Source organism: Rana temporaria, chromosome 12 (assembly GCF_905171775.1).
Source record: "Rana temporaria chromosome 12, aRanTem1.1, whole genome shotgun sequence".
Taxonomy (NCBI): domain Eukaryota; kingdom Metazoa; phylum Chordata; class Amphibia; order Anura; family Ranidae; genus Rana; species Rana temporaria.
Genome location: NC_053500.1, coordinates 113,718,024 through 113,862,202, shown reverse-complemented (window position 1 = coordinate 113,862,202; position 144,179 = coordinate 113,718,024). Strand labels below are relative to the sequence as shown.

Below are 144,179 nucleotides of genomic sequence, written 5' to 3'. Positions count from 1 at the left end.
AGGGTAAGGGGGGGGGGGGGAAAGAATAATAAGGGGAAGAGAAAGGGGAGGGGAAAGGAATACAATGAAATGGCGATGGGGACGGGGAGGGGGAATATATATTTTGTATATGTATAGTCAAAATCATTTCTGAGAAAGTGGGTTATCCAAGGTCTAGAACCTATTTTCCCAACTATAAAATATGAATGAAACCTGGAACCGGATTTGTTGCTATGGGAAAATCTTTGAAATTATCAAGACAATCCAAGTTCAGAAAACTGTAACTCCACAGGCCCAAATAAACTGGAAGAGCCCCCTCACCAATTCACTCCCACCTAACTTGCAACAGACGTGGTATAGTGATTCCCAAAGTGGAAATCAAACTATGCACTGGTCCTGTGGGTGGAAGTAGGCCGGGCTTCTCTCACATGTATGCTGCCATGGAGGCACCAGGAAAAAGTTTTGCCTTTAGTCATACTGTTAGCTGTACACATATATAGCTAGATTCACAAAGTAGATACGCCGTCGTAACTCGGAATCTAAGCCGTCGTATGTTTAAGTGTATTCTCAAACTGAGATACACTTAAACCTAGCTAAGATACGACGGCCTGCGCCGTCGTATCTTAGCTGTCTAGTTCCGCCGGCCGCTAGGGGCGTGAACGCTGATTTACGCCTAGAATGCATAAATCAGCTAGATACGCCGATTCACGAACGTACGCTTGCCCGTCGCAGTAAAGATACGCCGTTTACATAAGACGATTCCCGGCGTAAAGTTAGTCGAACAAATAGCTGGCCTAGTCAATGTTAAAGCGGAGTTCCAACCACAATTAGCATTTTTTAAATGTATGTCCTTTCATCCTGCGTTTTTATATTATAAATCCAGTCACTTACTATTTTACAATCCGCCGCTGATCCGCATAGATATTCAAAAAAGATAGTTTATAAAACTATATCTACACCGTTGTCATTTTGCTTGTGGGCATTGTGAAGCCTACAAGCACTTACTTCCTGGAAGTCTTGGATGGGGAGTGATAATTGGGTAGCGCACTGCATCCTGGGAAATGATGACACACATTTCCCAGGAGCATTAGAGGGAGATGATGTCAGAATCCTAGGTGCTTTCAAAGGCAGATTTTGTGGGACCGCATAGCAACAGGCATTTCCAGATGAGTAAAAAAAATATATATATATATATTTTTTTAAACTTTTTTAGGTCTAATGAGCACAATAATGAAAAAAAAATTGGGATGGAAACTCCACTTTAAGTATGGCCGTCGTTCCCGCGTCGAAATGTGAAAAATTTACGTCGTTTGCGTAAGTCGTCCGTGAATGGGGCTGGACGTAATCGTTCACGTCGAAACCAATACGTCCTTGCGGCGTACTTTGGAGCAATGCACACTGGGATATGTCAACGGACGACTATAGTATTTGACAGCCCACCCCACCCCACCAGTTGTCAAAATACTTGAACAGAGGCTGCAGCTGATTGTGTGCTGGTGATGTTCAACCTACAATTTTCCATCCAGCTGCTTCGGTTTCTCAATTGTGAGATGAACGGCAGGAGGTGGCTGAAAGGGTCACCAACTGAGCAAACTTCAGCGGGTTCATCAGGAAATAGCTGAAATTCAAACAGTATATGGCCAGCTTTACTACATCATGGACCATGAATTTTGCTACTATTCAAGTGTTTCTCTAGCCAAAACTTTTTAATTTCGTTTTGGACAGAGTGGGGAATAGATAGAATAGACTAGAGCAGTGATAGGCAACCAGCTGTGGTGAAACAAGTCCCATGAGACATTGCAAGACCCTGGTAATCACAGGCATGGCTCCTAGAGGCAGAGGCATTAAGGGAATTGTAGTTTCACCACAACTGGAGTGCCGAGGTTGCCTACCCTTGCCCTAGAGAATAAAATGATGGTTGTTGCAATAATGTCACACTGTATTTGCGCAGTGGTCTTTCAAAGAAATTTTTTTTGTAAATAAATGCACTTTAACCACTTCCTTACTGGGCACATATACCCCTTCCTGACCAGGTGAAATTTCAGCTTGTGGCACTGCGTCACTTTAACTGACAATTGCGCGGTCGTGCGACGTGGCTCCCAAACAAAATTGACATCCTTTTTTCCCCACAAATAGAGCTTACTTTTGGTGGTATTTGATCGCCTCTGCGGTTTTTATTTTTTGCGCTATAAACAAAAATAGAGTCAATTTTAAAAAAAAAACTATATTTTTTACTTGTTACTATAATAAATAGCCCAATTTTAAAAAAAAAACATTTTTTTCTCAGTCTAGGCGATACGTATTCTTCTACATATTTTTGGTAAAAAAAAATCGCAAGAAGCGCCTGGTTTGCGCAAAAGTTATTGCGCTTACAAAATAGGGGACAGAATTATTATTTTTTTTTATTATTTTTTTTTACTACTAATGGCGGCGATCAGCATTTTTTTCGTGACTGCGACATTATGGCTGACACATCGGACACTTTTGACACATTTTTGGCGCCATTCACATTTATACAGCGATCAGTGCTATAACTATGCACTAATTACTGTATAAATGTGACTGGCATCGAAGGGGTTAACACTAGGGGGTGAGGAAGGGGTTAAATGTGTACCCTGAATTGTGTTCTAACTGTGGGGGAAGGGGGGTGACTGGGGGAGGTGACCGATCTATGTCCCTATGTACAAGGGACACAGATCGGTCTCCTCTCTCCCCTGACAGGACGTGGAGCTCTGTGTTTACACACAGAGCTCCACGTCTTGTCCCTGTAGCCGCCGATCGCGAGTACCTGGCGGACATCGCGGCCGCCAGGCACTCGCATCGGCATCTCAGCGATGCGGCGGGCACACGCGAGCCGCCTACTGCGCGCGCAGGCCGTAAAAACACGGCCAGTTAGAGAAGTAGAACCACCCAGTGGTTAATGAATTAAAAAAAAACAGTAGAGTTAGCCCAATTGTTTTGTATAATGGTGAAAAATGATGTTACGCCTGAGAATCGCGAGAAAATTTTCTAAACCAAAAAAATCGTGATTCTCATTTTTCCCAGAATCGTGCAGCTCTAGAACATTGGGTAAAAATTTGTAATAATTTCCACAATACTCAAGTGGCATTGACTGATTTCTATCCCAATTCTTTATTCTTTGGTCTTTTGAAACCAGTTTACTTTTTTTGTTCTATTGTTTCTTCTTGTGAATGGACTTGTTACTCTTGTCTCATCATTGACTTTGTTTTCATTTTCCAGTAACTCCATCCAAACTACAATTCCAGGAAGACTTCACCGCTGATACTGTACGTTCCACACTCCACCAGCATCATCACAAATATACAGTAAACTTCCCTCCGCAGGGCATATCTATTCCACTGAGTGAGGTGGAAAGACACAGCAAGCAAATGCTCACACCATGGCGGTTTTGTAGAACAGATAACACTATTAATAGGCTCCATGTCTATAACACTCTGCTTACTGATAGCAATACATACAAGTAACCATCCACCCCTGGGCTTGTGAAGCCCACGCCCATGGGCGTCTGCTGAAATTTTTTCAGGGGGGGGGGGGGGCGCTTCAGCAGCGGCGATACACAGTCGCATTTAACCCTTTCTTCAAACGCTAGCGGGGGTTAAAAGCGCCCCGCTAGCGGCAAAATAGCGGAGCTAAAACGATGGCTTTTTAGCGGCGCTTTACCGATAACGCGGCAGTGTGAAATAGCTCTTGAGATAATTCAGCTTCACTCCATGCCCATATAAATATAGCCTAGAGAATGTACAGACCCCCCTTCAGAACAGATGGACCCCCCCTTCAGCACAGACCCCCCCTTCAGCACAGACCTGTCCATTCAGTACAGATGGACCCCCCCTTCAGCACAGACCACCCCCATTCTGCACAGACCCCTTCTTTCAGCACAGATGGCCCCCTTCTTCAGCACAGACCCCCCCATTCCACACAGACCCCTCTTTCAGCACAGACCCCTCTTTCAGCACAGACCCCCCTTCAGCACAGATGGACCCCCTTTAAGCACAGACCCCCCCTTCAGCACAGATGGACCCCCTAAGCACATACCCCCTTCAGTACAGACCCCCCCTTGAGCACAGATGGACCCCCCATTCTGCACAAACCCCCCCTTGAGCACAGACGGACCCCCCTCCCCCATCTCATTCAGTACCTCAGATCAGCCATCAGCGCGGCACAGGCACAGCAGGTGGGGGAGGCGGCTTCACTCTGCTCGCTGTGCCTGTGTGACATCCGACCTGGGATCCGGCCCCTTTAGATTTTTCCGGGGGGGGTCAATTGCCCCCCCTTGCCCTATGGAGCGGACGCCCATGCCCACGCCTAGTGCCATTTCCAGGGATGTACTTACTTTATAAAAATATTGGAAAGGTCATCTTGGCAGATCCACAATGCAGAGTGAACACAAGGAAAGAGGTCTCTGTTTCAGTGATATCATGTACTGATCAAGTAGTGTGCTGCTTTCAAAACTTGCGATGGCTCTGTGTGGCCATCACGACCATTGCCATATCTAAGGCCTATTTGTAAAAGCAATCTCACTCAAAAGCAGCGTGAAAAGCCTGCTGAATCTGGCCTATGTGGATTATATACAATTCACATCAAAGAACAGCTGTAGCTGTATGGTCTCCCTTTATACTGCATAGCTCCCAACTGTCCCTGATTTCAAGGGACTGCCCCTGATTTGGAATAATGTCCCTCTGTCCCTTATTGCTCCTCATTTGTCCCTCATTTTGGTCTGATCTATATAATTGTATATAAAATGCACTTTTTATCTATCAAAAAGTGTTTCCCAGAGCTAAACCTTTCATCCGATTTCTAAATTGCTGCATTTGTAAATTCCAAAAGCCAATATAAAGGAATAGTAGAGGTTAAAAAAGCACTTGTGGGTTTAACCAATCTTGTTTTTTTTTAACAATTCTCCTTTAAGGGGGCGTGGCAAGGGGTGTGTCCTATGCCTGCATATGTTTGCCGATAGGTGTCCCTTATTCCCATCTCAAAAAGTTGGGAGGTATGTATGTAGATATTGTAAAGTGCTGCACAAACTGTTGGTGCTATATCAATTCTGTATAATAATAATTTCAATAAGAGCCTCTTAATACAAACAATAAAGTAATAGTGGTACCATCATCCTAAAAAGTCAGTTAGAATAGAACTAGGGATAAAGGGACCCCAAAGGCCCAAAAGACCATAGAAAGGAGGGGGCAGGAGGACTATATCGGTACTGGATAGAGAAGAAATAGTAGTAGTAGTAGAAATAAAAGATATATATCAATTTATTTATTTTAATAAATTGATATATATCTTTTATTTCTACTACTCTGCAAATGTATTTCTTCTCTATCCAGTACCGATATAGTCCTCCTCCCCCTCCTTTCTATGGTCTTTCGGGCCTTTGGGGTCCCTTTAGCCCTAGTTCTATTCTGTATAATAATAGTAATAATGATGTATGAATTGTCTTGTATGACATTAGTATCGATAAGTTTAACCACTTCAGCTCTGGAACGTTTTACTAGGCCATCTTTTGCGATACGGCACTGCGTTACTTTAAATGACAATTGCGCAGTCGTGCGACGCTGTACCCAAATAAAATTGATGTCCTTTTTTTCAAACAAATAGAGCTTTCTTTTGGTGGTATTTGATCATCTCTGTGGTTTATATTTTTTGTGCTATAAACAAAAAAACACTCACAATTTTGAAAAAAATAACAATGGGGTAGATTCAGGTAGGAGCGCGCAATGATACGGCGGCGCAGCGTATCGTATTTATGATACGCGGCCGTAACTTACAGGAGCAAGCGCTGTATTCACAAAGCACTTGTTCCGTAAGTTGTGGCGGCGTAGCGTAAATGGGGCTGGCGTAAGCGCGCGTAATTCAAATGTGGAAGGGGGGGCGTGTTTTATGTAAATAATGGATGACCCGACGTGATTGACGTTTTGCGCCGTCCGTGTACATATCCCAGTGTGCATTGCATTGCATTGCATTTGCATAATCTACGCCGACAACAACGGAAGCGCCCCTAGCGGCCATCGTAAGAATGCACCCTAAGATACGACGGCGTAAGAGACTTATGCCAGTCGTATCTTAGGCTAATGTCGGCGTATCTAGCTTTCTGAATACAGAAAGTAGATACGCCGGCGCAGCTTTGGAATTACGCAGCGTATCTATGGATACGCCGGCGTAATTCTTTCCTGAATCTACCCCAATATTTTTACTTTCTGCTATAAAACGTATCCAATAAAAAAATGAAAAAAATCTTCATAAACTTAGGCAAATATGTATTCTGCTACATGTTTTTGTTAAAAAAAAATGCCAATAAGCGTATATTGATTGGTCTATGCATACGTTATAGCGCCTACAAAAAATGGGATAGATTTAGAGACTTTTTTTTTTTACTAGTAGTTAGAATATTGGATTCATTATCTGTACACCAGCGGAGGAGGCGCCCGTTATCTAACCCAGCTCTTCCACAAGCAGCGTTGCAGGAAAGAGATTTGTGGGAAAACCGCGCTTTACTGCGAATCTGACTCCATGTTTAGAAAACCATTAGGCTGTCTAATTAGCATCTTACATAAGAAATGCTGTAATGCATCCAGACTTCCAGTCAGCATAAATCACTGTGCTCTTTGTGAGCAGATTTCTCCCTTGTTCCCAGTTCTGAGGTAGAACGTCAAGGTAAATACATGTATTATTACAAAAACGTCACCAAATCAGAGGAATTGCAGAGTTTGTATTTGTCCAGGAGGCATCTACTGTTTGATGGTTATCCGTACAAACATTCAGTGTGGGAAACAACGACAGCGTCGTCTGAGACATTACATCTGGAGGGAAGAGACTTCCAAATTCAGCCTCTCGCTGGGGACACAATCACACATTGCTTTGTTTTCCCTTCCTGCAGTTTGATTTTTATTTAACCACTTGCCTACTGGGCACTTATACCCAGGCCCGGATTTACTCCCTTTGCCGCCCCAAGGCCGGGTCCTTCAATGCCGCATCCGCCTGCGCAGTATAGGGGGGACATTATCCGCCGGGGGACTTTTTTACATTGAGAACTGGGGGGGGGGGGATGTTGCTGCAAAAAATGAAGTTGATCATTGGGGGGGGGGGGGGTTGCTGCTGCCGAAAATTAAATTGAAAACCATCTCACCTCCTCTTCCCTCTGTTTTCTCTCCTCTCACCATCCGTGACATGACCTGGGGGGAAATGAAAGTGTCCTCTCCTCTCAGCTGCAGTGCCGCCCCTGCACCCACTTCCGCCCCGAGGCCTGGCCTTGTTTGCCCTGTCTGGAATCCGGCCCTGCTTATACCCCCTTCCTGCCCAGGCTTATTTTCAGCTTTCAGCGCTGTTGCACTTTAAAAAACAATTGCGCAGCCATGCACCCAAACAACATTTTTATAATTTTTTTTCCACACAAATAGAGCTTTCTTTTGGTGGTATTTAATTATCACTGTTTTTTTTTGCTAAAAAAGGCAGAAAATGTTGAAAAAAAAATAAAACTTTTTCATAGTTTGTTATAAAATTTATAGTAATTTTTCTCCTTCACTGATGTGCACTGATAGGCTGCACTGATGGGCACTAATAGGCTGCACTGATGGGTGAAAGGCTAGAGTTCCCCCATAATATCAATGCATTATAAGGCTTGCTAGAGTTCCCCCATAGTAATGAATGCTTGTATATTTATGTATCCTTTTACCCAGAGCTTCTAGGACTAGTTACATATAGCCGGATTCAGGTAGAGCGGCGCATCTTTGTTTCGGCGTAGCGCATCATATATGCGCTACGCCGACGTAAAATAGATAGGCAAGTACAGTATTCACAAACCACTTGCTTCCTAAGTTAAGTCGGCGTAGCGTAAATGGGCCGGCGTAAGCCCGCCTAATTCAAAGTAGGCATGTAGTGGGCGTGTTGTATTTAAATGAATCGTTACCCCCATGTAAATGAAGTGCTGATCGAACGGCGCTTGCGCTCGCATGCTCAGAATCACATCGAATTTACGCCGTAAGATACGACGGCTCAATGGCAACGACGTGAACGTAACCTACTCCCAGCCCCATTCACGTACGACTTACGTAAACGACGTAAAATCCGACGGCTGTTATGTCGTCCATACCTTTGCATTGGCTGCACCTCCTATTTAGTGGTTTATCTTTACGCCAGACGTACGCCTTACGTAAACGGCGTATACTCATGCGCCGGGCACAACTATGTTCGTGAATCGGCGTATCTAGCTCATTTACATATTCGACGCGTAAATCAATGGAAGCGCCCCTAGCGGCCAGCGTAAATATGCACCCAAGATACGACGGCGTAGGAGACTTACGTCGGTCGTAGGAAGCCAAAATTCAGGCGTATCTTAGTACAAGAATACGGCGCATAGATACAACGGCGCATCCATGGACTTACGCTGCGTATCATTAGATACGCCGGCGTAAGTCTTTCTTAATCCGGCTAATAGAAACTAACAACAACCTTGCCATTTGTTATTATGTACTGAGCAAAGAACAATAACACAAGATAAGGTGCAGTAGAAACCAGATTTAGTCGGGCATACAAGACAGATTGCTATATTTTACACATGGTGTATAATTGTGACGAATATTACTTGTATAACCTAATTACTTAAATATGATTGGCTGGGACAAGGGCGTTCCTTTATTGTATGATTTGATTATGTACAAGTACGCATGAGAAATAAAGCCTAGTCTTGACATACCATATCTCTCGTGTGGATGTTCTCACTGGCCGATGCATCGGAGAGTTCCATATATCCAGATAGCCCTTAAAGCCCGGGTCTAGTTGAACCAGCAACCTTACAATGGGCACTGGTGAGGAGGCACTGGTGGGCACTGATGACGCTGCACTGATAGGTGGCACTGATGGGCACTGATAGGCGGCACTAATAGGCAGCACTGATGGGAACATAGGGCCAGATTCACAGAAGAGATACGACGGCGTATCTCTGATACGCCGTCGTATCTCTCAGAGTATCTATGCGACTGATTCATAGAATCAGTTCCGCATAGATAGCCCTAAGATCCGACAGGTGTAATTGACTTACACCGTCGGATCTTAGGATGCAGTACCTCGGCCGCCGCTGGGGGGAGTTTGCGTCGTATTCCAGCGTCGGGTATGCAAATGAGGATTTACGACGATCCACAAAGGTTTTTCCCGTCGTTGCAAGTCTTTTTTTCCCGTCGCAAAGTTAGGTGTGCTATTAACATGGTGTAAAATTACTCCACCATGTTAAAGTATGGCCCTCGTTCCCGCGTCGCTTTAGAATTTTTTTTTTCCGGCGTAAGTACGTTACGCACGTCGCGATTCACAAACACGTCGAGCCGCCGTAAGTTCACGCAAAGCACGTCGGGAAAATTGCGAATAGAGCATGCGCAGAACGGCCGGACGACTTTACGTTACACCGCCGCACGTTTCCAGGTAAGTGCTTTGAGGATCAGGCACTAACGCTGAAAACTTGCGGCGGTGCACCGTAAACAGGTTACGTTACACGGCCGCAATTATTCGTGAATCTGGCCCATAGTTTGTTATAACATTATGGAAATAAACAAGTAATTTTTCTCCTTCACAAATGTGTGCTGATGAGGCTGCACTGATAGGCACTGATAGGCTTCACTGATGGGCACAAATAGGCTGCACTGATTGGCACTGATGAGGCGGCACTGATGAGGCAGCACTGGTGGTCACTGATGAGGCTGCACTGATAGGAGGCACTGATGGGCTCTGATAGGCAGCACTGATGGGCACTGATAGGTGGCATTGATGGGGACTGATAGGTGGCATTGATTGGGACTGATAGGTGGCACTGATGGGCACTGGTAGGTGGCACTGATGAGGAGGCACTGATGAGCACTTATTGACAGCACTAGTGGGCACTGATTGGCAGCACTGGTTGCCACACATTGGCAGCACTGGTGGGCACTGTTTAGACTGCACTGATAATCAGGACACTGATAATCAGTGCCCTGATTATCAGTGCACCTTTCCTTTTAGAGAAGCTGGTTATCGACTCTCTTCTCCTCTCCTCATGCTTTCAACATAATAAAAGGAGTGCCGATAACCGGCTTCTATTTGGACACAGCTAATCACGTGGTAAAGCGATCACGGAAGCTCGTCATATGACAGACTCCCAGAACTAGCCGTCCGCGCTGTAGCCATCATCCCTGCCTCTTTATGCTTTTTTTTGTGCCACTCCATATTATTCTGTTACCATTTCCGCATTTATGATGCATGTGATTGTCTGTGACAATAATGCTCATATGGTTCCAGCAAATGGCTGCTCAAGTAGCAGGGAATATCCCTAATGGAACACAAGCAAAAAAAATAAAAAAATCTTGCAGATGTTTAACCCTTCCCTACGTTATCCCAAATGAAAAAAAAGTTTTGCTATACATATAATTTTAATTGTAGAGAAAGCTTTTGTAGCAATTATTTTCAATATGCATTTTTCACAAAAGTGATCTATATCTGAGGTGTGTTAAAGAAAACGTTGTTTTGGTGCAAATATAAAAAAATATATTCATCCAGGGTGTCTGAATTTGAATGCAGACTGACACTGCAGCAAAAATTGGAAAGATCTCAAATATTCTAAAAATAGATTATCTTCCAGAATAAATAACAGGGAAGAATCCTTGCATAACCTAGTTTAGCTTTGGGTACATCTTCATAAAAAATAAATAAAGCAGCATCAACAAAATACATATAGGTGGATTCACAGAGAGTTAGGCCGGCGTATCAGTAGATACGCCGACCTAACTCGGAATCTGCGCCGTTCTAAGTTTAAGTGTATTCTCAAACTGTGATACACTTAAACCTATCTAAGATACGACGGCCTGCGCCGTCGTATCTTAGGGTGCAATATTTAGGCTGTAGAATATGTAAATCACTAGATACGCCTATTCACGAACGTAAGTCCGCCCGTCGCAGTAAAGATACGCAGTTTCTGTAAGAGATACGCCGCCTAAAGATAAACATGCCCCCTAGGTGGCGTAGCCAATGTTAAGTATGGCCGTCGTTCCCGCGTCGAAATTTGAAAATTTTACGTTGTTTGCGTAAGTCGTCCGTGAATAGGGCTGGACGTAATTTACGTCCACGTCGAAACCAATACGTCCTTGCGGCATACTTTGCCGTAATGCACACTGGGATATGTACACGGACGGCGCATGCGCCGTTCGTAAAAAATGTCACTCACGTCAGGTCACCCTCCATTAGCATAAAACACGCCCCCTCAGCCTAATTTGAATTAGGCGCGCTTACGCCGGCCGCATTTACGCTACGCCGCCGTAACTTAGCAGGCAAGTACTTTGTGAATACAGTACTTGCCTAGCTAACTTACGGCGGCGTAGTGTAAATACGATACGCTACGCCGCCGCAAAGATGTGGCGGGCTACTTGAATCCAGCTAATAGGCCCAAGTTCACAGAGAGCAAGGCGCACATTACGCCGCCGTAGAGCACACACCGTACGGCACGCTAACGTAGCGTGGAGAGACAAGCATTGCATTCAGCAAGCCAGTGCTCCCAATGCTGCGCCAGCGTGGGTTTCGAAGGCGCACGCCGGCGTAGGTGGAAGTGGGCGTGACCCCATGCAAATGAGGGGCCGAGCGCCAGACAGGTACGTATCACGAACTGCGCATGCGCCATGACGTGGACACATGCACAGCATCTCCCTGCACCTGCTCACAACCACGCCGACACAACTGCCTAAGCTACGCCGGATCACCGCGTACGCCGTGAACATAACGTACGCCCAGCCAGACACACGTCCAACGCACAATACGCCGGCTTGTGTTCCCTGGTGGAGACCTGTGCATGTCTGTTGCCGGGTTGCACCTCATTTATGGGGAATTACTTAACGCCGGACGTTAAGTAAATACCCAGAAATTGACTGGATTAATGGCACTTCTGGGACAGTTAAAGGACAAAAATGTCAAAACCCATTGCAGGACAATTTTATGGTGCAGTTTATTGAGGCCCCAACTATGAATGATGCCCTGTTGGACCTGATAATTTCAAACCATGCAGAGCTTATTACTAATGTTCAGATAAAGGAACACCTGGGTAGCAGTGATCATAACATGATTTCATTTAATGTTAACTATAAGCAAGAAATACATACAGGAAATATTAAAACACTAAATTTTAAGAGAGCAAATTTTCCAAGGATGAGGGCTGCTCTCCAGGACTTGGACTGGGAGGGGCTATTGACACAGATGAACACAGAACAGAAATGGGAATTCTTCAAAAAGACTGTGTGGAACCTCACTGCAAAGTATGTTCCCATGGGCAATAAGTTTAAAAGGCTAAAAATAAAACCTATGTGGCTCACGGTCAAAGTTAAAAAAGCTATAAACAATAAGAAAGTAGCTTTTAAAAAATATAAAAATGAAGGAACACTAGTGTTGTTTAAATGTTACAAAGAATATAACAGGATATGCAAAAAGGAAATCAAGGATGCAAAAATTCAAAACGAACGACAGATTGCAAAAGATAGTAGGACAAACCCCAAAAAATTCTTTAAATATATTAATAGTAAAAAGGTGAAGTCTGAGCATGTAGGCCCCTTACAAAATAATCTAGAGTGGGTGACTGGGGACAAAGAGAAGGCAAATTTACTAAATGTTTTCTTCAGCTCTGTGTATACAATGGAGCATGGGGGAGCTCATGTCCAAAATGGGGGTGGGAGTGACACAGCCCCAAATCCACAATGGCTCAAAAGTGATATGGTCCAGAAATATTTAGACAGAATAAAGGTGGATAAAGCACCTGGACCTGATGGCATCCATCCACGGATCCTAGGTGAGTTGAGCTCTGTCATTTCAAAGCCACTGTATCTAATATTTAGGGACTCATTAAAGACAGGAATAGTACCACTGGATTGGCGCAGGGCCAATGTGGTGGCCATATTTAAAAAGGGAGCAAAGTCTTTACCAAGTAACTATAGACCTGTTAGTTTAACTTCTATAGTTGGGAAGATACTGGAACGTTTAATAAAAGACCACATGGATGAGTTCTTGCTGGAAAAAAACTATTTAACCACTTGGGATCCGCCTGCCGTCAATTGACGGCTACAGTGCGGATCCCAATTTCCAAACCGCCGTCAATTGACGGCCGCCCCTTAGGGCGGTCCCCGCGCGCGCTCCAGAGCGCGCTGCGGGGAAAATCTGTGTTGGCCGTGTCCCTCGGACACAGCCAATTACAGATCGCCGCGAACGGCCAATCAGAGTGGCCGTTCGCGAGGCGATCTGTGCGGCCAATGAGAGAGGATCTCATATGTAAACATATGAGATCATCTCTCATTGCCGTTTTACACAGAGACAGCGGTGCTGTCTCTGGAGAGGAGACGGATCTGTGTCTCTTGTACATAGAGACACAGATCGGTCACCCCCCCAGTCACCCCCCCTCCACCTACAGTTAGAACACTAAGCAGGGATACATTTAACCCCTTCCTCACCCCCTAGTGTTAACCCCTTCAATGCCAGTCACATTTATACTGTAATTAGTGCATATTTATAGCACTGATCGCAGTATAAATGTGAATGGCGCCAAAAATGTGTCCGATGTGTCCGCCATAACGTCGCAGTCCATTAAAAATCGCAGATCGCCGCCATTTCTAGTAAAAAAAATAATTAAAAAATAATAATTCTGTCCCCTATTTTGTAAGCGCTATAACTTTTGCGCAAACCAGTCGCTTATTGCGATTTTTTTTTTTTTTTTACCAAAAATATGTAGAAGAATACGTATCGGCCTAAACTGAGAAAAAAAAATGTTATTTTTTTTTTAAATTGGGATATTTATTATAGCAAGAAGTAAAAAATATTGTATTTTTTTCAAAATTGTCTCACTTTTTTGTTTATAGCGCAAAAAATAAAAACCGCACAGGCGATCAAATACCACCAAAAGAAAGCTCTACTTGTGGGGAAAAAAGGACGTCAATTTTGTTTGGGAGCCACGTCGCACGACCGCGCAATTGTTAGTTAAAGCGATGCAGTGCCGAAAGCTGAAATTTCACCTGGGCAGGAGGGGGGTATATGTGCCCAGTAAGCAAGTGGTTAAGCAGCAGACAACATGGATTCATGAAAGACAGAAGTTGTCAGACAAACCTGATTTCCTTTTATGAAGAGGTAAGTAAAACCCTGGACAGAGGCGTGGCTGTGGACGTGATATATTTGGATTTTGCAAAAGCGTTCGATACAGTTCCGCACACACGGCTCATGTGTAAGGTAAGGTCTACAGGATTGGATATATCAGTTTGTAAATGGATAGAAAACTGGCTGAAAGACAGAATTCAGAGAGTCGTGGTTAATGATTCTTACTCTGAATGGTCCAATGTTATCAGTGGTGTACCCCAAGGTTCAGTGCTGGGACCCTTACTTTTCAATATATTTATAAATGATATTGCGTTTGAGATCAAAAGTAAAATTTCTGTCTTTGCAGATGACACCAAGCTATGCAGTGGAATAACGTCCTTACAGGATGTCGCCAATTTACAAGCCGACCTCAATGCTCTGTCTGATTGGGCGACTAAGTGGCAGATGAGGTTTAATGTTGATAAATGTAAAGTTATGCACTTGGGGGCTAAGAATATGCATGCATCATACATACTAGGGGGAGTACAACTGGGGGGGTCTGTAGTGGAGAAGGATCTGGGGGTTTTAGTTGATCATAAGCTTAATAATGGCATGCAATGCCAAGCTGCAGTTTCCAAAGCGAGCAAAGTCCTTTCTTGTATTAAGAGAGGTATGGACTCCAGAGACAGAGATATAATTTTGCCCCTGTACAAATCATTAGTAAGACCTCATCTGGAATATGCAGTTCAGTTTTGGGCACCAGTTCTCAAAAAGGATATCGGAGAACTGGAGAAAGTGCAGAGAAGAGCAACCAAACTGATAAGAGGCATGGAGGAGCTCAGCTATGAGGAAAGATTAGAGGAACTAAATTTATTCACTCTTGAGAAGAGGAGAATAAGGGGGGATATGATCAACATGTACAAATATATAAGAGGTCCATACAGTGAACTTGGTGTTGAGTTATTCACTTTACGGTCATCACTGAGGACAAGGGGGCACTCTTTACGTCTAGAGGAAAAGAGATTTCACCTCCAAATACGGAAAGGTTTTTTCACAGTAAGAGCTGTGAAAATGTGGAACAGACTCCCTCCAGAGGTGGTTCTGGCCAGCTCAGTAGATTGCTTTAAGAAAGGTCTGGATTCTTTCCTAAATGTACAGAATATAACTGAGTACTAAGATTTGTAGGTATAGTTGATCCAGGGTAAATCCGATTGCCTCTCGGGGGATCAGGAAGGAATTTTTTCCCCTGCTGTAGCAAATTGGATCATGCTCCGCTGGGGTTTTTTGCCTTCCTCTGGATCAACTGTGGGTATGGAGTTGGATGTATAGGATTTTACTGTGTTTTTTTATTTTGTTTTTTGTGGTTGAACTGGATGGACTTGTGTCTTTTTTCAACCTGACTAACTATGTAACTATGTAACAACTTACGCGCATCTCGCGTAGCATGCGCCGGGCACACGCACGTTCGTGAATCGGCGAATTTACCTCATTTGCATGTTTGAATGGCTAATCAATGGGAGCAGCACCATGCGCCCAGCCCATATGTGCGCCCACCCTACGCCAACGTGTGCAAGCTAGGTCGGCGGGGTGTAGCCTGTTTTTAGGCGCATGTTGGTTCGTAGGTCTGCCGCACACATACGCCGGCGCACATTGGCACTTACGTTGGCGTAACGTGTTATACGTCGGCGTAAGGTGCTTTGTGAATCTGGGCCATATTTTTTATCAGTATATTTTTCTCTTTGTGTATCTTCTTTTGAGTTCTTCTGACAGATTTTAAAACTCTGTCATATTGTCTTGTTTGTTGTCAGGTGGAATTACGTCTGTAGTTTTAGGGCCGATGGAGCGGAGATGGACCTGTCATCCGCCTGCTCAGCGGAGATCAACGAAGCGATCCCCCTGCTGAGCTAGCGGAGTCCGTCCACCCGATTCGCCCCACGTAAAAGGGGCCTAAGGGAAGCAACTTTTTTTTTTTGGTGATAAACGTAAATAAGACCAACTTCATGCCGAACTTTAAAAAAAAAAAGGCCCCCAAGGCTGTGTAAAAAAAAAAAAAAAGCTATGATATGAAATATGGAGCTGTCCACTGTAATACCTCTTCTTTGTCACAAGATGTGCTCAAACTTTTGGGTTGAATGACTTCCACCTGGAAGATTTAGGACATACTGTCAATTCACTAACGCTTACCGAATGCGAAAACACGTGACTCATTTGCATAAATGATCCCAAAATTATTTACCACAAAATAAAACATGTGCCGGTAAATATCGTCCAAAAACTAGCAAGCCCAATTTACAAACGGAACTGAGAGTAAAAAACATTCAATATTTATCACCAGGGTTTTGCTGGAGGTAGCACATGCAGTATTTGTCAGAAACAGCTTAGCCCCCCCCCCCCCCAATAGCTGGTTGCTAAGGAGCTAGCTGGAAAGCTGGCTGCCATGTCCCTAACAACAGATGACTTGTAAGCTGTCAGTGGGTTCCCCGCTGACAGCTGAATGAAAAAAAACATACCGATAATTAAAAATTATGAAAAAAAAATGTGCCCCCCCCCCCCAAAAAATAAAAATACCTGATGTGGAGTCCCCCCAAAAAATCAATACCAGACCCTTGAGCAAGCATGCAGCCCAGCAGGTCAAGAAAGGGGTGAAAAAGCGAACTCTGCCCCCCCAAAGCCCCTTGTTCCCATGTTTATAGGGACAAGGGCCTCTTCCCCACAACCGTGGGCTGTGGGGGTCTGCGGATAAGAGGTTTATTGGAATCTGGAAGCCCCCTTTAGCAGAATGAGTATGGGACACTTAGTACCCCTATCCATTCACCAAAAAGTGAATAAAAACAGTACAAAAGTTTTTGACAATTCCTTTAAAGTGGGTGTGTACCCCTTTTTTACATTTTAACCTACAGGTAAGCCTATAATAAGGTTTAGCAGTAGGTGAAATTAAAGTGGAGGTTCACCCAAAAACCTTTTTTTTTAACATTAGATTGATGCTCGTTTTGTCATGGGGAATCGGGTGTTTTTTTTACAATCGAAGCAGTACTTACCGTTTTAGAGATGCATCTTCTCCGCCGCTTCCGGGTATGGGCTGCAGGACTGGGCGTTCCTACTTGATTGACAGGCTTCCGACAGGCTTCCGACGGTCGCATACATCGCGTTCGGCTTCTTTCGGCTACTCGTGACGCGATGTATGCGACCGTCGGAAGCCTGTCAGAGGACTGTAAATCAAATAGGAACGCCCAGTCCTGAAGACCATACCCGGAAGCGGTGGAGAAGATCGCTCTCTAAAACGGTAAGTACTGCTTCGATTTTAAAAAAACTACCCGATTCCCCTTGACAAAATGAGCATCAATCTAATGTTAAAAAAATTATTTCAGGTGAACTCCCGCTTTAATAACTCCTAAACCTACATGGTTTAGGAGATATTCACCCTGCATGCAGCTTCTGACGTCAGCGACGCATGTGCAGTGAAGGTCCTCTGAAGAAGCCCTATTGACTGAAATGCATAAGGATGTCTGCTGATGCCACAAGCACGCAATGAACCGCTGTATTTTAGGATTTTTATCTGTGATTTTTATGAAGACAGCTGTATTTTGCATTGGATTTTAATAAATCGCTCATCCCTACATACTTCACCATGAGAGTTTTTTTTTTACGGTGGTGACATCTTTGATCCATAGAGTTTTTTACGACATACAATACATTCTTAGGTGTATAAAAACAGCAGAGCAATAGTATACATTTAATACTGGCCAAAGTATTACAGGCCTTCTGAGGTTACAGGTCAATAGTCCCTACATGTTTCCCCAAACATTGGCTTCTTCAGGGCAAAAAAGCTAATGTTTGGCGAAACATGTAGGGACTATTGACCTGTAACCTCAGAAGGCCTGTAATACCTTGGCCAGTATTAAATGTATACTATTGCTCTGCTGTTTTTATGCACCTAAGAATGTATTTTATGTCAAATATTTTTGTAATAAAATAATATAAGCTTTTTACCATAAGCACTAACTGTATTCTCTACTGCTTAGGCCCCGCTATAATCCCATTCCTAATTCCCTTTTTTGTTCTAGCAATTAACCCGGGATGAGGTGCCAGATCTATTGAGGACACTTAAGCCACATTCCATTCCATTATCTCTCATTATTTATCATATGTGCTTATTTCCCCATAAAGTAATACGCCTTATGCAATCAATAGACAAAGTGGCCAGTAATGTTATTTTTCTGCTGGAATATACTAGGTTTGAAAATAATACTTGCAGTAGTAAGAGGGTAATGCCGCGTACACACGATCGGTCAATCCGATGAGAACGGTCTGATGGACCGTTTTCATCAGACCAAACCGATCGTGTGTGGGCCCCATCGGTTATTTATCCATCGGTTAAAAAATGTGAAACTTGTTTTAAAATTAACCGATGGATACCTAACCGATAGAAAAAAACGATCGTTTGTAGGCACGTCCATCGGTTAAAAATCCACGCTTGCTCAGAACAGAGTCGACGCATGCTTGGAAGCATTGAACTTATTTTTTTTTTTCAGCGTGTTTTACGTCACCGCGTTCTGACACGATCGTTTTTTTAACTGATGGTGTGTAGGCACGACTGATCATCAGTCAGCTTCATCGGTTAACTGATGGAAAAATCCATCAGACCGTTCTCAACGGATTGACCGATCGTGTGTACAGGGCATAAGATCTGCAACATATCACCAGTAGACAGGGAGTATATTGCAGACACTCTTTTAAAGGGACTAAATTAGTTGGACACCTGTCATGATTATACTTCCCCACAGGGTCCCATCTGAGACGGGAGGTGTATTTAGCTTCCAGTTATATGTAATAGGAGAAACTGTCATTCAGTCTATTACAGCAGAGTCTAAATAAACAGTTGTGAGTATGCAAATCATAATGACATCTGACATCCACAATGTTAATCACAATGACATTTACATTGTGGAACCTTGTGCTCTCAATATGTGCATGACACAAAGGACACATATAACTGTCATTTGTCACTTATAGTTATAGCTATAACTGGCTGCAAAGAGGTCGCCAGAGTCTGCTGAATACAAAGTTAAATTCCTAGGAGTTGAGCATAACGGACAGGTGTTTCTGGCAGCGATATGTTAATAGCACAAAGCTCATCGATCATATTGCCAGTCTGAGTTAAAGATGCAGGCTTGCAATATAAGTCAGTGGGGGGCTTCCCTTACCGTGCTTACAATTAAAGCTGAACTCTGAGCTTATGTAAAAATATAAATACATTGGGCCCTTTGAGGAGGGACAGTGGAAGGAAGTGCTATTAGTGGTTACGTAGTGCTCTTTAAATGTTGCCCAATGCCTGTCTCAGTTGTATTTACTCCTATGTATTCATTACACCCCTGCGAAATTATGGATTTAGGACTGTTGTGGGCGGACTTTAAAGGTACCAAAAGGAATTCTGTGGAGGGCCGCAAGACTATAGGGCCAGATTCTCTAAGAAACGGTAAATGACTTACACTACGCCACCGCAACTTACTGGAGCAAGTGCCGTATTCGCGAAGCACTTGCTCCGTAATTTGCGGCGGCGTAGTGTAAATGGCCCAGCGTATGGCCGCGTAATTCAAAGGGCGCGGCTTGTATTCAAATTAAGCGCGCCCCCGCGACGATCGAACTGCGAATGCGCCGGGCTGAAAAATAGCCCAGTGCGCATGCTCCAGCTCACGACGGAAAACGTCAATGACGCCGACGTGAGCGTCATTGACGTAACTTAGTATTCAAGAACGACTTAGGAAAACTACGTAACTGACGGAAAAAGACGACGCGGACCCAACGCCATACTTAACATGGCATACGGCGGACTGGCGTAAGGTTACCCCTCATATAGCAGGGGTAACCTTACGCTTACGGAAACGACGTACGCGACGAGTACGCAACGCAAATTCGTTCGGGAATCGGCGTATCAGGCTCATTTGCATAGTCAAATGAGACCTGAACGTAAACGCCACCTAGCGGTCAGCGTTGTATTGCATTTAGGATCCGACGGTGTAAGTGACTTACACCAGTCGGATCCTAGCCTAATTCCGGCGTATCTTGTTTTGTGAATACAAAACAATGATACGCCGGCGGGAATTTCGAATTACGCCGGTGTATCAGTAGATACACCGGCGTAACTCTTTTGAGAATCTGGCCCATAGACTTTGCCGTGAGACCACACTGCAGTACCCGGTTTTGGCGAAACACCAGAGCGCAGGAGGATTTTGCGTGTTACCAAAAAGGAATTCAACATAATTTGAAAAAATATAAATGTATTATTACAAAATAAATTTTTTTTTATAATATGTAATAATAAATTTATATTTTTTCAAATTATGTTGAATTCCTTTTGGTACCTTTAAAGTCCGCCCACAACAGTCCTAAATCCATAATTTATAGTTTATCTGAATGTGGTACCCCCATTGGCCTCTCTCTTTTCTATACACCCCTGCCAAGTTAGCGAGAATGGGAGTACGCGATGATCCATCCTACACCCGTTGCATGAGGGATCACGGCGATCTGATACACCTTCTCTGGCATTGCCCTAAATTGTATGTTTACTGGAAAGGAGGTAATAGGTATCATTAGTCCAGAAAGAGCGAAACACCGCTCAGACTGTGGATAAAGATTTCCTCGTGGGTGCCGGCCCCGGCTCACCATCGTCAATAGTATTAGAAGAAAAGGAAAATTGGTCGCACACCATGGAAGGAAGAACTTCTGTAGAATAGTTACTTTATTGCCAAAGTGGCAAAGGACGTAGTCAGGATGTTACAGGAACATTGGTAGACCGGTTTCACATGGATAACTCATGCTTGTTCACAAGTAATGGTTAGCCATGTGAAACCGGTCTACCAATGTTCCTGTAATGTCCTGTCTAAGTCCTTAAATAAAGTAACTATTCTACAGAAGTTCTTTCTTCCATGGTGTTCGACCAATTTTCCTTTTCTTCAATAATAGGTATCATTAACCGGGTTTTCCAGGTTCAGATTAGAGAGGACCCCAAACAAAGACTGCTGGATATCATAATGGATGTTTCGGTGGAAGAGGACCCTAAGCAAACAATAGCTAGAGCTCTTTTTCAAGCACGGAAATTAATTCTGCGGCACGGCAAATCTACAGAACCCCCTACGGTGAAGGAATGGATAGGGAAAATGGGTAATACTTTGAGGCTAGAAAAAATACATTTACCAGCATAGAGGCAGCCTAAACAAATTTGACAAGCTGTGGGAAGCCTTGTTGGGTTTTCCTGGCCTGGCCTCGGTAGATCTTGTTCTGGTCTGGATGCTATAGCCAAGACGCCTTGGAATCGTCATCTGTTGGGTGACTCACTCACGTTGAGCAGGGGAAGTGTGCCTTTTTATGTGCGTAGTTGGGTATGGATTCATGTTAGGTCTCTGCAAATAAATCCACGTGTTGAGGCTTACTATTTCTATAGTGTAGATGTTCTTACTAAATATGATGGATACCCTCAGTTTTCTATGCTGAGCTAAAGATTGTGAATGTAACAAACAGTATTTCTCTGAAGCCTGTAACGAATATTATATATATGTTGAATAAAATTTGCTATGAGAAAAAAATATATATATAAATGATACATTCTTTAAAATATTTGGTAACTGTATGTTCCCGCAACACATCTGCTCTAGTGCCATTCATTGATAACGCTATCCAAACGCAATCGTGTATAGTAGGGTGCAAAGAGCATGACAATGCACATGCAATGCGCATTTTTTGTTCTTTTGTGGTGCTTTGGCAGCCCATTCATAATGAGGGCAACTGCACTTTACAAAGTGCAGTCTATTTGCCTTTAGTAAATCAACCCCTTTATGTGGTCCAGAACCAGTGCTGTGTATCTGAAGCTGGCCAAACATGGTTAGAAAATCGGTTAAAATATCGTTCGATACGCTCAATCCTTCATCACACTGTACACTGTACAGGAACCGCCCTGTCAGATCTCCGCTCTCCCCTATCCGGGGATCGGATGAACACGAACCCTCTGTCCGTGTTCATCCGATCCAATCAGCAGACGGATGGAAAAATAGGGTTTTCCTCCGTCTGCAGAATCTTCATCCGCTGACACCCGCAATCTCATAGGGACCAATGTGTGTCCCTTTTTCATCCGTACACGGATGGATGAAAAAGCGGACATACGGTCCGCCCCTGTGAAAGAGCCCTAAGGGATAGAGGTCTGATCCGTCCCCACTCTATTTAATTTCGCTACATTCAGCACCCTGTGTAATCCACTCACCCTTTCCTTTTTACTATAGAAATAGAGGCCATTCACTTAGTAAAGTGAGTGTTAGTGAATAAGGTGTATACTTTAAATACCCCATCATGTGTTAGAAAAATCCTGTTTTGAGTTGCATATTCAAAGTGAACTGGCCTTCATCTTATTCACTGGTATTTACATTTACCAGGCAAACAACCTTTATACCTATAGTATATCAGCCATAGTGAGACTGCAAGCACAAAGTGCTGAATGTCAGGAATGTGCATAGAATATGGATGGGTTAGACCTAGAGCTGGAACAAGAGGGGATGGGGGAATGTCAGCCACCCAAGAAGCTTGATGCCCATAATTAGGCTCCGGTGGGTAGAGCAAAACACATGGCCTGAGCCCAGGATGAGACTGCCACATACTACTCAATCAGTGGATTTGTGGCTTGAAGGACCCTTTTTTCACTACATGCTGATGTTTGGAGCTGAGACGAGCTCCGTTCCCGGCCGGCACTCCCAACAGTTGCCAATCAATTGGGGCCCATCCAGGAGCCTGAGCGGCACCCACATTTGTACACATGGCATGCATAGAGTGCTAAGTATAGGGAACATGGATAGAATGTGAATGGGTTAGACCCAGGGGTGGTACAAGAAGGTGGGGGAGTGTCAGGAGGGCAGCCACCCAAGATGCAGCTCTGTCCTGTGGGGGGGGGTATGGGACAGCCACGCTCCCCTTACTGCAGACACGCTCCAGTGCAGTGGCTGGAAAGCAACAGCCGAAGGTTTCATGACTGCTCTGACAGCTCACACTGTGCTCCAACACACCCACTCTCCACCCCAGCCAACACAGAAAGCACACTGAACATACACAACCACCTCCCAGTTGTTAGAAAGCAAGCGATTGGCCAAGCATGCCCAGTCCACACTTCATGCCAACCAGAGTAAGGAGATAGAAAATGGGACCAGGGCGATACACCTATTATATGTCATTATTTAGTATTGGGGACAGGAAGAGTAGTTCCACATCCTTGCCCTGGGCACTCAATTAATTCATCATGGTACTGGTTAGACCTATATTCCTGTATGACCCCGTAGGAGAAAAATCAACCCTACTGTGTGACTATATTAACACTGATATCTGTAGTAAATATGGAAGAAGAAAGTTATTAACACTATGCTGAACTTACATTGGAGATTGTATGTATAATCTGAGTAAATAAATACCATCAGTAAATCACCATAGAGGTGAACAATATCTGTAATGACAATATACTCTTCCCTATAACTGGACAGATTTGGTCTGCTTTACCTGATTTTACACCCAAAACTTTGAGCCTTCTGTGCAGGTATGCTTACATTAAAGTACCTGAACCCCCTAACTATGAATTTCTCTTATTTTCTCCCTTTTGGTATGTGAAATATTCCATTGCTGCCTTTGCTATCTCAAAAAAAGACTACTTAGCTCTCCCTGTTCTTATCGTTGACTACAAGTCATTCATTTTGTAAGCTGTGAATGAAAAGGCAGTGGTTGAGTAGTTACCAAAAGACAATGTGCTGGGATGACACCACTCAGTTCATTAAAACTCTGTATGTCATCACCCCATCATAGCTTAGTGCATTTCTAAAAAATCAAAAGGTATTTTTATGCACTTGCAGGCTTTAAATGAATAAAACATTGGGCAAATGTGCATGTGTTGTAGAGGTGTACTGCAACACAACCAGTGGAGAGGGGTTCATATTGGTTTAGTGTGTAGATAATTCTGCTTTGTTCACTTACAAAGTGTAAAATACAGTAAACTAGCATTTGTTTTTTCAGTCACTGAGAAGTGAAGGGTAGTTTGATTCTGTGGTTTACCGCACATTAGTCTTTCCCTGGCTAAATGAGGCTGAATATGTCTTAAGGTTGCATTTTTCTCTTTAGTGTCGCTAGGGATTGTCTTACTATAAGAAGGGTTATTATGTATCACTGATGTCATCAAGAAGAAATACCATATCTGTTACTCACGCCTCCTAATACTTTGAAATCTAAACTTGGAACAATGTTAAGCCCTGCTGGCCCCATTCTACTCCGGCCTCACCCCCGTCTGTCTAGCCATACTTGTATGTAGGTGCCACTTCCATTTCTCTGAAACCACCAACCATTTGAGGGTTTGTGAACCTAGGCAGTTGGAAAGTATGTTGCCGGTCTAATGATTGTAGTTTTATAACATATAATAAATCATAGGTTCTAATCTTTTAGAAGCCAGGATAGATGATATATATATATATATATATATATATATATATATATATATATATATCTATATATATCTATATATATATATATATATATATATCTATATATACATGATTTATATGGAGACCTCTCAGTAAAAAAGAGAACATAAGATAAAGGTACCATCATCCTAACGTAATTTTGAATAGAGATAGGGTTCAGTTGGGACCCCAAAAGCCCAATGAAGCCAGGGGGGGGGGGGTAGATGTAGGCTGGTGGACTATATCGGTACTAGGTAAATCAGTTATGCAGAAGAATATAGTAAAGGTAAAAAAGTTTAATTTATTAAAAGTAACATAAGGGGAATGAGAAATACACAATATTTTAAAATTACAACAGTAGTAGTGTAAAACAGATAGATTATACGACCAGCCAACACATCATAGAGATGGTATACAGCCCTAGTTTGAGGGCAGCGATGAAGCGGAGGGGGTCATATAGATCAGGATCTCTACTAGTTTCGCTACTTGTGGTAGCTTCGTCAGGAGATATTGGTCTGTGCACACAAATTCACTTGTTGGGGGAGCCTGAGCCCGACATGGAGAAAGAGATCTCACACGGGGTGTAAGATGGTAGGGATGCCCCAGCAAAGTGAGGATCTGTGATGACTGTGTAAAAGGTTCAGAAATTTAAAGCCCTAGGACCTAACTGGTAATAGGCAGGGACCGTAAAGGAACCGGTTCCTTCGAGAAAATCAGTTGAGAGATACCAGCAGTGAAAGTAAATTAATTATAGACCACTTGTAGTAGGTATACCGTCAAGCGTGTCCCAGGGCCGGGTGTGGACACGCTTGACGGTATACCTACTACAAGTGGTCTATATTTAATTTACATTCACTGCTGGTATCTCGCAACTGATTTTCTCCAGCGTTTCTTCTGGCGGTTCCTTTACGGTCCCTGCCTATTACCAGTTAGGTCCTAGGGCCTTACATTTCTGAACCTTTTACACAGTCATCACAGATCCTCACTTTGCTGGGGCATCCCTACCATCTTACACCCGGTGTGAGATCTCTTTCTCCATGTCGGGCTCAGGCTCCCCCAACGAGTGAATTTGTGTGCACAGACCAATATCTCCTGACGAAGCTACCACAAGTAGCGAAACTAGTAGAGATCCTGATCTATATGACCCCCTCCGCTTCATCGCTGCCCTCAAACTAGGGCTGTATACCATCTCTATGCTGTGTTGGCTGGTCGTATAATCTATCTGTTTTACACTACTACTGTTGTAATTTAAAAATATTGTGTATTTCTCATTCTCCTTATGTTACTTTTAATAAATTAAACTTTTTTACCTTTACTATATTCTTCTGCATAACTGATTTACCTAGTACCGATATAGTCCACCAGCCCCCATCTACCCCCCCCTGGCTTCATTGGGCTTTTGGGGTCCCAACTGAACCCTATCTCTATTCAAAATAGATATATATATGATCAAATGCATACTCTTCAAAACCCCCAAAAAAAACTCTGCACTCAAAACTGATTTTTTCTTCTTGGTAAAAGCAGCAGTGTGATCTCAATTACTCCAATCTATTTCTATTTAAGGCTGTCTGTGATATCCCTTTTATTCAGTATTAGTTTTTTTAGAATACTGTGTTTATGTAGTGCAAACTGTTTGCAAAGGGCTTTACAAAATAAAACGGTTGGTGATGTGGCCGGCGGCAGATTTATTGATGGCTTTGTATGTCGATGTAAGTGTTTTTGGTGGGGGGGGGGGAATGAATGGTTAGTGATATGTGACATGGATAAATCACGCAGCAGCAGCATTTTTAAAGGCCTGAAGGGGGATAGCCTCTGTAAAGGTAGGCCAACAAAGAGGGAGCAGCATTAGCCAAGGGGAGAGGTAAAGTCCCATGTTCAGCCATCAGTGGCGGCTTCAATGTAGAAAAGAGGCAGCTGACAACAGATGCCCCATTGTAAGCCTATGGGTGACGTCATCTCCCTAGCATTTGCAGCTGTTGCGGGAGATCTCTCCTCTACTGAGAAGCTGCTGCTGGAAAACACATGTGACCGGACAGGAGCAGCTTCAGAATAGGTAAGTATACACAGAGCTTTTTTTCTCAGAAAAAAGGTGCAGGAACTCAACCACGACCCCGTTCAGATTTCACAAACAGTAGAAGGGTCTTAAAGGGGCATTAAATACCAGGATTGCATTACATACATAGTGCAGAGTTCAGGTGGTTACACACAGAGTGCATAGCTGTCACTTGTAAACACAGAAACCAGACTTCTGTGTTTACAAGTGATTGTGGTGAGCAGACCCCCCCCAAGGGTCTGAGCCAGAGGTGGTGGAACTGAGTTCCCCCAAGTTCCCCCTGAAAAAAAGCCCTGAGTATACAGATCTTTTCTTTAAAGGGTTGGATAGAATAGTCTTAGAATGAGTGTGAGGCCTCGTATACAGGACCGAGTTTATCGGCAAAAACCAGCAAGAAACTTGCTGGGAGATATTTTTTTGCCGAGGAAACCGGTCGTGTGTACATTTTCGTCGAGGAAACTGTCGAGAAACTCGACGAGCCAAAAAGAGCATGTTCTCTATTTCCTTGACGGGAATGGAGAAAATTGGCTTGTCGAGTTCCTCGACGGCTTCACAAGGAACTCGAAGAGCAAAACGATGTGTTTCGCCCGTAGAGTTTCTCGTTCGTGTGTACGAGGCCTGAGAGTAGATTTAGTCTTAGTTAGCTTTTGACTGAGCTTCTACTTTAAAACTAAAAGTAAATTGGCAGCTTTGAAGTGCCATTGGTTAAGTAGGGGCGTATATTTTGTAAGTATGTAAGAGTTAGGCAGTGATTGGATGTGGGGTCGAAAGGAGAGGTAAGTGACCAGGATTACACCTGGTACCCTGGCAAGAGGGAAAGGGCTGGAAGTTGTGCAATAGATCTTGGTGGGTAGGGACATGGGGGGGGGGGAAGGAAATATATTGAGCTTTATTTTGGAAAGATTGAGTTTAAGGAAGTGGTGTGCCATCCATAATGATGTATTAGTTAGTAAATTAGCGATGCATGAAGAGATTTAAGGAGTGAGTTGAGAAGCAGAGATATAGACTTGGGTTTCTTCAGCATAGAAATTGTATTGGGAAGCTATCACCTGACCCAGATGGGAGGTGTAGTTAAAGAATAGAAAGGAACCTGAGGAAAAAGCTTTGGGGGTGCCCAATGGAAACAGGAGAGGAGGAGACAGAGTTCAAGGTGACGCAGAAGGTGCATGGATCTTAACTAGCTCAGACTGGTGAGGTCCAGCGAGGGTTTTTTAAGTATGGGGGTGACAAGTTCATCATGTTTTAGAGGGGAGTGGAAGATGCCAGTAGAAAGTAAGAAACTCAAGATATGAGAGAGTCTAGAACAGGGCAAGAGGGTGACTAGAGTAGTGTGAGGAACCGGGTCCAGGGGGCTGGCAGTTGGTTGTCTTCAGAAAAAGTTTAGCAAACTCCTCTGTGGTAACAGGGTCAAAAGAGGACATGTTATGTTAGGTGGAGGGGATATCTGGACAGCAGAGATCACATCACAAAGTCCATGCATCTTGTATTTTAAATGATTGACAACATCTTGGGCAATGAATGGGTTAGTGGGTGGAGGCAAAAGTAGAGAGTTAAAGGTAGAGAAGAACTGACAAGGACTGGATAGGAGGGTGTTAATGACAGTAAGGAAATAGATCTGTTTAGCAGCAAGGACGCAGGAAATGTATTTTACGAGGTCAGATTTATACAGGGCGAAGTCCTTCTATTTAGTCTTACTCCAGAGTTGCACAAAAGCATGACAATTTGAAGACTTTTGGTGTTATCTGTGTGCCAAGGTTGTAGCAGTCAGGGCTTGTGTGTAATGAGGTGAGCAAGTGTGTTCAGGTAGGATGGGTGCCAGCTGTTGTAGACAAAGGTGGCAGGTCAGGACAGGACAGGACAGACGTGAGATTTAGTCAGAGCAGTTTGTTACAGAATAGAGAAATTAAGGGTTAAAGTACCAACAGTTTCTATGGGTAACTGTTTGCCGGTTGGAGGGATAGGGGGTTGAAAATAGTGAGAGCATGAAAGTGATACCGCTCTGATCAGAGAGAGGAACAGGAGTGTTAAAGAAATTGCAAGGAGGGCAGAGGTAGGAGAATACAATGTCGAGGTGGTTGTCATCAGAGTGAGTAGAAGTATTTATTGTGTTAAATAATTGGCTAGGTTGAGAAGTGGTAGCTGGGGTGTTAATATTAACAGGGATGTTAAGGTCACCAAGATGATAGTGGGTAGTGGATAAAGAAATAGGGGTTCACATGCAATCTGTCTGTAGTGGATCACTGATGTTTGTAGATGCTTTCGTAGTTCTGCCTAAATTGCCAAGTTTATCTTCCCTAATAGTAGTGCAGGATTAATACTTAAGCAGAAATAATAATTGGCTGTGCCTATGCCCCTGGCCAGTATCCGGATGTGCCCAACTGCCATTTTGAGGGGTTATATTACACTATGAAGGTTGAAGAGGACTAAAGCTGAAGGATTCTTCCATCTACACAAACAGTGAAGCCGGGTAAATACTAACAGGTTTTTTTTTTTGTGCAACCCCGCAGGTTGCATTAAAAAAACTGACAGCTCCGGTCGGATCCACTGTTCTAACAATGCAAGGTTAGTTCAGCAATCTCCCCCGCTGAGCTGTTGTGTTCTGACAGGGGATGCCCCCCCCGACATTGGCTGAGAGCACTGATCGGAAGCGGTTGGCTGCTAGTTTTCCAGCATGCACGTCCAACAGAAGTTGGCCAAAACGGCCAGCTTCTGTCAGAAAGACCGATATACACATGGGTCGAATGTTGACCTTTTTTTTTAACCGGCCGTTGTCTCCTCGACATTTAGCCCATGTTTACAGGGCTTTAGATGGAAGAAACCCCCCCCCCCCCCTGGTACATTGTATTCTGACAGTGGCATCAGTATACAATGATTAGCAGATGGAGCTGCAGCAGAAGTCAATTAAATGTATCTACTCTGTTTCTCTCTATATACTCTAGATCAGGGTTATGCAATTAGCGGACCTACAGCAGTTGCAAAACTACAAGTCCCATCATGCCTCTACCTCTGGTTGTAATGCTTCTGGCTGTCAGAATTTTGCTATGCCTCATGGGACTTGTATTTCTGCAACAGCAGGAGGTCTGCTAATTGCATATCCCTGCTCTAGATCTATCTATCTATCTATCTATCTATCTATCTATCTATCTATCTATCTATCTATCTATCTATCTAGTTATATTTCTATCTATATTCTCCATATCTATCTACCTATCTTTCAATCTATCTATATATCTATCTCTATCTGTATCTGCCTACCTATCTGTTTATACATATGAGGGTTTCTACTTTTTAAACACAGTTTGTTAGATTTACACATTGTTAATGGTTAAACGAAGGGAAGCTGCATTGCATTTTACATATATAAAATGTTTTGCCTCACAGTAACTAAACTTCAACTTCTTTATGATCCTTTTTGAGTAATGTATTGTATTGAGACATTTTTAGTCATACTTTTTTTTTTTTAGATATTTTTAGTCATACTGTCTTGCTTGTTTGACAATAAAGCACCTCTATTTTGTAAAATAAATAATAAAATAATCTTCAACTTAATATGTACTGCCCTTATAAATTATTACAAATCCAATTTTACATGCATACAAAAACTTTAAGAATTTGGTAACTGTACAGATCATATAAATAATGTCAATATGAGTTGGATGAAGACTGAATGAATAAATGAGTGAGGAATCACACCATGTTATACAGATGGTTTGGGGTCCCTGGTGCCTAATGCACTTGTGTATCTGCAGGAGACAAACTGCTGATAGGACATGCTGGCCATACCGGTAGATCTGCAGTAGGGACTCGAACTGTTTAAACCTTGAGTAGATAATACCTAGAAGTGGAGCTTTATAGGTAAAATGGAAATCCTGCTGAGTAAATGAGTTATCAATGTTCGTCTTAAAACTGTCTGCCTGGTAATTCCAGATAACAGTCTTACCTTGAAGTTGAATTAATCTTTTTTAAACCATCTTTTTTTTAGCTTTTAAGATGAAAGAAACTAAGCTTCTTTCTCTTCTTCTTATCTCAAATCCTCAGCATAAAATTTTCAGACATATTTTCAAGAGGCTGTTCTATTAAGCAGTGACTGTGGATGAAACCCTTATGTTACATAGTGTGTTCGCCCTATCCATGAAATATTATACGTGCATCAACTCGAAGAATCTGCTTGAGATAAATTTACTGTATAGTGTCTGTAATATTGTGTTGTCTGTTTTTATATAGTTTAAGTCTATAAATTATTTGAAATCATCATTGATCTTATTATTAAAATCAATGTTTTCACCCAAGTTTCTTACAACTTTCATCCAAGATTCATATTTTTTTTTTTTTACATAATGTTCAAATAATATGCAAATCTTGGATGAAAGTGGTATGAAACGTGGGTGAAAACATTTGGTAATAAATCCTAAAACAGCTACAGCGATGAGTAAACCTTTGTTACACTGATTGTAGGCTATAGCTCTATTGCACTGACTGTGTCACAGTTGCATTGTCCATTGAAACATATACGGTACATATGTACATGTATGTACAGTATAGATATATATATATCTATATATATATATATATATATATATATATATATAAATTAGTCAAGGGAGTATGGCCAGCCCATTTACTGGCACAATGCATGCTCAATGACACAATTCCATCACAATACAGTCTTCTATTAGCCTCTGAATAAAAATTGTTACATTTCATTTCACTGTGTGGGTAACAATAAGTGCACACTATAGTTCAGTTTTTAGCCAATAACACACAAAGCATTTGCATTTTTTTTAGAAATATTCATTCAAAATTTTTGTTCTATATTACTGCAGAAAAAAAAAAGATATGAGCATGTAATGCCTGTTATTGCCAGAAGAGGCATTAATGCGTCATTCCACAACATTCTTTCAATCTCATGGATCTCAGAGCTTGGAAAGGTTCACTATGACTTTTAATGATCTTTTCAGTTTTATAAATAACATCTTAAAGTTGAAGAAATAAAGAATAGAGAGCAGAGCATCTGAGTGTGAACATGGAAAGAAGAAATCTCCGCAGGCAGGAAGGTGTAGGTAGTGCTTGTAGAGTGGAGAAGAGGCAGAGAGGATTCTGGGAGGCGCAAGACAGAGCAGGGGGGATTACTCCATCCAGCAGAAAGTGTAAGACGCAATGTAATGTACAGGCTGGCGTTACAACGCTCCGGAGGAATGTCCTACAGCTTATTGTACACCTTCCATCATCTTGAGGAACTCTGTGAAGAAAGAAGCAAAAAAGCTTTAGAATGTGTAATATCAATTAGGGAAACATAAGACTCTTGTCTGATAAGTTAAAAGCCTGTGCTGTAACAGCACTTGACTATTTTTATTTTTAGGGGGCCATTTGGCAATGTAACATGCAAAACTAGTCATTATGGGGGTTATTTACTAAAATTGGAGCGTGCAAAATCTGGTGCAGCTCTGCATAGAAACCAATCAGCTTCAAGGTTTCATTGTCAAAGCTTCATCGAACAAGCTAAGCGTAGAAGTTGATTGGCTATCATGTACAGCTGCACCAGATTCTGAGTGCTCCAGTTTTAGTAAATATCCCCCTATGTGTCATTATTTACACCACTATTATCTGAAATCTGTTGCAGTAGAGGATGTGCAAAATCAACCATTGGAACTGATTATGCAATATTTTCAATAGGCCGGATAATCATTCCAATCTCCAGTCAGTCATGTGACCTCTTAAAATTGTGCTTTTAAAATGCAATAAAAAGATGCAATGAGGTGTAAGGGCAACCAAGCACTTTACAATACAATTGTACAATCTCTGCACATCTTTTTTTTACATTTAAGAAAATGATGTGCTATGAGGCTAAATCTAAACAATCAGTTCAGTTTATATCCATTGTGCAGGCCCTTGCGTTACATAGTTGGTTGCATATCTAAAGAGATTGTACATTGTAAGATTATTTGTAGATAATGAAGACTAACACATATCTCAAATAAAATAAACTGACACAAGTATGAACTGTCTTTCTGAGCAAGATTGATCATTCCAAGATGTGTGTAGAAATTTGACTTTGCACCCGCTGTAACACAGCAGAACAGATTGCAGAGCCAAATGGAAAGGGGCATAGCTTCATATTAATACCACTGTACAATATTAATTCAATTCCATTTGTTCTTGAGATTCCTTTTTCATAATGGCAGCCTAGGAAACTTTTATACATGAGGCTGAAGTTCTTTCACCAAACTTGCTTATGGACTAGCAGTGCTACTATAAAAGGCAAAGAGACACAAATATGCCACGCCCCTGCATATGAGTGCCAAATTTCATTGTGGAACAAAGCCAATGTCTTATGATGTCATCAATCAGGAAGTTGTATCTGTGCATCTTGTGGGGTGACATATAGATACATGGGACTCACCATCAAAGTCAATCTTTCCATCATTGTTTTTGTCTCCATCCTTCAAGAGCTCCTCAATCTCTTCATCTGTAATGCTTTCCCCTGAAGAGCGCAAGATCTCTCCCAACTCTTCACTATCAATGAATCCATCAGCATTCCTGATTGAAGGGACAGACATTCTTAGTCATAGAGCAGGAATGCTACAACAGCCATGTAAATGGACACAAGTATCTGTGTCCAACCATGTGAAGGGTTACTGAATATAGAAGTGAAGCCAGCACTTACTTGTCAAAGATGCGGAAGCATTCAGCCAATTCCTCTTCACTTTTTCCTTGCGCATCCTCTTTCATCTGGCGCACCATCATGACCAAGAACTCTTCAAAGTCGATGGTACCGCTGCCTGCAAGATATCATGGGTGTTACCTCATATCTTGGCTCAGTACGCAGTACATCTTACCATGTGTATCATACGGCTCCAAGAAACAGGTGGCCATTTAGTTCTAAAATGCCACAGGTTTTGTCTGTGGCATACAGCATGTGTGTCATACTGTACTGTACACAATTACCATACAGTAATCATCAATTATGAGAAAGTGTCATCTTTTAAGGTGACCATACAAAGTATGGTTATTGTAGCATATCAGGACTTTAAGGGCTTGTATAAATGCAGATCAAATGCAGGTCAGCAAATTGCCATTGACTACAATAGAGTAGCGTAGATCAGTGGTTCTCAACGTCAGTCCTCAAGTACCAACAACGGGCCATGTTTTCAGGTTTTTCTTTACTTTGCACAGCTGCTTTAAATCAATATCAATGACATGGTATTGATAAGAGCTATTTTATCTAGGAGAAGTTTCCAAAACATGGCCTGTTGAGGACTGAGGTTGAGAACCACTGGTGTAGATGACAGTGCAGAGGCTGCATTTGACCTGCTTTGCAGAGTTTCTTTGGATGCAGCGGGTCATATTGATATGTGTTTTGTTTGCAGGAAAAGCGGGTCAAAGATGACCTTTTCTTCACAAATGTGTTTTGCCTTCAAACACATGTGTTTGATCAACACTGCACCTGAATGGAAAAGGCTGAGTTTGATGTAAACACCCGTCCACATGCGCCCTTCTCATTCTAATGGGATTGGACATTGGGGAATTTTTTGTCATTTATCCAGATCATATTTGTCATGACTATTTTTTTTTATTCAGATCATCATTGTATTACTAGGCTATGCATTGGGGGGGAAAGGGGAGGAGTGCAAGCAGTGACCCAAACAGTGGCATCATCTTGGCTGAAGCAATAAACATTTCTTATATATAAATTTAAACCAGTTGATTGACTATATCAAGACTATCAGGGTGTGTCTTCTGAAATCATTGAAAATAACGGTTGTAGATTGAGGTGACCAAAGAGCTCAAGTGAGCAATGTTAATCTTATCTACATGGCTACCTTTAGACCTTATTTACTTTTGTAAAATTTATGATTATGGCTATAATTTCATTGTCTTCTTGTCGATGTAGTCAATATTGTCATCCAAGTAACGCAAAAAACTGGCTTGTGTAATTTGCTGTAAGTATGTATGGTGTAAGTATGTATGTGATACACACCCGGCCCTGGGACACGCTGGTTGGTATACCTACCCAAGTGGTCTCAAACCCCTTACTTTCATTGCTGGTACCCCTCAATTGGGTTTTTCCAGCCTTGTCTTTGGTGGCTCCTGCCTATTACCAGTCAGGTCCTAGGGCCCTTAAGCTTTTTGAATATTTTACACAGTCAATACAGATCCTCACCTTGCTGGGGGCATTCCCATCACCACCTTACATCTTGTGTGAGATTTTTGTCTCCACGTTGGGCCTAGGCTCCCCCAAGGAGTGAATTTGTGTTCACAGACCAATATCTCCTGACAAAGCTACCACGAGTAGCGAAACTAGTAGAGATCCTGATCTATATGACCCCCTCCGCCTCATCGCTGCCCGCAAATTAGGGCCTATATACCACCTCTATGATGTGTTGGCTGGTCGTATAATCCATCTGTTTTACACTACTATTGTTGTAATTTTAAAATACTGTGTATTCCTCAATTCCCTTATGCTATGTTTATGTTTTAATAAATTGAACTTCTTTACCTTTACTATACTCTTTTGATAACTGACTTACCTAGTACCGACATAGTCCACTAGCCCTCACCCACCTCCCTTGGTCTCTTTGGGTCTCTGGGGTCCCAAATGAACCCTATTTCTATTCAAATTATGTTAGGATGATGGTACTTTTATGTTATGTTATTTCTTTTTTACTGAGAGGTCTCCATATAAATCATCGTAAGTATGTATGGCACAATTTGTAAAAATCCTGGCCATCACGTAGTCAAGGTTGTGTACAACGCCATCAATACTCCATCCTAAACTCACCATCTTCATCTACCTCCAGAATGATTTCATCCAACTCTTCTTTGGTTGGGGTCTGCCCAAGCATCCTCATGACAGTACCCAACTCCTTGGTGCTGATGTCACCACCACCATCAGTGTCAAACATGTCAAAGGCAGCCTTGAACTCTGTTAACAGAGAAAAGAAAAGTTTTTTTTATCACATCACATTGTAATAGGTAATCCAAACTTCATCTTCCCATGCTAACTTACTTATTCAAAGATCACGTCACATAAATCAATCTCTGCTTCCTGAGATTTTGTGCTATGTTTTTACTTCCACCATAATGAAACTTGCCATTGCATAATGCTTTTATATTATGTTTAAAATGTTGCTTCTCATTCTATCAATATTCCTCTAAAACCAGAACATGGCTGCGAAAATGTTTCCTTATAATCTACATTTTATTGCCCCTATTTATCTCTACAAACGTATTTTCTCCCTTTTTCTAGTGTTATTTGCCCTTTCGCATTTATATACCAATGGAAATTTAAAGGAAATTGGGTCTCAAGAAGACAGTAGGGGCACCTATTTCTGTATTTTTTTTAAATGCTATAAGACTGGCCCTCTCTGACCTCAAAACTTTGATTTGCTGACCTGCAAAACATGGGCAGCTAGAGAAGTCATAACACCTAATCTTGTATACTTGTTCTATGCTGATAAGTTATACAGTACAGAAGCCAGGGGACCAACTTGACGGCCATACAACTAGCAATTTTAGAAAAAGAGGTCAGCAATGGAAACCCCCATATTTTACTTATGACAGGTTACATAATTTTGGTCATGCTACCCAGAGCATAAATTCAATTTTCGGCCAGCAGGGCCCTTCTATTTTAGCCTTTAAGCTACACTTTCCCCTTTCATTTATGATAGATATATTAGTGTTTTATGGTGAAACTTGCAATAGTATCATATTGTACATACTACTGCCCATTACTGTTAAGGCTGCTGGTTGTAGCCTCACTGAATTAAAGGCAAAGTTAATTTAACTGAAGCTAAATAATATCCTGGTTAGTCCAATTTGAGATCTGAAAAATATTGGTAATCACTTACTATTCTATTAGATGCTAATTTTGTAGCAGAGATCTGAAATCGATACACTTATGGACTTGCTTCATAAACAGCCATGGTGGATAACAACTTATACAACTAATTAGAAAGCAGCTTTCTATTAGTCTGCCATTGTAAGTTGCCAAAGTAATAATTCTTGGTATGAAATGCTGCACACTACTATAAAGACCTTGGGCCAGATCCAGAGAGAATTACATCCGCGCAGCGTATCAGAGATACGTTACGCCGCCGTACCTTACCTGGCGGAATTTCGAATCCTCAACGATTTCGCGCCGTATGTTACAGCGGCGTAGTGTATTTCTGGTGGCGGAATTCAAATCGGCGATTAGGGGGCGTGATTAGTTTAAATGAAGCGCGTCCCCGCGCCGAATGAACTGCGCATGCGTTGTCCCGAAATTTCCCGCCGTGCATTGCGCTAAATGACGTCGCTAGGACGTAATTTTTTTTAACTTAGACGTGAGTTACGTCCATCCCTATTCATGGACGACTTACCCAAAAAAAAAAAAAATGTCAAATTTCGACGCGGGAACGACGGCCATACTTTAAGCGGGAGTTCACCCATTTGTTACATTTTTTTTTTCTCCCCTTAGATTCCTGCTCGTTCAGTCTAGGGGAATCGGCTATTTGTATTAAAATATGAGCAGTACTTACCCGTTTTCGAGCTGCATCTTCTTCCGTCGCTTCCGAGTATGGGTCTTCGGGAGCGGGCGTTCCTTCTTGATTGACATTCTTCCGAGAGGCTTCCGACGGTCGCATCCATCGCGTCACTCGTAGCCGAAAGAAGCCGAACGTCGGTGCGGCTCTATACTGCGCCTGCGCACCGACGTTCGGCTTCTTTCGGAAAATCGTGACGCGATGGATGCGACCGTCGGAAGCCTCTCGGAAGACTGTCAATCAAGAAGGAACGCCCATTCCCGAAGCCCATACCCGGAAGCGACGGAGAGGATGCATCTCGTAAACGGGTAAGTACTGCACATATTTTAAAACAAATAGCCGATTCCCCTAGAGAAAACGAGCAGGAATCTAAGGGGAAAAAGTGCCCTCTAAGGGTGAACCCCCGCTTTAACATGGCAAGTCTATCTTTATGCCGCAAAATACCAGCTTTAACTATACGCCGGAAAAAGCAGACTACAGACGACGTTAGAAAATGCGACGGCCGCGCGTACGTTCGTAGATCGTCGTAAATCGCTAATTTGCATACCCAACGCGGAAAACGACGCGAACTCCACCCAGCGGGCGCCGAAGTATTGCATCTAAGATCCGAAGGCGTACGAAGCTGTACGCCTGTCGGATCTTACCCAAATGCCGTCGTATCTTGGTTTGAGGATTCAAACTAAAGATACGACGCAGGGAAATTTGAAAGTACGCCGGCGTATCAGTAGATACGCCGGCGTACTTGCTCTGTGGATCTGCCCCCTTAAGTTTATTAAGCCTTTTTAACACTAGTATATTTATCCTGTGAGACTGATTTTTCTCTTACTCATAAAAAGAATATAAAGATTGAGTTATCTTAAGACTTTCTTTAATGTTCTTGTCCATTACATAACAATCCAAATCATGTGTGAGGATAAGGGGCCTTAAGAGACAACTAGGTGTTCATACATGCCTTTAATCACACATTTAAATCAGATGTACATTATGGTAAACACAGTCTAAGCCTAGCCATACATTATACAATGTTCTTGTACAATTTTTCCTTAGATTTACCAAAATCATATAATATGAGGTCAAACCTAAACGCTTTTAATTTGTATGCAGTCAGGCAGGCCCTTCTTCTACATAATTGAAGGTACATTTAAAGGAAATTGAATACAAAAATTGTATAATGTATGGTCAGCTTAACACACCGATGGTATGCAAAATATAAGTAGCAGTAACAAATGAAGATTAAGAATTTATGCTTAAAGTCTCATAAATGCCAGAAAAACAGGCCCTTGAAATTGTCTTTTTTAAATTAAGTAGTCAAATTGATTGTTTGATCCCAAGCTAAGAAAAGGTTGGACACCGCTGATCTAGGCTCCACCAAATATTACAAAGCATAAAGTACAGGGTACTTACCAGCGATCATTTCTTCGCTGAGGAAGGACCTCGCGTCCATTTGCTGGTCTGTAGGCTGTAAACCAAAGATATGCTCATTATTGATCCATCATCCATTAACTAAAAGACCTAACCCTTAATACACTACTCCACTTTTTAGTCATGCCTTCAAAATAAGTCAGGAGCCAGGCCTGTAAGTGGCGCTTTGCGCAGAGCAAATAGCCCTGGGTATTCCTTCAACCAGCAAAACAAAATCACCGGGGGCTTCAAGTAATAAAGAGTATCCACAAGAGCTGGGAGCACAAATAACATCTTCTGTGGGGTCTGATAGGAGGAATTCCAAAAAGCCCCATTACCCCACACAGGAGCAAACTTTCATAAAAAATAACCAGCAAAAAAAAGAAAAAAGTGAAATATTGTAGGGCACAACAAAATAGAAGATTGGCTGAGTGGAGGATAAGGAGGTATTGGTACAGATGCCTCTATAACGCAGACTGACCTGCGCCATGATGCCTTGGGACACAGAGCTTCGTCACAGCACTATGTCCACGGATGACTGAACCCCAAGAGGTTGCTGCAGGTGTCCAAAAGATAAGAGCTGGTATAATTAGCAGACACTTCAAGGCTCCTTATAGGGAGTGGAGCTCAGAGGGGGATTGGGTTACTCCTCACATATGAACCCCCTAAGGCTGGCAGAGATGGAGATGAACTGAAGCTGCCAAATTACTAAATATACTCTCTGCAGACAGAGCAAGTTTCCCTGAAATAGGCTGAATCCTGAGTGTCCATTATGCTTTACTTTAGCTTCTGTCTGTATAGATTTTCTATGGCCATTATGCTTTCCCGCTTTCTTCCTACACCCCTACATTAGACTTAAAAGTAACACATTCAAGAAATATGTCTGGTATCTGTCACCAAGAACAGTAACAGGCTATTAAAGGGTATTGCAGAACATATATTACTTTTAGACTAGTATGCGCAAAGTGAAAAGTTAAGCCGTATTAAGAAACTGTGCCATACACATATTGGGGTAGATCCACAAAAGAATTACGCCGGCGTATCTCTTGATACGCCGCGTAATTTCAAATTTTGCGCGTCGTATCTTTGTTTTGTATCTACAAAACAAGATACAACGGCATCTCGGATGGATCCGACAGGCGTACGTCTTAGTACGCCGTTGGATCTAAGATGCAATTTTTCGGCAGCCGCTAGGTGGCGTTTCCGTCGAATTCCGCATTGAGTATGCAAATTAGCTAGTTATGGCGATCCACGAACGTGCGTCCGTCCGGCGCATTTTTTTACGTCGTTTGCGTTCGGCTTTTTCCGGCGTATAGTTAAAGCTACTGTTATGAGGCGTACTCAATGTTAAGTATGGCCGTCTTTCTCGCGTAGAAATTTGAAATTTTTACGTCGTTTGTGTAAGTCGTTCGCGAATAGGGATTTGCGTAGAATGACGTCACCGTCGTGAGCATTGGCTTGTTCCGGGTTAATTTCGAGCATGCGCACTGGGATACCCCCACGGACAGCGCATGCGCAGTTAAAAAAAAACTTTGTTTACGTCGGGTCACAACGTATTTACATAAAACACGCCCCCATCACAGAGATTTGAATGGCGCGCCATTACGCCGCCAAAGATACACTACGCCGCCGTAACTTACGGCGCAAATTCTTTGAGGATTCGGAAAAAAAGTTACGGTGGCGTAGTGTATCTTAGATACGCTGCGCCCGGCGGATTCTTGCGCGAAGGTACGTGGATCTGCCCCATAAGATCCGAGGATTCTGCAGGTTAACCCAGTTTCATCTGTTGAATCATTAAAATGTATCTTCAGTCAGATGTTTTATTTCAGTTTTGGATATAGTGGGAAATGTAGGAACCCCTGATAGAATTTTTACTGCTGTCCAAGACTTTATTGGGGAGATTTCTCCTTTCTTCGGGCCCATTCAGACCTTGACGTTGTGGTGCATTGCGCTTTCCTTTTTTGCCTGATTTTGCATTGAGGCTGTCTATTCAAATTAATGGGCTGGCAATGCACCGTGCCCATAAAAAGGACATGCACCATTCATAGCAACACAGCACACTACAACGCCATGGTATTGCATTACCGGGCATTGGAGCTGAACTGCCTTAGTGCTTCTGGGTGCCATTCAAAATGAATGGCACCGCTATGCACTAATGCCCATATTATGGTTTACCTCAACACAGTAGAAAGAGTGTGATTCAAGCCTCGTACACACGACCGAGTTTCTCGGCAAAAACTTGCTGGGATTTTTTTTTTGCAGAGGAAACCGGTCGTGTGTACATTTTTCGACGAGGAAACTGTTGAGGATCCTGTCGAGCCAAAAAGAGAGCATGTCTTCTTTTTCCTCGACGGGAATGGAGAAACTTGCCTTGTCGAGTTCCTCGACAGCCTAACAAGGAACTCGACGAGGAAAACGATGTGTTTCGCCCGTCGAGTTCCTCGGTCGTGTGTACGAGGCTTTAACCCCTCTTGTCCTGGTACCCATGACAGAAACTTAGGAGAAATCTGAAACAGGGACACAGACAGCAATAAAGATTTTTTTTCGCAGACTGTGGGAAGATTAGCACCCCTGTAAAGTTTTTTTTTTTTACTGCTGTAGATTTACTCAAATTTTTGGTCTGGTGATAATGGGACAGATTCAGGTACAAATGCGGCGGCGTAACATATCGTCTTTACGTTACACCGCCGCAAGTTTTTCTCGTAAGTGCTTGATCCACAAAGCACTTGAGTATAAACTTGCGGCGGAGTAACGTACAGACGTCCGGCGCAAGCCCACCTAATTCAAATGGGGCGTGTACCATTTAAATTAGGCGCGCTCCCGAGCCGAACGTTCTGCGCATGCTCCGTTAGTAAATTTCCCGACGTGCTTTGCGCGAAATTACGGCGCCCCGACGTGTTTGTGAATGGCGACGTGCGTAACGTACTTACGTCGAAAAAAAAAATTAAATTTGACGCGGGAACGACGGCCATACTTTAACATGGCTTGTGTAAAGTTAAGCCATGAAAAAGATTGCTTAACTTTGCGACGGGAAAAAACGACATTACGCACGCGAGTAGCTTCGTGGATCGCCGTAAAAGCTAATTTGCATACCCGACGCTGGAAAACTACGCGAACTCCACCCAGCGGCAGCCGAAGTATTGCAGCCTAAGATCCGACGGTGTAAGTCAATTACACCTGTCGGATCTTAGGGCTATCTATGCGTAACTGATTCTATGAATCAGCCGCATAGATACTCTCAGAGATACGATGGTGTATCAGGAGATACTCCGTCGTATCTCTTCTGTGAATCTGGCCCAATGATGTCACCACAGTAGAAAATACAAAGAAAATCTGTCCAATGAGACATCAGACAAGAATAATAATCTGCTCTGGGAATTAGGTAAATGGGACTGCAACCTAAAGCTAGAAATAGGTGATAGCCTCTTGTTCAAATTGCTGTTATTGTTTTGTTAGTATGATCTGTGTGCAGCATCTGATTGGTAGATAGGCCACCGTGGGATCACCACCATAACCCTGGGTAGAGTAGGCAAACCTCTGATTCAGAGATTGAAGCGCCACACTATAAGATCATATTCAAAAAGTAGTTTATTCCTTGTTGGTAGAAGCCAACATGCTTTGGGGGCCCAAGAGCACCCCCTTCATTAGGGCTGTAAAAACTATAGGGTTGAAAGTCCCGTGGCTGAACAGCACTGTGTTATAGTGTGCACACACACACACCAGCTAAATCACCAGATACATATAGATTTAACCACTTAAGACCCCGACCAAAATGCAGCTAAAGGACCTTGCCCCTTTTTGCGATTCGGCACTGCTTCGCTTTAACTGACAATTGTGCGGTCGTGCGACGTGGCTCCCAAACAAAATTGGCGTCCTTTTTTTCCCACAAATAGAGCTTTCTTTTGGTGGTATTTGATCACCTCTGCGGTTTTTATTTTTTGCGCTATAAACAAAAATAGAACGACAATTTTGAAAAAAATGCTATATTTTTTACTTTTTGCTATAATAAATATCCCCCAAAAATATATATATATATAAAAAAAAAATGTTCCTCAGTTTAGGACGATACGTATTCTTCTACCTATTTTTGGTAAAAAAAAAATCGCAATAAGCGTTTATCAGTTGGTTTGCGCTAAATGTATAGCATTTACAAAATAGGGGATAGTTTTATTGCATTTTTATTAATTTTTTTTTTTTACTACTAATGGCGGCGATCAGCGTTTTTTTTCCGTGACTGCGACATTATGGCGGACACTTCGGACAATTTTAACACATTTTTGGGACCATTGTCATTTTCACAGCAAAAAATGCATTTAAAATGCATTGTTTATTGTGAAAATGACAATTGCAGTTTGGGAGTTAACCACAGGGGGGCGCTGATGGGGTTATGTGTTCCCTGAAGTGTGTTTACAACTGTAGGGGGGTGTGGCTGTAGGAGTGACGTCATCGATTTTGTCTCCCTATAAAAGGGATGACACGATCGATGCAGCCGCCACAGTGAAGAACGGGGAAGCCGTGTTTACACGCGGCTCTCCCCGTTCTTCAGCTCCGGGGACCGATCGCGGGACTCCAGCGGCGATCGGGTCCGCGGGTCCCGCGGTCCCGGAGCTTCGGACCGGGTTGCGAGGGCGCGCCCGCGACCCACGGCTGGGTACTAGTACAGGAGGTACCTGTACGTACATGTGCCCAGCCGTGCCATTCTGCCGACGTATATGTGCAGGAGGCGGTCCTTAAGTGGTTAAAGATTGTCTACCCTACATTTTTTAAGCCCTGATAAAAGGGGTTAATTTCAGGCCCCCCAAAACACACTGGATACACACAATTAATAAATTTCTTGCAGCCTTCCAGTCATTGGATCAGAGTTTTACCACAATAATAATCTAACAGAAGTTCTAATCCTTCCCTGCTCTATCTATAAAAAGAAGGTTTTCGTTGGAGTAAACCAAAGGATCAACTTTCACACAAGATTCAGTTAGTCATATGTGTGCATCATGGATGAAAGTTGTATGACTCTTGGGTGGAAAAATTGATAACCAGACCTCTAATGCCCTGTACACACGATCAGTTCGTCTGATGAAAATGAATCGATGGATTTTTTCATCAGATATCCGACGAAGCTGACTTTCATTAGTCTTGCCTACACACCATCAGTTAAAAATCTGATCGTGTCCAACGTGGTGACGTAAAACACAACGACGTGCTGAGAAAAATGAAGTTCAATGCTTCCGAGCATGCGTCGACTTGATTCTGAGCATGCGTGGATTTTTGACCGATGGATTTCCCCACAGACGATCGTTTTTTTCTATTGTTTTTTTAACCATACGGAAATTTTAAAACAGGTTCTATTTTTTTTCACCGATGGGAAAAAACTGATGGGGCCCACACACGATCGGTTCGTCCGATGAAAACGGTCTGTTTTCATCAGGCGAACCGATCGTGTGTACAGGGCATTAGTGTGATTCTTGGGAGACAGCATTTATAATCAGACCTCTGATCAGGGGCGGACTGACAACTCATGGGGCCCCCGGTCAATAGGAAGATTATGGGGCCCCCCCAGGCAATAGGAGATTATGGGGCCCCAAGGCAATAGATTATGGGGCCACACAGTATACACACACACACATGCAGTATACATACACGGCCCGGATTCAGAAAGGAGATACGACGGAGTCCGGCCGTCATATCTATGCGCCTGATTCATAGAATCAGTTACGCATAGATATCCCTAAGATCCGACAGGTGTAAGTGTTTTACACCGTCGGATCTTAGGCTGCAATTCCAGGCCGGCCGCTAGGTGGCGCTTCCGTATTATTACGCAAGGAATATGCAAATATGCAAATATATGAGTTACGCCGATTCAGAAACGAACGAGCGCCGCTTTTTTTTTACGTCGTTTGCGTTCGGCTTTTTCCGGCGTATAGTTACCCCTGCTATATGAGGGGTATGTGCGGCGTATCCTATGTTAAGTATTGCCATCGTTACCGCGCCGAGTTTTGAATTTTTTACGTCGTTTGCGTAAGTCGTTCGCGAATACGGCTTGACGTAATTTACGTTCCCGTCGAAAGCATGACGAGTTGCCGACGTCATTTGGAGAATGCGCACTGGGATTCAGTCGCAGCCGGCGCATGCGCAGTTCGTTCGGCGCGGGGACGCGCATCATTTAAATGATACACGCCCCCTACCTGCCGAATTTGAATTCCGCCGGGTGGATTTACGCTACGCTGTCGCAACTTTACAGGCAAGTGCTTTGTGAATACAGCACTTGCCTGAAAAACTTGCGGCGGCGTAACGTAAATGAGTTACGTTACGCCAGCAGAAAGATCCGCTGATCTTTGTGAATCTGGCCCACAGTATACACACACACACAATATACACACACACAGTATACACACACAGTATACATACACACAGTATACACACACAGAATACACATACACACACTGAAAAGGTACTGGAAAGGCGGGGTTGCTATAATCCTGGGATTTTTAAAAAGACTCAGATTTTTACATACTGTCCCTGGTTTTACTGAGGCTGGGGTCCTCGGGCAGTGCCCGAGTGCCTGAATGGTCAGTCCGCCCCTGCCTCTGATCCCTCCTGTATTGAATTGTATTGTAACTGTACTGTTTGCCCCCATGTTGTAAAGCACTGCGCAAACTGTTGGCGCTATATAAACCCTGTATAATAATAATAAAAATAACCAGACCTCAAAGAGTGATCCTTGGGAGACCGGATTTATAAACAGACCTCTAATGCCCCGTACACACGAACGGAAATTCCGACAGCAAAAGTCCGATGTGAGCATTTGAACAGAAAATTCTGACCGCGTGTTTCCCCAGATCGGACTTTTGCTGTCGGAATTTCCGCCAACAAAAGATTGAGTGCTAGTTCTCAAATTTTCAGACCGATCGTCTGTAGCAATTCCGACGTGCAAAATTCAGACGCAACAATTCGATGCATGCACGGAAGCATTGAACTTAATTTTTCTTGGCTCATCGTAGTGTTGTACGTCACCACGCTCTTGACAGTCGAAAGTTCAGAGAACTTTTGTGTGACCGTGTGTATGCAAGCCAAGCTTGAGCAGAATTCCGTCGGAAAAAACATCCAAGGTTTTTCCGACGGAAAATCCGATCGTGTGTACGCGGCATTAGAGCGATCCTTGGGTGACAGTATTGATAACCAGACCTCGAAGAGTGATCCTTGGGGGACAGAATTTATAATCAAGTCAGTGTACCTGCTACCTCAATCCCAGTAACAGAATGGGGTCCCACTTAGCACAGACTTCATGCTTGCTCTCACTTAACTTCTGCCTCACATACTTAGTGATCAGGCCAAAGATCTCCATAATGATAGTCCGCTACTGGTGACCAGGGGAGACAGACAGCTAGAGAGATTGGCCCAGATTCACAAAGCACTTACGCCGATGTATAACAAGTTACGCCGACGTAAGTGCAAATGTGCGCCGTCGTATCTGTGCGCCAGACTCACAAACTAATATGCGCCTAAAAACAGGCTACACCCCGCCGATCTATCTCGGTTACGCCAGCGTAGAGTGGGCGCACATTTAGGCTGGGAGCATGGTGCCGCTCCCATTGATTAGCCATTCAAAAATGCAAATGAGGGAAATACGGCGATTCACAAATGTGCGTGTGCCCGGCGCATGCTACGCGAGATGCGCATAAGTTGTACGTCCGGCGTAAAGTTATTCCCCATAAAGGAGGTGCAACCCAGCAACAGACATGCTCAGGTCTGCACCAGGGAACACAAGCCAGCGTATTGTGCGTTGGACGTGTGTCTGGCTGGGCATACGTTATGTTCATGGCGTACGCAGTGATCCGGCGTAGCTTAGGCAGTTTTGCCGGCGTGGTTGTGAGCAGGCGCATAGGGGTGCGTCCACGTCACGGCGCATGCCCAGTTCGTTATAAGTACCTGTCTGGCGCTCGGCCCATCATTTGCATGGGGTCACGCCTCATTTGCATGGGTTCACGCCCACTTCCTACGCCGACGTGCGCCTTCAAAACCTACGCCACGCTGGCGCAGCGTTGGGAGCACTGGCTTGCTGAATGCAATGCTCGCCTCTCTGCGCTGCGTTGGCATAGCGTACAGTGTGTGCACTACGGCGGCGTAATGTGCGCCCTGCTCTCTGTGAATCTGGGCCAGAGAGTTGTAACATCGAACCCCCTAGCTACCAGAGGACCCATCACCTAACCAGGTACCACGTAAATGACTGGTTACTGTTTCTTTCTGTGGTTACCCAAGCCAATGTATTTTCCTCTTATGCCTCGTACACACGATCGGAAATTCCGACAGCAAAAGTCAGATGTGAGCTTTTGAATGGAAATTCCGACCGTGTGTATGCTCCATCGAACTTTTGCTGTCGGAATTTCCGCCAACAAAAGATTGAGACCTGGTTCTCAAATTTTCCGACGGCAAATGTGTGTATGACCGTGTGTGCGCAAGCCAAGCTTGAGCGAAATTTTGTCGGAAAAGCTATCCAAGCTTGGCGGTGCTCTAACAGGTCCATGTTCCAGGTTGGTTCCGGTGAATCGGGGTTCCATAGCAGACCGTAGGGCTCAGCAAGTGTATAGCTTAGGTTCCTTGTGAGTTTCACCAAATGTTCCCCAGAGCCCCCCAGAATCCAGACCTCTTCACTTTTATATATATCACAGGAGGAAGGCTGGACCCAAGGGAAAGTCTGCAAAAATGAAATCTTTCCCACTGACCTGGGCAGCCGTGTGCTAACTAAATACATAATAGGCAACCTGCCTACAAACATGTTCATTGGAAACTCCAGTTTATTCCAACTTTCCTGCACATGATCGGCTGTGTATACAACATGAACATTACAGAAGCACAGCTGTTGGCTCTTACGTGTAAAAGTGAATAAGTAACGCTTTTCTCTAATTACCAAAAAGTGCTAAAAACTGCAACGGCTAGCAAAATGCATAACAAACTCCTGATTTAGCAGTACACATCTGAGCCATTTTGATGCCATTACTTAATCTGTAATCAGTGTAAACCGATTCAAATGCTAAAATGAAGAATGAATTTGCATGTTTGCGTGTATTTGCATAAAAATATACATATTTTTTTACCTGCTTTTTTTAAAATAGGAAAAAAATGCTTTAACTTGAGGTGCCAAGCAAAATAAAGACACTTCAAATGCCACTAACACATGTAAAGTATCCTACAACACAGCGGATTGCAAAGGTGTGCATAGACCCTTCGAATTTTAACATTAAAATACATGTACACTTTAACTGAACGACATATACAGTGCCTTGCGAAAGTATTCGGCCCCCTTGAACTTTGCGACCTTTTGCCACATTTCAAGCTTCAAACATAAAGATATAAAACTGTATTTTTTTTTTTTGAAGAATCAACAACAAGTGGGACACAATCATGAAGTGGAACGAAATTTATTGGATGTTTCAAACTTTTTTAACAAATGAAAAACTGAAAAATTGGGCGTGCAAAATTATTCAGCCCCTTTTACTTTCAGTGCAGAAAACTCTCTCCAGAAGTTCAGTGAGGATCTCTGAATGATCCAATGTTGACCTAAATGACTAATGATGATAAATAGAATCCACCTGTGTGTAATCAAGTCTCCGTATAAATGCACCTGCACTGTGATAGTCTCAGAGGTCCGTTTAAAGTGCAGAGAGCATCATGAAGAACAAGGAACACACCAGGCATTAAACATCCCAAGGAGCACTGTGCAAGCAATAATATTGAAATGGAAGGAGTATCAGACCACTGCAAATCTACGAAGACCTGGCCGTCCCTCTAAACTTTCAGCTCATACAAGGAGAAGACTGATCAGAGATGCAGCCAAGAGGCCCATGATCACTCTGGATGAACTGCAGAGATCTACAGCTGAGGTGGGAGACTCTGTCCATAGGACAACAATCAGTCCCTGTATACTGCACAAATCTGGCCTTTATGGAAGAGTGGCAAGAAGAAAGCCATTTCTTAAAGATATCCATAAAAAGTGTCGTTTAAAGTTTTCCACAAGTCACCTGGGAGACACACCAAACATGTGGAAGAAGGTGCTCTGGTCAGATGAAACCAAAGTCAAACTTTTTGGCAACAAAAAACGTTATGTTTGGCGTAAAAGCAACACAGCTCATCACCCTGAACACACCATCCCCACTGTGAAACATGGTGGTGGCAGCATCATGGTTTGGGCCTGCTTTTCTTCAGCAGGGAAAGGGAAGATGGTTAAAATTGATGGGAAGATGGATGGAGCCAAATACAGGACCATTCTGGAAGAAAACCTAATGGAGTCTGCAAAAGACCGGAGACTGGGACCGAGATTTGTCTTCCAACAAGACAATGATCCAAAACATAAAGCAAAATCTACAATGGAATGGTTCACAAATAAACATATCCAGGTGTTAGAATGGCCAAGTCAAAGTCCAGACCTAAATCCAATCGAGAATCTGTGGAAAGAACTGAAAACTGCTGTTCACAAACGCTCTCCATCCAACCTCACTGAGCTCGAGCTGTTTTGCAAGGAGGAATGGGCAAAAATTTCAGTCTCTCGATGTGCAAAACTGATAGAGACATACCCCAAGCGACTTACAGCTGTAATCGCAGCAAAAGGTGGCGCTACAAAGTATTAACTTAAGGGGGCTGAATAATTTTGCACGCCCAATTTTTCAGTTTTTTATTTGTTAAAAAAGTTTGAAATATCCAATACATTTTGTTCCACTTCATGATTGTGTCCCACTTGTTGTTGATTCTTCAAAAAAAAAAATTACAGTTTTATATCTTTATGTTTGAAGCCTGAAATGTGGCAAAAAGTCGCAAAGTTCAAGGGGGCCGAATACTTTCGCAAGGCACTGTAGTTTGCTAAAGCACTGTAGATCATAAACAACTGCTATAGTGTTTCTTTAAAGTTTAACTAAATTCAAAACTTATTTTTTAATTTTGGACAAAGTGGATTGGGATTAGAACACTGATCAGGTTTTTATTGTTGTCTGTGCCCCCATTAGGGAGATTCACCCTCTCTATTTGTCCTGTTTACCATTATCATTAAAAGTGAAATTAAAAGAAAATCCAAAAGAAAATACCAGCATACTGTACATGTCAGCAGTATGCTGGATCTAATGGTATATAGATGATTTTTAGGGTGAACCTCCGCTTTAATGAAAGCTGTAGATTTAAAAATAATAAAAAAAAAAACTTGATATTACACTATATGAGGTTTTAGAGATTGGGTTTATATATAATTTATATGCTTTGGGGTGTTTTTCTGCTAAGGGGACAGGACAACCTCACTGTATCAAAGGAACGATGGATGGGGCCCATGTACCTGTCCGGGGGAAAGGAGAAAGGTGTATACTCACCCGATCCTCCCCTCCACCGGCAAACGGCACTCCTCTGCAATACAGGGGTGGACTTTTCCTTACATCCTCATGTCCAGAGCAAGTCTATTGGCTTGATAATGTCAGGATGGGTTGGCAGGAGCCACAGGGACCGGTCTTGTGTGGTGGAGGATCAGAGGATCAGGTAAGTATGTCTCCATTCTCCAATACTCTAGACCAGTGGTCTCCAAACTGCAGCCCGGGGGCCAGATTTGGACCTTCACTTTCCTTTATAGGGCCCCTGGGGAACTATTTATCCCATGGATATGAGACACTATTCTGCTCACTGACACCAACAATGGGGAATAATTCCTCCCCCTGATATCGAAGATTGGACACTATTTACCTCCACTGATGCCAGAAAAAAAATTATATTCCTGCTGGCCACACAGGCCAGCCACACTGCAAAGGAAAACCTTTTTTTCCCCCAGAGACTTTAAAGTGGATGTAAACCCGAAATGTTTTATTTATTTTTTGCTGTCACAATGTAGAGTATAAGATTTCCTATCATCTGTTCCCAGTCTTGCCACACAGAGTTAATCTAGCTCTGAGCTCTTTTATGGTTCAGTGAAATAAAACGGACTTACAGAGAAAAACCTTAGTCCGTTCCGCCCCCTTGCTGTGAATGACAGGTTATTTACATATCTCATGCACTAGCCTGGAGACAGGCATTATTTTTTAATTCCCACCCCCACTCCTTTTCTGAAGTCATGTGGTTACTTTTCTGGATTTTGACTGGATGTTAGTGATCATTGCAGAATTTAGTGTAAGGAATACACAGGAAAAAGTGCATGTTGACAAGGGGAGTGTAGAGGAGGGCAGGGAGTCTACTGACATCACGACTCCACCCACAGAGCTCCAGACAACAGATCCACCCACAGAATCTGCAGTTTTTCAGTTCTTACAACAGACAGAGGGGAAACATTTGACAGGTAAGGATACATGCAGGAGGCATCTATATCCTTATAGATCAGCACTATGGCAGGAGTTTAGAAAGGATGAGAGTGGGATTACATCCACTTTAAGAAAAGCGAGCCTCTCATGTATATGATTGGATATTGTCATGGGTGTGCCTTTAATTCTCTTCACTTTACCTTATTCTTCATAGTTTGGAATATAAACCTGTGTATGTGAATCTTACTAACTCAGAGATTCACCAGATGTTGGTGATGGATCAGTTCACTGTAGATGACTGCCTCTGGAATATCCACCTGTAGATAACGTTTGTTTGAATGTCAGATTTACTGCTTCACAAATGTGCTAATTATTCTGTTAATTGCTTTCCAGGATCTGCAGTTAAAATGTCAGTTTTACTACTTAGAAATATTTAGTGAAGAAAAAAAAAAAACACCTTTGAAATAATCTCGCTGGTGTGATACAATTTGGTTTCTATGAAACACATAGGGTCAGATTCAGGTAGAAGTGCGGCGGCGTAACATATCGTAGATACATTACACCGCCGCAAGTTTTCATCGCAAGTGCCTGATTCACAGAGCACTTGCAATGAAAACCTACGCCGGCGGCCTCCGGCGTAAGCCCGCGTAATTTAAATGGGCGTGTGCCATTTAAATTAGACGCTCTCCCGCGCCGGACCGACTGCGCATGCTCCGTTTCTAAATTCCCGCCGTGCTTTGCGCAAAGTGACGTCATTTTTTCGAACAGCGACGTGCGTAGCGTACTTCCGTATTCCCGGACGTCTTACGCAAACAACGTGAATTTTTAAATTTCGACGCGGGAACGACGGCCATACTTTATACAGCACATACGTGTGCTGTGTAAAGTTAAGGCACCCAAAACGACGACTAACTTTGCGACGGGAAACTAGACTAGCGGCGACGTAGAGAACGCAAAAAACCGTCGTGGATCGCTGTAACTCCTAATTTGCATACCCGACGCTGGTTTACGACGCAAACTCCCCCCAGCAGCGGCCGCGGTACTGCATCCTAAGATCCGACAGTGTAAAACAATTACACCTGTCGGATCTTATGGATATCTATGCGTAACTGATTCTATGAATCAGTCGCATAGATACTCTGAGAGATACGACGGAGTATCTGAGATACTCCGTCGTATCTCGGCTGTGAATCTGGCCTATAGTTCTGACATGGCTGAGGATCACAGTAATATTATTATATAGGATTTATATAGCGCCAACAGTTTGTGCAGCGTTGTACAACATGAGGGCAGACAGTACAGTTACAATACAATTCAATGCAGGAGGAATCAGAGAGCCTTGCTCGTTAGAGCTTACATTCTAAAAGGGAGGGTCAGGTGATATGAAAGGTAATAACTGTGGGGGATGATTTGATGGAGAAAACAAATATACAGTTGTCAGGTGGAGGCAGAATAGGCTTCTCTAAAGAGAAGGGGTTTCAGAGAAGGCCTAAAAGTGGACAGAGTAGGAGATAGTAGGACTGATTGGGGTAGGGAGTTCCAGAATACGGGGGAGGCTCGGCAGAAGTTTTAGAGGTGAGCAAGGAAGGAGGTGATAAGGGAGGACTTGGGATGAATGAAGAGAGAACGATTTGGTTGGTATTTTTAGACTGGGTCAGTGATGTAGCTGGAGGCCGAGTTGTGGCTGGCTTTGTAAGTTGTTGTTAGTATTTTGAATTTAATTAGTTGGGTGAATGGAAGCCAGCGGAGGGATTGGCAGAGCGGAAAAACAGCAGCCAACAGCTGCGAGCGCTGACCAGTGTGTTCTGGTAGTGGGGGCAGTCCCCCTGTCAGAACACAATAGCTCAGCTAGGAGACCGATGTACTAACATTGCATAGTTAGTACAGTGAGCTCCTCAGTTTTTTTTCATCCAGCTCCCTGGGTTGAATGAAAAAAACTGTCAGTGTGTACCGGCCTTTAGTCTTACGCCACAGACGATCAAGAGCACAGTTATGTTTTTTGAGACTTCTGGTGTCATCAGTAAAGGTTGAGCCTGATTCTCTGTGTAGTGAGGGAGGCAAGCATGACCAGGGAGAATGCACCGAGTGCATAGATAGGATCATACAAGGTCAAGTGTGTCTCCATCAGATGTATCAGTGCTTTAGGTCAAAGGAGGTTAGACGGAGCATTTTAGAAGTAGCAGGAGTGTTAGTACTAACAGGTATGTTGAGGTCACCGAGAATGATTATGGGAATTTCAGAAGAGAGAAAGTAGGGTAGCCAGGCAGAGAAGTCATCAAGGAAAATTGATACCAGTCCAGGAGGCCGGTAGATCACAGCAATTCTCAAAGATACTGGAAAAAGACGAATACAGTGAGCCTTAAAGTGGAGTTCCACCCATAAATAACTACATCAGTAGTTATAAAAAAAATGTCATTAGTCCTTTACGAAAAAATTTTTTTTTTCAGATGCCTTCAAAGTGTTGTTGCTAGGCAGAATAGTTAATCTTCCCACTTCCTGCACTTAGGTGCTTAATGCTTCCTAACCTACACCGCACAGACTCCTGGGAATGTAGTGGGTGTAACTTTCCAGGAGTCTGTGCATTCCCCAGTCTCAAAGAATCATGTGACTTGGACAGCACAGGTGCTGAAACCTTATCTGACACTGCTTGTGCAGCACTGAGTGTAACGGATTATGGACTATTCTGCCTGGACATTGATAATAACTGCAGGACTTGTTACAGTTGGATCTACCACATTGTATTCTGAGCTCAAAGGGTTAATTGGACAAGTCTCTTTTCATTGCTGAATGCTAATGTTCCCTTCACATAGATAATGAACTCTCTCTTGTGTGCAGGTAAACAGCCCCCTGTGAGGTGTATGCTGATGGGGATTATGTGTGAGTGATAATTGTTTTAAAGGTTAATTGAATTCTATTGAGAAAGGAATGTGCCTGGCCAGGAAATGTTAAGTGGGGTGCGGTGCCGAAGCGGCTAGAAACTGGCCAAGTGATTAATTCAAGGAGATGTCATTGTTCTTGTAACAGTTGTAAGCAGATATAAGCAGGTGAAATATGCCAAATAAAGTCAGTCTGCTTGACCCTCCAAACGTAGCACGTCTCGTTTCTTGGAAGGGCGTTCGATGGGATATACCGGCGGTACCTGCATATCGCAGCTTGCCAGGGAAAAGGACGTCTCCAACGGCTGAGACCCTCACACCAGTGGGTAGCCGTTACACTGAGCATGTGCGAGATTTGCAAGGCTGAAATCCAGGAAGTCATACAGTCTGGCTTCATGATGCCCACACTTAAGATGGCCCCAGTCAATTTATATTTTATAAAGTGTCTAAATGCTGTAACAACCTAACAAAACGGACCTTAGTTTACAGACTAACTTTACTAGAATACATTAAGCTTGTGTATTACAGGGGTATTTATATATAAAAAGTGAAATTGTGGCCGGAACTCCGCTTTAAATGATGAGGGGGAGAGAGAGGGGGAAAAGAACCTGAAAGGTGCTTTGTAGGGATAGGATTCCACCTCCCTTCTGTCTGGAAGGGTCCAGAGAAGAGAAGGAACCAGGCTTGAGTATCAAGTAGATTAATAGAGTTGGTGATAAAAAGGTAATGGACAGGGGTGATATTGTTGCAGACAGAGCGGGCATTCCAAAGGGCGTATGAGAAGGGGGGGGGAATGGTTTTGAGAAGAAGAGGACTAGGGAAGCATGGTGGCTAAGTGGTTAGCACTTCTTTATGTCAGCACTAGGGATGTTGGTTTGAATCCCAGCCACAGCACTACCTGCATGTTCTGCTTGTGTGGGTTTCCTCGGGGGAAGTTCCATTTGGATGGCGCCACCCTTTGGGCTGCTTTTGCTGATTTTGTGTTAGTAAAATTTTGGTGAGAGATGATTCGCGCTTTTCAGTCTTCGTGCTTTTTAGCCTGTTACAGCGTGACGAATGTGCTATCTCCATTACAAACGCTAGTTTTACCAGAACGAGCGCTCCCGTCTCATAACTTGCTTCTGAGCATGCACGTTTTTTTCCCGTCGTTAAAGCCTACACACGACCGTTTTTCACGACGTGAAAAACAACAAGAAAAATTAGAGCATGTTCTTAATTTTTAATGCCCATTTTTCACGTCGAGAAAAATGCTCTGGAGCCCACACACGCTCGTTTTTAATGACCAATTAAAAAAATATATATATTTCTCATGGAGCCCACACACGCTCGTTTTTAATGACCAATTTAAAAAATATATATATTTCTCGTCATGAAAAACGGTCGTGTGTACGCGGCATTATAGGTGAGCAAGAAGATTCTATGCAAAACCTGACGGGAAGCCAGTGCATGGACTCTAGGATAGGGGTCACTTGATGATCACTTGTACAAGACCTAGTCAGGATTCTTGCTGCAGAATTTTATACATATTGTAATCAATTAATAGTGGATTTAGGTACACCAGCAAGTAGAGCATTGCAGTAGTGAAGTAGCATAACAAAGGACGCAGCCAAACAATGTTTCTCAAGTGGAATAAAAATGTTCTGACGACATTTTGTACATGTGGATCAAAGTTTAAATTAGCATAAAATATCACCCATACATTTTTTAATTTAGACTGAAGCTCAAGTACATTGCCATTTATAGATAGGCTACCAGGACTGGCCTTACATAATTGATGGGGGGTGCCAATAAGCATGACTCAGTCTTATTGAAGGCAATTGTGGGCCATCCAAGTTTTATGTCACAAATACAGTTAGATAGGATAGAAGAAGCCAAAATAGAATCCGGTTTAGTGTGGATGAATATCTATCTGAGTATCATCAGCATAGAAGTGATAGTTGAGCCTATGTGATCTATGCAGTTGGCCAAGTGGAAACATGTAAATGCTAAAAAGTAAAGGACCCAAACGGTCGGTGAGAAACTCTGAACTGGACTGGACCAAATTCAGACTGGAAACCGCCAAGAGAAACAAGGTAAAAGTGATCAGTAAGATATGACTTAAGCCATTTCGGAGCCAATTCTGAGATTCCAAATATGGTTTCAAGGCATGAAGCCTCGTACACACGACCGAGAAACTCGACGGGCGAAACACATCATTTTGCTCGTCGAGTTCCTTGTTAGGCTGTCGAGGATCTCGGCGAGCCAAATTTCCCCATTCCCGTCGAGGAAAAAGAAGACATGCTCTCTTTTTGGCTCGACGAGATCCTCGACAGTTTCCTCGACGAAAAGTGTACACACGACCGGTTTCCTCTGCAAAAAAAAACCCCCAGCAAGTTTCTTGCTGGTTTTTGCCGAGAAACTCGGTCGTGTGTAAGAGGCCTCAGAGTAAAAGATTGTGGTCTACAGTACCAAAATCAGAACTAAGATCCAGTAGAAAGAATACGTGTAAAGTTTAAGATCAGGCTAGAGTTTAGGCAAAACAATAAAGTACAAAATAAACATTGCAATAAAATGTACAGGGTTACAGATGGGGAAAGCAGCAGCTTACATGAATATTTTACCATAGGCACATTAAAGTAATCAGGCAGTTTCAGTTTTAGGTGTATGTAAGAAGCAGCAGCATAGATGAATAGTTTACCTGTGAAGGGACGGAGAAGAGATGATCAAATGAGGCAGAGCGAGACGAAGTGCCCACTTAAGCAACGAAACCCACTTCAGCGAAAGAAGCCCAGCCTATGCCACATCAGCATCAAATATCACCTCTAGATTTTTCAATTTAGACTGAAGCTCAAGTACATTGCCATTTATAGATAGGCTACCAGGACTGGCCTTACATAATTGATGGGGGTGCCAATAAGCATGACTTCATTAGAATCTGGTTTAGTGATACACTTAAGGTATTTCAGGTCAATGTTTCGCTGGATCCTAAATACTGCCTTTGAGGTATTTTTGGTGATGTGGTAAGTGGGGAATTTTCAAGGGTAGCGCTATCCAGGGCTCTTTTTCAAGCCCATGCACTAACCGTAGGCTGGGTTCACACTCCAGCATGGAGCGTCTCACAGCAGGGGTCCGAGGCGTCCCCGTTCACTGTTACAGGTTCGATTTCAGTCCAAATTTTTGGCTGAATACGGACCTGAAACAGACCAGAAGAAGCAAAGGACTCCTGTGCAATTCATATCGGAGCCGCCTCGAAGATGTGTGAACCGGCTCCATAGAGAGCCGGTCACAATCTCCTAACATGTGAATTGGATGCAGGGGAAGCCGAATCCTACAAGAAAATATAGAGCATGTTGTAAAATTTTAATGGCAATTTTTCTCGTCGATATAAATGCTCTGGAGCCTACAGACGGCCGTTTTTAACGACCAATTAAAAAAATTGTATTTTTCTCTTGGTTTTGTGTATGCGGCATAAGGAAGCTCCTTGTTTTATGCGAATTGGAGACTCAGTGGAGTCAGATTACCTATATGCAGCATTCACATGTAGCATTGCACCTGTTTTATTTAATTAAATCTACTTAAAGACACAATATCGCACTTTGGAGTTTTTTTTTGTTGCATGATTTGCACTTCCTTTGGACATTCGAGACACTTGCTTTGAATATTGCCCGGGATACGGAAGCTCCTAGTGGGAGACGCCCAGGAGACTTGGGACGCCCAGGAGATCTGGATATCCATGGTTGGGGATCTCTGATCCAATTAGCGCTTTGTGACCTCCCTGAGCAAGGGGGGGGGAGGGGTCGCTGGAGTTCCGGTAAGCCTTTCATCTCACTGGGGTGACCCGTTCTCACGAGGTCAAGCATTTGTATCAAGTCACTTTATTTCCACAAGGATTTTTAGTCACTTATATGGACTTTTTATCACATATGTCACTTTTTATTATTGCACTTTATTGTTGCATCTTATTATATGGCACATGGTTTTGCTACAAATCAATTGATATATGCATATTTCATTTTATGTAGTTGCATTTCTCTGCACTTTATCGATACAAGAATATTGATACATGTTTACAAGCGCTGCACTCTTTATCCATATGTTCATACTTGTTATGGAATTGCATGTTCTTTATGGTGTAGTTTTCATGCTCTGGAATTAAACTTTTTCTGATTTAAAAAAGAACCTAGTCTGGCATGGATGTATATAGAAGTGATAATTGAGCCCATGTGATTTAAGCAGTTCGCCAAGTAGAAACATGTAAATGCTAAAAAGTAAGGGACCTAAGATGAGCCCTGAGGAACACCGAACTTGACTAACTTCAGACTGGAATCCGTCAAGAGATTAAAAGGGACAGCAACCCATAAGATACGGCTTAAACCATTTCAGAGCCAACTCTGAGGCTCCAAATATGGTTTCAAGGTGAGAGAATAAAAGATTGTGGTCTACAGTATCAAAAGATCTGGTACAGAGATTCAGGTCTATGCCTACTGGGCTTAAAGTAATGCCAGTTCTTTTGCCAGAAAAAAATGCTAATTTAGAGTGTTTTATACGGGTGTTAAGGAGCGTTTAGCATATTTTGTTCTGCCAGAAAACTCCAGAAGGGTTTTTTGCTGAACTTAAAATATGCCTGTAAACGTCCTAATGTGCATGAACACATAAGCTATCATTGAACTATTTCTACAGTCAAAACGCAGAGTTTGTGTAGAAGCAGCATTTTTTAAGCACTGTGTGGATGGACCCTAATGCCGCGTACACACGGTCGGAATTTCCAACAAGAAAAGTTCGATGTGAGCTTTTGGACGGAAATTCTGACCGTGTGTATGCTCCATCTGACTTTTTCCAAACTGAACTTCCGACAACAAAAATTTGAGAGCTGGTTCTCAATTTTTCCGACGGGAAAAGTTCTTGTCGGAAATTCCGATCGTCTGCATGCAATTCCGACGCTCAAGAAAACACGCATGCTTTTCGATGAGATGGTCAACCAATCAACTTGGAACCAATCAACTCGGAAGCATTGAACTTCATTTTTCTCAGCTCGTCGTAGTGTTGTACGTCACCGCTTTCTTGACAGTCGGAATTTGGTGTGACCGTGTGTATGCAACACAAGTTTGAGCCAACATTCCGTCGGAAAAAAATCCACGGTTTTCTTGTCGGAATTTCCGTTCGTGTGTACGCGGGATAAGGCTTCATGTACACTAGCCTACACTAGCAGCTCCTAAACTTGAGTTTTTTTGGCGTTTTTTGCCAAAGCTCCTAAACTCAACTCCATAAAAGGCTATGTCTTAATGTACACATAGGCTTTTAGCAGAGTTTAGGAGTTGCCACGTTTAGGTGATCTTCAAACCTCCTTCTCCTGAATGCAGAAGAATTGCATTCAGAATAGGAAAGTTTTGACCGGCGGCCGCAGGAAAATGCAAGATTGTGACGCTACTTTTTCGCATCTTGTGTTTTTCGGCAGCTGTGGTAAATGTAGGCCAGTGTACATGAAGCCTAAACGTAAAGATTAAGATCAAACCAGAATTTAGGTAAGACAATAAAGAACAAAATATACATCTCAATCTTGTGGACAGGGTTACAGATGATGAAAGCAGCAGCATGGATGAATAGTTTACCATAGGCACATTAAAGTCATTGTTTTGTAAAGTAAAGAAAAAGTTTTGTTTTACCTGGCATAGATAAATAGTTTACCTGTGAACGGACAGAGAAGAGACGATCAAAGGAGTCAAAGCGAGCCGAAGTGCCCACTTAATCGAAGAAACCCACTTCAGCGGAAAAGACCCATCAGCATGTGTCACAAGTCCTATATCAGCAGCTGTCCTCATAGTTTATTGATATACCAAAAGGCAAAACTTTTTTTTTTTTTTTTTTTTTGGACAGAGGTGGAGAAGATGGACTGGAACCCTTTTTGCTCACTGTATCCCCGTTAGGTAGATTCACTCTCTCTATTTGACCTGCTTACTGTTATCATCAAAAGTCAAAGTATAAAAAAATCACAAATTTTGTCCCCAGAAAAGTAGAGGGAAACAAAAGTAGAAAACTAGAGGGAAAAAAGTAGAGGGAAAACTTTTCAATGGGGACAGTAGTTCTGGTGATATAATAGTAAATAATGTATACAATGGTTACTTTGTATCATATTTACCGTATTTATCGGCGTATACGCGCACTTTTTTGCCCTGAAAATCAGGGTAAAATTGTGGGTGCGCGGTATACGCCGACACCCGCTTTCCCGCGCCGAGTTTGAATATTGCGCCGGCATATACCGAGCGCAGTACACTCGTGTATAGTCGGGCAGGCTCGACTCCTCTCGCGCTCATGTCCTGGACGTACAGGACGTGAGCGCGAGAGTAGCCGAGCCTGCCCGACTATACACAAGTGTACTGCGCTCGGTATATGCCGGCGCAGTATTCAAACTCTGCGCGGGAAAGCAGGGATCGAGCGAGGAGGACGCCGCAGAAGGACGCCGGACCCGACCAAGAGGACACCCGAAGCCGCAGACGGACGCCGGACCCGACGAGGCCGCCGATGGACGCCGTGCAAGACACCAAAACTGTAAGTACTAAAATCTTTTTTTGCAGGAATGTCGGGTCCACTTTAGGGGTGCGCACTATACGCCGGAGCGCGCAATACCCTGATAAATACGGTAAGTCATTCCCAGTTCTAGGTTTTATCTGATTTTCATCTAAATGTTTTATTAGCTTGATTAAAGGGCAGGGGTGGTGCCCGATTAATTGGAATTTAATGAGAAATAAATATCGCTCGCCGTGCTCTACCACAACCCCTCTTTCTTTTGTTTATTTGGTGATTATGAGGAACACGCTTGATGTGTATATGGATTATGCTACTACTTCTTGCTGGTGCTGGCCTTCCTCATATATACTTTTATATTGATATATTATATATGTCATTTATTATATGATTCATATCATTATATACATCATATGTTTTATATAAATATATAATGCTTATGATATATATTTATATATATATATGTCTATATATGTTAAAATTTGACATTAGTGACAATGAAGTGCTAGATAAATTAAAATTATGAAACCCCGACTGAGTGAAAAAAAATTATATCTGTAAATAGGTCTGTGAGACCTCAATAAGATAACAAGAAGGGGTTAATTCCTAAATTAGGTAGAAACCTGAAAATGATCAAGTGAATAAATAGCAGCCCGTGTGAACAAAGCCTTAGGAATACCATTAACAGCATCAAAGGTAAAAAAAATTTGAACATATTAAAAAAATACTAATGCAGAGTGTCCATATAAACTTAAATATCCCCAGTGTTCAACGAATCTAATAGTCCAGGAAAAAGTGCTGACAGGATAGTGCCTCCACCAAACAACAACACTGCCGCTTACCAGATGGAAGTGATCTCTAATTATAGGAGATCAATATGCGCATATGGTTGATATCCCAGCCTGGGGTCACTATTGGTAGTATAAACCCCTCAGTGTAGTTCAATATTGCATAGAAGATGTGTCAAACAACGTAGCAATTCCGAATGTATCACATAAAAAAAAGGAAGGGACTGGCATAGCGTAAAACCCTTAACATTTTTAGTAAGTAACATAAAAATGCACACTTACATCGAAGAAGTGAGATAAGACATATAAAATATAATCGAGTCGGCCAGCTCTTCGATTCAGCACAACGCGGTGACGTCAGAACGTTGTTCCTCGATTCAGCAGCCCGTATCTTCTGGGTCTGGCGCACAACGCGGTGACGGGAGGATCGACGTTCTGACGTCACCATGTTGTGTGCCAGACCCGGAAGATACGGCTGCTGAATCGAAGAGCCAGCGGCTCGATTGTATTTTATATGCCTTATCTCACTTCTTCGATGTAAGTGTGCATTTTTATGTTACTTATTAACATTTTTAAGGGTTTTACGCTATGCCAGTCCCTTCCTTTTTTTTATGTGGTGCATCCTGAATTGCTACGTTGTTTGAGACATCTTCTATGCAATATTGAACTACAATGAGGGATTTATGCTACCAATAGAGACCCCAGGCTGGAATATCAACCATATGCGCATATTGATCTCCTATAATTAGAGATTACATCCATCTGGTAAGCGGCAGTGTTATTGTTTGGTGGAGGCACTATCCTGTCAGCACTTTTTCCTGGACTATTAGATTCGTTGAACACTGGGGATATTTAAGATTATATGGACACTCTGCATTAATATTTTTTAATATATTCACATTTTTTTACCTTTGACGCTACTGTTAATGGTATTCCTAAGGATTCTTTTGGTTTGTTCACACGGACTGCTATTTATTCACTTGATCATTTTCAGGTTTCTACCTAATTTAGGAATTAACCCCTTCTTGTTATCTTATTTAGGTCTCACAGACCTATTTACAAAAATATTTTTTTTTTTTCACTCAGTCGGTGTTTCATAATTTAAATAGATATTTATCTAGCACTTCATTGTCCCTAGTGTCACATTTTAACCTACCACAGCGCAGCTCTTCCTTTGACCATTATTATTAGTGTTGTATAACATTTTCAGTTGCCGCTTTATAATTTATCGAATTAGCGCAGTACACCCCTCTTTTTCATATATCTACATATATATATATATACACAGTATAGTTTTCTGCTTTAGAATGCTAAACGAAGGTTGCATCCTACTGCTTCTTTTCAGAATTCAAGTTGATTGGTTGACCATCTCATCGAAAACAATGCACGCGTTCTGTGGCTGATATCTTATCTCAACACTCCCTCTAGTGGCTAAAATAAAGTATTTCAATGTGAAATGTCATTTTCTACTGTCCAAGCAAACTGAGCTGCCTGGGGATGCTGGAAGTTGTAGTTCCACAACATTCAGAGAACCAAAGGCTGCCTACCTCTAGTCGCTTTTTCAAAAAGTAAAATATTTAAATGTTTTTTTTTTTACTTATAATTTTTTAAAACTTTACTGAAATCTTTGGCAGTCCTGTATTTCCAAAGGCAGTGGAACTACAAGTCCCAGCATTACTGCCTAGCCCAAAACTGACATTAAAAGAATCGTATCCTTGGGCTTAGAATAAATGTGAATTTTACTGGTGCAGACATGGTTACTGACATGTCAGCAAAGCATGCGCTAATTGTACAAAAGTCTGTGTAGGAGCAGCAGGCCAGGAATGGGATGAGTGAGCAAATTTACTTTGAGCAGCAATCACATGCTAAGTGAAAAATGAGGAGACTTCAGCCCTGAGCTGTTGCTGTTTCCTATTTCCCATCCACAAACAGCACTCTGGTGTGAACAGGTGTGGGTAAGAGTCGGGATTTTTATCCGATTCCTTCTAATATCTAACTAGGCAAACATATGTTTTGTTTTTGCTGTGTGATGCACACTTGTAATCTAAGGGGCTGATTTACTAAACACAAATAGACAGCTGCACTCATTTTCCCCAGAGCTTAGTAAATGCGGTTACGCTCTGCTGATTTCCATCATCCAATCATAAAATTCATTTATTTTTATTTTCCTTGCACCTGATTAGGAATTCTTTACAAAGTAAAGCTTTACCACAGTCACTAATCTCTGGGGAAAGTGCACTGCACAGTACAAAGTCTATTTGCCAATAGTAAATCAATGCAGAGGCTGCATTCACACCTGGGCGTTTTTAATCAAATTTTATTTCAAAATGCTCTGGTAAAATGACAAATTGCGCAACGCAACTTTTTTATGCCATTTATTTTAAGGACACCTATAAATGCGTTGTGATTTTGCCATGATTCTCACGTTATAAATTGCTCTACAATCGCAGCAAACCGCATTGCATGAAGCTTGTCACCCAAAAGTAATCTTATTTCATTTTGGAGTAAGGGAGGGTTATAACCCCAGTCAGTTTTATTTGTGCCATCTGTGTCCCATTGGTAAGATTTCCCTCATAGCCGAAACAGGAAGTGAGAGGAAGTCCCTCCAAAGTGGGGCAATCCCCGGTTTCACCAGAACTAGTGTCTTTATCAGGGCCAGATTCCGACATGGCCAACGAGGCCAGGCAGTGGGTGCAGGGGCGGTGCCGGATGTAACACACAGCGGGAGACTGCTGTGTCACAGAGCTCACTGTGAAAAGTCCCGCCCTCCTCCTAGACCAGCTCGTGTGATAGAGGCAATATTCTGTCTATCACACGAGCAAGCTGGTCTAGGAGGAGGGCGGGCCTTTTATCACAGCGCGCCCAAACTTTTCACAGTGAGCTCCATGACACAGCAGGAGTAGGAGATGCCCGATGTGCGTAATGCACACACTGACTGGTGAGGCTACATTGTTTGGCACATGAAAGGCTGCAATGATGGTAAGGGGGGGCTGTAATGATGGTGAGGGAGGCTACAATGAGGGCACAGTAAGGCGGTAGTGATGGTAAGGCGGCAATGAGGGCACAGTAAGGCGGTAGTGATGGTGAGACTGCAATGAGGGCACGGTAAGGCTGTAATGATGGTGAGACGGCAATGATGGGCACGGTGAGGCTGCAATGATGGGCACGGTAAGGCGGCAATGATGGGCACGGTGACGCAGCAATGATGGGCACGATGAGGCTGCACTCCTCGATTCTCATACATTTTCTATGTAGGTTTTTCCGTTAGTATATGTGCGTTTTCATGGTTGGGGGACTTTCATTTTTTTTTGGCGGGGGGGCCATTGAAGGACCCGTCCTTGGGGAGGCAAAGGGAGTAAATCCGGGCGAATTCCCCTCTATTACTGTTCTAGGGACAACCAAAACTTTAGAATTTGCTTTTACTTTCACTTTCGAGGACATTGGTAAACAAGACAACTAAAGAGAGTAATTCTTCATAACGGGGGCACAGACAGCAATAAAAACCTGACAGGTGTTCTAATCCATCTTCACTCTATCCAAAACTAAATAAAGTTTTGCCTTTAGTTCTACTTTAAGGCTCCGTTCACATATGATGTGCCCGCAGCTCACAGCATGGGGTCTGGTGCATCCCTGTTCACCGATTCAGGTATGAGTCAGGTCTGAATTTTTGCCTGAATTCACACCTGGATCAGACCAGAAGACACACCAGACCCTTCTTCAATCCGGACCACGACCACCCTGGGCTGTGAGAACCGGGCGTCCATTGAGAGCCAGTCACAATCTCCTGTCATGCGAATTGGAATGCGGGGAAGCCTGCATCCAATTTGCATATATGTGAACCCGGGCTGAATGTTTGCACCACCGCGACGCAACTGTGTGCATTGCAGCTAAGTGATGGTACTGCCGGACAAATGTTACAGGGGGTATAATTTTGCAGTGTGTGTAAAACCCCGGCCCATGTGTTGGGTTATTAAAGGGGTTAATAAGGGCCATCAGAGGGCAGTAAAAACATGGCTCAACCTCTTTTTACCACCTCCCTGGCCACAAGTGTGCAATATCACAGTGCAACAGATGGCTTAGGTTTGAATGGGCCCTAAAGCAATGTGCCTTGAGCAGAAACCCTTGGCACTTGACTTTAGGGTTGCCACCTTTTCTTCAAGCCAAACCCAAACACTTTGGGCGCCCCAGAAAGCGTGCCACAGAAAAATGTGGGTATGGCCAAATTGCTTTGGCTGACATCATCACCCTGCCCCCCCAGTGATGCCGAACCTGCTCTGTGACAACCGCCCGCAGCTCCTGGATGGCAACAGATTTGTGTGTGACTATCTTGGTTACTTGGGGAGCCACAGCCCAGTCTAAATAATGTGTCCAGGTTTCAGTCCACCTTAAACCCGGACACATGATTCAAAACCCGGACTGTCAGGGTGAATCCTGGACAGGAGGCAACCCTACTTGACTTCTCTCCATTTCAGAGTAGATCAGTTATCCCATAGTGTCTACAGAGGTTGTATACAGATGGTAGCCATATGACTGTCCCCTCAGTGTAACCACACACTGCGGGTACTTAAAGTTAACCTGTGCTTTACCCATGAAGGGCTAAGCAACAGGTTCCCTTGAAGATCTGCCCCATACCTCTCTTCCTTTGCTTTCCCCACTGCTCTGTATGGCTGCTGAGAGCGAGGAGGAGTTATCCCAGTGTAAGCTCCAAGTCATAGGCCTGTGGATTGTCACCACCATGCTGGAGGAACAGGGAAGTGGCTTGCTGTGTGGAAGCACTCGGTGTAGGGACACTTGGCTGCAGTAACCAGGAGTGACATGCAGAGGTGGCTTCATGGGACCCTGCAAGGAGATGGAACCACCATAAAGCAGGAACTGGGGGAAAGTCCTTTTTTAAGGATGGAATGCAATGCAATGAAAGAAAGGCACGGAGCAACGCAGTGGGGGAAGGGCCGCATGACAGGGTGGGACCGTCAGTGCAGATAGGTCAGGGGGAAGTAGGGGATGGGCTGGCCGGGCAGAGGGGGCGTGGTCGGCAGAAGGACAGACGTGGAGGAAGTGACGTGGGTCACTCCTCCATTTTACAGCAGAGGGAAAGCTTGTCAGTGCGGCAGCTCCTCTAAACATGGCGGCGGTTGCGGAGCTAATTGCGCAGTTACGCGCGGCGGCGGCCACGGAGGGGGCCGAGTGGGTGAGACAGCAGGTGGCTGCAGCGTTGGAGGCGCCGGCCGCGGCAACCGCTGAGGGGGGTAAAACATCGCGCGCTCGGCGGTCAAAACCGCCGGAGCGGTACAGTCCGGGGCCTTCCCCAGGCACAGACCGGAATACACGGAGACCCGCCAGGGGCCCTCCAGCTCCATCCCCGCAGCGGTCTACAGCCGGGCCCTCGGGGGGGGCTGGGAGGAATCCGCGTCGCGGACGTTGCGCCGCGGTGGGGGGGTCAGACAGCCCGCCTGGGCCCTCACCACCAGCTCGACGGAGATGCCCGGACAGCGCGGTCGGGACTGCAGGGGACGGTCGTGGCAGTCATGCGACCCAGCGGGTGGAGTCCAGCCAGCGGGCCCGGGGCCACTCTCCCACGGCGGCCAGGGGCCCGGCAGCGAGTGGAGGGAGTTCGGAGCGGAGTATGGGGGCGGCGAGGAGTGAAGGTCGTGGTCGGGGAGCGGAGGCCCGGGCCTGCGGGCGCTCACGGAGCCCATCTGCGGAGGTCGCGAGTGGGTCTGGTGTTCCGGGACAGAGGGGTCGGAGTTCAGCGCAACACAGGCCGTCTGCAGCTGCGTCACGTCAAGACGGTGACCGACAGAGAGACTTTTCGCCAGCGCGGAGTGAGGACCGGTCCAAGGGGGAGCTGTCCGGGTCAGAGAGTGATGATGGTCCGGGACATCGAGCAGCGGTGGATTCCATTCCGGCGGCGCGTGGACCTAGTCCAAGGCGGCCTGGTAAGTCACAATCTACTTCAGTTTGTAATTTATTGCAGGATTTGTTAGTACAGAGTGGTGCGGGGGGGGGCTCTGGGAAAGACAGGGCTCAGGAGACGAGGGGGGTTGCCACGGGCGGGGCACTGTCAGGGGGTGAGGCTCAGGATCTCTGGGCCGGGTTGCGGGACTTGGTTAGGAGGTTTGAACCAGGGGCTGGCAGCACGCCCTCGCCAGCGGTGGCGTGGTCCCCGCTGGGGGGGGGGGTCGGGTCAGACGGAGGGGGTTCAGGCAGCAGGCCCGGTGGGGCAGGAGGGCTCGAGCGCGGGGGCGGCGTCGGCGAGCGGAGCGGCGGTTACGAGTGTGTCGGGGGCGCAGGTGGTTGCGCCGGAGGCGGCAAGTGATAAGAGGGAGGTTGTCCGGTTAGCAGATGCCGCGCAGAGCGAAATGTACACTTGCTTTGAGGCGACGTTGGGGGCTCATCTGAAGCCGGAAGTTAGGGAAAAAATTTGGAAGGGGGAGTACGTGGAGATTTTCACGTTACTTCCCCTCGAGAAATTTAATCTAACCCGGGTGAAGCCAGAATTGAATAAGAAGGAGGACGAGGAGCGACGGCGGTATCGTCTGATACCCCGTACGTTTACCAATTGGCTCCAAGCGTTTTCGATCCTGGCATGCGTGGTGGGGGAGAAAGCGCCTGAGCACTGTTCGGGTTTATTTATATACCAGGAGGCTATCCGGTCGGCGCATCAGACGTATGGCGGGACGGCGTGGTTGCAGTATGATGAACAATTCCGTCAACGGATGTCTTTCCGACCGACACTGTGCTGGAACCAGAAGGACATCAACCTGTGGATGACCTTGATGACAGCGGCGCGGGCTCCACAACAGTTTTTTCAGGGAGGGGTCGGGGGTGCTTCTGCCTCAGGACTACCGGCCGAAAAGAGATGGGGCTATTGTTGGCAATTCAATGAAGGGACGTGCAAATACGGCACAAACTGCCGATTTAAGCACACGTGTTCAGGGTGCGGAGGCACCCATGCGTTGGCAAAATGCTTTAAGCGGAACAAAGGTCGTCCCGGCGAGTCTGGGGGAAAAGGGGGTGACTCCGGTGCGGGTGGCAAGGATGCTTCCCTTCCTCAGTAGGTACCCCGACAGGCGCGCGGCAAAGTTGCTGGAGGAGGGCTTTGCCAGCGGTTTTAGGATACCATGTTCTCTTTCAGTTGTCCCCCCGGAAGCGAGTAATTTGAGATCGGCGGTGCTGCATTCTGAGGTGGTTTCGGAGAAACTCACCAAAGAAGTGCGTTTTGGGTAGGATGGCCGGGCCGTTTGCGACGGCTCCGGTTGATGACTTGGTCGTGTCCCCGCTGGGGGTGGTCCCCAAGAAGGAACCGGGCAAGTTCCGGTTGATACACCATTTATCTTTCCCAAAAGGCGGCTCGGTCAATGACGCCATTGCGCCGGAGGATTGCACGGTGTCTTATACGTCATTTGACGCAGCGGTCTCGTGGGTGCACAAGTGCGGACGGGGTGCTCTCATGGCGAAGGCGGATGTGGAATCGGCCTTTCGGTTATTGCCGGTTCACCCTGACAGCTTTCGGCTATTGGGATGCAGCTGGGATGGGGCATACTATGTGGATCGTTGTTTGCCCATGGGTTGTTCCATCTCTTGCGCGCTGTTCGAGACGTTTAGCTCCTTTCTGGAGTGGGTTGTGCGAGACGTATCAGGGCTCAGCTCCGTCATTCATTACCTGGATGACTTCTTGTGCATTGGCCAGCCCGGGGCGAACACGTGCGCGGTACTGTTGGGCACGCTGCAGTATGTGGCTGAGCGGTTCGGGGTTCCACTGGCGCCGGGGAAGACGGAGGGCCCCACTACCTCCATTGTCTTCTTGGGTATCGTGCTGGATTCGATGAAGATGGAGTGCCGATTACCGGAGGACAAGCTGGAGGCGTTGAAGGCTGAAGTGCGAGGGACCATTGGGCTACGGAAGATTCAGCTGCGCAGTATGCAGTCGCTGTTGGGTAAGTTGAACTTCGCCTGCAGAATTATGCCCATGGGGAGGGTGTTTTGCCGCCGGTTGTCGGGAGCGACAGCACTTTGTTACCCTTACGGGGGAGCACAGAGCCGACTTGAGGGTCTGGCAGGAGTTTCTGAGTTCCTTTAATGGCCGTGCGTTGTGGATGTCCGGGCCTGTGAGCAACTTCGACTTGGAGTTGTTTACGGACGCTGCTGGCTCGACAGGGTATGGAGCATTTTGTCAAGGCAGGTGGAGCGCTGAGGCGTGGCCGAGGCAGTGGCAGGAGGCGGGATTCTTGAAGAATCTGGTGCTCCTAGAGCTCTTCCCGATTGTGGTGGCGCTGGAACTGTGGGGTGAGACGCTGCGGAATTCGAAGGTACGTTTCAATTGCGATAACCTGGGGGTGGTGCAGGTAGTGAATCGTATGTCGGCGGGATCCCCGCCGGTGATTTGTTTGCTGCGCCATTTGGTGCTACGTTGCTTGCACTTGAATGTCTACATGTATGCTGTACACCTACCGGGGGTCGAGAACACCTTGGCTGACGCTTTGTCTCGTTTTCAGTGGGACAGGTTCCGGGAGTTGGCACCAGCAGCGGAGCAACACGGAGTCCCCTGTCCCGCCTGGATGTGGGACATTGTTTTCACAGCGCAGCAGGGTGGATCCAACGGTCGGTGAGCAAGGCGACATGGTCGGCTTACTCCAAGGTATGGCGAGAATGGGTGGAGCTGGCGTTAGGACTGGGTATCTCCCCGGTGGGGCAAGAGGCAGGCATCGCTGTTCTCTATTTTCTCACGTTGAAGATGGAGCAGGGGGTGTCGGTGTCAGCGATCGATCGGGTGTTGGCAGGCTTGACGTTTTTCTTTAAGTGGCACGGGGTGACGGATTGCACAAAGGAATTTTGGGTGAGGCAGACGGTGAAAGGGTATAGGAAGGGCAGGAAGGCGGCCGATTGCCGCCGGCCGGTGTCGTTTGGGATGCTTCAGAGCCTTTTTCTGCGTTTACCAGCGGTGTGTTCAACGGCATACGAGTGTGCACTGTTCAAGGCTGCTTTTGCAATGGCCTTTTTCGGAGCATTGAGGGTGAGTGAACTGGTCAGTTCCTCGCGAGGGGTGCAGGGTGGTTTGCTGATTCAAGATGTGGAACTATCCGGGGGAAGTCTAGGAATCTGGGTGCGCAGGTCTAAGACGGACCGAAGGGGGAAAGGAATGCGGCTACAGTTGTTCAGGGTTCCGGGAGCGGCAATTTGTCCAGTGCGGGCGGTGGAATCGTTTCGATCCATGCGTCCTGGGGCGGCAGGGTCCTTCCTAATGCATCAAGATGGGTCAGCATTGTCAAAGTTTCAGTTCGTGGCGGTGTTCCGGAGATGTTTGAGGGACGCAGGGTATGACCCGAAGGATTATTCGGCGCATTCGTTCCGGATCGGGGCGGCTACCGAGGCCGCCCGGGCCGGTTTGGCTGCGGACGTGGTGAAAAAAATCGGGCGGTGGGATTCGGAGAGGTTCAGGATCTACATCCGCCCTCATTTGATGCAGGAGTAAGCTCAGGGCAGGGGAGTTATCTGGGGGGCAGTTGTTTGTACACAGTGAGAGTGGGAATGGGGATTGCTGTTAGAAGTTATATGTGTTTTACTTGATGTTTTTCAGGTGGTGAGCCTTGCCTGGTATGGATACTAGGTCACTCATACGTGCATTGGGGGGCCAGACAGGTGGATGGTCGGCCGAACGGCAGGCAACTGGGCATCCCTTTTCAAGAAGCCCTGGTCAGGTGGATTGGGTTCCCGGGGTTGGTGTGGAGCAGGGTCATGCCGGAGGTGCTGAAGTTTGTGCGTTTAGATAGGGCTCCGGACGTCCTGGTACTCCATGCAGGCGGGAACGACATGGGTTCTAGGTCCATGCATCAGCTGATCCGGGACATAAAGTATGATTTTCTTAGGTTGCGCTCGTTGTTTCCAGACATGATTATTGTCTGGTCGGAGATGGTTGGACGCACAGCGTGGAGATGGGCCTGGTCGGTGGAGAAGGTCAACAAGGCGCGGGTTAAAGTGAACAAGGAGGTGGGGAGGTTCTTTATGCGCAATGGGGGAGTGGTGGTGAGACATAGAGAGTTGGAAGTTGAGACATGGCGTTTTCTGCGTAGGGACGGGGTCCATCTCAACGAGGTGGGCATCGCCCTATGGGTGCTAGGGCTGCAGGAGGGAATCCAGAGGGCCCTGAGGGTGTGGAGGTGCTCGCAAGGGTAAGGCTTTATCCTTGTGAGCGGTGGCGTGTTTTTTGGGTCTCGGTAAGACTAAAAGTCTGGCTAGTTGGGGTAAGTTAAAGTTGTACCCATACGTGGTATGGGAGGTTATGGTGTACCTTGTGGTTGGCGGGTGTTAACCAGGAAGGGGTTAAAGGGTTAAGGTCACTGAGGACGGTTACACTGCCTCCGAGTCAGTGTCTTGCGGCTGAGGCCTAGTTTAGAAGTATTTGTCCCAGTGTCCAAGTTCGAGAGGGGTGGTCCTTTTGACCACCAGGGGGTTGTTGATAGGGTTATATAGTATTTAAGAGTTATTTAATAATGTTATTGGTTTTAATAAATAAGGCCTGATGGCCAATTTTACTCCACAACGTGGTCTTTGGCTTTATTGGGGTTAGCAGGGTGGTACGAAAGGGGGTGGTAACATGGGGGGTTTAAGGTATTAAGTGGTCACTAAGATCGGTCCTTAACATGTCAAGAAAGGCACGGAGCAACGCAGTGGGGGAAGGGCCGCATGACAGGGTGGGACCGTCAGTGCAGATAGGTCAGGGGGAAGTAGGGGATGGGCTGGCCGGGCAGAGGGGGCGTGGTCGGCAGAAGGACAGACGTGGAGGAAGTGACGTGGGTCACTCCTCCATTTTACAGCAGAGGGAAAGCTTCCCACCCACCCTCCCTAGTTTTAGGCAGGCTAGTGGGGCGTGTTTTTTGGGTCTCGGTAAGACTAAAAGTCTGGCTAGTTGGGGTAAGTTAAAGTTGTACCCATACGTGGTATGGGAGGTTATGGTGTACCTTGTGGTTGGCGGGTGTTAACCAGGAAGGGGTTAAAGGGTTAAGGTCACTGAGGACGGTTACACTGCCTCCGAGTCGGTGTCTTGCGGCTGAGGCCTAGTTTAGAAGTATTTGTCCCAGTGTCCAAGTTCGAGAGGGGTGGTCCTTTTGACCACCAGGGGGTTGTTGATAGGGTTATATAGTATTTAAGAGTTATTTAATACAGTTATTTATATAATGTTATTGGTTTTAATAAATAAGGCCTGATGGCCAATTTTACTCCACAACGTGGTCTTTGGCTTTATTGGGGTTAGCAGGGTGGTACGAAAGGGGGTGGTAACATGGGGGGTTTAAGGTATTAAGTGGTCACTAAGATCGGTCCTTAACATGTCATGGCTTTTGTTCTGCATATAAAAAGCACAGGTTCACTTCAAGTGTGTGGCCAGATTTACAATCTTATCCTGTTCAGGTCCACAGCGGGGTGCTACTCTGCAAGCTTAGCTTAGATGGAGGGTGAGCAGAGCCAGTCCTAGTAATGGCTTATTGGTGTTAGGGCAGCAGTGAGTGTGGCGGGTTCACTAAACAGTATCACTGTATCTTCAGTGCTTAGACAATAATATATACTATACAACTAAAAGTGGTTGTAAACTCAGATGAAAAAAAAGTATGCAATGCAACTATTCGAATATACCTCATGGAGTGGGATTGTATAGGCAATTTCTTACAACTTACCTCCCAATCTTGGTGATGGTACTGTATGCCGGACAGTATTTGCATCGTTTATGATTTGTATATTGTACATTTATGTAATTTTTGAGATATTTTTGTATATGCTTAATCTACTTTTGTAATAAATTGATATAATTTTTTATATATATTTTGAAACTTTTTGGTGTGTTGCCTATACAATCCCACTCCATGAGGTATATTCGAATATTTTCAAGTACTATGGGATGATGGCAACTACATGCTGTCATATATGAGTTGGTCCTTTTTCTGTATGCAATGCAACTAGAATGATTCTGCCAGTATTCATCACTTCAAAATATTGTCCTGCATTTCTTTTACTGACCTGTAATCTATCATTCCATAATAATAATAATAATAATAATAATAATAATAATAATTAATTATTAATATTAATATATTACAGCAACAACTATTTATTATCTAGGCTGCAGTAGACCTTATAACCACAAGGTGGCAATATATGCACAATACATTCTGTAATTACTTGTAAATACCATATACCTCCACTAGAGGCATTTGTCTGCATTCATAGGAGGAAACAGTGAGGCCTCATACACAAGAAAGCTGATAAACTGACGTTTTTGGGAGTTTTTATTTATTTATTTTTAAATGCCCTCTATGCTATCCTATGCACACATGGAAGTTTTTTGAAGTTTATCAGTAAGGTAGTTTATGGGCTGTTGTCTGAACGCCCTAAAATCGCATTCAAGAGCAGTTCTTCTGACCACAAAAAAGCTAAAAAATGCACATAAACGCTCATAATCTCGCTTTTATCAGCCTGTATGTAAGTAAAAAAAAAAAAAAGCACTGAAGCTGAAAAACACGCATTAACGCCGTTTAAAGCGCATTTTTAAAGAAGCGTTTTCCTGACAGCAATCCACCGTCCCAAAATACTTTTTTTAATTTTCCGTGTACATGGAGCCTTAGGGCTCTTTCACACGTCCGCTCAGTTTTTTAGATCATTTTTTTTTTCATCAGTTGATCCGTTTTTTCATCCGTTTTTCGTACGTTTTCCGTCCGTTTTTCCATCCGTTTTTCCATCCGTTTTTCGTCCGTTCCGTTTTTTTGACGGAAGACAAATAGGGTTTTCTTCCGTTCAAAAAAAACGGAGCTTAACGGAGACGGATGTTAACGGACGTTAGCGGGTGCTCATCCGCTAACGGACGCTAACCCATAGGAAAGCATTGCGGTCCGTTAACGGACGTCCAAAAAACGGACGAACGGAACGGATGTGTGAAAGAGCCCTTAGGGCTCATGCACACAGGATATTTTAAAAATGCCAACACTAAAAACATCTTTTTTTTTTCACATTTAGCAATGTTTTTACAATAGTGGTATTGCGCATTTTCCCAGGTTTTTTGGCGTTACAGTTTTTGGGCATTTTTTCATTAACAACACTCGCTATAATGCAAAAAACACCTAAAAATGCCAAACACGGCTAACAGCTTGTTACAGCGTTTAGGGGCATTTTTTTATTTTTACAGCTGGAAGCTCCTGGAAGCACAGGTTGTCCTTTTTTTCTACTGCCCCTAAACCAGGGGTGTTCAAACTTTTTTTTAAAGAGGGCCAGATTTGATGAAGTGAACATGTGTGAGGGCCGACCATTAAAATTAAATGCAAATTAACAAATACACTGCCCAACAAGAATTCTCTTGCCTTTGTGGCTGTGTGTGGTAAAATAAAATAAACTGTGAAGCAAAATAAGGGTCACTGCCCATAAGTGCAGCCTCACCAGTGCCATCAGTGCAGCCTCACCAGTGCCATCAGTGCAGCATCACCAGTGCCATCAGTGCAGCCTGATCCATGTCCATCTGCAGCCTCGGAAGGGACAGGGAGGGCGGGCGATACAAGCACAAACAGATTATATAGGAGAATCTCCTGTTCGCTCGGCGGCCTCTTTAATACAAAGTCCCGCCTCTTATGATAGACAGAACAGTCGTCCAATGCCAGCCCAGGAGACGGGACTTTCCATTACAAATGCCGTCGAGTAAACAGGAGATTCTCCTGTATGTAATCTGACAGGACTCGTCTGGCCCCCCTCCCTGTCCCCTCCGAGGCTGCCAGAACGATAAATACGGTATATCCCCTGCGGCGCTCAGGGATTCATTGGGGGCCACAAAAGATATATATATCCAAATTACCAGTGGGGCCACATTAAACTGGAACGAGGGCCACAATTGGCCCACGGGCCGGACTTTGGACATGCCTGCCCCTAAACGCTTTATGCCTCCAAACGCCTCTGACAGGTAATGTGTACATGGACACATAGGCTAACATGGAGAGGCGTTTAGAGGCAGTTATAAAACAACGGCAGACGCCCCTAACAGCAGCTGTGAAAACGCCCTGTGTGTATGGATTCCAGGTTGGCCCTGAGGAACAGTGCAAATTATTTTTATTTTAAACGGTTACCGACCGGCGCGCGACGATGTACGTCGTCAAAATGGCACGGCTGCGCAAATGGACGTACGTCCTCTTTAATTTGCGAGCCTGCCGTGAGCTCCGTGACCGCGCCCGCAGGACCCGATCGCCGCCGTTGTCCCGCGATCAGGTCACACAGCTGAAGAGCGGGCAGATGTTAGTGTAAACACAACATCTCCCCGTTCTGCCTAGTGACACTTTCACTGATCGTGTTCCCTGTCATCGGGAACAGCAATCAGTGACGTGTCACGGCAAAACCACGCCCCCTAACAGTTACAAGCATTCCCTAGGACACACTTAACCCTTTCAGCACCCTCTACAGGTTAACCCCTTTACTGCCAGTGTAATTTTTTACAGTAATCAGAGCATTTTTATAGCACTGATCGCTGTAAAAATGACAATGGTCCCAAAATGGTTTTAAAAGTGTCTGATGTGTCCGCCATAATGTCGCAGTCACGATAAAAATCACTGATCACCACCACTACTAGTAAAAAAAATAAAAATAATAAAAATCCCATAAAACTATCCCCTATTTTGTAGGTGCTATAACTTTTGCGCAAACCAATCAATACACGCTTATTGTGTTTTTTTTACCCAAAAATATGTAGAAGAATACGTATCGGCCTAAACTGAGGGAAAAAATGCCTTTTTATGTATTTTTTGGGGATATTCATTATGGCAAAAAAGTCAAAAATATCGATTTTTGTTCTTTGCGCAAAAAATAAAAACCGCAGAGGTGATCAAATACCACCAAAAGAAATCTCTATTTGTGGGAAAAAAAGGACGTCAATTTTGTTTGGGAGCCACGTCGCACAACAGCGCAATTGTCAGTTTAAGCGGCGCAGTGCCGAATCGCAAAAAGTGGCCCGGTCATTGACCAGCAAAATGGTCCGGGGCTGAAGTGGTTAATGGAAAGCTCCCACACCTTTTCGGTTGACACGGTTCTTTACCCCACATTTTGACACGTTTGGTACTCATTTTGCCACACAACACGTACATTTGCTAGATGGGTTTAGGAGTGCCATTAACAATGAATGGACCTGCAAGCACGACGTGCGTTATTTGCACAGACATGAAGATGTGAATAGGCCCTATATCCTTATTAGATATTATTATATACAGTATATTCTATGTGTGACTAGGAGTGTTCAGGAACAAGTGAAAACATGAAATATATAATATTTGTATCATTTGTGGAAACACAATCAGTGTGATATTCAATGTGTGTGTCAATGATGCCGCGTACACACGATCGGAATTTCAGATGAAAAAAGTCTCTTTTTTCATTGGAAATTCCGATCGTGTGTGGGCCCCATCGGACTTTTTTCCGACCATGTTTAGAAATAGAACATGGTTTTTTTGTTTTTTTTCGATGGAAAAAAAAAAAAAACGATAGGAAATTCCTATCATCTGTGTGCAACTCCAATGGAGAAAAAACCCACGCATGCTCAGAATCAAGTCGACGCATGCTCGGAAGCATTGAACTTCATTTTTCTTGGCTCATCGTAGTGTTTTACGTCACCGCGTTTTGGACGGTTGGAATTTAGTCTGACAGTGTGTATGCAAGACTGATGGAAGTCAGCTTCATCGGAATTCCAAAGGAAAATTCCATCGGATTTTATTCCATCGGAAATTGCGATCATGTGAACGTGGCTTTAGAGTTCGAACTTCCATTCCAAGTAATGTTTAAAATGTTTCAAGGGTAATGAAAAAAAAATAGCAAATAAAGAAAAAATAAAATAGTGTGTACAAGTCTTATTGTAATTATTATTTCAGGTACTTATATAGTGCTGTCAATTTACACAGCGCTTTACATATATACTGTACATTCACATCAGTCCCTACCCTCAAGGAGCTTACAATCTAAGGTCCCTAACACACATTCATATATTAGGAACAATTTTAGACAGGATCCAATTAACCTACCAGCATGTCTTTGAAGTGTGGGAGAAAACCGGAGTACCCAGAGGAATCCCACACAGGCAAAGGGAGAACATGCAAACTCCAGGCAGGAAGTGTGGTGGTTGGGATTTGAATCAGAAACCCCTTTACTGCTGGTGAGAGTGCTAACCACTACACCACCGTGCCGCCCTGTATGTTTTTAAAATTACTAGGGTTGTCCCGATACCACTTCTTTAGGACTGAGTACAAGTACCGATACTTTTTTTCATGTACTCACCAATACCGATTACCGATACTTTTAAAAAAAATGTGTCCATGTGTCCCCAAATGCAGCCACGTGTAGCCTTGTGTTCCAAATGCAGCCTTGTGTCCCCAAATGCAGCCATGTGTAGGTTCCCAGTGACCTACCTGTGTAGGCAAAGAGAAAGCCCCCCGCCACCGCCATCTGGTTGAGTTCAATCCTGGGACGGGTGATCTGTCCATCAAAGTGCCCGGACAAGGGGGAGGGGCTATATATGACGATGCGCGGCGGGGAACACACAGCTATTGAAATGAAAGCAGTTATGTTCCCTGCGCGCTTATCAACTAGACGGCGGCAGCGGCAGCAGCTCTCCTCTCTCTTCCCCATTGACATTCTATTTTACTTACCCGAGGACTGCTCTGCTCTCCGCCCCCTCTCTGCCCGCTCGCCGCCCCCTCTCAGCCCGCTCGTCACTCACAAAAAAAATATCGGGTGAAGCATCGGGAGCATTTGCGCGAGTACAAGTATTAACTCGTATGCTTGTGACATTCGTCCAGTTAATTAATTATTAGATAGATCCGAAAGTCTGCTGTTAAGGCGGAGTTCCGCCGAAAAATAAATAAAATAAAAGTCGCAGCTACAAATACTGCAGCTGCTGACTTTTAATATATGGACACCTACCTGTCCAGGGTGCCCGCGATGTCGGCACCCAAAGCCAATCTGGCCCTTGGCTCTCGGGTGGAGGCGCCGCCATCTTCGGTAAGGGAATCAGTAAGTGAAGCCTTGTACTCCTGTGTATGTTAAAAGGTGTTAAATGTTTTCACGTGCCGATATCAGTTGTTAACTCAGAACGGTAATACTGGTGGCAAAATCCATCCCTATTGCTAATATAACTTTAAGCTTATGGGTCACGCTACACACAGTCAGTAACAAGCCTGCCTTTGATTAAGCAAGCGTGAGTAATGCTTCATCACGGTGGAATGCTGCTCTCTGCTACCGTGTAGTTTCTAGGAGCGTACAGTATACTGTCATTGTTTTACTTTCAGCTGATGTCTGTTGGCAATCAATACCGATCCCTACTGTGATTAACAACACTGGCATCTGCCATTCAGCTATGGTCATCCTTTCATCTGCCCCCTCCATTCAGGGCTGGTGCAAGGAATTTTCACACCCTAGGCAAAACCTAATTTTGCAGCCCCCCTGACCCCACCCCCTTTTTCCAAACAGCACCTTTTTAATGAAGTGTCCATTAGAAATGCAGCCTCACCAGCGTCCATCAATGCAGCCTCACCAGCACCAGCACCCATCAATGCAGCCTTCCAGCACCTATCAAATGCAGCCCCACCAGCACCCATCAAATGCAGCCTCACCAGTGCACCATCAAATGCAGACTCACCAGTGCACCATCAAATGCAGCCTCACCAGCACCTATCAAAAGCAGCCTCACCAGCACCCATCAAATGCAGCCTGCGCATGCTCAGAATCAAGTAGACGCATGCTTGGAAGCATTGAATTTTGTTTTTTTCAGCACGTCGTTGTATTTTACGTCACCGCGTTCTGACACGATCGGTTAATTAACTGATGGTGTGTAGGCGCGACGGACCATCAGTCAGCTTCATCGGTTAACCAATGAGAACGGTCCGTGGACTGATCGTTTGTACAAGGCCTGTTTCCCTTAGTCAGGATGGAGGAGCCAGGACCGAGCGATCACCGTCGGGGGCCCATCATCGTGGGCACCCTGGACAGGTTAGTGTCCTTATTAAGTCAGCAGCTACAGTGTTAGTAGCTGCTGATTTAAAAAAAAATAATTGCGGATGGAATCTCGCTTTAACTTAAAAAAAAATATAGTTTCTGTCTGTGTTGCTGTTGGAGAGATTTCCCCTCACTTCCTGTCCCAGGGACATCCTTTTTAGCAGACAAGAAGTGAAGGAATCTCCAATGGCAGCAAAACAGGGCAAAACATGAGCTCTAATCATTCCCCACTCTATCCAAAACAAACTAAAAAACGTTTGGGCTATAGATACATTTTGGGGTTTATTTATACAACATAGTCTGAATGTCAGAAGCATTTGTGCAAGCTGAACAGCTGAACAAAAAAATCTATTTTTTTTTCTAGCAGATCAATTCCGGTATCATCAGCTCCATCTAGTGGCCAAAATGCAATATATTTTTCCATTGATGTATTTCAGAAAACTATATTGCCTTTAGGCCACTAGATGGAGTTGATGATACAGGAATTGATCTATTAGAAAACATATTTTAGATTCTTACACTCGTTCCAGGAATGTTACACAATATAAATAGACCTCTTTAAAGCCTAACTCCACGTTTAATGTCCTCTTAAACAGTGGCGGCTGGTGCTTCATCCTTTGGGGGGGGGGGGCGGTCCTGCTTGTAAGCCCGCCGGGCCACGCACTTACGCCATCCAGGTCCCGGCCGGCTTCAACGGCTTCTCCTCCCAGCCAATCCGGACGCTTCTCCTTCTGATTGGCTAGGAGGAGAAGCAGGAAGAAAATAGCAAATGTTGATTTGCTATTGTCACAAGTGGATGGGCTCAGGGAACAGTGCCTCCGGTGACTTGTCCTTAAAGTTCCCCCAACGTGAAAGATCCTTCTAGGACTGCGCAGGCGTTAACCTTACCGACGGAAATCTCCGAACCTCGCCCGGCATCCAGGCTCATTCTTTAACACCCCCATGGATTGAAGGATGTTAAAAAAGAGCCAGGAGGCCGAGCGAGCGGAGCGAGCCGTCCGAGCGAAGCGAGGTCCAGGGCGACTTTCCTCAAAATCCACGTCGCCCTGGATGCCGGTCGAGGTTCGGAGATTTCCGTCGGCAAGTTTGCGCCTGCCCAGTCCTTAAAGGAACTTTCTCGTTAGTCGAAACCATATCGGCAGATCAGATTGCGCCTGTGCAGGAACTTTCACGATAGCCGGAACCATATCGGCAGATCACCGGCTCTAATCACGTGCTTCGCAAAAACAAAACAAAAAAAAAAACCCTGTAGAACTTTGTGTCCAGCGCCTCAGCTATGGAAGGGCCACCGCTTCTTTTAAATACTTTCTTTGTGCAAAGCTGGCCCAAACAAACTATTTACTGCAATAACAGGTGTGCTTGTGGGCCATGCTGTATAAACTGTATGTAGGCTCAGCTTCATACAATATACAATGCTGTGTTTTGGCAGTGGAACGGGTACTTCCTCTCCCACCCCCAGAACAAAATAGAGTTGGGTTAAGCGCTACAGTCGAAAAGGCCGCCAAACCTATCCCAGAATGAATGATGCAGCCGGGCGAGTAGAAACTGCATGGCCACGTTCTTTGCAGATTGTGACAGACAGAGGCGTATCTAGTAAAAATGGCGCCTATGGAAAGCACTGAAACTGCGCCCCTGTCAAAACAATTGAAACCCGTCTCTTAGATAACCTAAAGGGGGTGTCGTTAGAGTCTGAGATGAAAGAGGGAAAGAAAGAAGGATGGAAGGACAGCGAGCCCAGATCCTACACCACAATAGCAAGTTTTGGCGCTTGATCGTTCTCATAGGCGACGGGAGGAGACGTCCCCTCCTCCCGCAGTCATCCGGTGCTTCTCCAGGCTTTCTCGTGCCATCGGAGGCCCGGAGATGGGGAGGATAGAGATTTCTCTATGACTGTCGGAGGCCGTCACGCCTGGGTTACCTGGAAGTAAACAAAGCCGCAATCGCAGCTGAAAGCATGAGATCGTGAATTTTTTTCCCAATCTCATGCTTTCCAGCCTGGAAGAGAGATGTGGGGTCTTATTGACCCCACACCTCTCCATAAAGAGGACCTGTCACATACTATTCCTATTACAAGGGATGTTTACATTCCTTGTAATAGGAATAAAAGTGATCAAAAAAAAAAAAAAGTGTAAAAATAAAAAATAAATGTATAAAAATAAAATAAAACACCCCTGTACCCAGTAGCTCACGCGTGGAAGCGAATGCGCATGTAAGTCCCGCCCACATATGTAAACGCCATTCAAACCACACATGTGAGGTATCACTGTGTGCAACAATTATGGCCCTAGACCTCCTCTGTAACTCTAAACTGGTAAAAAAATTAAAGCGTCGCCTATGGAGATTTTTAAGTCCTGAAGTTTGGCGCCATTCCATGAGTGTGCGCAATTTTAATGCGTGACAAGTTAAGTATCTGTTTACTCGGCATAACATCATCTTTCACATTATACAAAAAAATTGGGCTAACTTGTTATTTTTTAATTCATGAAACCATTTTTTTTCCAAAAAAAAAAGGCGTTTGAAAAATTATTGCGCAAATACCGTGCGAGATAAAAAAAGTTCCAATGACCGCCACTTTATTCCCTAGGGTGTCTTCTAATATATATATATATATATATAATGTTTGGGGTTACGAGTCATTTTCTAGCAAAAAAAATATGATTTTTACATGAAGGAGAAAAGTGCCAGAATAGGCGCGGTATGGAAGTGGTTAATCACAGAGCGAAATAAAAATGATAAGCGATTCTGTCATTGCGTTTATGCTGACCTTATACCTGTAGAATTTTATTTGAGAAAGAAAGAATACAAATTTATCTTCTGACCATTTGATGGTGGATATTTATCCATTACGTTGGATAGATCATCTGCCCTTGTTTAGACATCTTAAAGTTAACAATGGTGACCTCGAGATAAGTGGTCTCAAAGACCTCTCAGCGTGAGTCGGCCATCTAGCCGGTGAGCGGCGGGCTCTATTGACAGTGCATAGGTTAATAGCCTTAAGATGAGCCCCTGCCTGCTTCTATATAGTTATAAATAGGATAAACAGCAGACACCTGTTCTTCTCCAGCCTTGTGCAGAAAGCAGCTGTCCCTCACTAGGAATAGAAGTGACAGATATCAGACACAGCTTCCCCTTCATCCCAAACTCCAGTCCCCCTCCTGTCCTGCACAAACATATCAGGATCAAAGCGCTGAGCTGATCCCACTATTTCGCACAGGGGCGATCGTATTGCTGCTAGAATGCACATGGACGCAGGGACATTAAATGGAGGCACATTAGCTCACATTCTCTCTCTGCACCAGTAAACAATTGCTGTGGTCCATAATGGGTCCCGGTGTAGGCATTTGCGGCAGCATGAGTTTTGTGATCAAAAAAGACAATAATGACAGGGTGTTGTTTGTGGGTTGCTGCCCCTGGTTGTGCCAAACTGTGTAGCTGTCTTGATGTGGTCTGTGCCACTGGTTGCTTCATTAATCTCATGTCCTTGTATGTTTGTCCCTCGGTGGTCCTCGTGTGTGGTCCTTTCTATTTTGTATTTGGTTTCCCCTTATTGGCCTTTGTTTGAAAATACGACTTCTGGTTTGGGCTATAACAGGCACGTGAAATGTAAATAAAAACTGAATGCCTACATTATATGCACAGGGGACCACACCTACTTCATTCCAAAGATTCTAGCATTCCCGTACATAACATTTTAGTAACAACTGCAACATATAAAGTTTTACCCAAAGAATGGGGGTCTTAAATTGTATGTGAAGCCCAAAACAATTTTCTTATTTTTGGATAGTTTGGGAAAGGATCAGAACACCGCCCCCACCCCCCTACCCTGTACGCTTTTTACTGATATCTAGATTTTCCCTTGCTTCTTCTCCTGCTGACTGTTTTAGCAGACAAGAAGTGAAGGAAATACTGCAACAGGGCTACGGGAAAAAATGAAAGTCTTATAGGGGTCCTGGCCTTCCCCTAAAGAAAAATGGAAAACTGTATCAGATAATTACCGCAATTTTCCTTTCCCGCAACCAATCCATGTCAGCATACATGTGGTAGTATGCTAACATGTTGGCCCCAGGAAAACGGAAAATTGTATAAAAAAAACTTACTGTAATTTTCCTTTCCTGGCACCAATCCATGGAAGCATACATGTGGTAGTATACTGCCACGTTGGTGCCAGGCAAACAGAAAATTATATCAAATACTTACCGTAATTTTACTTTCCTGGCACCAATCCATGGTAGCATACATGTGATAGTATGCTGCCACGTTGGTGCCAGGCAAAGAGAAAATGATTTCAAATACTTACTGTAATTTTACTTTCCTGTCACCAATCCATGGAAGCATACATGTGGCAGTATGCTGCCTTGTTGGTGCCAGGAAAATGAAAAATTGTATAAAAAAACTTACCATAACTTTCCTTTCTTGGCACGAATCCATGGCAGCATACATGTGGTAGTATGCTGCCATGTTGGTGCCAGGCAAACAGAAAATTATATCAAATACTTACCATACTGTTCCTTTCCTGTCACCAATCCATGGAAGCATACATGTGGTAGTATGCTGCCTTGTTGGCGCCAGGGAAATGTAAAATTGTATAAAAAAACTTACCATAACTTTCCTTTCCTGGCACGAATCCATGGCAGCATACATGTGGTAGTATGCTGCCATGTTGGTGCCAGGCAAACAGAAAATTGCATGAAATACTTACCGTAATTTTTCTTTCCTGGCACCAATCCATGGCAGCATACATGTGGTAGTATGCTGCCTTGTTGGCGCCAGGGAAATGTAAAATTGTATAAAAAACTTACCATAACTTTCCTTTCCTGGCACCAATCCATGGCAGCATACATGTGGTAGTATGCTGCCATGTTGGTGCCAGGCAAACAGAAAATTATATCAAATACTTACCGTAATTTTACTTTCCTGGCACGAATCCATGGCAGCATACATGTGGTAGTATGCTGCCATGTTGGTGCCAGGCAAACAGAAAATTGCATGAAATACTTACCATACTGTTCCTTTCCTGTCACCAATCCATGGAAGCATACTTGTGGTAGCATGCTGCCTTGTTGGCGCCAGGGAAATGTAAAATTGTATAAAAAACTTACCATAACTTTCCTGGCACGAATCCATGGCAGCATACATGTGGTAGTATGCTGCCATGTTGGTGCCAGGCAAACAGAAAATTGTATGAAATACTTACTGTAATTTTTCTTTCCTGGCACCAATCCATGGCAGCATACATGTGGTAGTATGCTGCCACGTTGTCATCAGGCAAACGGAAAATTGGCCCCAGAAAAGCATTTTTTTATCAGTGTTGGTGAGTTTTCCCCACTTCTTTTACAATAAAATGTTATCAGCAGAACAGAAAGGGAAATCTCTTTAAAGCTAGCCATAGATGGCTCAATTTTCTCTCTTTCAACCCGAAAAGCTGAACAAGTAAAAATTAATTGATTCCCCCATCTATGCCAATAGCATGGATGGAGAAATCTCCACTGCTGACTGTGTAAATAAAGTGTCGCTGAACAGCCACTGCCATCTGATTGGGTTGGGCGATAACTTTCCACTGAGCTCATCGCTGTTGTACCGGAGCAGTATTCTCACCGAATGGTCACGGTGGAGAATCGGGAAACTTCAGACGGTGATCAAGTCAGTGACCCAGCCAGCCGAGGTGACACTTGCAGAGCAGCCTTGTGTGTCAAGCCAGGGACCGAGCAGGCCAGCAGGGATGAAGCTTGAGAAGTATCGGGAGTGCCAAGCTAGGGACCCAGCAAAGAGGCGAGGGGTGACACTTGAGGAAGATACCACCGTGAAGATTGGAGGAGCTCAAAAGATTCAGTGGCAGTAAATACGTGGGTCTAGTGAGAGACCGGGAGCTCAGTGGGCTGAAGAACTACAAGGAAAAGTTATAGTGAAGCTGAAAGAACTGTTACGTTTGTGTTAGGAACTGCTAAAGACTGTTGCCAAAGGGATCAGCACTCCTGCACGTGCAGATGTGGCACCTTGCTGGGGCCTTTCCCTGCACGACTTTCCTATTGAATTCTCAAAGTCTGCTAATTGAACTTGCAACTATTCAAGGGTGTCCTGGCCCTAACTGTCTTTCACCGATAAAAGTTTGTAAGAGAAATAAACATCTCTTTTGCATTTAAGAAGTGTCTGGTGCCCAATAACTTTCACCTTGCACCCAATTTTCCCTTACAACCCACCACATACAGAAGGATGTCAGCTATCGCTGTCCCTCAAGGTTCTCATTAGACTGAAGGAGACCTTGCTGCATCATGAATGACTGAGGCCCGGTCATTCTGCGCATGTGTGGCCGCTGATTATAGACTGCTGTGCATCCATCACTGTAAAGATGTAAACACTGGGATGTGCAAGGAGATCCAAACAGCCACTGTACCTCCCAGCCTGTCATTGAGTTTTTACAGGCTGGCTACATGCGGCTGCACAGAACACCTGTGGCTCTAAGGACACAAAAACACCACCCTCTGTATGGATGTATGGATATACGCACCTGTGTGAATAAGATCAAAAAGTTATCTGCTGTTGAAAGTGCTAATATTTTTTTTGCACTGTGCGGCATGGCAGCTGCTTGACATGGGACCCGGAACAGAAGACAACAAGGATCACTGTAGCAGTGATTCTGTGCTTTCACAGGGATTGGCCAGGTATGGAACATTCATGCTTACATTCGTCCAAGCTGAACCAATGTAGCTATGCAAAAAAAAAATATCTAGAATTCAGGTTTAACCTATCAAATTATTTTCTAGTGAATGAAAAATGAAAACTTTTTTATTTTCATCCTTTTGTTCTCTAGTCATCTGTGTTCAGGCTTTAGAAGTAAGTTGCAATGTTGACACATAGAGCCCAGAGTTCTTATGTCAAAATGGTTTACCATCCTGAGGCACACGACCGTTTTCCTCGACAGAATCCATCAAGAAACTTGGTGGCAGAGCTTTTTTGCCGAGGACAGGTTGTGTGTATGTTTTTCATCGAGGAAACTGTCGAGGAACTCGACGAGAAAAAAAGAGAATAAGTTATTTTTCCTCGAGGGGAGTCTCAATTTCCTCGTCGTGTTCCTCGTTGGGCTGGTTTTCGACGAGAAACACGTTCGTGTGTATGCGAAGAAACCCACGCTTGCTCAGAATAAAGTATGAGACGGGAGCGCACCTTCGGTAAAAGTAGCGTTTGTAATGGAGATAGCACATTTGTCACGCTGTAACAGTCTGAAAAGTGCAAATTGTCTCTTACCAAACTTTTACTTGACACGCAGTAACATGAGATGCAAAAGCAGCCCCAAGGGTGGCGCCAGTGGAATCGAACTTCCCCTGCCGTTGTATGTGTTGTACGTCACCGCGTTTGAGAACGAGGAGATTTTGTCTTGACAGTGTGTACGCAAAGAAAGCTTGTCGAGTTTCTCCACAAGCCTGACAAGGAACTCGTCGAGGAAAAAGATGTGTCTTTTCCGACGAGTTCCTCGGTCGTGTGTACGAGGCCTTAGTCTAGGTCTGGTCATTACATCTCTGTAGGCTGGACTTTCTGAATTTGTTACATTTTTGCCTGAAGCATGATATTCACCAGGCACAGATCAGTTGTGCTTCTGTTTGTTGAGAGATTATACATACAACAAGTATGGAGCTGTCAGATCCATTGAATCCAGAATAGAAGAATCACATAGGGGAACTTGGCAAATTTACTTATAGAGCACTGGTTACAATTGGAATATTTACGTGTATGGAGATCTTCAAAGTGGTATACACTATATTACCAAATGTATTGGGACACATGCCTTTACACACACATAAACTTTCATGTTTCAATGGTTTTTATTGAGAGTTACAAAACATGTTTGACATTTTGTCATAAACTGTTTACCATAACTCACTATAAGCATATAATGTGGTCTTTACAGAAAAGCAAGTTATTTACTTCTGCCTAGCACATCTGTTATTGTATTATTGCAATTCCGGAAAGAACGAAACACTGAGGCCCCGTACACACGACCGAGTTTCTCGGCAGAATTCAGCCAGAAACTCGATGGGAGACGTATTCTGCCGAGGAAACCAGTCGTGTGTACACTTTTGGCCGAGGAAACCGACGAGGAACTCGTCGAGCCAAATAGAGAACATGTTCTCTATTTCCTCGTTAGTCAATGGGGAAACTTGGCTCGCCGAGATCCTCGGTGGCTTCACAAGGAACTCGACGAGCAAAACGATGTGTTTTGCTCGTCGAGTTTCTCGGACGTGTGTACGGGGCCTAACACAACCAATTAACATTTCTGTAGTCTAGAAGGCACTTATGAATATCACCCGGTCCCCCCAAGGGGAAGACCAAGACAACAAATGACTCCAGAAGAAGAAAAAGGCAAAGAATAGAAGTAAGAAAAAAGGAATATCAGAGAGTAAAGTGCACTCCCTAAGGTTGGTTTGGTGAATCCCTGATATCTCACAGGGGGTCTGACAAGTATTTTATCCAGGGTTCCCATACCTTGTCAAATTGGGCTCATTTAGGATCGCTGATCCATGATCCATGTCAACTTATTTCTAACCAAATCGAAAAGGGATCATGGGTGTCTTCCATGATCTGGCAATTGCTATTCTGGCTGCCATAAAAATGAAAGCTACAAGTCTCTCTGCTTCTTTAGGTGTGACTTCTACCGGGCATCCCAGAAGAGCTTGTTGCAGGGATTTAATTAAATTCACCTGTGTAAACGAGAAGATAAAATTGTAAAGGCGGATCCAAAAACGTTTCACCTTGGGACAGGACCACCATATATGAAACATCGTTCCTTCCAATCCGCACCCTCGAATGCAAGAGGAAGAGGCCCCTGGAACGAACAAGGCTATTCTTGTCAGTATCATGTACCATCTAAGCAAAACCTTGTAATTTGCTTCAATTAATAAGATATTTATGTATGATTTGGACGCGCACTGTGACGTTGTGGACCACGCACACATGAACTTTAATGGCATCCCAGTCTTAGTCCGTAGGGTTCAATATTGAGTTGGCCCACTCTTTTCAGCTATAACAGCTTAAACTTTTCTGGGAAGGTTGTCCACAAAGTTTAGGAATGTGTCTATGGGAATGTTTGACCATTCTTCCAGAAGTCCATTTGTGAGGTCAAGCACTGATGTTGGACGAGAAGTCCTGGCTCAAAGTCTGTGCTCCACCCCAAACTTGCTTATCCATGTCTTTATGGACCTTGCTTTGTGCACTGGAGCACAGTCATGTTGGAACAGGAAAGGGCCATCGCCAAACTGTTCACACAAAGTTGGGAGCATAAAATTGTTCAAAATGTCTTGGTATGCTGACGCCTTAAGAGTTCCCTTCACTGGAACTAAGGAGCCAAGCCCAACCCCTGAAAAACAACCCCACACCATAATCCCTCCTCCACAAAATGATTTCAACCAGTGCACCAAGCAAGATGTATTCTTGTCCAATGGTGCAGTTTTGAGATGCCATATAACTGGATAAAAGGGCAACACAAGCGTTTTTTAGTCTCAAAGGCTGAATAAAAAAACATTAAAGCTGGCCATACACATTTCATTTTTGGTGTCTCAAACTTTTAATTTCCTATTTTTGTCACAATTGTAGAAAACAAATGGAGGTTTCTATTAACTGTAAGGACAAACAGACAATTTCTTTCACCGCTCCAGGTGAGTCTCGTAGATCATCAAGGGTAGTTTGAACCACCAGGGTGCCGGCAATGCTGATTGTAGCAAAAACGAAAAGAACTCTGGACAGCCGCACTCCAAAATGACTTAAAATAAAGTTGGTCTTTTAATGTAAAAAGTACATACAGGCACTGCAAACAATAGATACAGATTGGCCGACGCGTTTCACGCTGCAATTCAGCGCTTAGTCATGGCAGCCATGACTAAGCGCTGAATTGCAGCGTGAAACGCGTCGGCCAATCTGTATCTATTGTTTGCAGTGCCTGTATGTACTTTTTACATTAAAAGACCAACTTTATTTTAAGTCATTTTGGAGTGCGGCTGTCCAGAGTTCTTTTCGTTTTTGCTATTAACTGTAAGGAGATGGGATTAAAAATGCCCAAACAGAACTCAAAGAAAAAAATCTGCTCACTTTGGAAGACATGATTTGATCTAATCTTCCAATAAACTATTATGCCCGTACAATCGGTTTGTCTGATGATAACGGACCGACTGGACGAACCGATCGTGTGTGGGCCCCAACATGGGCCCCATCGGTGAAAAAAATAGAACCGGTTTTAAATTTTTCTTATGGTTAAAAAACCGACAGAAAAAAACGATCGTCTGTGGGGAAATCCATCGGTCAAAAATCCACGTATGCTCAGAATCAAGTCAACGCATGCTTGGAAGCATTGAACTTCATTTTGCTCAGCACGTCGTAGTGTTTTACGTCACCGCGTTCTGACACGAATGGATTTTTGACTGATGGTGTGTAGGCAAGACTGATGAAAGTCAGCTTCATCGGATATCTGATGAAAAAATCCATCGGATTAGATTCCATCAGATATCCGATCGTGTGTACAGGGCATTAGAAGTTGTCAATGTAATGCCACATTTTGACTTTAATATCTGTTAATTGATCAAACCTGATGCCGCGTACGCGCGGTCGTTTTTTGTGACGCCATTTTTAAAAACGTCATTTAAAATGACCGTGTGTGGGGAAAACGTAGTTTTATGCCTCCTGAAAAACACCCCAAAAAAAAATTTGAGCATGCTTAAATTTTTTATGTCGTTTTTCAAAACGTCGTTTTTTGTGTCATAAAAAATGACTGTGTGTAGGCTAAAACGACGTTTAAAACGACGTTTTTAAACCCGCGCATGCTCAGAAGCAAGTTATGACGTGAGCTTGAATGGAACAGAGTGCCGCCGTACGTGCTGAACGTAACCGCGCTTTGCTAGAGCATTTTAAAAAAAAAGATGGTGTGTAGGTAACGTCGTTTTTTAAAATGAAGTTTGAAAAACGTCGTTTTTTTCATGAGAAAAAAATACGTATTATTTTTATCACAAAAAACGACCGTGTGTACGCGGCATTAGTGTTATGGCATAAGATTATTGGCAGACTATTAAGAGATTAGTCTCATGAGATCAATCTCATAGGGTGTAAACAAATGGGGGAAAATTACGAATGAGTGACTGTTAAATGATTCATCTCCAGGTTGTTTAATGCAGAGAGGGGATCAATCGGTCAATACTACTCAACTTTTTGTGACTGCGGAAGAGTGATTGCTCAATTATGCTACTGAGTACATTGTGTGTAGCAGCTGGCTTTTAAAAATAATTTTATACAAACAAAGAGACTGATCTCATGCTATTTTGGTAGGAATCAACCTAATAGTCGAGCCTAGTTGGCAGCTGAACAGCTCACAGACAAATGGATGAGAATTTCTTTTGTAAATAAGTGACAGCTAGGACACTTCCTAACAGATGATCTAAATCTCTTAAAATAACACAATTGAATAGCTATTATCTGAAACTAAGAGATATATCATCTCCTCTTAGAGCAGGGATATTTAATCCAACAACAAATTTATATGTTCTACAGAAGAAGACATTTTTGGTGGCATGGTGGATTTAGCCATTTGGTAGTTTTCTTGTGTTTAAACGCTGTTTGACAATAGTTGAAAGAGCCTGAAAGCTGCCATATGGGTGACCACAATTAGGCTACATATAGAACTGCAATGTTAAAGGAAACCTATGGATGAAGTATGAAGCTCACCACTTATGAGTTGAGTTGAGTGGCATCGTGATATAGCCCGGTCATTTATCCCGTAGGATCGCGATACGCTTGACCTGGTTGTCCAGTAGCTTCAAGTAGTTATGGAGTCAACCATCAGGATTCAAATAAGGAGATTAGGAGTTAAGATGGCATTCCAACTTCTATTGATGAACATCATCAGAAATATCTGTAGGGCTTGAGTTTTTTGGCCATTTTCTATTGGATGAACAATCTTTTTTTCCTTGTCCACTTTTCCTTCATAAGATTGTACTTAGTACATATGAGAAATTCCTGTAGCTTAACGCATTGTTCTAATATTGTATACTTTGGCACCCTTTCATATGTATTTTGAATGTATGATTTATTTTTTTATGGAGAAAATCATGATTGCTATCTTTTGTACAAATGTTTGTTAGTGCAAGGAATCTACCACAATTCTGGTAAGCACTGTCTGATGCTAGCTACACAAATTTGGATCTTCTTTCAGACATCATCTGTTAGATCCACAAAATGTATTACTCTACAGGATTTATATAGTGCAGCACTTTACAAAATAAAGGGAGACAGTGCAGTTACAATACAATTAACCCCCCTGGCGGTGTTCCCGAGTCTGACTCAGGGTTACATTTTTTTGCTGCGATCGGTAACCCCGAGTCAGACTCGGGCTCGCCTCGCTGAATCCACAGGCAGTGTTTACTTACCTTGTCCCTGGATCCAGCGATGCCACCGCGCTGTATGAGCGAGCGGGACCTCGCTCGATTCACACAGTGCCTCTGTGTGCCGCCGATCTCCATTCCCTGCGACGTTACGACGCACGGGGGCGGAGAACGGCGCCAAATTCAAAAAAGTAAACAAACACTATACATACAGTATACTGTAATCTTATAGACTACAGTACTGTATGTAAAAAATACACCCCCCTTGTCCCTAGTGGTCTGCCCTGTGTCCTACATGCACTTTTATATAATAAAAACTGTTCTTTCTCCCTGCAAACTGTAGATTGTCCATAGCAACCAAAAGTGTCCCTTTATGTCAAAAGTGGATTTAGAGCAGCTAGAAAACAGCGATAATAAATTATAATCACTTGCAGAATTGTGCGATAGCGATTTGTGGGAAAATTCGTCATAAAAAAATAAAAGTAATGACAGCGACAATTCTGCAACTGAGCAAATTTCAGTGATTTTGAGTTGATTACATTATTGAATAATTTTTATTATAATTATATTATTATTTGTTATAATTATTTATAATTATTTATTATATTATAAGGCCCCGTACACACGGCAGAATTCAGCCAGAAACTCGATCGGAGCCATATTCTGCCGAGAAACCCGGTCGTCTGTACACTTTCGGCCGAGGAAACCGACGAGGATCTCGTCGGGTCAAATAGAGAACATGTTCTCTATTTCCTCGTTAGTCAATGAGGAAACTTGGCTCGCCGAGATCCTCGGCGGCTTCACAAGGAACTCGACGAGCAAAACTATGTGTTTTGCCCGTCGAGTTTCTCGGACGTGTGTACGAGGCCTGATTTATAATTTTGTTTTTAAAAAAAATTTCATACCCGGGATGCCTACTAGACTCTTGTTTGAGTGAGTGAGTGAGTGAGTGAGTGAGTGAAAAACTTATATAGCGCAACACATGCGAACTAAATCGCCTCTGGGCGCTCGTTGTTCCTGTCTCTCTTGATATCAAAAGAGATGAGTTTTGATCTGTCTTCTGAAGGCCAAGTGGTTCTCCTCCAACCGAATGCTGGTTGGTAAAGCGTTCTAAAGTCTTGGACCCTGGAACGCGAATCTTCTTTCTCCTTTGGAATTGTATCTGGCTTTGGGTATCTGGAGCAGAATTTGGTCGGTGGATCGCAGTACGCGATTGGGGTTGTAAGTTTTTATTTTTTCGCATAGATATTGAGGGGCCCTTCCATGGATGCACTTATGCGTCAGACAGATATTTGGTCAGATGTTTGGTCAGATTTAAGTGAGTTATTCCTAAGAATTACAGGCCTACAGTATAAAACGCCAAATTTCCTTGCAAATAATGGTTCCGCTTTCAGCACCTAAAATCTGAAATAATCATACCGCCGGGGAGGTTAAGACAAGAGAGTTAGGAGGGCCCTGCGCGTGAGAGCTTACGAATTGTGGACAACAGCTCTGACGGGTGAAGGCCTACTTAAACAAACATTCCAATTATATCCAGTCACACTATGCCGTTGTTGGTAAACTTTGCTGATCTGAAAGGTCAAACCTGTAACAAAATCCTTAGATGATCTGAAAAACCAAATTGGAAGCTAAGTCTGCATGTTTGTGACTGGCATTTTGTCTACAGGTAATGATCCGATATGTAAGCGGCCGATGTTAAGCTGTGACAAGACCTGTTGCGGGAGATGTGGTATGGAAAGCAGAGATGTGAAGTGGTGAGAAGAGATTATATAAATAGTGAGAAAAGACTTGATGATGTAGTTAATAGGATCCCAAAAATCATCGAGGAGATCTGAAGTACTGAGGAAAGATCTAAAGTGGCAAAGAGAGATCTCCTATGGTTAATGGCACCCCAGAACGTAGTGAGGATTGACCTAAAGTGGTGAGGAAAGATTAGAGATGAAAAGCTGTGTTTTGAAGCGATGCTGAACGTTCTTTGGCTCTGTAGTCATCTTTGTGTCACTGTCTTGGCAGAGGTCCCTGTGGAATGTGGCAGAGTAGGGAGGGCCTATAAAGTGCAGCTGTGCTACTTGGAAAGCGTGAACATGTCTGAATGGAAGATGATACCTCCCAGAACCTTCACACGGAACCATCAGCTTCTCACAAAGCATTCACATGTATCTCTCAGCATCTCATTGAACCTTCCCCCATGCAAAAAACAATAATCCCTTAAAATTCACAACTCTGCAATACCAGCCTGCTTATCACAATCCTTCACAAACACACCACACCAGCTACCTAGAAAGCTTCGTGGTCCATCACATCTGCATATCATCTATCCGAGGAGATGCTACCTTAGAAGATATCTAAAGGCTGCTGTTGACTTCTTCTTCTGAAAATATTAGTTGCCAGACTGTCATGTGGATCTGACACCTTCAGTTTTTTACTGTCTTTGCTGCATGCTTGTTCTGCATCAGTGGCTCAGAAAGCAAAGCCAGAAACCGCCAGACATTTAGCATTTTTAGGAGATCGGCAATGACAGCCTGCATGTTAATCTTAAGCCCTGTACACATGGGCCAGAATCTCGTGAGGAAAAAAGTTGTTTTTCCCGACGATATTCTTAGCAAGAATCTCTTGCCACCCGAGTGTACAGACTCTCCTTTCAAAAGAACCGCAGTTCTTTTGGAAGGCAAGAACGCGGTGACATCATCGCGTACGACGAGCATGCGCTCGTCACATTCGATGCCGTCGCCGCCATCTTTGCTGCACCCTACCTATGCCTAGGAAGCTACCGCACATGCGTTGAAGTCATTTTGAGAATGCGCGGGTTTCCACAGCGACAGGTAAGTATAAACACTCTCAGGTTTCTCGGCAGGTAAACACTGCCGAGAATCACAACGAGAAAATAGAGAACATGTTCTCTATTTTACTCGTCGAGATTTTAGGCAGTTTTCTTGACGAGAAACCTGAAAGCCTCATACACACGCTCGGTTTACTCGGCCAGCAGTTTTCTTGCTGGTTCTTGCCGTGTATGAAGCCTTGTACACACGACTGAGGAACTCGACGGGCGAAACACATCGTTTTCCTCGTCGAGTTCCTTGTTAGGCTGTCGAGGGACTCAACAAGGCAAGTTTCTCCATTCCCGTAGAGGAAAAAGAAGACATGCTCTCTTTTTGGCTTGACGAGATCCTCAACAGCTTCCTCGTCGAAAAATGTACACACGACTGGTTTCCTCGGCAAAAAAAAAATCCCAGCAAGTTTCTTGCTGGTTTTTGCAGAGAAACTCGGTCGTGTGTACAAGGCCTGAGGCTTGAATGTAGGCTTCCTTTAAGGGCTTGTTCACAATGGTCAATTGAGCTGTGTTTTTCTGCACATAACTGCACTGCACATGTATGGTGAAGACACACAGAAAACAATTTTTTTTTTATGTTCTCTGTGTACACCATACATGTACGATGGTGTGCAGAAAAAAGCAGACATGGGGGGTTATTTACGAAAGGCAAATCCACTTTGCACTACAAGTGCAAACTACAAGTGCACTTGAAATTGCACTGGAAGTGCAGTCGCTGTAAATCTGAGGGGTAGATCTAATATGAGGGGAAGCTCAGCTGATTTTATCATCCAATCATGTGCAAGCTAAAATGCTGTTTTTTATTTCCCTTGCATGTCCCCCTCGGATCAACAGCGACTGCACTTCCAAGTGCACTTGGAACATTCCCGTGTGTTCCAAGTGTGAACAGGCCTGTGTTCCTATTCCTTATCTGTTCACTATTATTCAACATTCTGCAACAGGCTTTTTCAATATTTAAGTGTACGTAAAGGTAATTTTTTTTTACGTTTTGGATTGAGTGTGCAATGGTTGGAACCTCTATCAGGTTGAATCCCCTCTAAGGCCTCGTACACACGACCGTTTTCCTCGACAGAATCCATCAAGAAACTTGGTGGCAGAGCTTTTCTGCCGAGGAAAACGGTCGTGTGTATGTTTTTCATCGAGGAAACTGTCGAGGAACTTGACGAGAAAAAAAGAGAACATGTTCTCTTTTTCCTCGACGGGAGTCTCAATTTCCTCGTTGTGTTCCTCGTCGGGCTGGTTTTCGACGAGAAACACGTTTGTGTGTATGCTAAGAAACCCGGGCATGCTCAGAATAAAGTATGAGACGGGAGCGCACCTTCGGTAAAAGTTGCGTTTGTAATGGAGATAGCACATTTGTCACGCTGTAACAGTCTGAAAAGTGCAAATTGTCTCTTACCAAACTTTTACTTAACACGCAGTAACATGAGATTAGCAAAAGCAGCCCCAAGGGCTGTGCCAGTGAAATCGAACTTCCCCTGCCGTTGTATGTGTTGTACGTCACCGCGGTTGAGAACGAGGAGATTTGGTCTTGACAGTGTGTACGCAAAGAAAGCTTGTCAAGTTTCTCCACAAGCCTGAAAAGGAACTCGTCGAGGAAAACGATGTTTCATTTACGACAAGTTCCTCGGTCGTGTGTACGAGGCCTAAGGATATTCACTAATTATTGTTCCTGGTGACCATTACCATGAAGACAGAAAATTAGGGGGAAATTAAACTTTACAGTTGTCACCAGAGTAAAAAAAAGTGAGGATACATCATCCAATGGTGACAATGGCTTTGGAGATATCTGTCTAAAATAAAAATAAAAACATTTTTTGTTGCGTTTCCAGGACAAGAAGTGAAATTAAATCTCCCCTGTGGGACACAGACAGCAAAAAATAACTTGATTGGGGTTTTAACTCTTCTCTACTGTATCCAAAACCAAATCATGTTTAGGATATAGACACAATTAAAGTATTTATTTTTTTGGCTGATCAGACAATGTAGCTGGCTAATAGGTATTTCACCCTAAAAACAAACACAAAAAAAAACAAAAACAACAAAAAACAATATATAATATATCATATCCAAGCTAAACTGTTGTCATGCTATTGCCATGTTGTGCCCAGGCTGACTCTCATAAACTACTTTTGCCACTGTTTTACTGGAATACCATATCTATCACGTGTTTAACGATATGCTAAAACCTGCTCTTAAAGTATTTTCGTCCACATACTTTCCATATAAGATGACAGTCATGTCAAACTTGTGTCACCCTATATTTTAAAACAGAGATTCAATATCCTCTTGCCCAATTTTTTTCTACCTCATTCCTCCATCTCTTCATGCCCCCCTTGCTTCCAAAGTCCACCTGTTGCTAAGAAAGCATCGGCCCATGTGGCTTAATGACCTCATTGGCCTAATGATTGGGGCTGTAAACACACAGAAACACAGACAACTGTATCACCCTACCCCATATACATCTGCTCTGTCACCGGCCTGTCGTGTTCTAGTATTACACTCACTATGTCAGTTATGCGGATCAGCCCCTCTACATTGCACATTAAACAGCTTCATTTGTACCATGGGTTGGTCTTTCCATAGTTACAGCCGCACCCCAATAAGAAACTTCACACAGCTTACACGTCAGTCCTGCTGCTCTTGCTCATATAATGTATCCCGCAAATTAGCCTACCGCTCCGTATCAAGTCTGTATCAAGATTAGACACATAGCAACTGAACTGACAAGCTTATTGGCTGAACATGGAGATTAATTGTCTAATACGATCGTTTTTCGGCATGAAAAAAACAACGTTTTTAAAAACGTAATTTAAAATGATCGTGTGTGGGCTTCACATCGTTTTTCATGTTCATGTCGTTTTTCGGGTTGTAAAAAATGATCGTGTGTGGGCTAAAACTACGTTTTAAACCCGCGCATGCCCAGAAGCAAGTTATGAGACGGGAGCGCTCGTTCTGGTAAAACTACTATTCATAATGGAGTAAGCACATTCATCAGGCTGCAACAGACAAAAAAGCGCAAATCGTCTTTTACTAACACGGAATCAGATAAAAGCAGCCCAAAGGCGAATAGAACTTCCCCTTTAGAGTGCCGTCTTACGTGTTGTACGTCACCGCGCTTTGTTCATCATTTTGCGAAAACGATGGTGTGTGGGCAACATCGTTTTTAATGATGAAGTTGGAAAAACTTCGTTTTTTGGACATGCTGAAAAACGACGTTTTTTTCCATGCCGAAAAACGATCGTGTGTACGCGGCATTATGCTTAGTGACCAATTGCAACCAATCAGAAGACACTATGCTAAAGTCAGACTGGAACAAAATTGATTCTGCTTGGTTGCTATGGGTTACTGCACTTTCAGTTAGAACTAGAATAAAACTTTGTTTTTAAGGCCAAAAAACTGCACAATTTCAAGATGTCTTCCATATACAAGTAAGTGAACATATTTGACAGCACACCATGGATCAATACTTCCGTCCAAATGTTCCTGTTAATGAGAAAGATCACATCACAAAAATAGGTGTAATGTTTTGGAGCCGCACAGGACCCCTTCGTCAGGCATGTGGTCACATACCTGACAAAGGGGTGCTGCACGGCAACGTCATACCTGGCGAAAGGGCCCGACGCAGCTCCGAAACGTTGCACCAATTTTTGTGATGTGATCTTTCCCAATAAAAGAAACCTTTGGACGGAAGTGTTGATCCATGGTGTGCTGGCGAATATGTTCACTAGCTTGATGTTTCCAGGACCCAACTGGTAATCGCTATAGCACCCACCATTTTAAGAGCCATACTTTCCAGGAACGTGTGCGATCGGAATATTGACATAAAACTGTTCCATATACAAGTGACAATTGACCTAAAAGTGACCATAGTTGAGACACCTTGAGTACAATGTAAACTGTAATAATGATAAGAAGTGTTTGCTAGGAAATGGGGTAATTATCCGAGAGTCTGATTATTTTATATAATAGTAACCCTCCATGTATGGCCAGTTAGTTTCGAGAGCTTTCCACCTTAATCACCCAATAAAAGTCATCATTTGGGTGCTGTATTTTCCTATATCCATAGCTAACACAATTGAAATATTCAGTTGTGTGGCATCATTGTGATATACAAAAACAGCTCAGACTCTGGCTTCTTTAAAAACTCATATTTACGGTAACTCTCGATTAATGGAGGGAACACATATCAACAGTTGGATGCGGTCATAAATCACATCCTTTATTCATGGCAGCCAGTGTCATGTTCTAAGTTGATTATATGATGCATTTGATGATTGTGGATGCTATTTGCACACCTGATGTGTACCAGTTTCCTTCTCTAGCTGATTCTGTACCCCCAAAACTGTTACTGTCTATCTTTGTTAAATGAAAACAGATTAGATAAAAACAATATTCATACACTCCACAATTTACTGTCACCGGTGACTGTTGCCCGCAACTGCAGCTGAAGTTGTATGTATATTATAAATCTCAATAAAAATACTTTACAACAAAAAAAAATATTCATTTATATCTTTACAAGATATACAGGAGCCTACGTTTATGCATTATTAAGGATAAAGGGTGACATATCATCATTTATACCAAGCAACCCTATTAAGCAGATATGTAATTGTGTAGCAATAAGAGTGCAATTGACAATAGTGGAGACACAGAATGCACTTCTATTGTCCATGAGGCAAATAAGTCCCAGTGTTTCATGAGGCAAATATGTCCCAATATTTCATGAGGCAAATACGTCTCAGTATTTCATGAGGCAAATACGTCCCACTCCCAATATTTCATGAGGCAAATACGTCTCAGTATTTCATGAGGCAAATACATCCCAATATTTCATGAGGCAAATACGTCTCAGTATTTCATGAGGCAAATACATCCCAATATTTCATGAGGCAAATACGTCCCAATATTTCATGAGGCAAATACGTCTCAGTATTTTATGAGGCAAATAAAGTCCCAGTATTTCATGAGGCAAATATGTCCCAATATTTCATGAGGCAAATACGTCTCAGTATTTCATGAGGCAAATAAAGTCCCAGTATTTCATGAGGCAAATAAGTCCCAATATTTCATGAGGCAAATACGTCTCAGTATTTTATGAGGCAAATACGTCTCAGTATTTCACAAGGCAACTAAGTCCCAGCATTTTATGAGGCAAATGAGTCTTAGTATTTCATGAGGCAAATAAGTCTCAGTTGAATACAGTTTTTTTTAGCCGTGGTGGGATTCTAAATTGTAAGACGCCATACAAAAATACAAATCACTATTTAAACCAGTGCCACGATTAATATCACAGCTCCCTTACGAAGACATAAAACCATTTGCCTCAGAGACACAATTCATAGAATTTGAAGGTTATATTACAGTAGATTAAAAATCACCATTAAATAAACACTCTCCGATCATTTTTACAGCCCAGGAATCATATAATGCCCACCCCCCATTTAATTCAATAAAACATGGTGGATGACAAAGCCATCCATCATGAATGGGGACAGGGCGAAACTTCCGGTGACAGCTCCTTTCAGTGATGACTAATGAATGAGCGTGCGTATGTGTGACATTCATCTCTCATACTGTTAGGGAATGTGCTTAGTCGTATCTCTAAGCAGCATGATTCCTGAAACCTGGAAAAGACACATATCGCTGTTGCCCTTAGTCACGTTTGGCATTTCCAGTTCAGGGTGCAGAATGAAAGCTGAATTATAATTAATTGCTATGAGCAATGAACCGTATTTTTCTATTTGCTCCAGATTCTATAAAACATCCCTGTGTGTAGGTGACACGTGTCCGGTCTGGAAACTAGAGTTGCCCGCTACGACACAAGGTAAAAATCCATTGGTTTCAGTTCACTTACCATTTTGGCGGTTCACCTCAACGCCTGCGGAAAGAAAGGACAAGCTGGAGGTATCTGCTAGCTCCTTGGTACAGACACTCAAAGATTTCTCTTTAAAGAGTTCCCTCCAATTTGTACTGTGCCCATTCACACACCTGCTCCCACTTCGGCCCTGATTGGATGCCACTAACTACAACACCCCCCCAGTCCCAATCCCATGCCAGCTAACCCCTGATTGGATAGACGGGCATTTTACCAAATTTAGCCTGTGACTTGGGAGGGGGGCCAACACAAAAATAAAAGACCAGGTAAAGAGGGAGGGGTCAGTGACATGTATGAACACATGGCACTCTTCTCCCTGTATATAGTTAAAGGGAATTTCCAGCACTTGCCATCCCCCCTCTCTCCAAGCAACCCCTCCCTGTGAAAGTGCTGGAGCCCCCGGATTTACGACAAGGTCTGGAAGGGCCGGAGAAGAATAAGTATCAGATGACTTCCTCAGCCCCTACCATCAGGGAACAGATTAGAAATAGAAGCAGCTGCAAACGTGACTGGCCATGGTACAATCTATGTCGCGAGGTGCAGGCAAACAGACTATTTACATTCTGAGAAATGTCAAGTAAAAAAAATATAAAGAAGGAGACTGTTCATGTCATGGAATTTGCTACAAATACGCATAACACCATAGCAGTCGTTTAGTTATCAGTTTTGAGTCTGAATGCTCTATGCAAAATTTGTTAGGGCTAGAGCAATCTACGTACATAAACTATATTGTCAAAAGTATTGGTACGCCTGCCTTTACAGGCATATGATCTTTAATGGCCTCCCAGTCATATGCCCCGTACACACCATCACTTTATGTGATGAAAAAAAATGACGTTTTTAAAAACGTCACTTTAATTGACCGTGTGTGGGGGAAAACGTCGTTTTATGTCTTCTAAAAAACGACCAAAAAAAATTGAAGCATGCTTCAATTTTATGTGTCGTTTTTCAAAACGTCAACTTTTACTTCACAGAAATTGACCATGTGTAGCAAAAACGTCGTTTAAAACGACGTTTTTTCACCCGCGCATGCCCAGAAGCTACTTATGAAGCAAGCTTCAATGGAAAAACGTGGTGAACGTAACCTCGCTTTGCTAGAACATTGTGAGAAAAACGATGGTGTGTAGGCAACTTCGTCTTTGAAAATTGAAGTTTCAAAAACGTCACCTTTTACTTCACAGAAAATGTCGTTTTTTTTCATCACATAAAGTGATGGTGTGTACGCGGCATTAGTCCGTAGGGTTTAATATTGAGTTGGCCCACCCTTTGCATTTATAACAGCTTCAACTCTTCTGGGAAGGCTGTCCACAAGGTTTAGGAGTGTGTCTATGGGAATGTTTGACCATTCTTCCAGAAGCGCATTTGTGAGGTCAGGCACTGATGTTGGTTGAGAAGGCCTGACTTGCAGTTTCCGCTCAAATTCATCCCAAAGGTGTTCTATCAGGTTGAGGTCAGGACTCTGTGCAAGCCAGTCAAGTTTCTCCACCCCAAACTCGCTCACCCATGTCTTTATGAACCTTGCTTTGTGCACTGGTCCAAATAATTTTGTGGAGGGGGGATTATGGTATGATGTTTTTCAGGGGTTGGGCTTGACCCCTTAGCTCCAGTGAAAGAGCGTCAGCATACGAAGACATATTGGACAATTTCATGTTTCCAACTTTGTGGGAACAGTTTGAGGATGGCCCCTTCCTGTTCCAACATGACTGCATACCAGTGCACAAAGCAAGGTCCATAAAGACATGGAAGAGCGAGTTTAGGGTGGAGGAACTTGGCTGGCCTGCATAGAGTCCTAACCTCAACCCAATAAAACACCTTTGGGATGAATTAGAGTGAAGACTGCGAGCCAGGCATTCTCATCCAACATGAGTGCCTGACCTCACAAATGCGCTTCTGGAAGAATGGTCAAATAATCCCATTGACACTCCTAAACCTTGTGGACAGCCTTCCCGAAAGAGTTGACGCTGTTATATCTGCAAAGAGTGGCCAACTCAATATTGAACCCTAAATACAAAGACTGGGACTCCAGTTGGGAGGAATAGTGCCCCATCTTTGGTGCCAGTGGGGGGAATAGTGCCCCATTGTTGTTATCAGTGGAAGGAATTGTACCCCACTGTTGGTGTCAGTCGGAGGGATTGTGCCCCAAGGACCAATTACCCTTTTTTTTGGCTGCTAGCGGGGGGTGAAAAGTGCCGCAAAATGACGGTAAAGCGCCACTAAAGTGGCCCCAGTGTTAAAGTAGCTGGAAAAATGTGGAATAGACTCCCTCCAGAGGTTCCGGCCACCTCAGTAGATTGCTTTAAAAAAGGCCTGGATTATTTCCTAAATGTACATATTATAACTGGGTACTAACATTTATAGGTAAAGTTGATCCATGGAAAATCTGATTGCCTCTCAAGGGATCAGGAACACATTTTTTCCCCTGCTGTAGCAAATTGGATCATGATTTGCTGTTTTTTTTTTTTTTTGCCTTCCTCTGGATCAACTGTGGGTGAAGAATTGTGTATATGGGATTGTATGATTTATTTATTTTTTTGGTTGAACTAGATGGTCTTTTTTTAACCTGACTAACTATGAAACTATGTACACATGATAATAATATTGGACAAATGATCATCCATTTTTTTATGCATGCTGGTTTACATATCGAAAATGAAGAGGTTACTCAATTTACGAAAAGTCTCATCTGACAGAATACAACTTCAGAAGCGATGTAATGTATTGTATTTTTGGATTAAAACTGTACTGATAAAACAAAAATTGTGCTATCGGGTTTCATAGGAGAAAAATGTTTGTGTTTGTCCCTTCGAATAGTTTCCAAACTGTTGTTTCCAAACTGTTGTGATCGGCTCTCGAAAGCTGTGTACTAACGATCAGATTACCGTACGATTACTTTGAAAGTGGTATTGTTCATACGATTTTCTGATCTTGTGTATTATGCCGCGTACACGCGCTCATTTTTCGTCATGAAAAAAAATATGTTTTTAAAAACCTCATTTAAAATCATCATGTGTGGGCTTCACATTGTTTTTCAGCTTCTGAAAAACGACAAAAAAAATTATTCGAACATGCTGCATTTTTTAACGTCGTTTTTTAAAATGTTGTTTTTCGAGTTGTAAAAAACGATCGTGTGTGGGCTAAAACTACGTTTTAAACCCGCCCATGCTCAGAAGCGAGTTATGAGATGGGGCGCTCGTTCTGGTAAAACTACCATTCATAATGGAGTAAGCACATTCATCACGCTGTAACAGACAAAAAAACGCGAATCGTCTTTTACTAACAAGGAATCAGCTAAAAGCAGCCCAAAGGCGAATAGAACTTCCCCTTCAGAGTGCCGTCGTACGTGTTGTACGTCACCGCGCTTTGTTCATCATTTTTCAAAAACGATGGTGTATGGGCAACATCGTTTTTAATGATGAAGTTGGAAAAACTTAGTTTTTTGGACATGCTGAAAAACAACGTTTTTTTTCATGCCGAAAAACGACCGTTGCACACAGAGGGAACTTTGGGGAGCTGAGCAACCTTTTAGGTAATTTTACAACTTTTTCAAACCAGAGAGACACATGCTCATGCAGAAGCCACTCCAGTACAGACATAGAGAATTTTAAGAGCTGACAATTAGGGATGAGCCGATGTTCAAGTCGAACGTAAGTTCGACTCAAACATTGGGTGTTTACCTGTTCCCCGAATAGCAAACAATTTGGGGTGTTTGCGGCAAATTTCAAAGCCATGGAACACCCTTTAAAAGGGAGAAATCAAAAGTGCTAATTTTAAAGATTAATATGCAAGTTATGGTCATAAAAAGTGTTTGGTGACCTGGGTCCTGCCACAGGGGACATGTATCAATGCAAAATGTTTCTTTTAAAACAGACATTTTTTCGGGAGCAGTGATTTTAATAATGCTTAAAGTGAAACAAAAAAAGTGAAATATTCCTTTAAATTTCGTACCTAGGGTGTCTATAGTATGCCTGTAGAGCATTTTTCCTGTGTTTAGAACAGTCCCTGCTCAACATGACATTTCTAAAGCAAAAAAAGTAATTTAAAACTACTCGCGGCTATAATGATTTGTCGGGTCCCGGCAATACAGATAAAAGTCATTGAAAAAAACGAACCAAAATTAAGGTCTGGTATGGATATTAAGTGGAACCCTGCACCAGTCTTTTTTTTTTAAATGGCGTAGGGGTCCCTCTCAAAATCTATATTTTAAGGGGATTTTAAGGGGAACCCTGCACCAAAATAAAAAAAATTGCGTGGGTTCCCCCCAAAAATCCACACGACCCTTATTCAAGAATGCATCCCGGCAGGCCGCAGGAAAAGAGGGGGGGTGAGAGAGCGCCCCCGAACCATACCAGACCACATGCCCTCAACATGGGGAGGATGTCCCCATGTTGATGGGGACAAGGGCCTCATCCCCACAACCCTTGCCCGGTGGTTGTGGGGGTCTGCTGCGAGGTGATTATCGGAATCTGGAAGCCCCCTTTAAAAAAGTGGACCCCCTGGATCTCTCCTGGAATACGCTACAGGGACGTGGCTCTACGTCCACTTCTGGACAAGTAGACACATCTTTTTTTTAACATAAAGACAAGTAGACACAGCTTACCACCAGGGCCGCCATCAGGGGGGTACAGGCATTACACCTGTAAGGGGCCCAGAGGTCCCCAGGGGCCCGGATGGCAACCCCCTTTAAAAAAAAAAAAAAAAAAAATTTTTTTTTTTTTTTAGGGGTCCGGAGGTCCCCAGGGGCCCGGAGGCCCACAGGGCCCCATATGGCAACTCCCCTTTTTTTTATTATTTTTTTATAAAAAAATATATATATATTTTTTAATATATTTTTATTTTATTTTTTATTAAAGGGCCAATTTTTTTTATTTTTTTTAGAGGTCCGGAGGTCTCCAGGGGTCCGGAGGTCTCCAGGGGCCTGAAGGCCCCCAGGGCCCCGGATGGCAACCCCCCCTTTTATTTATTTATTTTTTATAAAAAAAAAATAATAATTCTAATATATTTTTATTTTATTTTTTATTAAAGGGCCATTTTTTTAGGGGTACGGGGGGCCCGGAGATCCCAGGGCCCCGGATGACAACCCCCCTTTTTTTTATAAAAAAAATAATATTTTTTTATATATTTTTTGTATTTATTTATTTTATATATATATGTATATATATATATATATTTTTATTATTATTATTATTATTATTATTATTATTATTATTAAAGGGCCCAGAGGTCCCCATGGCCCAGGATGGCAACCCCCCTTTTTTTTTAAATAAAATACATTTTTTTTATATTATTTTATTACTATTTATATATATATATATATATATATATATATATATATATATATATATATATATATATATATATATATATATATATAATATTATTATTATTATTAAAGGGCTAAGAGGTCCCCCCTTTTTTTTTATAAATGTTTATTTTTATATATATATATATATATATATATATATATATATATTTTTTTTTTTTTTATTAAAGGGCCCAGAGGTCCCGGATGGCAACCCCCCTTTTTTGTAATTTCTTTTTATAAAGAAAATTAAATTATTTATATATATATATATATATATATATATATATTTTTTATTAAAGGGCCCAGAGGTCCCCAGGGCCCCGGATGGCTACCCCCCTTTTTATTTTTTATATATTTTTTATTTTATTTATTCTTTTCTTTGTAAAGGCCCCCCCCCCGCGTCTCAATTCGCAGCAGCCCCCCCCCCCCGCTTCTCAATTTCAGGCGGCAGCACCCCCCCCCCCTGGTTCTCTACTCCAGGGGGCCCATGCCTGAAGCTGTGTAAGGGGCCCCATAATTCCTGATGGCTGCCCTGCTTACCACTAGCAAACAAAAAGGAAACCATCAATTGGTGGCAGGGACTTATTAGAGTACCAAATGAACCAAGCAGATATACATAAAATATATATTGTTTTATTCATTAAGTGCTGAAAACATGTCCTTCAGGCCATCTGATTTATTCCATATTGCATCTCTAAAAACATATTTCTAACAGTGGTGTGCATAACTCTTATAATGGGTTGTATTTCCCCCCAACCCATGGGGTAATTTTTCAACCCAGAATCAACTGAGCACAAACCATGTAACACTGTACACAAATGGCGTCTACAAACCATGGTATATATACACTGGAATTTTGATTTATTTATTTATTATACTAGCAATGGTGGCGATCAGCAACTTATAGCGGGACTGTGATAGTATGGCGGGTAGTCTGACACTAACTTATACTTTGTGGGAACCAGTGACACTAATACAGTGATCAGTGCTAAAAATATGCACTGTCACTGCACTAATGACACGTGGCTGGGAAGGGGTTAACATGTAGGTCGATCAAAGGGTTAAATTTGTGCCTAATAGTGCTTGGTGTGTTTACTGTGAGGTGCGTTTCCTAGGCATCTTCCGGTTTTTACTTCATATATATATATATATATATATATATACTCAATTCTGCACAGCTGCCCCACACTGTAGCAGTAAAGCCATAATACGTGATCGGCAAGTGGATAATATTGTTTTTTTAGAGGGTTGTGCTGCATTTTATTTAACTTAATTAGTTTACATAGCTGTAGGAACACTTGCCAATGCTAGCAGCAATAAATTAAGTAATCTATTCACTAACTGAGGTATTATATATTATCCATTGCACTGTTTTTTATATTACTATTTTGTCCTAAGGACGAGTTATTACCAATATACTAGTCTGAATACACCAACTAGAAACCCTCCATAAACAAAAATGAACAGTTAATGTCTTTATGCTACTGGTCAGTTGTCGTCTTCAGCTTCATACCCTCTGTTTTGAAAAGGTAAAAGCGACACTGATCAAGTGCCATCAAGTGCCATTTGAAAATCAATGTAGTCGTTCCCTAGCCAATACACTTTGGCAACAATGAGCAAGAACACTTGTTCCCACTGGCCCAGATTCAAGAAGCACTTGCGCCCGCGCAACCATAGGTTACGCAGCGCAAGTGCTTACTTGCTCCGGTGTAACGAGTGCTCCTGATTCAGGAACCTCGTTACACCGACTGCAGGCTATGCCTCGCAGATTTTAGGCTGCATTCTTGCGGGGGCCGCTAGGGGGCGCTCCCATTGTGTATCAGCGTGTAGTATGCAAATTGCATACTACCACTGATTCACAAGCTTGCGCGGGCCCCGCGCAAGCCAGGTACGGAGTTTCCGTACGGCTACTTTTAGCGCAAGGCTGCCCCTTCTAATAGTAGGGGCAGCCAATGCTAATGTATAGCCGGCCTTCCCGCGCCGTGAAATTTTAATTTCACGGCGTTTGCGTAAGTGAAACGTGAATGGCGCTGGACGCCATTCACGTTTACTTAGAAGCAAATGACGTCCTTGCGACGTCATTTGCCGCAATGCACGTCGGGAAACTTTCGACGGAGCATGCGCTGTACGCTCGGTGCGGGAGCGCGCCTAATTTAAATGATTCCCACCCCCGGCGGGATCATTTAACTTGCGCGCGCTTACGCCGGGCAAATTTGCCGGCGCGCCCTCGCAATTCACGGAGCTACTGCTCCGTGAATCGAGGGCAGCGCAAAATATTTGCGGGGGTGCAGCGCAAAATCGTTGCCCTGCTCCCCCGCAAATATCGCGCAATTCTACTTGAATCTGGATCACTATCCACACTTCCACGGGGTCCAAATCTGCCTCTACCTTGGGAGATCATGGCAGCATCAGAGATTACTACGCAAAATTATAGAGCCTTCATTTAGACAGTCCTCTCATCCCAACAACCACACACATTGACAGTAATAAGGACTATCTTACAAGACCAATAGACTTTTAACTTGTCCTTAAGTCCACTAACACTGTCAATGCAACCGGCTTCATTCACTTATTATAAAACATTCCAACACCAACGGATCCCATATTCTGTGGAAACATTAAATTCCGTATGGCAGAGACAGGACATTCATCCCTCTGCCTTAAAGTGGAGGTCTGCCTAAATTTTTTTTATGAAAAGCCAACAGCTACAAATACTGCAGCTGCTGACTTTAAATATATGGACACTTACCTGTCCAGGACGCCCACGATGTCAGCACCTGCAGCCGATCATTCACTCGGCTCTCGGCTGCCCCTGCCGCCATCCTTGGTGAGGGAATCAGGAAGTGAAGCCAGGTGCGGTGCCATCTGGGGTGGCAGTGTGTCCTGTGGTATGGTATGTTTATGTTTCTGCTTTCATTGTTATATTTGGTATACATGCTCGGAGGAACTTCGGGTATTGAGTGATCAGGCTCACTTGGGTAATGGTTAGTCACCATGATTTTGAAAAAACAGGAAGACAAGTATTGGAAGAGCTGGACTCTCTATTTTTATTATAGGAATCAGACATCATTGGCCTCTTAGCCGAATGGAACATCAGGAAAGGTTTTGGCTATGTGGGGTGGTTTCCCCACCCCCACTCTTTTTTAATTTGTTTTATACTGTTATTTTACCTCTCTTGGGTTCGGTCCTTTCGACCGCAAGTTTCTCGCTTTTTCTATAGGCAAATAATAAAACTGTTTGGGAAATGTACAGGGCGATGCTGAGTACCATCCCACACCGTGTACTGTGATAAGCAGTTGCCGGTGGTTCATTTGATAGCTGACCTAGCAGTCGTTTGTGTACTAGCTTGGATGGGATGTGCTATTGTAATTCTTGATAATGCTTGTTTTTTGTAATGATTGGCTCAATGCCCTATGTTAATTTCCTTGACTGCCAAATAAAGAATAAAAATCCCAGCATATCTGTGTCTCTGGGTTGCAAAGTGGTATTTGGCTTGTTACCTTCACACATAAGTATAACTAAGTACTAAGGGCCAGATTCACGTAGAAGTGCGGCGGCGTAACGTATCGTAGATACGTTACACCGCCGCAAGTTTTCATCGCAAGTGCCTGATTCACAAAGCACTTGCAATGAAAACCTACGCCGGCGGCCTCAGGCGTAAGCCCGCGTATTTCAAAGGGGCGTGTGCCATTTAAATTAGGCGCGCTCCCGCGCCGGACCTACTGCGCATGCTCCGCTTCGAAATTCCCACCGTGCTTTGCGCGAAGTGACGTAATTTTTTCGAACGGCGACGTGCGTAGCGTACTTCCGTATTCCCGGACGTCTTACGCAAGAAGGAAAAATTTTCAAATTTCGACGTGGGAACGACGGCCATACTTTATACAGCACATACGTGTGCTGTGTAAAGTAGGGGAACCAAAAACGACGACTAACTTTGCGACGGGAAACTAGACTAGCAGCGACATAGCGAACGCGAAAAATCATCGTGGATCGCCGTAACTTCTAATTTGCATACCCGACGCTGGTTTACGACCCGAACTCCCCCCAGCGGCGGCCACGGTACTGCATCCTAAGATCCGACAGTGTAAAACAATTACACCTGTCGGATCTTAGGGCTATCAATGCGTAACTGATTCTATGAATCAGTCGCATAGATACTCTGAGAGATACGACGGAGTATCTGAGATACTCCGTCGTATCTCTGCTGTGAATCTGGCCCTATGTAATGCTAGCTAGTTTTATTATAGATACATTCCATTCTGGCATTCCATAAATTCCATGGCAAACTAATTTAATCACATGGTGCTCTAAAGATGCAAAAATTATGCTAAAATGCCAACATAGATAAAGATACTTAGTTGGACCATAAAAGCTACCAGTGATGCTAATTCCTAAATGATGGTTGTTTCTGCTGATGGTTTCTGGCTTCTATCTGGCAAGCAGCACTGATTGCTGTAGAATGATATAGAAAAGTCATCAACACTAAGCTGGTGCCAAATACATTTCAACCTGTGTGTGGGTGTTACTGGGGTCAAGGCAGAGTGACATAGTTGCTGCTAAGTGGATGCCAGGCTTGTATTACAGGAGTGTGGTATCATGCTTCTTGCCAAATACCAGTCTCTTGTCACTATTAACCAATCATCTTAGAATTCATACATGTTTCTGAGTATAATAAATGCACAGTGCATTTAGAAACACATACAGTGCCTTGCAAAAGTATTCATACTCCTTGAAATTTTCCACATTTTGTCATGTTGCAATCAAAAATGTAAATGTATTTTATTGGGATTTTATGTGATAGACCAACACAAAGTGGCACATAACTGTGAAGTGGAAGGAAAATGATAATACGATTTTCACTTTTTTTTACATATAAATATCTGAAAAGTGTGGCGTGCATTTGTATTCAGCCGTTTTACTCTGATACACCTAACAAAATCTAGTGGAACCAATTGCCTTCAGAAGTCACTTAAGTAGTAAATAAAGTCCATCTGTGTGTAATTTACTCTCAGTATACATACAGCTGTTCTGTGATGCCTTGAGAGATTTGTTAGAACAAACAGCATCAAGAAGCCCAAGGAACAAACCAAACAGGTCAGGGATAAAGTTGTGGTGAAGTTTAAAGCAGGGTTAAGTTATAAAAAAATATCCCAAGCTTTGAACATCTCAGGCAGCACTGTTCAATCCATCATCCAAAAACGGAAAGAGTATGGCACAACTGCAAACCTACCAAGACATGGCCGTCCAACTAAACTGACAGGCTGGGCAAGGAGAGCATTAATCAAAATAGCAGCCAAGAGGCCCATGGTAACTCTGGAGGACTTACAGAGATCCACAGCTCAGGTGGGAGAATCTGTTCACAGGACAACTATCAGGCCCCGTACACACGGCCGAGGAACTCGACGTGCCAAACACATCGAGTTCCTCGGCGTGTTCAGTCCTGTAGCCGCCGAAGAGCTCGGCGGGCCGAGTTCTCCCATAGAACAATGAGGAAATAGAGAACATGTTCTCTATTTCCTCGCCGAGGTCCTCGTCGGCTTCCTCGGCCGAAAGTGTACACACGGCCGGGTTTCTCGGCAGAATTCAGCTCTGAACCGAGTTTCTGGCTGAATTCTGCCGAGAAACTCGGTCGTGTGTACGGGGCCTCAGTCGTGCACTCCACAAATCTGGCCTTTATGGAAGAGTGGAAAGAAAAAAGCCATTGTTGAAAGAAAGCCATAGGAAGTCCTGTTTGCAGTTTGCGAGAAGCCATGTGGGGGACACAGCAAACATGTGCAAGAAGGTGCTCTGGTCAGATGAGACCAAAATTGAACTTTTTTGCCTAAAAACCAGATGCCATGTGTGGCAGAAAACTAAAACTGCACATCAACCTGAACACACCATCCCCACTGTGAAACGTGGTGGTGGCCGCATCATCTTGTGGGGATGCTTTTCTTCAGCAGAGACAGGGAAGCTGGTCAGAGTTGATGAAAAGATGGATGGAGCCAAAAACAGGGCAATATTAGAAGAAAACTTGTAGTCTGTAAAATACTTGAGACGGAGGTTCACCTTCCAGCAGAACAACGACCCTAAACATACAGCCAGAGCTACAATGGAATGGTTTAGATCAAAGCATATTCATGTGTTAGAATGGTCAAAGTCCAGACCTAAATCCAATTGAGCATCTGTGGCAAGACTTGTAAATTGCTGTTCACAGACGCTCTCCATCCAATATGACAGAGCTTGAGCTATTTTGAAAAGAAGAATGGGCAAAAATGTCCCTCTCTAGATGTGCAAAGCTGGTAAAGACATCCCCAAAAAGACTTGTAGCTGTAATTGCAGGTAATATGAAGCTGCAAAACTAGCAGCAGTGGTAAAAGAAAAATGGAGGCAGTATTGGGAACACCATCATTACTTTCCCCAAACATAAGGCTAAAAGTGCTGTGCACAAGAGCAGCATCACTGCTCTCACTGCTCTCTTTCTCCTCACTGGCTCAGAGGCAGCAGTGGGAGACATTAGTTCTTCTTGCTGTCAATGACAGCTAGTGAGGAGAGAGCAGGGGACACACAAAGCATGGCTCGGGAGCAAGCCCACATAAGTGCCCCCATAGCAAGTGGCTTGCTATGAGAGCTCTCAGCAGGGGGGAGGAGCCAAAAGCACCAGCGGGAGAACAGATAAGAGAACCATTGCACAGAGAACAAAAGTAAAATATGTTATTTATTTAAAAAAAAATTATATATATTTTTTCCTTCACAATCACTTTAACCAATTAAGGACCGGAAGGATTTGCAAATTGCCTGAAAAACGCCTTCCCTGCAGCCCCAGTGTAAAAGCCTGAGTGCTTTCACACTGGGGCAGTGCGCTTGCAGGACATTAGAAAAAGTCCTGCAAGCAGCATCTTTCGGCCGATCCTCTGCCGCCCCTGCCATTGGAATCAATGGGCACCGCTACCGCGGGAACTTGCAAAGCGCTTTGGCAGCGGCACTTTGAGGGTGCTTTTAACTCTTTTTAATGCTAGCGGCCGAAAAGCTTCGCTATTACAACATTTATAATGAAATAACCACAAATGTCTTTTCTGTGCTCACATCATTATCAGTTTTATTCAACCCCCAATTGACATTCAATCTTAGTACTTAGTACAACATCCTTTTACAGTTATAACAGCTTTTAAACTTGAAGCATAGCTTGACACAAGTGTCTTGCAGCGATCTACGGGTATCTTCGCCCATTCGTCATGGGCAAAAGCCTCCAGTTCAGTCACATTCTTAGGCTTGCGCACTGCAACTGCTTTCTTTAAGTCCCACCAGAGGTTCTCAATCGGATTTAAGTCTGGTGACTGCGATGGCCACTCCAAAATGTTCCAGCCTTTAATCTGCAACCATGCTCTAGTGGACTTGGAGGTATGCTTGGGATCATTGTCCTGTTGAAAGGCCCAACGTCTCCCAAGCCTCAGGTTTGTGACGGACAGCATCACATTGTTATCCACTATCTCCTGGTACTGAAGAGAATTCATGGTACCTTGCACACGCTGAAGCTTCCCTGTACCTGCAGAAGCAAAACAGCCCCAAAGCATGATTGACACCCCGCCATGCTTCACAGTAGGCAAGGTGTTCTTTTCATCATAGGCCTTGTTCTTCCTCCTCCAAACATAGCGTTGATCCATGGGCCCAAACACTTCTAATTTTGTTTCATCAGTCCACAGAACACAATCCCAAAACTTCTGTGGTTTGTCCACATGATTTTTGCATACTGCAGTCGACTCTTCTTATTCTTTGGAGACAGCAAGGGGGTGCGCCTGGGAGTTCTGGCACGGAGGCCTTCATTACGCAGTGTGCGCCGTATTGTCTGAGCAGAAACTTCAGTACCCACATCTGACAAATCTTTTGTCAGTTCCTCAGCAGTCACACGGGGACTTTTCTCCACTCTACGCTTCAGGTAGCGCACAGCAGTCAAAGTCAGCATCTTCTTTCTGCCATGACCAGGTAGCGTTTCAACAGTGCCCTTTGCCTTGAATTTGCGAATGATGCTTCCTATGGTGTCTCTTGGTATGTTTAACATCTTTGCAATCTTCTTATAGCCATTGCCCTTCCTGTGAAGAGTAATCACCTCTTCTCTTGTCTTCCCGGACCATTCTCTTGACTTCACCATGTTTGTAACCACACCAGTAAATGTCTAGAAGGAGCTGAGTATCACAGTCATTTTAAAGCTGCCTGATTGGTGCTTATTAGGCTTTATTGCTGCTCCCTGACATCCACAGGTGTTTTCAATACCTGATTGAAAACACTTCAATGAACCTCTGTTCTTCAGAGTGGTAGTCTTTAAGGGGTTGAAAAATTGTAAAAGAAACATTGACTACTGTATTACAAAACCAATTGATGTCATTTTAGTTGCATATGGTTCTTTAAGAAGTCCTTGTAGGATTTCATTTTGAATACAATTACAAATGTACACTAAATTCCCTAAAACCCTTTACAGCATTGGGGGGGTTGAATAATTTTGAGCACAACTGTACATATTTTTGGTTAAAAAAAAAATCGCACTAAGTGTAAATATTGATTGGTTTGTAAAAAAGTTAGTGGGCCAGACTATCAGTGGAGATACGACGGCGTATCACCTGATACACCGTCGTATCTCTGCGTTGTGCCGTCGTATCTATGCGCCTGATTCTTAGAATCAGTTACGCATAGATATCTATTAGATCCGACAGGCGTAAGTCTCTTATGCTGTCGGATCGTAACTGCATATTTACGCTGGCTGCTAGGGGCGTGTACGCTGATTTACGCGTCGAAATATGTAAATCAGCTAGATACGCAAATTCACGACCGTACGCCTGGCCGACGCAGTAAAGTTACGCCGTTTACGTTAGGCTTTTCCCGGCATATAGTTACCCCTGCTATATGGTAGCGTAAGTGCGGCGTACCAATGTTAAGTATGGCCGTCGTTCCCGCGACGAAATTTAAAAATTTTACGTTGTTTGCGTAACTCGTCCGTGAATGGGGCTGGACGTAATTTACGTTCACGTCAAAACCAATACGTCCTTGCGGCGTATTAGGAGCAATGCACACTGGGAGATTTCCACGGACGGCGCATGCGCCATTAGTGAAAAACGTCAATCACGTCGGGTCACAGAACATTTACATAAAACACGCCCCCCTGTTCCAAATTTGAATTAGGTGGGCTTACGCCGGCTGATTTACGCTACGCCGCCGCAACTTACGGAGCAAGTGCTTTGAGAATACAGCACTTGCCCGTCTAAGTTGCGGAGGCGTAACGTAAATCGGATACGTTACGCCACCGCAAAGCTACGCCGCTGGACGAGAATCTGGCCCATAGTGTCTACAAAATAGGGGATTGAATTATGGCATTTTTATTATGATTTATTTTTTTACTAGTAATGGCAGTGATCAGCGATTTTTTTAAACATTCCAAAGTTTATTAGTGTTCCAGTCAAGAACAAAATATAGTGCAATTATCAAAACAGTACAGCATGATAATGACATTCGTACATAAAAGTCTCAAACAACAAATTTGACGTCTGTAAATTCTCAAATCACGTAAGACTAACAGGTTCACAAATTAGCGACTAAGCTTGAGACGTTACTCTGCTGTCTTTAGAGTGTGGCCCATTCCAAAGAAGCTGTCGTTACATATAACCTCTTGCTGCGAGAATAGGCCTTACCTCTACCACCTAAAGCCGTCTGACGTTATATTTCGGCTAGATTATCCATCGCTTTTCATGTGTATTTTCACTACCATACCATAAAGTGGGGCTTAGTATTCCCACCATCTAGCGATGGTCGGATTGGGGGGGACAGGTGTGGGGAAAGGAAGGGGGGGGGGACAGATATGAAAAGAGAAAAGGAAAGGTAAAGGGGGGTAAGAAGGTGAATGCAGCAGTGTAATGAGTGAACAAGACAGTTCTGTGACTCAGGGTCTAATCATATCGTCACGAAGTGACGGGCGGGCTCTCAGTCAGCGCCCATAAGCGTCTCATAGGTCTTCGAGAAACGAAATTCAAACCAGGGCGACCAAGTCTTGTGGAACTTATCCACGTTTTCAGAGGCTTGTGCAAGTGTGTCTTCCATTTCTCGAATTTCAGAGATTTTTCCGAGCCATTGTGCAATAGTGGGGACCCTAGAGGTCTTCCAGAGGCCAGGGATCAAGGCCTTCGCGGCATTCAACATGTGTTTCGTCAGTGAGTTCTTATATCTCTTCAGGGAGAAGGAGGAGATGTGGAGAAGGCAGCACGCTGCGTCAAGAATCAAGCTGGTCTCTGTGATTTGTTTAATTAAATTTGTGACCTGGCGCCAATAGTTAGCCAGGCGAGGGCAGTGCCACCAAATGTGTATCAACGTACCTACTCCCTCTCCACATCTCCAACATTTATCAGAGGTCTGAGCATACCAGGAGTTTAACTTAGCAGGCGTGGCATACCAGTCCGTTAGCAGCTTGTAGGACGTTTCTTGCATTTTTGTGCTAATAGAGCATTTGTGTGCCAGCACACAGGCGTTCCGCCATTGTTTCTCTGAGATGTCCCTCTCAAGTGCCTTGGACCAGCCTTTCTGAAACCTATCAACCGTGGAGGTAGAGGGCTCCTGTAGCCATTGGTATATGACCGATGTCGTTCTCTGCAGGAGCTCACCCTTGATACAAACTTCTTCTAAGTCGGTTAGTGATCAGCGATTTTTAGCGGGACTGCAACATTGTGGCGGACAGATCGGACACTTTTTTGGGACCACTGAACTTAATACAGTGATCAGAGCTAAAAATAGCCACTGATTACTGTATCAGGCCCCGTACTCACGACCAAACATGTCTGCTGAAATCGGTTAACCAATGAAGCTGACTGATGATCAGTCGTGCCTACACACCATCGGTTAAAAAAACGATCGTGTCAGAACGCAGTGACATAAAACACAACGACGTGCTGAAAAAAACGAAGTTCAATGCTTCCAAGCATGCGTCGACTTGATTCTGAGCATGCGTGGATTTTTAACCGATGGACGTACCTTCAAACGATTGTTTTTTTTTATCGGTTAGGTATCCATCAGTTAAATTTAAAACAAGATTGATTTTATTTAACCTATGGATAAATAACCGATGGGGCCTCCACACGATCGGTTTGGTCCGATGAAAGCGGTCCATCAGACCGTTCTCATCGGTTTGACCGATCGTGTGTACGCGGCATAAGTATAGATCTATATTTGTCCCAAGCATGTTTGAAAACACTTACTGTTGACTGACCCCCTGCCTCTGTTGGAAGTCTATTTGAAGCAACAACTACACTCTTTCAGTAAAATTATACTTTCTAAGATTAGTTTTGAACTTTCCTCGTTCTAGTTTGAGGTCATGTGCCAGTGTTCTTGATCTTAGCTTCATACTTAAAATACTGGCCTCCTGAACCTTATTCACATCTTAATGTGTTTAAAGGTTTCAATTGCGTCTCCCCTTTCTCTTCTTGACAACAAGCTCTTGAAAGATTTTTTTTTGAAGTTTTGTCGTCACGCATCTGGACATGTAGCCAACCCAGAATTCCAGTAAACATGCTGACTTTTTTAGAGCCAATGTTTCTCACCGTTGTCAGTACTGAATGTCCTTTTCAAACTGCCCTGGACCATGTAAACCTGCCTATTGTTACAGGATACAATATTGGCTGGAATAAACATTAACCACTTGCTTACTGGGCACATATACCCCACATATACCCCCTTCCTGTCACGCTTTAAATGACAATTGCGCGTTCGTGCGACGTAGCTCCCAAACAAAATTTACGTCCTTTTTCCCCCATAAATAGAGCTTTCTTTTGGTGGTATTTGATCACCTCTGCGGTTTTAATTTTTGGCGCTATAAACAAAAAAAGAGCGTACATTTTGAAAAAAAAACACAATATTTTTTACTTTTTGCTATAATAAATATCCCATTTTTTTTTTTTTTTTATATTTTTTTTCTCAGTTTAGGCCGATATGTATTCTTGTACATATTTTTGGTAAAAAAAAAAATCGCAATAAGCGTGCGTGCCCCCCAGTGGCCAGAGGCCGTAAAAAGACAGCCTCCCGGCATTGTAGAGCCACCTTGTGGCCGTCTTTTTACTATGACCCGGATCTGGAGAAGTTAAGCAAGGTATCTTCATCCCCTCTGGAGCAGCATGGACACCAAACAGGTAGAAGGCCGCCATTGTCAAAATTGTGCATTATTCAAACTTGGTAAGTATAACAAACGCATGTCTCAAATAAAATGTTCTTCAAAAAAAAATGGCACCTAGATGATTATGATGTGGCAATATAGTTTAAAAACATAAAAAAATATTTTCAGAGTACAAAAACACACACAATTTCAATTGGCAATACAATTTAGAACTTGTACCTTAATTCGCTTATGATCGATGATTAACCACCTCAATACAGGGCACTTTCACCCCCTTCCTGCCCATGCCAATTTTCAGCTTTCAGCACACTTTGAATGACAATTGCGCAGTTATGTAATGCTGAACCAAAACACGTTTTTATAATTTTTTTGAGATAGATAGAGTTTTATTTTGGTGGTATTCAATCAATGCTGAGTTTATCTTTTGCTAAACAAATGAAAAAAGACCAAAACTTTTGGGGGGAAAAAAAGGTTTTCTTTGTTTCTGTTATAAAATTTTGTAAATAAGTATTTTTTCTTCTTCACTGATGTGCGCTGATGAGACTGCACTGATGAGCACTGATGAGGTGGAACTGATAAGTACTGATGAGGAGGCACTGATATGTTGCACTGATAGGGTGGCACTGATAGGGTGGCACTGATGGGCAGCCTTAATGTGGACTGATGGCAACTGATAGGCGGCACTGACAGACATCATTGATGGTCACTGAAAGGCAGCACTGATTGGCATTACTGATGGGCACCACTGGTGGACACTGGCAGGCATTTCTGATGGGGCTGCACTAATAATCATTGCACTGAATATCAGTGCAGATCCGCGTTTGAGGAAAGCAGCTTACCGACTGTCAGCGTGAGCAGAGGAATGCCGATAACCGTCACTTCCTATTTACACTGTGAGCAACTGTGATTGGACACAGCTGGTCACATAGTCATAGGCTCTTTACTGTGATCGGAAATGCGATGTGTCCGAGCGACACACCACACCATTGATCACCGCCCCCTTTCACACATGCTGACCATTTGTCCTTTTTTCATTCATCCGTTAATGGTTGAAAAATGGACATCAATGCATCTCTATGGAAAAATGAATATAAACGGATGGTCATCCATTTACATCTGCTTCTGTCAACATCTGTATTTTGGAACGGAACAAAGCCCTATTTTTCTTCCTTTAAAAAAAAATGGATCAAACAATAAATGGATGCAAACGGACAAACGATCCATTTTTGCATGAAAAAATGGCTCCGGAACTCAAGTGGTTAGGGACTCTAGCTGGTGGATGTAAAAAATTGATGTAAAAAGGGATGAAAAACTAATGTAAAACTTCATCTGTTTTTTTTTTTTTAAAGAACTCATGAAAAGGAATGGTCCACACGTGTGACAGGGGTCTATTGGCCCCTGTTTTTTGATGATCCAAAAAATAAATAAATAAAACACAGGTTGCCGAGTTCTCTAAATAGTGTTATACTTTCACAATATTTTCCTGGCAAGGGCCAGCGTTTCACCCTCAGCTCTCCACGTGTGTCTTAAAAGGTCTATAGATAGTGCCTCCAAATCTGTTGCCAACCAACCTGTTCCTAGTTTATAAGTCTACACTATACACATGGACATTTTATTTATCATATGATATGATTGGGAGGATATATATATATATTTATATACTGTGATTCTGTACTTGCCAAATATGCTGCAGAAATCTCCCTCCATTGAGTCCGGCTGCAACCATTTTAACTGTGGGCAGCTGCCTGTTCACTTCCTGGATTTACACAGACACACACCTCCAGCTCTGCAGCTCTCATTGGCCCTCTTATGACTCATCTCCCACTCCCTTCCTCGCAAATTCTCACTAGAGAGAGAGAGAGAGAGTTGTGCATGATGTCATAAGTCTAGGCTTTTTACCAAACAAGAAACAGGAAGTGGGCTGTATAAGGTATTTACTGGCAAAATTATATTTTTCTTTTTCCAAGAAACTTTATTGGGTTTTCCAAATGACAAATTCAAAAGACTTGGCCACAATGACAAGCACTAGAGTTAGTCTAATATAAAGAAGCAGAACATAACATAAGGAAAAGGCAAACTGGGTTATGCCGGTGTGAGGGGGAAAGGGAAAAGGGAAGGAAGTGGGGGGGATAGGAAGTAAGAGGGGGAGGGAAGAGAGGGAAGGGGAGGAAGAGGGGGAGTAAGAAGAGCGGAAGAGGAAGGATTCAAATATCTAGGAGTTATCATGATAAGAGCCAGCAATGGGCTCAGGCAAGGCAATGTTAACCATTAACCATAATAAGGGTAAACCAAATAGGGAGGTAACAGCATGACATAATAATGCATACAAAAAATAAATTTAAAACAAGTTGGCTTTTTTTTAACCGATGGATAAATAACCGATGGCGCCCACACGCGATCGGTTTGGACCGATGAAAACGGTCCATCAGACCGTTCTCATCGGTCTAACCGATCGTGTGTACGCGGCCTAATACTAAGTGGTCCTTATTCTTCTGCTATAGAGTGACAATGCTATGCCCTGGCCTTCTAATTGTGTTTATCCGTTGTCACCCAGTAACTTGGGCTTTCAATGCAGACTTCATGTGGCTATTTTAAAATGGTTATAAAGATAAAAGGTTGTTTACCTGAATACATTCTCTGCATTATATTACAAAACCTTTCCATGTCAGTTTTCCCCAGCCCCCCACCCCCCCCAAAAATACTTAGGTGAGCCTAATCTCAATCCAGCGCTGTGCCCCTCTGCAGCTGCACTGTTCTTCTCACAGGAAGCTCAGCAGCAAGAACCATTGGCTTCTGCTGCTGCCAATCAAATCCTGTGAGCAAAGAGAGTGCGTGGGGTTAAGCTGCACTGTGTGTGTCAATAGATACACACAGTGTGCTTGGGATCGAGCCTGCACAAGTGCCCCCACAAAAATGGCTTGTTATGGATGCACTCAGAAGGCAGGAGGAGCACCATTGTGGAACCCCAGAAGAGAAGGATCAGGGATGCTCTGTGCAAAAATATTGGTTACATCTTCTGCCAAATTGTAAGGTAAACCAGACCTCCACCACTAAAAGGCCAGTGCGCATACTTGCTCATGCTCGTACACATTGCACTCGTGCTAATATTTGTGAGCAAAAGACCAACATCATTTCCACAATGGCAGTTCATCGCGCATGGATATGTGTGCATGCGCACATCTGTGCACGATCGCGAGCGCGCGAAAGCGTGCACGCACACACCAATTAGCATTTGGCACCTAGTGGACTATTTAAACTGGTCTGTCACTGTAAACAGTGCTGGATGATCTTCAGCTTCTTCCTGACTTACCAAGACCTGATCTGCGGCTCCTGTTTGCTCGTGTATGACCCGGCTCGCCTTTGGACGTCACCTCTGCTTGTTCCTTTACTCTGTTACCTGGTATCCTGACTTTGGCTTGTTTACTGTACTTGATCTGCCTACTGATTTGGTACCACATTGCCCGGCTGTTACCGACCCTGGCCTGCTTTCTGGACTTGCTTTGCCTGCTGATTCGGTACCCTGCTGCCTCGTTGTTGCTGACTGCTGCTCTTCTCCTGGTTCCGCTCCTGTCCATGCTCTGGTGCCAAGCTGCTCCTACTTCCTGCTCCAAGGACCGTGACTGCCAGCTCTACCCACCTACAGAGGGAACATCATCAGCCAGCTACCCAGCACTCATGCCGCTCGTTGCCTTTACACTTTCTGTTCACACCTTCAGGAGTGTAGGCGGGAGGAGCAAGGGAGGCATCCATTACATTCCAGTCTCCACCAGGTACGTGATACTAAGAGGGCTTAAAGCGGGGGTTCACCCTATATAAAAAAAAAAAAAAAAATTTTCCCTCTAGCATTAAATCTGGCATAGTAGCGGGAGCTACACTATGCCGGTCTTAATTTTTTTTCCCCCGTACTCACCGTTATATCCTACATAGAAGATTCCGGGGAATGGGCGTTCCTATGGACAGGGAAGGTGATTGACGGCCGGCCGTGGCACGTCACGCTTCTCCGGAAATAGCCGAAATAGGCTTGGCGCTTCACGGCGCCTGCGCATAGCCTGTGCGCAGGCGCCGTGAAGAGCCGAGACCTACTCCGGCTGTCTTCGGGGAGCGTGACGTGCCAGAGCCGGCCGTCAATCACCCTCCCACTTGCTAGGAACGCCCATTCCCCGCGGCAGACGGAATCGTCAATGCACGATATAACCGTGAGTACCGGGATAAAAAAATTAAGACCGGCATAGTGTAGCTCGCGCTACTATGCCGGATTTTATGCTGCATTGTTCTTAAGGAGGGTGAACTACCGCTTTAAGCAGGAGGAGAATTTGTAACACAGAAGTGAGAGGAGATCTCCCTACAGGTGACACAGGCTGCAAATAAAGAAACACCGTAAATAATAATATGTGCGCATTCCCACAAAACAAATCGGTAACAACAATGCATATAATGCATATAATATAAATATGTGTAGTAATATATTAAAAGTCCAATAGTGGAAATTTGTTCTCATGATCTCATCAAACAATGGGTAACAAACACCAAGCGTCCCTTTAGATTATAAAAGTCCAATAGTGAAATATTTCCTCATCAAACAATGAGTTTTTGCAGAACTCCAAGTGTCCCTTTAAATTAGAATATGCACCATCCACTGATGAAGTGACTTGATCTTGAATCAAATGGATCTTGCCCACCACTGCAGATACAAATGGCCTTTTACCAAAAGGAGTTGATCAGAGATCATACCAGCATGTCTCAACCAAGCTTCCTGACAACTAACGGTATTCGGAGCAAACTCCCACTAGTAGGATTCAGCGACTCCAGAGGTCAATGAGCCTGGCCAGCACATCATGGTTTATGAAAAAGAACAAATGCCGCACAGTGTGAAACAACGAAAAACTCTTTATTAAAAATGTAAAAGGCATTTATAGAGGTAATTCACAGCAGCGCATAAAGCAAGCGCCGCACCACCATCCACTCATCAGGCGTGATGACGTCATCTGTTAGGCTCCACACAACGTGTTTCATATCGAACAATGTTGTAAGACCTCAATTCTTGGTTCTGTAATGGTTATGATGGGTTATGCATATGAGAACTCTGTTGAACCAAAGCCGGCCATACATTGTTCAGTTTTTTTCGTTTAGCCCCCTGTAAACTGAACTGATCCCCCATCCACATATTCGATAGGGGAATCCTCCTCGCTGCGCTATTGTATTCTGACAGTGGGGAGACTCCCCCCCCCCCCATCAGAGTGCACAGATAAGCACTACAGTCTATTGCCGGTGTCTTGTCGAGATGGTTCCCCTATCGGATAGGTTCCGACCTCGACTGCGCAGCCGCCGCACTTGCGAAATCGGATGCTACGGAAATCTCGGAGCCTGAAGAGCTGTTTGTCAGCTGTAAATGGAGCATGTGCAATGAACACTGCGTTCGCTCCCGACCCAATGCTTGGGGCTGGTTATACAAGCCCCCTCCGCTCGCTGGTTATACAAGCCCCCTCCGCTTGCTCTATACAGCAAGGGCCAGTGGTTATACACGCCCCTAGTTTACTGATAAAGCCATGGCCCCAAAAAACACTGCTCAATATCACATCCGACCCTTTGACAAAAGCACTGGCCATCGAGCGGAGGGGCCGTGTATAACCACTGCCCCGTGTTGTATAGAGCGAGCGGAGGGGTATAACCATCCCCAAGCATCGGGTCGGGAGCGAGCGCAGTGTTCATTGCACATGCTCTGTTTACAGCTGACAAACAGCTGGTCGGCCTCGAAAATTTCCGTAGCCTCCGGCTGCACATGCGAGGAACCATTTCGTCAGAACACCGGCATTGCTGATTAAGTGGCTTTTATCCCACAGGGTGGTGTAACAGAAGTCGCCCAGAAGATCGACTTCTGTTCAACTGCAATGGCCACACATGGATTGAAATCCAGCCAGTCCCAGTTGAACTTCAAACCATGTATGGCCAACTTAAGTGACTGACTCAACCCGTCAGCATCCATCTATAATGAAAATATCAGTTTTGTGTGCTCTTATACTTCAATGCAGATGTCATGACTAAAAATGCAAAACAGGAGCAGGATGTGTCCCTTTATTCTTTCTGAAATAGATTACAGCTGCAGTGGATTCTAAAATAAATTGGAAATTTGTACACGTTGTCATGTTTACCTATCCAAGCTGTGTACAACCCCCTCTCTGCAAATACATCTCTGCTGATGAATGGTGCCTGCAGGATCAGCATCCTCTCTCATGGTCTGATCGCTTACACCCAACAAATTCTCTGGGTATCAACTGGACATCTGTCACCAGAGCTTCCTGTAAGGCAGGCGGTGACAGCCGGTGAAATCTGTCATAAAGCCAGTCCAGAGCAAAGTGCAGATATTCCACACAGCTCATCTTCTCTTGCTTGTCTTAGAGGTTAAATGTTATCATGTTGTGACCTGTGCCACTTTTGGTGGAAATCATTCATAGGCGGATGGGGATATACCCATCATAAGGACACTTTTGAGTCACAATCCCCCAGATCCCCAGTTCTTCCAGCTTCTGGAGTGGTTTGTGCTGTAGATACTTGTCGTAAAAGTCTCTGTAGAGCAGGGTCAGCTGCTCCCCTGTGTCCAGCAGTGCTTTGGTATACATTCCTTCCACTTATATAAGTGACATAACAGGTGATGGGCCTACCAGCTTGTCTGGAAACCTGTCTGGGTTGGGCTTGGCAGTTGTAATTTGGGCTTTTCCCTGCCATGGTACTCTATTCTTTGGGGGGTTCCCTGCAGACTTAGAAGAGGGGTTTTTACCCACTTCCTGTGCCTGAGAGCCTGCCATTGGAGTTGGAGGGTAGCATCTATCGGGAGGAGTTTGAGTAGTTTTAGATACCCAAGTTTGAGAGGTGGAGCATTGGATTATCTTGGGTCCTTAGTTGGTTCTTTCACTAAGTCCCCTTGAAGTATCCTGATGGCTTTGAGAGAAAACATTTTCCTTAAGGCTTTTACCATCTCAGCTGGGAGGTCAGTCATGGTACCCCCACTTGGACATGGAGCTCTGAAATGTCCCGGTTCTCTACACTGATAGCTGCAGCTCGGCCCAGGCAGCTGAGTTTGAAAAAAAAAAAAAGTTTTAAAAGTGAGGCTGATGCCATTTAATAGATCAGAGGATCTGAGGCCTGTTGATTAACAGAGGGTATACTGCCAACATCAGGAAATGGGGTAACGAAGTTCTTACACAGTGTCTGCTCAAACTGCCACCTTTTGGGCTATCTCTGGAATGGTGGCTGTAGATGGGCCAATTTACCATTGTATCAGAGTCCTAGGGTGACCACCCAATTGTGGCCCATCACTTTTATGACCCAAATTCACCACAAACTGCCTGCTGAGGGCAACTCAACAATCTCATCCCTCTCATGTACAACTTGGATCATGCTTTGCTGGGGGTTTTTGCCTTCCTCTGGATCAACTTTGGGTATAGAATTGGGTATATGTGATTGTATGATATTATTATTATTTTATTTCTTATGGTTGAACTTGATGGACTTGTGTCTTTTTTCAACCTGACTAACTATGTAACTTCAGGAGTTTGAAATCTCTCATTTGAAGCCTTCCTCATTTCTTCCTCCTCGCCGCCAGCATCCCGACCTCCTTCCTCATGTTCGTTCTTTGCCTCTTACTGCCTCAACCCCACAGGGATAATACACTTTGCCTCATAAGAAAAGGACCCTGCTGGTCCTGAAAGCAAGTCCTCCTCTTCCTCCAGCTAGTGGAACACTCATCCACCAGTGCCTGGTCTACTGGGCCAGAGAGTGTGTGCTCCAGGAGGAACACTAGAGAGAACCTCTTCAGAACGTACCAAAATGCATCAAATGTCCTGAATATAGAGCCACTGACACTCCAGTGGTGGAGAAGGACCTGGGTGTTCTGGTAGATCATAAGCTTGATAATAGCACATAATGGCAAGCAGTGTTTTCCAAAGCGAGCAAAATCCATGGACAGCAGGTAGAAAGTACGACCTCATCTAGAATACTCAGCTCAGTATTCGGGATTTAGCTGAACTGAATTTATTCACTTGAGAAGAGGAGATTAAGCGGGAACATGATCAACATGTACAAATATATAAGTGGTCCATGTAGTGAACTCGTTGAGTTATTCACATTAAGATCATCACAGAGGACAAGGGGGCACTCTTTACGTATGGAGGAAAAGAGATTTTTATCTCCAAATATGGAAAGGCCTCTTTACAATTAGGCCTCGTACACACAACCGTTTTCCTCGACAAAATCCATCAAGAAACTTGGTGGCAGAGCTTTTTTGCCAAGGAAAACAGTCGTGTGTATGTTTTTCGTTGAGAAAACTGTCGTGGATCTCGACGAGAAAAAAAGAGAACAAGTTCTTTTTTTTCTCGTCGGGAGTCTCAATTTCCTCGTGTTTCTCGTTGGGCTGGTTTACGACGAGAAACACGTTCGTGTGTATGCTTAGAAACCCACACATGCTCAGAATAAAGTATGAGACGGGAGCGCACTTTCGGTAAAAGTAGCGTTCGTAATGGAGATTCATCACGGTTTAACAGACTGAAAAGCGCAAATCGTCTCTCACCAAACTATTACTTAACACGCAGTAACATGAGATTAGTAAAAGCAGCCCCAAGGGTGGCTCCAGTGGAATCAAACTTCCCCTTTATAGTGCCGTCGTACGTTTTGTACGTCACCGCGTTTGAGAACGACGAGATTTTGTCTTGACAGTGTGTATGCAAAGAAAGCTTGACAAGATTCTCGACAAGCCTGACAAGGAACTTGTGGAGGAAAACGATGTTTCTTTTACGACGAGTTTCTCGGTCGTGTGTACGAGGCCTAAGAGCTGTGAAAATATGGAATAGACTTCCTCAAAAGCTGGTTCTGGCCAGCACAGTAGATTGTTTTAAGAAAGGCCTGAATACTTTCCTAGCTACACATAATATAACTGGATACTAATATTTATAGGTAACGTTGATCCAGGAAACATCCAATTGCCGTAGCAAATTGAATCATGCTTTATTGTTTTTTTTTGGCTTCCTCTGGATCAACTGTGGGTATAGGATGATATAATTTGTTTCCCTTCTATTGGTTGAAGTTCAATGCTTCCAAGCATGCGTCGACTTGATTCTGAGCATGCGTGGATTTTTTTAACAAGTTTCAAATTTTTTAACCGATGGATAAATAACCGATGGATAAATAACCGATGGGGCCCACACACGATCGGTTTGGTCTGATGAAAACGGCCCATCAGACCGTTCTTATCGGATTGATCGATCGTGTGTACGCGGCATAAGCCAACTGTTTAATGCATGCAGTGCCTTATGGTTACAAAAAAAAAATTCAGTCTGCATTAATTCACTAGAACCATATACCGCAAACACACAGGATTTTCCACAAACCAATAAAGGGGCGGATCTGAACCTCATCACAAACAAGGACTATGGAGACAAGCCAAGGTGAAATATTTGTAAAAATATGGACAATTCCTCAGTTGTTAGTTACTTTAAAGTGTACACTGAAATGTAGTTGTTCAAATGCCAATTTAAAGTGTGTTTATCTGGATGGTAGCTGGTCAGTAAGGCATTACAGATGGCTTTCAAAAGAACTGGTGTACATGGTAACAATTTAACATTTAGCCTGGCTGCTTCTTCAAAGTAAACCATGTGCCAGAGACAAAACACGGATCACCCTATTCATAGCCTCTCTAGACGTAACACAGTAGGTGCAGTCATTAACACATACTGCTACAGCTTCGTACTGAGTGAAGAGTGAAGTGCCACATGTGGGTTACTGCTACGGAGCTTTGTGCCCAGTTCAGTCTGTGCAATAAAAGCAAGGCAAACCATTGCAAGAACATCACTTTGGTTTAAACACTTATGCCGCGTACACACGATCGGATTTTCAGTCGGAAAAACCTTGGATGTTTTTTCCGACGAAATTCCGCTCAAGCTTGGCTTGCATACACATGGTCACACTGAAGTTCTCTAAACGTTCAACCGTCAAGAACACGGTGACGTAAAACACTACAACGAGCCGAGGAAATTAAGTTCAATGCTTCCGAGCATGCGTCAAATTCTTTCCGAGCATGCGTCAGAATTTTGCGCGTCGGAATTGCTACAGACGATCAGAAATTTTCCAGTCGGAAAAAATTGAGAACCTGCTCTCAATCTTTTGCTAGAGGAAATTCCGACAGCAAAAGTCAGATGGAGCATACACACGGTCGAAAAGCTCACATCGGACTTTTGCTGGTGGAAAATCCGATCGCGTGTACGGGGCATAACAGTTTTATGCACTGGCATACACAATATTTGAAACCCACAATAGTAAATTTTGGCTACATTGTAAAATAATATCACCCTAAGGGTGCATTCACACCACGATTTTATCATCCTACTTGTTCTCACGATTCTTAGGTTTGAAATCGTACAAATCTGTATGGCAAAACGTATCCATTCACTTCCATTCATTAATGTAGGTCCCCAAGTGCATCCGATTTGATCCGCATCAGATTTGATACGATTTAAAATCGCATCAAAAATCGTGTTTGACCACGATTTTTGGTCCTAAATGGAAATCGTATTAAAATCGTGTCCGATTTCTTTTATATTGTTGTCAATCTAAAATCGTAATAAATCGGATGACTGTGCGTTTTTATCCGATAAATCGTACCCGATTTTTTATTACGCATGCGCACTAGACACTGGAACGAGCTAGAAACTTCAAGAATCTTCTTTTTCCCAGAAAGCCAGACATTATTTAAAATCAGGATCCGATTTTTTAGTGAAAATTTTTGACATACGATTACATACGATTTTGTCATATACGATTCCATCCGATTTAACGGTCCAATTATCGGATGTAAAAATCGTGATGTGAACCTAGCCTTAGATTGTTAGGATTTGAAAGGGACCAAACAATCAAATTCAGTTTGCTAAATTAAAGCGTATTTAAACCCAATGACAAAAATAAAATACATTGTAGCTCACTAGTGGTGTGGTGGCTGCATTTGTTTTTTTCCAAGCTTTTTTGCTTTATTTTCTAGAAATTCTGCAAATAACCCCCATCCTTACAAAACGAATGCAGCCAGCACATCTACGGGCTGTTAGCTGCAATATAATTTATTTTTGTTCTTTGGCAGGACTTTAATGCAGAAGAGAAATACTATGTTTCTCCTGCATTAATATTCCATTGCCTACCTATATTACCTGTACCAGCTGTGAATGTGCATCTCAGTGTACAAAATCCAGCAATGCCAAGATTAACTCATGTGCATGCACCGGAGTGACGTCATTTCATCCGGGCCAATGAGAATGACTGAAGATCGATACCTGGAAGCTGATCCAGTCAAAGATTACAGCGGCTGGAGTAGAGCTCCAGGAGACCGCAGCGCTAGATAGTTTTGCTTTAAATTCTTTAAACAAGAGAAGAAGCGCTCTGCACCAGGGGTAGGCAACCTGGTACCCTCCAGATGTTGTGGAACTACATTTCCTATGAGGCTTTGCAAAGCTGGCAGTTACAATTACTCCCAGAGGCATGATGGGATTTGTAGTTCTGCAACAGCTGGAGGGCCCCAGGTTGTCTACCCCTGCTCTACACACCAAAAATGTCACACAAGGCTATGGTTTATTGAATCTGACAGTCAATACAACTACTCTAGGAGTCAGCCCTTTTGGGTGAAACATGTTAGTGGGAGGTCCCAAAATTGTTAGCCACAAAATATTGGAATAAGAGCCAGCTGCTGATACAATGGAACTCTCCTGCACATGTGTGGGAGTTACTGTACATTATCAGTGCCCCATCAGTAGCTGAAATTAGAAGACTCCACACCTGGAAGAAGAATGGGAGAAGTTGGCAGCTGCAGCGACTGAGGGCTAGATTCAGGTAGACGGGCGCATTGTTACGGCGGCGTAGCGTATTGTATTTACGCTACGCCGCAGTAAATAAGAGAGGCAAGTGCTGTATTCACAAAGCACTTGCCTCCTAAGTTACGGCGGCGTAGCGTAAATGGGGCCGGCGTAAGCGCGCTTAATTCAAATGAGGATGAGGGGGCGTGTTTTATGTAAATGGGTGGTGACCCGACGTGATTGACGTTTTTCACGAACATGCGCCGTCCGTGTACATATCCCAGTGTGCATTGTTCCAAAGTACGCCGCAAGGACGTATTGGTTTCGACGTGAACGTAAATTACGTCCAGCCCTATTCGCGAACGACTTAGGCAAATGACGTAAACAATTCAAAATTTGACGCGGGAACAACGTCCATACTTAACATTGCGTACGCTTCATAGAAGCAGGAGCAACGTTACGCTGGAAAAGCCTTACGCAACTGACGTAAAAAAATTCCGCCGGGCGCACGTACGTTTGTGAATCGGCGTATCTAGGTCATTTGCATATTCTACGCCGAAAACGACAAAAGCGCCACCTAGCGGCCAGCGTAAATATGCACCCTAAGATACGACGGCGTAAGAGACTTACGCCAGTCGGATCTTAGCCTAATTTCGGCGTATCTTGCTTTCTGAATACAGAAAGAAGATACGCCGGCGCAGCTTTGAATTTACGCCGGCGTATCTATAGAAACGCCGGCGTAAATTTTTACTGAATCCGGCCCTGAGTGTGGACCCTACATCAATACAGGAGGTAACTCTGCCATAATGTGCAAGTGTGCTGTGAAAATTATGGCATGAGACCCTGAGACACCATGGATACAGTACCGCTTTAAGTTCCTGAAGTACAGTGCTTTGAAAAAGTATTCATATCCCTTGAAATTTTCTACGTTTTGCCATATTACACCATCACCACCAAAAAACATGGTGGCGATAGCATCATGTTGTGGGGATGCTTTTCTTCAGCAGGGAAGCTGGTCAGAGTTGTTGGTAAGATGGATGGAGCCAAATACAGGACAATCTTAGACAAAAACCTGTGAAGCCTCATACACACGGCCGGTTTTCCCGACGGGAAAACTGCGAGGAGGGAAGATGGGAAAACTGCCCAAAAACCACCGGACAAAAAAAGAGAACCAGCTCTCTTTTTTCCCGCTGGGAAAACTAGCAGACTTTTACCCTGCGGTTTTTGGAAGTTTTCCTATGGGGAAAAACTGCGATGGATCATACACACGGCCGGGATTCCCAACCAAAGCTCCATCGCAGGTTTCCTGTCGGGAAAACCTCACGTGTGTAGGGGGAAAGACTGACCAAGCAGGTTCTCGGCTTTCCCCTTGGGATTTCCATCGGAAATGTTCCCGTCGGGAATCCCGCACCTGTGTACGGGGCATGAGAGTCTGCAAAAGACTTGAGACTGGGGCAGAGGTTCACCTTCCAGCGGGACAATGACCCTAAACATACAGCCAGAGCTACAATGGAATGGTTTATATGTAAGCATATTCATGTGTTAGAATGGCCCAGTCAAAGTCCAGACATAAATCCAATTGAGAATCTGAAGCAAGACTTGAAAATTGCTGTTCACAGACTCTCTCCATCCAATCTGACAGAGCTTGAGCTATTTTGCAGAGCAGAATGGGCAAAAATGTCCCTCTCTAGATGACAAAAAGACTTGCAGCTGTAATTGCAGCGAAAGAGGGTTCTGCAAAGTATTGACTCCGGAGGGCTGAATACAAATGTAAGCCACACTTCAGATACTTATTTGTAAAAAAAAAGAATGAAAACGACAGTATTTATCAGCACATACCGCGCGCCAGGGTATAGCGCGCACCCCAAGCTGAGAAGGGAAGTTTAGAGAAAAAACTTACATTTTGGATGTCTTGCCCAGCGTCCATCGGCGGCCTTGTCTGGCGTCCGTCTGCGGCCTTGCGCGGGGTCCGTCCAGCCTTGTCGGTGTCCGTCTGCGGCTTTGGAGGTGTCCAGCCGCACCTTGCCCGGGGTTGCGTTCCGTTGTGTTTGAATTTGGCGCGCTGTGCAGAGCCGGATTTTCTGCGCTCTCGGCTTCTCTCAGCTCCTCTCGCGTGGCTGTGGGCGGAGCCGAGTGCGCAGTACACTCGGCTTGTCTCGGACAATGCTTGGACAATGTCGGAGACAGTGGGGATCGGCGTATATCGCGCACCCACGATTTTCTGCTTATTTTAAGGGGAGAAAAGTGCGCGGTATACGCAGATACATTTTATAATTTCCTTCCACTTCACAATTATGTGCCACTTTGTGTTGGTCTATCACAGGGGTCTTGAATTAAAATTCAAGGAGGTCCGGTCACTAAAATTTTCTTTGGGCCGAGGTCCGAATCTCAAGTCCCCATTTTTCCCCATCACAGCGCCCCTTTATATCAGGTGCCCCCATCACAGCGCCCCTTTACATCAGGTGTCCCCATCACAGCACCCCTTTACATCAGGTGTCCCCATCACAGCACTCCTTTAAATCAGGGGTCCCCATCACAGCATCCCTTTAAATCAGGGGACCCCATCACAGTGCCCCTTTACATCAGGGGTCCCCATCACAGCACCTCTTTACATCAGGTGTCCCTATCACAGCACTCCTTTAAATCAGGGGTCCCCATCACAGCACTCCTTTAAATCAGGGGTCCCCATCACAGCACCTCTTTACATCAGGTGTCCCTATCACAGCACTCCTTTAAATCAGGGGTCCCCATCACAGCACTCCTTTAAATCAGGGGTCCCCATCACAGCACCTCTTTACATCAGGTGTCCCCATCACAGCACCTCTTTACATCAGGTGTCCCTATCACAGCACTCCTTTAAATCAGGGGTCCCCATCACAGCACCTCTTTAAATCAGGGGTCCCCATCACAGCACCTCTTTACATCAGGTGTCCCCATCACAGCATCCCTTTAAATCAGGGATCCCCATCACAGTGCCCCTTTACACCAGGTGTCCCCATCACAGTGCCCCTTTACACCAGGTGTCCCCATCACAGTGCCCCTTTACACCAGGTGTCCCCATCACAGTGCCCCTTTACACCAGGTGTCCCCATCACAGTGCCCCTTTACATTAGGTGTCCCCATCACAGTGCCCCTTTACATTAGGTGTCCCCATCACAGTGCCCCTTTACATTAGGTGTCCCCATCACAGTGCCCCTTTACATTAGGTGTCCCCATCACAGTGCCCCTTTACACCAGGTGTCCCCATCACAGTGCCCCTTTACACCAGGTGTCCCCATCACAGCACCCCTTTACATCAGGTGTCCCCATCACAGCACCCCTTTACATCAGGTGTCCCCATCACAGCACCCCTTTACATCAGGTGTCCCCATCACAGTGCCCCTTTACATTAGGTGTCCCCATCACAGTGCCCCTTTACATCAGGGGTCCCCATCACAGAGCTCCTTTACATCAGGTGTCCATATCACAGTTCCCCTTTACATCAGGTGTCCCCATCACAGCACTCCTTTAAATCAGGGGTCCCCATCACAGCACCTCTTTACATCAGGTGTCCCTATCACAGCACTCCTTTAAATCAGGGGACCCCATCACAGTGCCCCTTTACATCAGGGGTCCCCATCACAGCACTCCTTTACACCAGGTGTCCCCATCACAGTGCCCCTTTACATCAGGTGTCTCCATCACAGTGCCCCTTTACACCAGGTGTCCCCATCACAGTGCCCCTTTACATCGGGTGTCCCCATCACAGCACCCCTTTACATCAGGTGTCCCCATCACAGCACCCCTTTACATCAGGTGTCCCCATCACAGTGCCCCTTTACATCAGGTGTCCCCATCACAGTGCCCCTTTACATTAGGTGTCCCTATCACAGCACTCCTTTAAATCAGGGGTCCCCATCACAGTGCCCCTTTACATCAGGGGTCCCCATCACAGAGCTCCTTTACATCAGGTGTCCATATCACAGCACTCCTTTAAATCAGAGGTCCCCATCACAGCACCCCTTTACATTAGGGGTCCCCATCACAGCGCTCATTTACATCAGGCATTCCCATCAGAGTCCCTCTTTACATCAGCTGTCCCCATCAGAGTCCCCCTTAACATAAAATGTGCCCATCAGCGTGCCCCTTAACATAAAATAAGGGTCATACTGATGGGCACATTTTATGTTAAGGGACACTCTAATGGACAAGTTTTATGTTAAGGGACATCCTGATGGGCACATTTTATATGAAGGGGCACTCTGATGGGCACAAGAAAATGTGCCCCTTAACATAAAATCTGCCCATCAGAGTGCTCCTTAATACAAAAAGGGCCCATCAGTGTTGCTCTTAAAATAAAATATGCCAATCAGAGTGCTCCTTAACAATAAATGTTCCCATCAGCATGCCCCTTAACATAAAATAAGGGTCACGCTGATGGGCACCTTTTATGTTAATGGGCACTCTGATGGGCACATTTTATTTTAAGGGGCATGCTGATGGGTATATTTTTAATGTGCACACTGATGAGCATATTTTGTTAAGGGGCACACTGATGGACACATTTTGTTGTGCCCATCAGAGTGCCCCTTAACATAAAATATACCCATCAGCATACCCCTTAAAATAAAATGTGCCCATCAGAGTGCCCATTAACATAAAAGGTGCCCATCAGCGTGACCCTTATTTTATGTTAAGGGAAATGCTGATGGGAACATTTTTTGTTAATGGGCACTCTGATGGGCACATTTTATTTTAAGGGGTACGCTGATGGGTATATTTTATGTTAAGGGGCACTCTGATGGGCACAACAAAATGTGTCCATCAGTGTGCCCCTTAACAAAATATGCTCATCAGTGTGCACATTAAAAATATACCCATCAGCATGCCCCTTAAAATAAAATTCGTCCATCAGAGTGCCCCTTAACATAAAAAAAAGGTGCCCATCAGCGTGACCATTAATGACAGCACAATTACAAACAAATCTGCCCATTCGTGACAACTAATTAACTTGTCACATACCTTGCATGCTGCGCGATAAGGAGAGCCCGGGAAATGCGAGCAGCAGGGGGGCGGGGCGCGCGCGTGACGTCACGCCCCAATCTCGCAAGGAGAGCCAGGAGTGGACCCGCATGCAGCAGGGGGCGGGGCACGCACGTGACGTCACGCCCCTACCTCGCGGCCCGTGACTGCTTGTCTTCTCCGCTCTCAGCGTCACTGGTTGCTGGGGAAACCCGCGGCCCCAGCAAACCAACGCTGAAATTTAAAATGATAATGGCGGTCCGGGCAGAAGCGCCACCCGGGCCGGACTCGGACCGCGGGCCGCCATTTAGTGACGGCTGGTCTATCACATAAAATCCCAATAAAATACATTTATGTTTTTGGTTGTAACAAAAATGTGGAAAATTTCAAGGATGCTTTTTCAAGGCACTGTAGATATTTGCAGAACAGAGTGCCCAGAATTCCATGCAAGCTATATGTCAGCACATTAATGCATCACTGGGTTCATTTTTAGCATGAGGTTTCAGTTGAAAATAAACTTTCCACACATCCCTGACCTGTAACCTTATCCTGATGGTTTACTTTGACACTTAAAACGTAACTCTTTTCCAACTCTTATGCCACGTACACACGACCGTTTTTCATGACGAGAAAACTGCCATTTTTTAGATTGGTCGTGAAAACCGGTCGTGTGTATGCTCCATAGCAGTTTTCTCTGCGAAAAAACTGCTCACAAAAAAATTAGAACCTTCTCAATTTTTTCCCGTTCTTTTTCTCGTCGCAAAAAACGCTTGCGTGTATGCTTTTTCGAGGGGAAAGTGCATGTTCAGAATCAAGTATGAGACAGGAGCGCCCGTTCGTAATGGAGATTAAAGTTTGTCCGCTGTAACGGACTGAAAAAGCACGAAGACTGAAAAGCGCGAATCGGCTCTCACCAAACTTTTACTAACACAAGGATCAGCAAAAGCAGCCCAAAGGGTGGCGCCATTTAAATGGAACTTCCCCTTTATAGTGCCGCCGTACGTGTTGTAAGTCACCGAACTTTGCTTAAGCGTTTTTTTTAATGAACGTGTGTATGCAAGGCAGGCTTGAGAGGAATCACGGCGAATCACGTAGAGAAAAACTTTGCTTTTTTGCATGACAGGAAAAACGGTCGTGTGTACGCGGCATTAGCCTCAGTTCACACCTATGTGAATTGAATGCGTGTTTCTCCGCATCCAATTCACATAGCAGGAGCATGTGACTGGCTCTCAATGGAGTCGGTTCACATATCTCCGCAGCAGGGCCGGTGCGGTGTGCAAGAAAAACTCATGCTTTTTTGGTGCGTTTCAGGTTCAAATTCAGCCCAAAATTTGGGTTGAAATCGGACCTGAAACAGTGAGCCAGCATGCAACGGACCCCTGCTGTGCGACAGATGCGGCGATAGTGTGAGCCGAGCCTAAATCTTAACAATTAACCAAATGTTAAAAATTAAAGAAAAACTTAAAGTCTAAAGGAAACTTTAAATATTCTCCAAATTACTGCCCTGCACCAAGCATGCAGATTAAAAAGTCAGAAATTATGATTTGCGTACTTTTTGCGGGTCAGTGGCTCAAAAGCAAAGACGCATCGGGATCTATGTGAAACAACTAGGAAGGTCCCAGCAAAGGCAACCTTCACATTTTCTCAGTACATATTGTCACAATTGCCTGTTTGTATTTCCATTGTGTTGCCCATGTTTGGCCAGTGTGTAGTGTGTAGTGTCTGTTTGTGTTATATGCCCTGTACACACGATCGGTTCGTCTGATGAAAACGGACCGATGGATTTTTTTATCAGATATCCGATGAAGCTGACTTTCATCAGTCTTGCCAACACACCATCGGTTAAAAATCCGATCGTGTCCAACGCGGTGACGTAAAACACAACGACGTGCTGAGAAAAATGAAGTTCAATGCTTCCGAGCATGCGTCGACTTGATTCTGAGCATGCATGGATTTTTTTGAACGATGGATTTCCCCACAGATGATCATTTTTTTCTATCGGTTTTTTAACCATAAGAAAAATTGAAAACAGTTTTTTTTTTTCACCGATGGGAAAAAAAAACGATGGGGCCCACAAACGATCGGTTCGTCCGATGAAAACGGTCCATCGGTCCGTTTTCATCAGACGAAACGATCGTGTGCACAGGGCTTTAGTGTATGACCAAGAATGCATTTGTTTTGGGGGCCAAATTACCAAAATGTATCATGCCCCACCCCTGCAAAGCCCTGTCATTCACCACTGATTCAGCATTGCCCCCCCCCCCCCCCCAAATAAATATGTACAGTTTTACTAACACATGTCAAAGTTGAGAAACCGTGCTTATGGATTAATATTTGTTTTATAAAAAAAAAATGGTGGTCCTGGGAGCCTTGCAATCAGTGGCGGCCGCTCATGCAGGGAGCAGGGACGCCGCCCCCCTGGCTGGCTGGGGTGGCTGCCTGGCAAAAAAAATTGCACCAGCCACCACTGCTTGTAATAATTCTAATAATTTGAGTTGGTGCTCCCCTACATTACATGGAGGGTGTGATCACAAACATCAATTATCCAAAAAGACAAAACAAAAAAATAAACATATATACACCCAAAGGCTACCTCCTCAAAGTTTAATGATTTACAAAAAAAGTGTAAAGTACAGGGCTCAAGTCCTGCTGGAATGCATGGGAACGGAGTTCCTGCACTTTTTTCACAGCAGGAACTCAGTTCCCTTTGCAGGACTAGAGCAGCCGAGCCGCCCGAGCCAATCCTTCACTAAGCGGCGATGCCCAGCTTGAGTCACTGTCAGGGGCAGGCGAACCTTAGTAATCCTTTATGTTACTGGCCGCTTCCTGTATATGGATTCATCAGGTAGTGTGCGGGTATTCCGTCACTTCCTCGATGCCGCAATGTCTCCTGGGAGCTTTTGTCATTGTTCCCAGGAGACATTGCGGAGGTCTGCCACGAGTGATCGCAGGATTTAAGGCTGGAAGATTCGTTAAACTGATTGTAAAGGTTCCATTTTTTTTAAAGTTAAGTTCCCCCCAAAAGTGGAACTTCTGCTTCCCCCCTCTGGAGCCACATTTGGGACCTTTCGGGGGGAGTCAGTACCTGTTTTTGACAGGTACCCTGTCCCCACTTCTGTCGGACCTCGCCGGGGCACGTCAAAAGTTCAGCCCCCCTCCTCCTTTCGCTGCTGCAAATGTGCAGTAGGGAACTTGCTGTGAAGCTTCACTGCTGGGTTCCCTTACCGGCAATAGCGGCGGTAGCGGGTGAAAACTTCACTGCCAGGTTCCCTTATCAGCAATAAACATCAGCTGGGGTGACAGGTAAGTGTCCTAATTTTTTAAAGTCAGCAGCTACAGTATGTGTAGCTGCTGACTTTTAATTTTTGGAGGGGGGGGGGGGGGGGGGGCGGACCTCCGCTTTAATTAAAATAGTAAATATGCCCGCTGAGTACCCCCATAGAAAGCCACTTCCCATGGGGGCACTCATGTGTGTGTGAGTCCTGAAAAAAACAACCGTTTTTAAAACTTTTTTTCCATTGATACATGTTCCCTGGGGCAAGACCCGGGTTCTCAAAGACGTTTTCACAGGCATACTATAGACACCCAGCAGGTACAATATTTAAAGGAATTTTTCATTTTTTTTTATTTAAGCATCATTAAAATCACTGCTCCTGAAAAAACGACCGTTTTTAAAACTTTTGAATTCGAACGTTCGAGTCCCATAGACGTCAATGGGGTTCTAAATGTTCGCGCGAACGATCGGTCCGTTCGAAGGTTCTGGTGCGAACCGAACGGGGGGTGTTCGGCTCATACCTAATAGAGAGAGATAAAAGGGAAAGAAAGAAGAACAAAGAGTGGTACATCCTAAAATGCGGAGTGGAAGGGACTTAGGGAGCATTAAATGTCCGTGGGTTAAATGGCGCAAACTTGCCTTGGGTGCCGACAACCCACGCTACGAAAATAATTTTACTGTTAGGGGTCCCCACAACTTGGGAAATTTTATCAAGGGGTCACGGCACTAATAAAGTTTAGAAACACTGCCTTAGAGAATAAAACAGTAGTTCCAATTTTTTGTGTCACGTGATATTAGGGCAACAGTTAATGAAACGCAAAATTTCAGGATTCATAGCGCACAGTTGGCCCTAATCTAGCTGCCCTATACACAAGTTTTTTGGCAGAGGACACCCTCCCTTCTTCCATGAGTGAAACACATACTATATTGATCCACAACAGCCCCAAAGACCCATCACTGTGTGCCTCCTACAGGCCTATAGCGTTATTAAATCTAGACTTCAAATTTCTCACCAAGCTTCTCACACGTAGACTGAACAGTATTCTTCCCACAGTTATAGATTCCAACCTCTCGTCTACAAGTTGTCCAGAACACTGCAGCCAGACTGGTAACAGGTAAAAAACCTTGGGAACCAATCTCCCTGGTCTTGAGGTCCCTCCACTGGCTACCTGTAAAGGATCGGGTGACATTCAAGAGTAGACCCTCTGCCTCACCCACAAGTGCACACAAGGAATCACGCCACAATACTTATGCGAGAAAATAAAACACTACACCCCAAATCGGGCCCTACGATCAACTAATCAGAACCTCCTCCACATCCCCAAGTCCAGCTACAAATCTAAAGGAGAACGAAGATTCGCAGTCCAAGGACCGCGGCTATGGAATGCTCTACCGACAGACATTCGGATGGAAGTGAACCATCAGGCCTTCAGAAAAAAACTTAAAGACACATCTATTCTGAAGCGTGGCTGGACGACGACATCGGATACAGCGCCTTTAGGCGATTTAGTTAACATTTGTAGCGCTATACATATACTATACTATATAAGTTACTCACTCACTCAACTAAACAGGTTTTATGTCCGGTAAGTCTACAGACAAAAAACATTAGTCAATTTTTAACTCAAATCCATACCCCACATTCCAACCGTGGTGCTCAAGTAAAAGCGTCTCTAGATATTGAAACAGCGTTTAACACAGTGGAGTGAGAATACCTGTGGGAGGTCCTTAGGTGTATAGGGGTTCCCACTTATTTTTATCCACTGGATGTGTACCCCATATAAAAGTCCCACTGCATCTATTAAATTAGGAGGGCGCCTATCAGAGCCTTTTTCACTTTTCAGAGGTACGCGACAGGGCTGCCCCCTTTCTCCGGCCCTGTTTGCCATTGCCATGGAACCAATAGCAGAGGCCCTTCATATTTTCCCGGAAATTAAGGGCTTGCGTGTTGGCTGGCTGGAGGAGAGGGTGGCCTTGTTTGCGGACGATGTTCTCTCCACATCCTTGACACTTTTTCGGCGATCACAGGCCTCCAGTTTAACTAGACAAAATCACAGGTTTTTCCGGTGGACTCTGAGGTTAAGAGGTGTGCACAGGTCAATATTGCTTTACAATGGGTAGAACCATTTAAATACCTGGGCATAATCATCTCTAGATCTGCCCAGGAATATATGCAATTAAATTCTAACTCTTGCCGCTGTCACTACTAGGTCGTATAAACCTTGTAAAAATTTAAATTTTGCCTAAATTCACCTACCGTATAACTCCCCCCAGTGGCTCCCCCAAAAGTTTTTTAATATTTAAATCAAATACTGACCTCCTTTTTGTGGGTTCCCCAGTCAGCCCGTTACAAGATCTCTACTTTAATGCACCCATACTCTCAAGGGAGCCTAGCCATACCGGATATTTTTTGGCGTTGCAGCTAGTGACAACTCACTGGTGGTGTCCAGATACCTCTAATACGGCAACAGCCCTGGAGACAGCATTGCCCTCCTCTATGGAAGATTTGCAATTATTACTATACCGGGGTAACAAGGTCCAATATATTTTTATGTCTCTTATGGTTACCAACTGTTAAAGCCTCGTACACACGCACGGTTTTCTCTGCCGAGTAAACCGTGTGTGTGTACAAGGCTTTCAGGTTTCTCGTCAAGAATCTAGATGAGAAAAATAGAGAACCTGCTCTCCATATTCTGGTCGTGATTATCGGCAGTGTTTTCCTGCCGAGAAACCTGAGCGTCTGTATACTTACCTGTCACCGTGGAAACCCGGGAAAGCTCGAAATGACTTTGGCACATGCGCGGTAGCTTCCAAGGCATAGGTAGGGTGAAACAAGATGGCGGCAACGGCATCGAATGTGAGAAGCGCATGCTCATCATAGTCTAAGACTTCACCGCGTTCGTGGCAATTTAAAAGAACAGCGGTTCTTTTGAATGGCCCGTGTTTACACTCGCCCAGCAAGAGAATCTTGCCAAGTAACTACGTTTTTTTTCCTGACGAGATTCTGGGCAGTGTGTACAGGGCTTAAAGCTTGGAAAGTAGGCTTGAGCTTGTGATGGGGAACGGTCATCAGTCACGTGTCACGCCCCCTAACAGTAAGAATCACTTCCTAGGGAACACTTAACCCCTACAGCGCCACCTAGTGGTTAACCCCTTCAATGCCAGTGTCATTTTTACAGTAATCCGTGCATTTTTATAGCACTGATCGCTGTAAAAATGACAATTGTCCCAAAATAGTGTCAAAAGTGTCCGCCATAATGTCGCAGTCACGATAAAAAAAAAAAAAAAAACGCTGATCGATGCCATAACTAGTAAAAAATATTTATTACTAAAAATGCCATAAAACAGCCCCCTATTTTGTAGAAGCTATCCAATCAAACGCTTATTGCAATTTTTTTTAACAAAAATAAGTAGAAGAATACGTATCGGCCTAAACTGTGGAAAAAATATGTTTTTTTTATATATTTTTTGGGGATATTTACTACTTTTTTTTAATTGTCGCTTTATTTTTGTTTATAGCGCAAAAAAATAAATCGCAGAGGTGATCAAATACCACCAAAAGAAAGCTCTATTTGTGGGAAAAAAGGACGTAAATTTTGTTTGGGAGCCACGTTGCAAGGCCGCGCAATTGTCAGTTTAAGCGACGCAGTGCCGAATCGCCAAAAGTGGCGCAGACTTTGACCACCAAAATGGTCCCCGGCTGAATCGGTTAAAAGCCCATACAGGTCATCAGTTTAGAGTTAACCAAGAATAACGGGGCTGGAATTATTGCTCTTATGCCGCGTACACACGACCGTTTTTCGGGTTCTAAAAAATGACGTTTTTTTTTAATGTCATTAAAAACGATCATGTGTGGGCTTCAGAGCATTTTTTGGGTTCTAAAAAATGAGCAGAAAAAATTTGAACATGCTCTATTTTTTCACAACGTTTTTAAGGTTGTAAAAAATGGTCGTGTGTGGGCTTTAACGACGTGAAAAATCCACGCATGCTCAGAAGCAAGTTATGAGATGGGACCGCTCGTTCTGGTAAAACTACCGTTCGTAATGGAGTAAGCACGTTCATCATGCTGTAACAGACAGAAAAGCACGAATCGTCTTTTACTAACACAAAATCAGCTAAAGCAGCCCAAAGGGTGGCGCACATGAAACTTCCCCTTTATAGTGCCGTCATACGTGTTGTACGTCACCGCGCTTTGCTAGAGCATTTTTTTTCCACGATCGTGGGTAGGCAAGGCCGTTTTAATGATCGGGTTGAAAAAAACGTTGTTTTTTTCTAGACCCTTAAAAACGTCATTTTTTAAAACCCGAAAAACGGTTGTGTGTACGCGGCATTACTCAGACATAATGTGTATCGATTGATGTTTTTGTGCATAGGTCCCCTGACACGTTCATTTTTGTTCATACATGCTTGCATGTGGAAATGTTGTAGCATGTGACCACTGCCCTGTCCTGAGCCACAGCAATGAGAGAGAGAGAGAGCATCTGAAGGTCTATAGCAGCATTTACAAATGTAAAAAGTTGAGCAAGGTTGGTGGGGCTCCTTGTACTAATTTGTCACAACAACAACAACAACCTTTCTAGCAGCCCCAAATATTTAGACACACTGAGTGTAGCATAACGATGTTGAGGTGGCCTAGTGGGAAAAAATTTGCTTTGACACTGCATACGTCAGTCTAATAGGGCATGTGCAGCTGTCCTGAGCTAATTTCCTCTCCTTCGGTGTGTAACGTTTGGAATGTCCCTAAGCAAGCATGCGTTATGCGGAAGGTAGCGGTGAACAGGTGGTATTGTCGTCTTACATGATGGACCAGAAAACAGGGAAATCTGACAGCTACATCCAGGCCAATTTTCTGTACAGAGACTTCTACGATAAGTACAGTTGTATTCAAAATTATTCAACCCCCACTGAAATTGATTGTTTTGCCCAGTTTGACATTGATTTTGATCATTCAGTCATCCTGCTTACAATTAAATCAAAGAGGCACGTGTAGGTCAGACAAATATAACATAAAATTTATAATGAAATAACCACAAATGTCTTTTCTGTGCTCACATCATTATCAGTTTTATTCAACCCCCAAGTGACATTCAAGCTTAGCACTTAGTACAACATCCTTTTACAGTTATAACAGCTTATAAACGTGAAGAATAGCTTGACACAAGTGTCTTGCAGCGATATACGGGTATCTTCGCCCATTTGTCATGGGCAAAAGCCTCCAGTTCAGTCACATTCTTAGGCTTGCGCACTGCAACTGCTTTCTTTAAGTCCCACCCAAGGTTCTCAATCGGATTTAAGTCAGGTGACTGCGATGGCCACTCCAAAATGTTCCAGCCTTTAATCTGCAACCATGCTCTAGTGGACTTGGAGGTATGCTTGGGATCATTGTCCTGTTGAAAGGTCCAACGTCTCCCAAGCCTCAGGTTTGTGACGGACTGCATCACATTGTCATCCAATATCTCCTGGTACTGAAGAGAATTCATGGTACCTTGCACACGCTGAAGCTTCCCTGTACCTGCAGAAGCAAAACAGCCCCAAAGCATGATTGAACCCCCGCCATGCTTCACAGTGGGCAAGGTGTTCTTTTCATCATAGGCCTTGTTCTTCCTCCTCCAAACATAGCGTTGATCCATGGGTCCAAACAGTTTCATCAGTCCACAGAACACAATCCCAAAACTTCTGTGGTTTGTCCACATGACTTTTGGCATACTGCAGTCGACTCTTCTTATTCTTTGGAGACAGCAAGGGGGTGCGCCTGGGAGTTCTGGCATGGAGGCCTTCATTACGCAGTGTGCGCCGTATTGTCTGAGCAGAAACTTCAGTACCCACATCTGACAAATCTTTTCTCAGTTCCTCAGCAGTCATACGGGGACTTTTCTCCACTCTACGCTTCAGGTAACGCACAGCAGTCAAAGTCAGCATCTTCTTTCTGCCACGACCAGGTAGCGTTTCAACAGTGCCCTTTGCCTTGAATTTGCGAATGATGCTTCCTATGGTGTCTCTTGGTATGTTTAACATCTTTGCAATCTTCTTATAGCCATTGCCCTTCCTGTGAAGAGTAATCACCTCTTCTCTTGTCTTCCCGGACCATTCTCTAGACTTCACCATGTTTGTAACCACACCAGTAAATGTCTAAAAGGAGCTGAGTATCACAGTCATTTTAAAGCTGCCTAATTAATGCTTATTAGGCTTTATTGCTGCTCCCTGACATCCACAGGTGTTTTCAATACCTGATTGAATACACTTCAATGAACCTCTGTTCTTCAGAGTGGTAGTCTTTAAGGGGTTGAATAATTGTGTAAATGAAGAATTCACAAAAGAAACATTTACTACTGTATTACAAAACCGATTGATGTCATTTTAGTTGCATATGGTTATTTAAGAAGTCCTTGTAGGATTTCATTCTGAATACAATTACAAATGTACACTAAATTACCTAAAACCCTTTACAGCATTGGGGGGTTGAATAATTTTGAACACAACTGTATCTTTCTCACGTGCCACTGCAGAAGTTAGAAGAGCTGGAAATATGGGGCATTGGAACTCAGAGTTTCCCTTATGATGGGTATCTGCCAATATGCCTGACCTTTGATGCCTCGATAGCTGGAGTTGCAGAGACCTTTGACACCTTGGCAATCGTCTGCCCTCGGCCCC

The 144,179-nt window shown here is 43.9% G+C and overlaps 1 protein-coding gene across 2 annotated transcripts; it reads right to left on the bottom strand.

Annotated features, from left to right (window-relative positions):
* Positions 1 to 31,513: 31,513 nt before the first annotated feature.
* On the bottom strand, positions 31,514 to 100,065 carry TNNC2 (troponin C2, fast skeletal type). 2 transcript variants are annotated; one of them, XM_040330245.1, is made up of 6 exons: positions 38,992 to 39,050; positions 38,514 to 38,568; positions 35,369 to 35,512; positions 33,254 to 33,368; positions 32,990 to 33,126; positions 31,514 to 31,828 (listed from the first exon to the last, which is right to left on the bottom strand). In XM_040330245.1, exons 1-6 carry the CDS (start codon positions 38,998 to 39,000, stop codon positions 31,797 to 31,799), a joined length of 492 nt encoding a protein of 163 aa, XP_040186179.1. In that variant the 5' UTR covers positions 39,001 to 39,050; the 3' UTR covers positions 31,514 to 31,796. The 2 variants fall into 2 exon arrangements, with proteins under 2 accessions (XP_040186179.1, XP_040186180.1); XM_040330246.1 differs by lacking the exon at positions 38,992 to 39,050 and adding an exon at positions 99,982 to 100,065 and having other exon boundaries at positions 31,797 to 31,828.
* Between the last annotated feature and the right edge of the window lie 44,114 nt (positions 100,066 to 144,179).

Bases quoted from the DNA above. Each gene is read 5' to 3' on its own strand.
- TNNC2 (XM_040330245.1), bottom strand. The intron at 33,369-35,368 runs GTGAGTTTAGGA...GATATCTTGCAG, and splicing joins TCTGGAGGTAGATGAAGATG to GCAGCGGTACCATCGACTTT. The intron at 33,127-33,253 runs GTAAGTGCTGGC...CCCTTCAATCAG, and splicing joins TGCTTCCGCATCTTTGACAA to GAATGCTGATGGATTCATTG.